Source organism: Azolla caroliniana, unplaced genomic scaffold (assembly GCF_043228905.1).
Source record: "Azolla caroliniana isolate FFs.n. ecotype wild unplaced genomic scaffold, voAzoCaro1.0.p SCAF_16, whole genome shotgun sequence".
In the NCBI taxonomy this organism is placed as follows: domain Eukaryota; kingdom Viridiplantae; phylum Streptophyta; class Polypodiopsida; order Salviniales; family Salviniaceae; genus Azolla; species Azolla caroliniana.
In genome coordinates, this window is record NW_028230451.1 from 3,399,415 (window position 1) to 3,543,593 (window position 144,179).

Sequence of the window (144,179 nt, forward strand, 5' to 3'; positions counted from 1 at the left end):
CCCATTTGAAGGAAAGACTGAACAGAATTTTGTCATCAGAATATTATACCATGACTCCAGAATTGCAGATAGTGAGCCAACAGACGGCGGCTACTGCTGCAATGCAGTATGGATCAAGGATTTTTATCCATGAAGCATCGAGTAACGATGGTGTTATGGAATTGAAAGATGCCATGCCATCGTTCTATCAACAGGTATCCAAAGAAGCAACTCCATGATTGTATTACTTATGTGTGCTTGAATGTAAGTGTTAGAGGGGGCATAAATCCATGTCATGTACAATGTTGATAACTTGTAACTTATGAGGGGATATTTGCCAAATATGTGCTGATGATTAAAAGCTATCAAGATCAAAGTAATGAATATAATTTTTTATTTTCTTAATCTGCACTTTCCAGTTTTTTTATTTTAAATCAAAGATTGTGGAATTCTTATCAACTAGAATTACACAAGAATTAGTTCTTGGAAGAACATGCATACTTATATGTGTCATGGCGGTGGTGATGATTTAGTGGTGGCGTTAAGAGGCCAATTAAGCAGGTATGGCCTATGGGACCTGGAAGATGCCAATTAAGCAGGCATGACTCATGGCTGGTCTTGTATCTCTTTTATCATGATTTTCGAGTGTCATGGGTACCTTGGTGAGGTTTAGGGGTCACTGCAAGTGGATGAATCCAGCTGGTATGGATAAGGATATATAATCTTGGAGTTGCTATGCTTTTTCCTTGGATGCTAGTCTGAGCACATGGCAGTCACTAGATATTGGATATGGTTGGATGGTTTGTCAGATCCACATTTCTAGGCTGTCTTGTAGCAAGGGGATCCTTTGGGTTTCTCACTATTCTCTCTTTCTTCGTTAATTAGGGCTTCTTCTCCCAAATCATGTAGTCAATGGGGGATTTTTGCTAAGATCATTGGCAATAGATTGCAAAAATACTTGCTTTCAATTATGCACAAGGCTCAATATAGTTTTAATAGCAGGGCAGAATATTTTGCATAATGTTCTAAAACTGTTGATGTATCTCCCCCTCTCCCTGTGAAAGTTGATCACTTTGAGATTCTTCTTAGTTTGCACTTTCATTTTCCAATCTTCATTTTCCACGTTTAGCCTCTGTAGGTATCCACAATGACTATCGTGTATAATGACCCACTGAAGGATGGATGGAAAAATGTCTGTATAGGTTATCTTGAACAAGAGAACGAGTTTTGCAAACTCAATGGGAGGTGTTACATTCCTATATTAAGAGCTGGACTCACCTCTTGGGACATGCCATATATGATGGAGTCTTTGGTTGTTTGCTGTAATGCACCATATCTTAAGTGATCAAACTGAGAATGTGCTAAAGAAGAAGCATTACCATAAGAAAGGAAGATGGTAGTTTTGAAGTTGGACTCAGTTCTTGGGGCACATCATATATGATGGAATCTTTGGATGCATGCTGCAATACACCATAGCTCAAATGACCAATGCGAGCATGGCATAAAGAAGAATAAGTGTTACCAAAATAAAGTCAATGAGCAGATTTGAAGAGAGATTTTTAATGATTTCCTTGTGCCAAAGGTTTATTGGGTGCTATATTGGAAATGGTGAGCTTGCCACTCTCAAAGACAGCCTGAGCAACTAGTCTGTTTAGAGCTGTGACAGACAGCAGGCTTACTGTTAAATCAGGAGTATAGGGAGCCTCGACTGAATTGAATTTGGCATGACCAGAAGAATCAAAGACTGCATTGTGACCTCCACAAGATTTTGATGGGAGTCCCCTAGAGTGATGCTCTTGTCCCTGTAAAGTGTGAGGTGAACAACACATGCATGGGTGGTTAACAATCGGCAACGGTTCGAGAGTGTCAAAACCGAACCATTTAAATTTTTTGAAAAACCATGGTTTTGTGGTTCGGTTTCGGTTTTCAACTTAGGTCAAAATTCAAAATTTAAAATTTAAAATTTTTAATTGTTTAACGTTTTAATTTTTCAAAATTTTAAAGATTTTTCCTAAAATGTGAGAATTAGGCTTAAAACTGAAAAGGTTGTTTATAAAATATATTAAAAAAATATTTAAAAACTATCAAACCGTTTAAACTGTGGTTTCAAACCATTAAAACCGAACCAAACCGTTCACCTCCAAACCGAACTGAACCGAACGGTTTAAAAAACTTGAATCTGAACTGAACCATTTAAATGGTTAAGCCGTTAAGCCTTGGTTTTGCGGTTCAGTTCGGTTCAAACTGAACCGTTGCCGATTGTTATGGCTGGTGGCTCCATTGTTTCCAATCCAGTCATGATACTGAGGATATTGAGGAACCCAAGAGCAAAGAATATGATTGCCTCCATTGAGTAGCTGATGTGGCTGAATTGTTTGCCTTTTCTCTCATGGTACCAATTGGAGCTCTCTCTGGAATTCTAATATGAAGTAACAGTTTTTATGCAAATAATGGCTCCATATGCTTTCATAATAGACACATTTTGTAATTTTGTTTTTTGCTGCATAGGGTGAAGAGAGCACCATCTACAGTACTAGATCATTTAGCTGGCAGTTGAACTGACCCTTGATCTACTTGAACGGGAAGGAAGTATTCTCCCAACTAGAAAGCTCTAATAGAGGGGATGCTAGCAGACTTGAATTAGCTATGTACCTCACTGGAAGTTTAAATAATAGCATTAGAAACATGCATTCAGAACGATTTTGCTGTCCCCCAGTATAAGACTATTCCTTACTAGCCCAACAATTAAGGTTGGAATCAACAATGGAGTTCTGAACTCCTGTCCTGAATGCAAAATGCATGCGAAAGGAAGTTTGTAAACATGTCAGTGATGTGCTTTCAGTTCTAGAATGCTGTGTACATGGTCCTGAACTTCTTGGATGAGACAAATGGGTTCTTGACCATGACACTCAAAAGAGGTTTTAGGCAATATCAAATTGTCGTGCACGTTGGCCCTAACCATCTGAAACATGCCACCATCACCCTTGTCATCAATAGGTAAAGGCCATTATCACCTGTCACCCATCTTCAATCAGGCAGAAGCTTCAGTCTATCTAAGCCCAGAAGCTTAAGTGCTTAGCTAACAAGACTCTTTGTACCTTACATTGAGTTTTATTTATTTATTTTGGTTTGTTCTCAAAGATAGGACAACATTTTAAGATGTAGTCTCACTTGGTCTCATATGCTATCTTGGCCTCTTAAAAGACATTAATGTAACTTCTTTTGTTCTTCATTAGCTGTACTGAGCGTTCAAGTACTACAAAAAAAGTAATTATGATAAATGCTGATATTTTGTTAAGAGTACTGTGTACAATCATACATGCAAACAAGTGGCTCTGTTAAATAAAAAACTTGGGATATTTATAGGGATGCAAGGCAGCCTCAAGGTTTTTGTAGGGCCGATATATGTTAGATATGCAGATTTTCGACTCATAGAGAGTATACTGAAGGTCTATAGAATCATATGCCCCAAAATTGTTGAGAAGAGCATTATGTGTCTGTCCTCTGTTGAATGCTAGAGGTTATTCTTTCTAGATTATTCAGTGCCCTCGCTAGCATGTTATCACAAGTATGATTGAGATGTTTAACATATGATCAAATGGCTTATCAGAACACAACTGTAATGTGTTCTTTGGGCGTAGCAACAAGATGTTGGACCAGATCAACAGTTGCTTTACCATAATGAAAATCTCTATAGCGCTCAGCCTATGCCAAATACTTTAGAAACATCTGGAACTGCAAATGAGGGAGGTCAAGTACTACAGGTATGGCTAGATGCTCTATGAGCACATCAATATACATAATTGAACATCTCTTAAGTTTTCTTTTGTCTACCACTAGGATGTAACAAGTACTGGAAGTTATCCTTTACCTGAAACAGTAAGGCAGGAGGAAGTTACAAACTCTGAGGACAATGTTCTACAGCAAGAGGAATCACAAAAGTCGGAAAGCCAACAGCCTGATGAACACGTTCCCAATGTAAGTGTTGGTCCAAAAGGTTACCAAGTTTCCAAAGGTGATGGAAGAGGTTACAACTATGGGGCAAGTGGGAGAGGAAGAGGGAGAGGGTATCGGCATGGTGGGTATGGAAATGAGAGTGGACATGATGGGTATAGAATTCAGGGTGGAGATCGACAATATCACGATCTAGGAGGATATCATCCCAGAAACTATTATGGAAGAGGGGGTCATGGTGGAAGGGATGGTAGTTCACTGTATAATGGTTATGAAAATAAACACCCCCCATCGTAATATTGTAGATTACATACACCCTCCGTGAAAGTTAGTCTGATAATGAAATGAAAGTTTTGGAGCAGTCTTCAGTGTTTCATGACTGTTCTAACTAGTTTCCACATTGAATGTATTTTTATGATGTATATAAAGATATCCTTCATCTAAAAAGGCAGGTTGGTTCCAAGTTTAAGTTGATTATATCATTTATTGTCATGTAATGTCAAAAGCATGTTTACCACCAGAAGGCTTGCATTCAAACGACCCAGGGTTTTCGGGTGAAAGAAACATCACTTTTTTCTGGTTGGTTGCTTATTAGAAAGGATAGCATCCAGAGGTAAAATAGCACACACTAGTTATTGTGTCTGATATTGGTGGAAGTTCGAAAAACGGAAAGTGTAAAAAAAGCGATTGAGTTTGTCTCAAGGCCATGGAAACAGTCTTGATTATTCCTTCAGGCTTCAATGAACTGCTATGAATGTTAAAGAATCATTTATTTTCCATAGCATCCAAAGATAAAAGGGCATATGCTAGTTCTACAAACTCACTAAAAGGGAGTCTAATTACTACTTTAGATTAATATTGCTTGTTGATATGTTGTTTCCATTTGACATTCCAAAAGGGACAACAAAGTTCCATGCATTGAAATATATTGGTCATTTAGCCTACAAACTAGTGCTGAAAACATGATCTAAAAGTTTGTCTTAAGGTCATAGTAAAATCTCTGCGAAGATTTACTTCGGTTATTTTCTTGTTGCAACTCTTGTTGCTTTGATGTGTCTAGTTATAAACTATTTATCTTATCATGAAGTGTATGATCATTTAAATGATAGTAAGCTCATAAGGTTTCGTGTCAAAAGGACCTACCATATGGTATTATGAACCCAAACATTTAATGTTTAGAATATGTTCAAGAACTATGCTCATGTTTAAAGCTTCTAGTGCATTTGTTAATATTTGGATAGGTAGAATCGTTCGAAACTTTTGGGTTTGTCCCAAATAGGATGTGCATGTGAATCTTGTCTTGGGAAGGTGGGCTAATTAGGCCAATGTATGGAAAAGGAGTGGATACCTCATTGGAAAGTGCAAAACATCACTTGTTAAAACTCATAATGAGCAAAGCCTAATATATAGAATTTTGTAGATTTTTCTTCTCCTATTCACAATCTCTCATCTTCTTGTTACTCTAGTTTTTGCATTAGATATGATCCTACAAATTTGTATATGAATTATTGACTTCACTATACATAGAAAACATTGTCTTTCACAATTGTGGCCACCCTGACGGGTGAATAGGTTAGTTTTTAAGTAACTAGTAGCCAAAGAGTAATATGAACTCGTGTTTTGATGCATGATTCTAGAAGATGTTGCCAACATGACCTTATAAAGACATATCTTGCAAACAAGAATCTAGAGGGTGTTTGCATACATACATACATATATATGTACAATGTCTATGTGCAAAGGTAGTGTAGACACAATTTGCTAAGTGATGTGATGAATGAACATCAAGCAAGTACCACAAGGTGTAATCAAAATTGGCTAAAGTTTCTAAGTGAAAAACAAACTTTTTTTTATGTTGGGATTTGGTTAAAGTTATGGCATAATGTTGATGGAACTTGTATTAAACTACTTAGATATGTGGTCCTAATTTTGCCAGGTTTTTCGTCACTTAATTTTATTCTCTCATCTCCCCATGTGTTCCTCTTGACTCTCACATCATGCCCATGGGTCACATTTAGGCCCCTTGCCTCTTCTAAAGTCTCTCATATGGTCATTCTAGTCCAGTCTCAACTCTTGTGATTCCTTTTATCTTCCCCATCTTGCTTATCTTCTCCGTTATCATCTCTTCTACTCATCCTCTCCTTTTGTTGGTTCACACGTTCTTCTCTTCATCCTCTAGTCCCCTCATACAATGTTTTGGTCATCCCTTCATATGCCAACCACTTCCTCCACTCAACCTCTCCCATTTCATCATGGCATTCATAAGTTATAACACTCAAAACAAAAATTTGAGAAAAAACATAATTGGCTAAAAGCATTCTTTGTTCAAGCCCAAAGCAATAATAAATGAATTTACACTAAAACCAAAAATTAGAAAACAAATAATCAACCACATAAACCAAGCCAATTTAAATGAGCTTGTATATAGAGCAATCACAACAACCAAGGAAGATATTGAGTTTGGGCATGTAAACGCATTCTAGTCATGAGCTGACGAAGCACAAAGTTGCGTTTGCTTTTGAGTGGACTATGAATTACTTTATGTTCACCTTAAACTTCCATGAGGTCATTGAGATTAAGCAAGACATCAACATGTCATGTCATTTGCAAAATTGCTGAGAAAAGCAAGAATAGAGATCCAAAAATTTCTTGATAATTTTGTAAAGATATGTGAAGGAGTCACTCGTTAGTGAATTTCTTGAGGTTTGGATAGACCAATATTAGTAGTCGAGAGGACAAAGGAAGCATTAGAACAATGTTGTCAACTTGTCCATGGTTGGAATATGTTGGTTCAATGGTATGGATGATCGGATCCAAAGGAAATGATGGATTATAGCCCAAATCATTGAATTATTAAATCAACACTTTTGAAGAAATGAATATAAAAGCAAGTCATTGAGTCAAGAGTGAGCTGAAAAACTAATCAACACAACATCAATGAAGCATGTAGTTTGTTGTCCAAAATTGAATTATATTTTGATGATTGATATCTTACGAAGTTGGACATTCAAACATCTCTCCATGATAGAATACTTCGCTTAAAAAGAAGGTACATATTTAAAGGTAATCATTTTGGGGCTTTGTGCACTCAAAAGGATGTGTCCCACATGCATAGCAAGGAGTCAATAACTAGATTAACATTATCTACTTAGTGGATAAATGGTTTCATCAAGAATGGCTATGTAATATAAAGTAAACAATATAGAATACGAACAGATATTAAGAACAGAAGTAATTAGGATCTTGGAATCTCAAATTGTTAAAGCTATATAAGGATGTGCCACACATGCAAGTTGTGGTCAAGTAATAAACAAATAGCTATGATTAAGGTTCTCAACAAATCTATGGACAATGTGAGTTGGTGGTTTATCTATATCGCAACGTTAATGATGTTCTTGCAAGTTTTTAATGAAATTATGCATCATATTAGCATTGCACATTCTTTGTTCTTCGTTGTTTCCATCTTTGAAGTCTAAATTAAAATCAATGGCATGCGTAGTTTAATGCACATGCATCATTTGGTTCAACTAAAACTTATAATATTTAAGTGGTTTGCTTGTCAATTATGAATGTCATTCCTACATGAATTGAATGTGCCAAACATGAACCCAACCTACATAATTTGAATTTGAAGGGAATTCATAGGAAGAAATACACATTATATTGATAGGAACAAATGTTAGGTGCGATGGGAGTTTTTTCGTAACTAATAAACCCTCCTATACGTTAAGTACCCTCAAATATAGATGTTTTTGAAATTTGAAATTTGATGCGTACTTTTTGGGGTACTTTTGATGGCATTTCAAGGTCTCCTTTCTTGGCTTGGTGCTATGCTAGTTTTTATGAATGCTATTACCTCATTCTTTAGTTACATATTAAGATTAAATTCCAATACAACATACAAATATATTAAGATTAAATTTCATAAGATAAAAATATCCTCGCATTTTACCCTACATCTTCCATGGTTTGTACGTGATCATATAACTTTTCAAATTTTGGGATTTCACTAGACATATCTCCTCTTCATGTCCTTTCATATATGAACTACTCATATCCGTTCATATCTTACTTATGACATTCCAATATGTGTGTATCTTCTCTATAGTCTTTTAAATAATTCACTGCTATACAAAATGTTCATCCAATAACCAAGTGGATTCACTAATCCTATCGATAATGGTAAATGTGTCATGCATTGTCTCTGCATAAGTTTATTTGGGCTACATAAGTTGTGACGTAATATGAAGTTTTGCTTTGAAGCTCTGGCATGATTGTCATTACATTCCTAATATTCAATGGAACAATGATGTTATTTTGTTTTCATAAACATGGATTCCTTAAGCAAACTAGCAAGATCGTAATTTCTATTTGGCATAGATGATTGAATGAGACAAAAATTGGCGATTGTTTTGAATGTAAAAATAGAGATGAAACTACCTTCCCAATAGAAATGTTTAGATTTGTGAACACATGTGAGTACGGAAAGTTTTATTTGACTTCATGCAATGATGTATAAAGTTCTTGACAAGCACACGATGAATTTTTGGAGATATTTTCTTGTTGATTGCCTTTCAAACATATATTGTTCATGACATGCTTGTGAGTTAGTCGACTTCACAATGGTAAGTTTAGAGGTTGGAAAACGCCCTAGCGAATGACATTTGAAAACATGCAAAAATCAAGGCAACTGAAGTTGTCTCTATGTGTGGCCATCACAAGCTTCACTGGTATGAAATTAGGTTTGAATCTATTTTAAAACATTGTCATCTTTATAATCTTGTTCTTGCTACCCTCCCTCCCCCTTCCCCCTTCTTTTTCAATTGCAATGAAACCCATAGATGTTATGATGCCATGATGGCGAAGGATAAATTAATACTCTTATTAGTGCTTTTCCATAACACTGCTTGTCTTGCTAAGGTTGTAAGGTATTTGCAACTTCTTTGACAAGAAAGAATTAGAATCTTTTTAAAAACAAAAAGGTTGTTGCCTCTCTATCAAATTCTTATTCTTACCCACCCACCTAATATCTTTCTCTTTACCTACCTACCTTTCTATCTCTCTATCTATCTATTTTCCCACTTGTCCATCTTTTGACCGCGAGAGTACCTTCTTTTTTGCTGGCATTCCATTCTTCTCGCGTCTTTACTCCATTCACAACAACTAAATCCCATCTATTTGTTTACTTTACCTCTACATGAATAGCTAATATTACTTGCCGCATGCATAAATAATTGGCATATCCCAATCATCTTGCAAAACACCTACTAGCTAATCAATACACACTTACATATTTGCAATTGGAATGCCCATTGTTGTCTTCAAATCTCTTATTAGTTTTAATGTTCATAAAACCTACAATTTGATGGATGTGAACTTTGTGAAACCATCACCTTAAATCTTCATGGGAATGTGAGAAGAAGAGATATTCGCCCTAGTGTGCTTGTAAGAAACTGAGGTGCACAAATTGGACATACAAGAAAACACATTTAGTATAGCACCGTTGTCAAGGCTTTAGAAACATTGTCCTATCCCAAGCCACATTACTTGGATTACAAAGTGTAAAGTAATACATTTGAATACGATTTCTTTTTCGGATCGTGAATTTACACTAAAAAAACAAATTGAATGCTAAAAGAATGAACTAAAGCCTATGAAAAGTAACCCGTCACTTGAGGAGCAGAGGGGGCATGAAATGTAGACCTAACACGTGGGTTTAATAGAAGGGATTCTTAAAATCCATACTTTACAGGTTATTTTACATGCACAATGTACCATTTAAACGGATAGTCACGTATTGAACAGAGAAATGGGTCTATTTTATTGTTGAAACTACAAACAACATGATTTTTAAATAGCTCTTGAATGCACATGATATAGATAGCATATGGACATTGAACATCCTACTCCCCCTAGAAGAAACCGTTGATTCATTAGAAAAGTAGCACCTCTTTTTTCATTTATTTTCACTCGGTATGATTTTCCATTTTAAAGAAAATATGTATGCAAGTATTGAAACCTTAGGACCTCAGTAAATATTATTTAAAACATAGAAAGAGAGTCGACAAATCTTCGCCAAAGAAACGTGTGCCTCATAGATTCATTTATTGCCAAGTTGAATGATTAAGCATATCGTGCACAACCTAGTCATCATGGATCAAGGATATAAGATTAATCTTTAGGTGTCATAAGTCTAGGATTGTGATTGCATAAATATGTAAGATGACAAAATGACCCTACATAAGGACTCTATATGGTTCATGTGCCCTCAAAGTTTAAATGACTGCTACTGCCTTTTTCTTGATCTACCCAAATGATCATGATTAGTTCAAACGGTTAATAGTGACGCTAAAAAGAGCAATGTCTAAATACCTCCATCAAGCTATTTGTCTCTATTACCAATGTTAGATTTCAAAAGTGATCGAGTGTTATATAATTATGAAAAAATTGTTTTGGTTTTACTTAATTATCCAATTTTACAAAGAAATGGAAACACAACTTCCTTCTCAACCGAAAGTTAGACGTGACCTTTTGAGGTAGGTAGATTGAAGAGTTTTGGGGGTTTGAAAAATATTGGCAACCTTTTGTGTTAGGTAAATGTATAGGGTTAAGTATATTCATTAAAGGGCCCCTCCTTTCTGTAGATGAAAGGACATAAAGTAAGGCGATTGTAGCAATAACTTAAAGCTCAACATAGAGTTTCTTATAAGTGGACTCTTTTTCCAAACATTTAATAATTTACAATACCACGGTCATGTCGGAACTCCAATTACAAGCACATGCCTAAGAGAATGTGATGTCATATCAAAGTTATTTTTTATAATGATTCCTATAACCTTTTTATATAAATTCATTAACATTAGCCAAAGCATAATGGAGTACATGGTGTTGACTATCTTCAAGCAAAATATGCCTCTATGGTCTAGAAAGTGCCTTAGGTGCAAAATGGCAAATTAGAGAATGATGCATAATGAAGATATGCAAGACATGTCTTGAAGATATGTTGTTTGTGAAAGAGACCTTTGGGAGTAACATACGTAAAGTTTAGACAACTTATTACAAGGAAAATAATTTGTTTTCCTTCACACCAATGCTTTAACATAGAAGTGTGGTTGAATTTCCTACGGGGGTGTGTGTGTGTGTGTGTGTGTGTGAGAGAGAGAGAGAGAGTAACAATCGGCAACGGTTCAGTTTGATTCGAGAGGGTCCAAACCGAACCGTTTAATTTTTTTGAAACCCAACCAAACCAAACCACGAAACCGCTAAACATTTTTGAAACCATTAAACCGTAAAAACTGTGGTTTCGTGGTTCAGTTTCGGTTTTCAACATAGGTCAAATTTTTAATTTTTAATTTTTTAAAATTTATAAAATTTCATTATTTAGAATTTTTAAAATTTTTAAGATGTTCCTAAAATGTGAGAATAAGGTGCAAAAATGAAAAAATTGTTTAAAAACAATTTTAAAAAAATTTTAAAAAATTTTAAAAATTTTAAAAAATAAAAACCATTAAACCCTTTAAACCGCGGTTTTTTACTATTGAAACCAAACCTGAACTTGAACCCAACCAAACCGTTGAAATCGTTAAGCCGTTAAAGCGCGGTTTCATGGTTCGGTTCCGTTCAAACCATTGCCGATTGTTAAGAGAGAGAGAGAGAGAGAAAGAGAGATCAATTTTGTTATCACCCCAAAGGTTCAAACAAGAATTGTGGAACCAAAATTGAACATTTTTACATAGTTTATGTGGAACCAAGTGATGATCCTTGATGTTCAAGAATTTTACTCATAGACAATGCAATAGAGAGTGCACATTGTGATTGTGAGGTGAATGTGTGTGGGTAGTAGACTAGATTGACACGTGTGAAAAGTAAAGCCAAATATAATTGAATGGAGCACATTGTATGAAAATGTAATCATTTCCACACTTGTTCAAGGCAAAAAAATGCATAATTGATTAATCTTCTCACTTGTTCTCCAAAGCACATTTCATTAGAGAGTGCACATTTTGATCGTGGGAGGAATGTGTGTAGGAAGTAGATCATATTGACAATATATGGAAAGAAAACCTCAATTTGTGTGTAGGGAGTGGAATATGTGTAGAAGGACCAAATTGACATGTACGGAAAGCAAGCCCAAGGGCCAAATCTAGTCAAATGTAGTGCATTCGTATCAAAATGTGGTACTCCAACTCCCACACTTGTTCAAGGCAAAATATGCATAAATAATGAGTCTTCTTCCTTGTGGGACGAATGTGTGTAGGGAGTGGACCATATTCATAATATATGGAAAGAAAACCCAACTTTGTGTGTAGGGAGTGGAATGTGCATAGAGAGTGGACTAGATTGACATATGTGGAAAGCAAACATAAATCTAGTCAATGTCGCACATTTTGATTGTGGGAGGAATGTGTGTAGTGAGTGGACCATATTGATAATATGTGGAAAGCAAACCCGATTTTGTGTATAGGGAGTGGAATGTGTGTAGAGAGTGGTTTGGATTGACATAAGTGGAAGGCAAATCTAAATCCAGTAAAAAAACGTCCCACATTTTACAAAGTGTGAGACTTTGACTCCCATACTTGTTACGGTCAAAATATCCATAAATAATGAGTCTTCTCACTTGTGCCCCAAAGTACATTGCAATAGAGAGTGCACATTTTGATTGTGGGAGGGATGTGTGTACAGAGTGGACCATATTGACAATATATGGAAAGCAAACTCAACTTTGGTTGAATCCATTGCATTGTATCAAGTGTAAGATTGTAACTTCCACGTATGTTTATGGTAAAATATGCATAGATGACGAGTTTTCTCACACGAGCTCCAAAGCTCCGTTTCACATGAAGGAGAATGCTACCTAATTCATAGCAAAGTAATAGTGAGGATGACAAACAATGGCATGGGCTCTAGCATGTATAATTGAGTGTAATTTCCCTATTCCAAGAAGAATATAATGTGTAATAGAATGTGTGAAACATGAGCCTCTACATAATTCTGAGATTGCGATACATGATTTGAGAGATGGATAGATATCTTTTTAATGTCCACGGGAGACTAATTGTGATATATGAGACCTTATGTTCAACCACTACATTTTGTTATAGCATCTAGTAAATCAGCATAAAAGTGAGTTTTGAAACCATGTATATGGGAAATATACTTTGCCACTACTTGGTAAAACCTTATCCATAGAAATTAAAAAGCATAAAGTGAATGTACCACTTAATGAGGTTGTCTAGATAATTTACTCACTCAATTTCTATATTCCACAATAACATGTAGTAAATCAATACAATTAGTGAGATATATAGATAGATTTTATTATTGTCCTTGGAGATCAAATATGTTAAATGGAACGAAGGTAGAATGTTGCATAAAGTCTATGTGGTGTTTACATGTAACTATTGGTATTTAAGAGTTTACTACTGAAAGTTGCAATTGATCATCCACATGGTGGCCGAGAGAGAAATAAGTGTATGTGTATGTGCAGGCTCAAAACTCTAAGAAAAGAGAGCTCTAATGTGATCATGGAAATAGATTATGACTAAAACTTGCAAACTTGTTCATAAACCAAAGCGAACCATTCCATGTAGTTCTATGGAATGGGTAAATTAATGCTACACTAAAAAATTATATCATTGGCATTGCAACTTTAAGTACATGGCAACTTGGAGAGAAATTTGTGTATGTCTAGGTTGAAAATATGGGGAAAGTGAGCTTGTATGTGTTCCAATGTGAAGCATTGCAATATCTTGTAATATTTAGATTCGTGAGCTTGCTTAAGCAAAACATGTATAATAGTTTAATCTCCTCTTTGCTACCCCAGTGTCATGTTTCACATTGGAAAGAATTTGGCGAAGTCTTACAGAAGTAAGGGTGTGGATTGCATGTTTGTGACAATGAGTTGTTCAATATTTTTGCTTTGGTTAGCTACTAGAAATTAGTTTCTTTAATAGCAAGCTATGCATATGGTAGTAATTCATTGTGGAAAGGTGGGAAGTGTTGTAGTATCAACGCACTTGAACCCTCAAAAGATTTAGGCTCACTCATTCCCAAGCACATTCATACACTCACACAAGATTAACAAAGTAGACTATACAACTTATCTCACTCTCTCATATGTGGAATAGGGTGTTGCGCCTTTCAATACTTTTGGACTCTCATAGGTTTGGCTAAATGTGGGCCTTTTTGTTTCTTTAACTATCTTCCTTCACTTTCTCTTTACTTGAGTGTGAGTATAAATCACTACTTTGTATGGATTGTAGGTGTCCACCAAAAAGTGCATATATTGCATTCGTCCTTACCACATGCTCTCTAATCTTCCTTGTACCCGATTATTTCATCATTTTCTTCGAGTTACCCCTTCTCCTTTGATTTCCTCACATCTTACATATTTAATTGAGCATATGGTCGTAAATAACATATATTAGGATGACTAGTACCTCGGAATAGGTAACACAATCATCGAAGCCTAGCCCACACCACTAGTGTCTCACGACTTCAGCCTTCAACGTAATGTATTTTATGAAGGTAGATAATTCTCGTATTTATACTTCTTCCTAGGCCCCTTGAATAGATGTGCTTTTCTAAAACACTCTCCATCCATTGCTTGTCAAGATCATGATAATGGATGCCCCTATCATTCCTTCTAACCAATCACATTAGTCCCTTTCTAACATTAGTGAACATACCCTTCCTTATGTTTGGTAAATATCAATGACCTACCCCCACATACATTATGTGTGCATAACGAAGCAAATGTTATTGCATGTGAGTGAATTATTTCTTAAATGACAACTTCCATAAGATAACACAAAGAGCAAGCAAGCAAGCAATGTTGATTATTAACCTTCACACTTCTATATCATGTAGGATCAAGTATATAAGCATAAGAGATAAGTTAAAATCAACACTAGATACAAGTAAGGGCATGGTTTTTATAAATCATACTATACTTGCTTCACATTTAAGTTTGAACCAATGGATCATGATGGTGGAGTTAATGGGTCTTAGGATATCTAGAGTGTTGACTTCTTTCCATACAAGGCATCTCCAATCCATTCATTGCAACTGCGAACTTAGGCACGCACATGACACAAGGAGTGTGTGGTTAAGCTTAGTATTTGCACAACCATGGGGTTGTGGATGCCATTCTTGTAGGGTAGAATTGAAGCTTTCCTAATAGAAGTTCTTCGCAAGTTGCAACATTAGTTTAATGTTTAATATTACATATGCTAATTTATTGCTTTGAAACTCAAGGTTGGGGGTTCAGGTATGCCGTATTGTGTAATGGGTTTGGTATTGCATTTATTACAAAATTTCTTCATAAATTTGGTTTGGAATGAAGCAAATGAAATATTTGCCCTAAAATATAGCTATAGAAAATTGAAGTTGGCACTTTTATCATGTACAAAGAGTGAAAATGATATTATCACTCTTCAAGGTACAATGCTAACGAACATAGGAAGATGATAAAGTTAGAATATACAAGATATTCTTTCCATAATGAATGGAAGTAGATAAGGATTATTCCCTTCCTCGATCTCATTCAAACAAAGGCTTGATGACAAATCCCCAAAAACTATTATTCTCACCGCATGGTAAGTTTTAAGCCCACTTAATGTTGAAAATTGTGGTTATTATTTTTGAAAACACATTATTTTATATAGGAACAAGAATTGTAGCAAATAAACAGAACATCAATTACTTTTTTATACGCAATGTATAACAAAGCAAGACATGTATTTTCACTGGTCCTACTTTTCAACAAATGTCAAATGAATTCATACAAAATGATATCACGAGTTATATGATATACTATAAACTTGTACTAAATGTTATCCTCCAAAATGATCTGCTTTTCTTCCAACTCTCCTTACATGTTATATCATACTACATATTCAAAGTAAACAAGTGGAGGTTATGGTTTAAGTAGTGTTAATCAAGTAAATTGTTTTCATGTCATAAAAATGCCTTGATGTTTAGGCAATAAACTAGTATGCAATGAAGTACCCCCTACTGATTTTGCCAATTTCATGCTAATTTTTACATTAACAATCATGAATTTATTCTCTTCATATTTGTGTTCATAATGTTAATGTCATACAAGGTCGTCTTACTATAGTTATAAAAACGATTTGCATAATATTATGCTAGCTTTAATCGTCAATAATATTTATTTAGCAATTGATAGGGAACATTTACTAAACACTTTGTTCTGCCAAAATTTTACGTAAGTCTACTTCGCTTCATTCAACACTTGCTCATTGGTTTCCTTCATTTGGCCTTCTTATTCAACAATATTTGCTTCCTTCACTATCCACAAATGTGTTCATTATTCTTCAACTAAATGTGCAAAACCCTTTTTAGCTAACCCCAACAAGCAATTCAAAATCTTGATGTTTAACTTTAAAAGTTTAGTATCTCTCTTGTTGGCTTGATGGTTCTCACAGTAACATCAAAAGTCATGAAATGGAGGGAACCAAAGTTTGATCCTTGCCATGGGCTAGGCCTCATCTCATACATTGGAATTGGTCCTTTTTGGATATTAAAAATTTTCCACTAAATTTGTTCTTCAGAATTTCTCTCTTTTCCTAATCCCACGCAATGGAGAATATATATAGTTTGGCACATTTGAACTTGGCATGTCTACTCCACAACATAAAGCATGGGATTCCACTCTTGAGTGCTAAATGTTGTGATGAGGTCCACAAACTTCAAGAATACAACTTATTGCCAACGCTTCTTTGAATTTTACCAACACTATGTCATTCATCTACTCTTGAAGATGCTTTATCTTCATGATAAACACCTTTGACTACTCCCTTCCATGATTTGCTTCATAACTAACTAAGTTTCTTGGTTTCACTTTCCACATCTAATATTGATTTTGCATGATTCTCCAAACATTTATTTTCCATGGATACATTTGAAATTAACATAAACCTTGAATGGATTATAGCTCTCACCATTTAAAACATGATGTTTGGATTTTGCCTTGTCTATCCCTTCACATTCATTGGATTGGGAGGGACAATACAATCATGTTCTTCGGATCCAAAGTGTCCATGATTTCTTAAAAACTATGAGAGTGGTGTATAGATGATTGTAAGAATCTCAAAATGGGCTCATCTTGCTCTTTGGGAAATTGTAATATGAAATTAGTAGTTTGTCATGACTAATTGGATCCACCGATTGGTTCGCTTCCTCTTCACAATATCATTTGTGTCACTTGCCTAAGCACAAACTATCCTTCGCTTAATCATCCTTATCCCTACTCAAGTCTCTCTTCCAATCTTTTCTATTGTACTTGTGTGCATAACTTCTATAGGTCCACTACATGTGGATAGGATCGATGTGAATCCATTCGAATGATATGGAGGGTAGAAATGGGATTAATAAGTATCATATAGAAAGTTTCTTAAGCACAATTACAATCGGGGGATGATACAACAAATATGCAAGCTCACCATGTTCTTGAGAGAGGAGATACAAATATGTATACCAATGGCTTGACGCGCGTTGACAACCATAGTTCAGTCGAGTAAGATTGTCCTTACACATAGCCTTATGAATCCTAACAATTTTGTTCACTTGATGTCAATATTTCAACCACCCACTATATTGGCCACATTCAAGAGGTTTGTTGGTGAGGTTAACCCCAGTAAGCCATTGTTATCGCTTTTTTTTTTACCAGAAAAACACTACTTCACATTAGTTAGCAAATAGAATACAATAAAGTTAAATCGAATCCACAATGAGATCAATATATACAACACGAAAGACCAATTTCAAAACCAACAACAAAAAACCAGCAAAACTCACACGGCCCTTATCCCCAACAAAACTAAAATAAACCACAATTTACACCAATTGTACTTATCCCAACATACTTTTTTATGAGAAAGTTATCAAGGTAACACAACTATGATATATACCGTTCCTGTCATTTTGGGAAACAATGTCTACTAACTTTTTTTATGGACACTCTGTTACTACAAATTTTGGTGGTATAGGTTACATTGCATGCTCGGTTGCAGTCTAGGAGGAGTAGACCATAAAATTTTTGGAGATATGGTGTACAAATAAGTGTAGTTCTTGTATATACACATCAAATTGGCTATGATGTGGGCACAATGGAGTCAATTGGTATACTCCTTTATCCAACACAACTTTTGTATTTTTTGTGATTTTATAATACCAAGGCATATCTCTTTTCAAAAAAAAGAAAGAACACAACTACTATAACCCACTTGTGCTCCAACTATACTTATTGTGAACTTTATATCAATGAGTTCAATGGTGCACGACCTTAAACTAAGATGATGAAGAGTGGAACATTCAAACTGGTAGTGTAAAGCTCAACATCATTGCATGGTAGTGTTGAAATGCACATACTACATTATCTTGCTTTTTGATTTTAGGATTTCGATATGGTAACCTTACGAATGTAGAATGTGTCATTTAGATCCTTGTATAATGGAAAAACTCGCATGATCTGTTTTGACATGTACTACCTTTTCCATACCTTACATTGGGCATGTTTTTAATATATTGCATTCACTTGTAAGAACATTGCTCCATGCTAATGTTTATTAGTCAACCTAAAATGGACAACCCAAATCAATCAATAAAATTATTTAAATACCCAGTATCACATAGGCTCCATGTACTAGACATTTCTCAATGGTTTTGATTGCCCTCTTTTTAAATATGGATTTGTTGTAAAATTGAATCTTAAAACCATCTAAAGATCTAAATATCAGTGCAACAACTTGATAAAAAATAGGAAATAGCATATAGGTTAAAATGATAACTCTCTAACACAATACCTATCTCATGACTTGACAAGAACAACAATCCTATTTATCAACGAAATTGACGACCAATGATCATTTAAGATTGTCAAGACACCAAAAAGAGTGCAATGAACTTTATAGAATAGTAAACATCTAATGACATTCCAAGGTTCATATTTGAACTTAGTTGAAATTTGGTTGGGTTCAACTTTCCCCGAACTAAGATAATCATTATTGTTGACCACACATTCGACTAATAGCAACCCCTAAATTCATAAAATTGTATCATATTATTCCTAATTGTGTAGTCTACCTTATCTTACCATGACACATTGATAAGATCCACAACGACCAGGAAACCGAAGAAAGTATTAAGGTGCAACGGATGATGACATTTAAAACTATATATTTGTCTTTGTTGTCTCTTAAGTATATAATGTCCATAGGCCCAATTAGGGTGACGCTCCATTGGCAAATTTGGCTAACTTATCAAATGTGGGAAATGATCCACACACTCACATCTAGAGTGCAACGTGCATGAATGCTCATTAATAACAAATTGTATGTGTGATGATGCCAAAATTGACATTTTGTCGACACAATAAACAACTAAGGTCAAAAACCTGGATTGGATAAATATATAAAGTGTATAATTTGAAAAGTACATTCCTCTAGAAAATTTCATTTAAACATTTAAGTTTCGAGCTCCACGAGTTTTCACTATCATATGCATGTAATATGGTTTCATTGTTGAATTGAATAGCACCTGAGGATCACACTTCAAAAAAACGAATAAACTCGTAATCATTCATGTGCAACAACAAAAAGTTTGCTCTGATTCAATGACTATTATTGAAAGAAGTCTAATGCATGCTATCATTTTGCTACATTTTCAAGTGTATATTTGAAAAGCTGATTGAGTTGAAACAATTCGCATGTGAGCATGTGTACATCAAGTTATCGAAAGACGAGAAGGATTTAGCCATGACTAGAGGAGCTTGATCATGCAAAAAATGAAATGATTGTTAAACACATGTTTGGAAATAGCACATGCTCGTGAATGACAATCAAGCGTAAAATATGGTTTGGTGCAATATGATAGAAAATATATACATATGCCACGTATATTCAATTAATCTAGCCATTTTCCTAAGGTAACCTACAGAAAATTTTGGAGAAAATCTTGTCTTTGTTTTTCTCCAACACGGATAGAAAACCAGAGGTTATACGAACTTGTTCACGTTACCGAGGGAAAGTATATCATAGAAGATACCCGAAAAGTGCACTATGTGGTCCTCACAATGATACTATGAACCTTATGCCCAATAAATAATATACATCATATACATATGTGCAAAATGCAAGTGTTGTCTCGTAAACTATTTTGAATCCTAACAACTTCCATCATAATAAGGGCACCATACATTTAGAGGATATAATATTTTCGATTGTTTGGTGCTGAGAAAAGAAACGCATGCTTCAACATCATGATTCGCTAATACCACACGCAAAGTTTAGAAAGTGACAAGTACTTGACATTGTTATGTACATCTCATTGTCATGTTGACACGTCATTCTCGATGAGCGAATATTTTTTATGCACCTTGATTAGACATGTAATGTTCTCTTAATGAGTACATGATTATTTACTACTTTTATATCATGCCATAGTCCTTCAAAAGAGCAAGAAACGCGTGTAGGAGAGGGAGGGAGAGGAGGGAGAATAACATGCGAAAGAAGAGGTCACATTTTCATTTTTTTTATAGTTAGTTGCTCATGCAAACCGAACCTTGTGAAGGAAAAGAGGGGACAAGTAGATTGGCATCTGCTCAGGAAGTTTGGACTCAAATATTTTTCGTCGAAATAAGTAGTTTCGCATAACCAAAGAGGGCCACTGTAATTTATAAATCGCGATCATGTGCTACTTTTAACCATAGCCTTAATGGCCCAACTTTAGAAAAACAATAAAAGGATTCTCTTCAACACCTTTAACAAGTTGGAAAGTTGATCAAGTATGTTCATATGTATGTCTAGGGATTATGCATGTGGACTATTTTTTGCTCTTCAAAGGCAAACAAACTTGTATGAGGCATTGGACAGACAAAATTTTACGAGGATTTCATACAAGCCTAGAAAACTCTTGTTGAATTTGTATAACATACATACATACATGTAGATAAAGAATGTGGAAAATTTACTGCTCTTCGAAGGCAAACAAACTCATATGATAATTTCATACAAGCCGAGAAAACTCTTGTTGAATTTGTATTACATACATACATACCTACATACAAATATATAAATGTGCCTTTACGGCATGCATATGCGACAACTGTTGAGGAAGTTACATAAAAGATGACGTCGGTGTGTTACATATATTGGGGGCATCGAAATATTTGTATTGATTGCTTTGATTATTGTTGACAAGCTTGTAATATAAATAATCTTTCTTTTTGTAAAACAAAGCCACCACCATGTAATAATGTTGAACTCATAACATCACTTTTATTAAATTTTTATAGCGTTGTTACGTGAAACAGTGTTTGTGCATTTTGAAAGTGAATTCAAAGGGTAAGTTGAAAAAAATATGTGTCTCATTGTGTAAAAAAATCCAGGCCCATTGTTTAGAATCGTCATTTTTTGAACAAATTCATTGTTTTGGGTTTGTTACTCCACTAAAAAAATAGAATGGTGAACTAGAACAATGTGAAAGAGGATGCAATAGCAACAAAGTTATTGCATTCCTCTCTCTCTCTTTAATGCGTAAGCTACATAGCTTTTACCTATCTCACCAATCAAATCATCGAACCCTGGTGGTTGTCATGGTAGGGTGTGCAATCAATTTACAAGGAAAAGGATCATTGATTTCTTGGTGGCCAATAGAAAGGGAAAGAGACGAACATTGTGCGAGTGTGTGTTCTGGGAGACGAGGCTCGTGGGAGTGGCAGCGAGAGGAGAAGTCACGATCAAATTCCTAGGCTAAAGAGTACATATGACATGTATCACGAACAAGAGCTTGGAGATAAAATAAAGTGTTTTTCCGAAAAACACTTACTTCGCATAGTAATCATAATTATGACAATCATGAAGGACCAACGAAAAAGCAACACGAAACACAACCACCATCCGCCTACTTTGTTTCTTCTTCTTCCCACAAAAGAAAGAGAGAGGCGGAATGCACTCTCTCTCTCTCTCTCACACACACACACATCGATTCCATAGTTTCAATGTCTCTTTTTATTTCTTGCTTTCAAGCACTTTCTATCCTCTCTTTTTAATTGCCTTTCATTCTACACATATCACCTTCCCTTCTGACATCCCCACCCCTACCCTTAATTCTCTCTGACTCGGGTGAGCCGTCAGCCCCCCCAAGGTTTGAGTTTCATAACATTTCCTTCTTACAACTTACACATATCTCGAGCCTCGAAAATATTGTATGGGTGTACTCCAAATGACGAGGAGGGTAAGGACAAAATACATGCACGCACGCAAACAATCTATCTCTAAAGTTGAAATGAACATCTCATATCACAGGCATTGGTGATACAACATTCGATGATAGTACATGATGATAAAATGCCATAGTGATAGAGCTTACAATAACAGAACATGACAAGGATGTCCTTAAAAAAATGTTTTTTGGGTAGGAGAGCAGCTAGCACTAGTGGTAGTGACAACATAAAGGAAGCAAAGCCTTTAGGAACAACCAAAATAGGAATTGCAATATGTGTGTATGTGTTTTTTTTTGGGGGGGGGGGATTAAGAGAGGTAGGAAAAAGTGAATGAAGTTGTATTAGTGCCTAAAGATAACACAGACAAAGGTAGAAGACAACATTGGGAAACATCACTAAATGTAGCTCAATTTGTCCGAATGGAACGGAGACAGGAAGGATCGTGCATTCTAAACCATTTAGTAAAAGCAGGGTCCACATCAGAGTACAATCTGAACAGGGCCCCGGGTGCAGGTAAAAGGAATGAAAAGAAGAAAGAAAAAGAGCTCAAGTTTTTACCGCGAGGGGTGTGTGTATAATAGAGCCAAGAGACAATACAAGCGAAACAAGTGTCGGCGCTTGTACGATTTAAAGCCTTAGAGGGGTTCGTGGGTTCCTCTTGGAACTACTAAAAGTCTACTACTACTACTGCCACTAGTTACAACTTACTACTACTACTACCACCACCACTACTAATTACTACTACTACTACTAATTACTACTACTACTACCACTAGTTACAACTTACTAAAACTACTACTACTACTAGTTATTACTACTACTACTACTAATTATTACTAATACTACTACTATTATACCACTAGAGTAGAAACCAAACCTCTTAATATGCCACCACCACACAAGAGCACCAAAAGTAGTAGTAGTAGTAGACTAAGGTAGTAATGTAAAAACGTAAGGTTAGGACTAGTATGTGTAGAAACTAACCTCCATTTGTATGTACATGATGGGGCACCCACCACATAAAGAGCCCGAGAAAAGATAGAAGGAATAGTAAACTCTGCTTTGAGCTTTGGTGGGCATTTCATTGGCTTTGGGCATTGAGCTACAGGGACACAGATAGAGATAGAGATAGAGAGAGAGAGAGAGAGCGAGAGAGAGAGAAGAGGAACAGAGGAGAAGAGCTCTCTAGATAGCTATGGAAGCTTCATAACCCCACGATAAGTCAGAGAGACAAAGAGAGACAGAGGAGGGATAGAGAGAGAGAGAGATAAGGAGACAGCTTCTTTTGTTTTGCTCTTTAAGACATATACATATATATGCTGAGATTTGTTGTGGGTTTTCCCTTTCTTCTCTCTTTCTCTCTCTCTCTCTCTCTCCCCCGCCCCCTGTCTCACTCCCTGCAAAAAACCCAAATTCTTAAAGAGTTTCTTTTCTTTTCTTTTGCCTGATGATGGTGATGAAGAGGTGGAGCAGAACCATGATGATTATGATGTTCTGCTAATCCAAACAGGTAACCCATTTTACCCATACCTCACTTTCTCAAACACACCTTATGGATCACCTCTGTTCCTTATGATCAATCTCTTCGTTCCTTACTATCAACCTCTCTGATCCTTCTGATTAAGCTCTTTTTCTTCCAGACATGACATCCACTACTATGCAATAGAAATTTCACCATATCTCACATTCTCTAAGCAATACATATTCATATATAAGCTCTGTTTTCTTTAGGCTTAAAAATTGGCATGCGGATTTCACCTTGTAAATCAAAGCTCTCTCTTCTTAGGGTTAATAACCACTAGAACTCAATTCAAAATTTCGTCTTATAATTAAGATAATACTTACGGTTAAGAATCCCAATTTTTGCCTCATAAATGAGGCCTATTTTTAGGGCAAGGAATTTCACGGCATAAGCTTCTACTTATGAATAAAAGCTCTGATTTTTTTATCTTAAAGAATCTCTACTACTGCCCAGATATAAATTTCACTCCATGAATAAGCTTTGGGTTTTTAGGGTTAGAAACTACAAACATAGCTCAAATTTCATGGTTTCATCAAAAGCTATGCCTTTCTGGGGTTGAAATCACTACTGTGCAACAGAAAGTCCTTCTGTATCACCTTCTAAGCTGTATTTCTAGTGTTAAAAAGCATTACACAATACAAAACGTGGCGAGGCCTTCAGTCTTTCTTGGGTTAAAACTTTGTTTTCTTAGGGTTACAATCACAGTACAATAGAAATTTTTGTAATATTGTTTCTTCTCCTAACCCTCTTGTTTGATTGACAGAACTTGTTTGATCTAATTCCATGCCTAAAATTTTATCTCTTACTATTCAAAATCCGTGACTAGTAGGATCGGTGGCTTTTTGATCGTGTATGTACATGTGGATCTGAGTTCTCAAGAGTACGGCTCATTTGGATCCATTATACTAGAATCATGAGCAATACTTCATTATATGATAATTGTGATTGAAAATCCATCATATGATAATTGTGGATGGTAATCACATAGGTTTATCTATATGCTCCAAAGAGTGGAGCTTCAATATTGCGAGTCACTGCACATTATATATATAAATATAAAAAAATAATATATATATTCTAGAAAATAACTATGTCTATGTATTTCATTTGTTAATGTTCCTCATGTGGGAACATTAACCCATCAATTTTGGCCAGTCCTTTTTCAAGGTATGCAATTTTTTACATTGAACTATTTATTTTGTATGGAGGGCATTGTATTTATTTTACTAAAAAATGCACGCAGAATTCATAACTGAGCAACTTGACTTACTTGGTATTTGGAATATTGAGAACATATTTGACACAGTTATCAATTATTAACTCTTGGAGATTGTCTCCTTGTAATTATTGACATTTCTAGGTATTGCACATGATTAAGCCTCATAATTGCAATGCCAAATTATTTTCTCAGTTTTGGCTTAATTGTTCTTGAAAGCATGCTAATTTCTTGATCCTCCGAGTGCTTGCAGTAATAAAAACTAGTTTCTATTTGAAAAATGTAAAAAACTCTCTATGCAGAGATATTATTTAAATTTCTGAAGTCCAGTCATTGTTTTATGTATAAACATAAAAAATTGATCAGCTATTCCAAGTCTAACCTCATATGAGTCATATCAATCCTTTTATAAGCATCTGTATTAAATGTGAGATGGACAGAGATAGATAGATAAAGATAAATCCATGAAATAAAAAACATGTATGTGTTCATTTTGACATATTCGCATTATGCTTACAGAGCTGATTGTATGCAGTGTACTTCAGTTATTGAAGCATGATGGTGACTTAACAAGGATGATGCATGGGTAGAAAAGAAGAAGAGGGGGTTCAATATGATGACAAGATGCCTATTAACATCCATATGAAGGAGTAAAAGGGTCCTATCATGCGAAGCCCCTACGACTATTGTTTTTTTGAAGCTTCTGTGTATGTGGTTCCAAAGGAACAACTTTAAAAGCTTTGATAATGGCAACTTACCTTCCGTCTGGTTCTAACGTGAAAGGGGATACTATGCAGACCCTCTATCTTATGAACCCTAGCTATACGGGATATCCCACCGATTCAACTAACCCGGGGAACATGGTCCTAGTCAGCACAGGAGCTTCAGCTCATGTTGGAAACTCTACTCAACATCAACAGTATGATGGATTTTCTCTTCCTCCTCACATGCCCCAGCCATCTCAAATGGCTGTGATGCCAAACAGACATAATATGGACCATCAAAATGCTCCGTCTTCAGAGACATTTTCGAGTGGCACCATTAGTCAAGGATATAGCTGGAATGGAGGAGGGAATGAGTTGATGTTTATACCTTCTAGCAATATGAGAGAAGATAATAATGCTTTAACAGCTAGGTTGACTGCAATACAACCCAATTCCAGTATGTCCCATATAGGTATAAGGAATCATCTTTCTCAAGCATCTTTCCAGGAGGAGCAACAGCATGGGCCTTTCATTCCTACTGGAGTTTCACTTGTAGAGAACAACATGCAAGTGCCTACAGGTCATGGCCATGGTCAGATTCTCTCTCTTTCTCTCTCCCCACAACCATCTTTGTTAAACCAATTGCAGACTTTCCCCATCCAACAACATTTGGAATTGGGTATAAATAATGATCATGATTTTGGTGATATGGGCACGGAGAACTATCCAGGGAAAGAGAGATTCCCTAACCAATGGACTGACGGAGGTTCAAATTCGTTGAGGGTGATTTCTCCTAATGTTCTAGTTTCCGGATATCAAAGCCATCATATCAGTACTTCAAACAATCGACAATTTGGTATGTTTCCTTCAACCTCCCCCAAGGCCGATATCTATGGTTCAAAGTTTCTCAAACCCGTGCAAGAATTGCTCAATGAGGTGGTGAGTATTGTAAGAGATGTGAAAACCAACTCTCCAAATCTGTCCAATAAATCGCAACCCTGGGCTCCACAAAGCTCTTATGGTAACACGTCTTTTCAAGAAAAACAAAACCCTGTGGAAATGAGTCGAAAAGATGGCAGTATTCCTATGACTACCTGGGCAAATGGAAAGGACATAGTTCCTGCTGTCTCCAACATACCCAATAATGCTGCTGGCATGCCACAGCAAAATGCTCAAAATGCTGAAAATGTAGTGGAACTAACGGCATCTGAAAGGCAAGAAATTCAATCGAAGAAAGCAAAGCTGATGACTGTACTTGATGAGGTAGGATTATGTTGGCAAAAATAGCAAAAGTGTCCTTAACGACTTGCTTGATATTCATCACACTAAGTTTTCAAAAATTACCGAGTATACCCTCTATTGTACAAGTTTACTATATTACCACTGAAAGGGGATATTCTGGTAAAATTTTGAGAACTTAGAGGGTATTCTAGTAAATATTCAAAAAGTTAGTTATTTTGATGTTTTGCCCTATTAAGTAATGCATCCCTTTTTTTTTGGTGCATATAAACTGATTGCCAAGTACATGTTAAAAATTCTTTTGCGTAAAAACGATCCTTTGTATATAGGTTGACCAAAGATATAGACAGTACCATCATCAAATGCAAATTGTTGTTACATCTTTTGAATCAACGGCTGGGGTTGGTGCGGCTCGAACGTATACAGAGCTAGCACTACAGACAATTTCAAAGCACTTCCGATGCCTCAAAGATGCAATAAGGGGTCAAATTCGAGTTGCATGTAAAGCTCTTGGTGAAGAAGACTCATTAGGACAACACGGGAGAGGAGACACATCAAGATTACGTTTCATTGACCAGCAATTACGCCAACAACGTGCACTACAACACCTAGGGATGATGCAACAACACCCTTGGCGACCACAGCGGGGTCTTCCTGAACGTTCAGTTTCAGTCCTTAGAGCTTGGTTATTTGAGCATTTCCTTCATCCGTAAGTCTCTTTTGCTTTACTTAATGCATTATGTGCTATGTTTGCTTAATGCATTTGGTCTCATATTTGTTCATTTGATTGTATCTCTATCGTGACTTGGGTTTTGATATGGCTCTTTCACCAGTATGCTAATCTCTCATTCTTGTATATTATCTTTGGTTATGACTCGGGCATTGAAATGTTCTGCTTTAAACATTTCCTCTATATTATTCTCTTATAGAGCTTGGTTACTAGGAACACTTCTTAATGCGCATGTTTTTTTTTGCTTCACTTATTCCTTGAAAGATCTACAATTGGCATCTTCTCATTCTTTTAAGCTTTCGACCCAGTTCTTTCCTATCATGACTCGGCTTGAAACAGTATCTGCTTTATTCTTATGCTATTTTCTCAACAAAGAGGAGATCTCTTCGTAGATGAATGCTTGAAGCTTTGATGCATTGATAAAATTTCGTTTGTTAACTGACTCAGGTATCCGAAGGATTCTGACAAAGTTCTTTTGGCAAGGCAGACTGGGCTCACTAGAAATCAGGTAAAACTACATGAAATCTGATTATTTTAAAGAGTTAATACAAGAGAACGGGCATAATCCGTCATGTTTTTGGGTATTTACTTGAATACTCCTGTCCAGTACAAAATCTTACTATTACAGAGGGCTATTCTTGTCAATATCCAAAAAACATTGGGGGAAGAATATATTTTGGTGTATTATTTCCCGACCACCAAAACAAAATACTGGAGTTTCTGTGAGTTTCTTTTGGTTTTGTTTTACTTGATGTTCTAGTAGTCAATATTTTGATACATGTAGGTGTCGAACTGGTTTATCAATGCACGAGTGCGTCTCTGGAAGCCTATGGTAGAGGAGATGTATGCAGAAGAGATGAGAGAGATGGAAGGATGTATAGAAGAGACCGATAGATCAGGTCAAGTTGAGAGAGAGAATAATGGTGATGGAGGAAGTAACATGATAGAGGATGTGCCAAACAACAAATCGTCGCTTCGAACCACATTTTTGACCGAACCCAAGAGTGAAGCTCTTCAGGACACAAATGATATTGCGACTGAACATGCCTCAGAGATTGTGCTCCGGAGTGATGCTTCAAAACCGACACCGGAAAGCTTCATATTCCATGAGAAGCAAAGCCTTGGTGATGGTCAAGGCGGAGCAAAGAAAGCAAGGAACAGCGCGGGGGTACAAGACTCATTCTCTCCGTTTGTGTCGCCCAACGTAATTAGTGGGAGCCTGGATTATAAAGCTGAGGAGCTGCACGTGATCCCGGAAGAAGAGAATGAAAGGCTCGAATCATATACAAGCATGTTTCAGTTGAGTGGATTAAATCGATACCCAAATGAAGCCATACCCACTAGTTATGCAACCACGTCCACACCAACATCATCTACTAGTACAATTAATAATAATAATAATAATAATAGCGTATCGCTAACTTTAGGCCTTCAACATAGTGAAGGGCTATCTTTGTCAGGGAGCCACCAGTCTTATATGCAAGGACATGGGCAGCTAAATACAGTGGGGAGACATGTGAATTCTTCGAGCTATTATGGCATGCATAATGGGCCGTGGCAATTACGAGGGTTCGACTCATCAGGCTAGATTTTTCTAACCCTAATATATTATGTACCATTACTAAAGACCTTACAAGAAGATTATGAGACTGTAACATTGTAGATTAAAGACACTCCCAAGGAATCAATCTACAATCACGCATTATACTTTGTAAAAGCTCTATATATATATGCATATATATCCTATCGAGTTCTAACCCTTGATACACGCTACTATCTTAACATAGTATCAAGGTTTAGTCCACATACATTTAACATTATATGCCATAGATTGAGATCCTAAATGTACCCTTAATTCTTTAAAAAGTATCTAGAGATATATTCCGATATTGGTTATCTCTATGTACGACCTTCCTTATATGTATTACCTCCCAAGTACCAATTTGTTTGTTATATAAAGAGTTGTAATAAATCAAGATGATGTAATCATAATTTGTTTCTTGCACCACCTACTTTTATACAACACTTTGATGAGGGGAACGCAAGTTATACATACCTAGGGCCAAATTGGGTATAATAGCCCAAGAATGTATGATGGGAATGATGGCATGAAGGGCTCCTAGGTTTCTCTTATTTCCTTCTAACCCTATGAAGAGCTTTTGTATATGGAAATTGAAGTTAAGGAACCTCAGCCCTTGGATGGACTTGTATGGCAATGGATTCATAAGTGAAGGGTAACTTTCTATTGCAATTATGTTATCTTGCAATTCTTTACATGGATGTAGCAAAGGTGGCAATTGAAGATTGTGTTAAATTATGCATTGGCAAGAAGAAAAGAAATGGATCCAACCTTGCCCCAACAACGGATCATTGAAGGAACACAACGATGAAAATATTAAGCTCGGATGAATCATTGTGGCAAGCTAAAGTGAAAATATTAGTCGTATTGAATGTTTTTGGCATTTAAAGGTTTAGTGACAACATGTCCTAGGTAGGTACAATGAATTTGCACATCATGGGGCTCAAACAACGTTCAAGAGTTTTTCACATGCTTTAAAGCTTCCTTGTTTTTCACATGGACTTGGTGGGTATGTTGTCATATGTACTTGCATGTCTTGCCATATCTTTGTTGTGTTGGCATATGGTTGTGGAAAGTGAAATCGTGAAGCCATATTTTTAGAACCTTGTTAATTGTTTGTGTGTTTGACCTTAGCCTAAAATTTTGACAACTTGTTGCAATGAACATACAATCAAACCCATTACCTTCGTCTTGAACCCACGAGTGCATGGTTGTAAAGTAAAAGAGAAATTATCTAGAAAAGGCTAGCTCATTAATGATAGACAATAATTTGTTCAACAAACAAACAAGTTTTGAACCAATCAAGGGAGAGCTCAAGGATTGACTATCTTCCATTTGGTATGTACAAAAATTAGGATCCTAATGTTTGAATTGATAGCCAAGGAAGACAAGGGGATATAATGGTTGTATATGAAATAAAGCACAACTACTAAATCATGTTTCATTGAGCAAGTTCTAGTTGTATTGCATTTTTTGCGAAGCATTTTTATCTATTGTGTTGAATAATTTAACTTGGAAAAAACCCTTATAAAATGTCTCTATTATATTGTTGGTTTGATCATCTATGCTAATGTATATATGAATTTTTAGAGACACGATTTTGTATTAGCTCATTTCTTTGGAAAAAGGGCGTTAAGCAAACATTATTTTATAGAAGTTAGACTAATGGAAATGATTTTGTGGTCTACTTAAAGGAAAATCAAGAAAAACATGCTCCAATATATGAAAATCTTCTAGGGAAGATCCTTAGGTTTAATGCTCAAATACCACATTGTGCATGGGTCACTGGAATGTGGTAAAAAATGTTTGATGGACGTTGTTAAAGGATGATAAATCATTATAGAATATAGAGGACATAGACTAGAATTTGGTAAGTTAGTAATAAGTATGCTTGAAGGGTCCAAGAAATAAAAGACCATCTTAGAACAAAAAGAACTATTTGTATGATATAATTCATCAAATACTTCGTTGATTTCATAAGAGCCTTGACACAATCTAAAAAACCTTAAAAACAATGTAGTGCCCCTTCTCCAATTATGTTTTTTGAATTATACTAACACATGTCCTCATCATAGAAAGCTTCCCGTGTTTTATTTTAATTATGTTCATGTTTTAAAAACGCCGACGGGAAAATTTAACGAGACATCCAATTTAGTGAATAAAACATTAATTACATGCTAAAGCGTGATGTTAAAATATGACCTATAAATTATGAATTATACATATACATATACATATATTATGTAACTTTAAATTCTCTAACAAGTTCATTTCTTATGGGTTGCCATGTTTAACCTACTAAAATTCTTAAATTGTAAGATCTCTAACATCACATGCATTGTAGTATATGGCCAACAAGAATTCATAGGCCCCTTAGATGTTTTACAACCAATAGTGGTGTCCACATAAAACGTGGGTTTCAATCATACACTCGAGCCTGTTGGCCATTAAGCATAACACAACATACGAGGTTTGACAACAATAGTGGGAACATATACCAGACCAGGCACTCAAACTTGCACATGGTTGGCGAGCCCCAACATTGTACAAGGGAGGTATGATGGCTTGCAATAAAAGAACAAAGTACTAGACCTAGGCATTCTGACTCAATCAATGAGAAGAGCAACACATGGGGTACAAGTACATTGATGCCACCACCACCACCTCCAACAACAACAACAATACTTTGGTGGACGCAATGAATGAGTGGAGCAACATATGGGGTACAAATACACCACCACCATGAAGAAGAAGAAGAAGGGATTGGTGGACACCATGTGGGTGGTGGCAAAAGTAGGACGTTTATGAGGCCAAGCACTTTGCGGTCAGGCTCCTCGGACTACTGACAGAGGAGGCTTGAGGGGGGGGGCATGGGAAGGGTATAGTGGAACATACATAATGCATACCAATTTCAAGCAAAACAAGTAAGTGAGTGAATGTATGTATAATGTATATATGTACATATGTATATACATAGATATATGTATGTATATGTATATGTATATCATATATGTATATGTATATACATACATATATATATATGTAGCAGAGCATCTGTTAAAATAAAAATATAAAAACAGAAACAGAAACAGAAACAAAACCAGAAACAGAGCATATTTTTCCTTCCCACTTTTAGACTTGGTTCGCTACTAAATTCTCCTACTCTGCACCAAGGATCTTGGCGATGGGGTGCTCGGCTTCTTCCCCAGGTAACGCTGCTCATTCACATATGCACACACACGCGCACACGCACGCAGATCTTGCTATTGTATTTCCATTATTATTGATATGTTTAGGAAGCTTTGAGAACTGGTTTGACCAAGTAATCCTGGAAATGAATCATTTTGAGAGAGAAAGAGAGAGATAGAAGAAGAAGAAGAAGAAGAAGAATTGCTTCTTCTTCTTCGTCGTCATTTTCTGCATCTTCTTAATCTCGTCCTTTGTAGAATAAGATGTACTTTGCGGCACAATTCTATTTGCAACTTCAGTTTTTCTCAAAAATTATTGCAAAAGTTGGGTATTTCTTTTTCCCCATATTTGTTCTGCAAAATTTCTTTTTCATGAAGGTCAGCATCCCTGTAGAAAATATGGCAAATCAAGCCTAATATGAGTCATCATGAAAGAATTGTGAAAGATCGTTTGCATCATTTCCTTGATGAATGGAAGCCTGAATAATGTTAATAAACGAAATCGTTAACAAACGTGGTGAACCTAGAGAACAGGAAGTGTCAAGGTAAACTGATTTGGCCAGGACGAATTTATTTTGCCAACTGCGTGCAATTAACCTTATAGTAGCATTCCCGTTGATTTTGTACCCTGTACTTATTAAATTCCAAACGCTTGGGATACCTAAAACCTCATTACAGACTCAGCGACTTAAACAATTCCTTGTTCAAGTAAGGTTTATAGAACTCTTATGTACATATGAATCCTATTACATTCCTTGTCTTTTTGATGCATTTTTCACACTATCTTGAAAACCATGGTCTATTGAGACACCCAGAATTTCATGTTCACATTTATTGTGTAGGGTTTGGGAGAATGATCGAGATATGGGGCATAGGCATATACATAGATGCACCATGTAATCATTATTTGATGTCATTTTCACACACACTCTCATTTTAGAAACTATGTGCCATTTGGTTTCTATAGTGCTGTATTCAACAGAGTGACATCAGAAGCAAGAAATGACACATGGCAAAAGAGAAATGAAAATAAGAGTAGGAGGATTAGAGCAGCCAAGTGAATAAGGAAGGAAGGATCTTTTACAGGTCCTGGCTTTGATTAATTGACTGGTTGTAGCCTTGAACTCCCAAAAATGAGGCCAATGAATTCCTTCAGATTCTAACCTAACTTCATAATCAACTAACTATGCAAAGAACATATAAGATAATAAATGCCCTAATTAGCTGGCTGTTCCAGAAACTAATTCTGGGGCTCTAGATTTCCCCAGAACGTCCATCTAAAACAGGGTTAGGTCCAACAGGCAATAGCCGTACTGATCAGCCAAGTCTTCAGCTGGACACTTGCGTTGTCATATGTCTGCATCATTGTTTATATATGGATAATACTACACCTGAAAATAGATTCGCCCATGAACATACTGGTACTACACTTTAATATGTTTGGTACGGACATGAAAGATGGGGTTCTGAACCATGGAAAGTAAAGTTGGTTATCACACTGAAGAAGACTTGTAGTTGTGTGAGGAAATTAGTCAAAGAAGCTGCAACTCACCAAGAAGTCAATAATGCCAAATTGCTTCATGGTAAGCAGAACACACAGCTCAATACTCAGATTTTATAGAAGATTGCTCAACTATTTGTTGTTGCTTACTGCTTGATGATGTGAGACCAAATACAGGATAATTTTTAAGATTGTTTTATCTGTGCATGGTATGTATGGAATTTCTTGTCAGAGAATGCGGCAGTTTTCCTATGTCCAGTATTGCATAACATCATGTGACAAATGCAGCCAAGAGAAATGGGAGCTTGGACAAGAAAGGATCCTTTGATTCAAAAAATATGCGTGTGAAGGTCAGTATGATTTACTGTACCTTTGAGTGAATTTTTAATACTTTTCATATGATTTTCTCATGTTGTAAAATGTACATATTTTGGTAGGTTATGTGATATGATTGGTATGTGGCTTGATTTATTTATTTCATGGTATAGATTATTATTTTGTTAGAAAGTAGACCCAAAGACTGGCTTTTAGCTGTATAGGACAGAATCGGATTTCTGGTTTTGAAGGTTATTATTGGTTCTTGTGAGAAATCAATTTTATGTTCTCTTCTGCATGATACATTGCAGCTTGTGCTTCTTGGGGACTCGGGTGTTGGGAAAAGCTGTATTGTTTTGAGATTTGTCCGAGGACAGTTTGATCCAGCCTCAAAGGTTTTTGTTGCAGATTCATTTGTTATGTGTGGTATTCATGGGGCATTAGCTAGCAGTTCAATCATTAGTTTTTCTTTTGTCTTATAATTTAGGTGACAGTTGGAGCATCATTTATATCACAAACAATTGCTCTACAAGATTCAACTACAGTCAAGTTTGAGATATGGGATACTGCAGGCCAAGAAAGGTTAAGATGTTCAGGGGTGACTTAATTTCCTTTGAGCATAATTGCATCTTATCCTGTAGATATAATGTTCCATTTGTTTGAAGGTAATGACTTAGCTAATAGTTACTTATTTCAGGTATGCATCTCTAGCACCCCTTTATTACCGAGGAGCTTCTGCTGCAGCAGTAGTTTATGACATCACAAGCATAGAGAGTTTTCAGAAAGCTCAGTACTGGGTTAAAGTAACTTTTTGCTGATCAGTATCATGTATAAAATGTGTTTATATTGACTTATTAATGGCATATGAAGTTCTGTCTATTGTTGTACAGGAGCTTCAGAAGTTTGGTAGTCCTAACATTGTGATGGCTCTAGTAGGAAATAAAACAGACCTCTGTGCTTCGAGAAAAGTAGCTGTTGAAGTAAGTATTTTAGTTATTACTTTCTTGATCATTCTTTTCTGATGTTTGGTGCCAGTTGCAGCCATATGCTGAAGTATCTTGGAACTTTTATGTTTATTAGACTGCTCAAGAATATGCCGAAAGCAATGGAATGTTCTTCATAGAGACATCTGCAAAGACCGCAGACAACATTAACCAATTATTTGAGGTAAAAGAAAATTTGGAAAGTGACAGTGTAATTCTGCATAGACATTGTCATCTCAGCTATTTGCAGCCTGTAGTCTCATGCAATTTCATTAGTTTTAATGCTATCTATCAAGAGTACTTAGGGAAATTGAAGAACTCGTTTATCAAGAGTAATTTGAGAAATTGAAAGGCTCTTGTAACTGCACAAAGGGTTATTCATCTGATAGTATAACTTAGTAGTTAGTGCGAATCCTATGTTTTTGGGAGTTAGTACTAATTGAAATATGATATTTTTCTGGGGTCTCAGTGTCTCAAACATTTTTTGATCACTTCAAGCATTTTTGCTGGGTGAAGAGGATATCATATTATGCCTTCACTGAAAAGCTCTTCAAAGCTCTTCAAATGAGTAGTATTGACTTGGGAGGAACCACTAGTCAGAGAAGATGGGTTACGATGGCAATTTGATATGTTTAAAATCATATGATTCAAGGGCAAATACAGACAGATCCACCTTAAGATGCAGATTATTATTCCACTAACCCAATAACCACTTTATTGCTAATCTTGTAGATAGCGTACCATTTTTTCCAGGTGTCGACCATTTGGAAGAGTTGAATAATTCCTAGACGTAGGGCTAGTTCTAGAATGTAGTTTTTCATTTGCTAATTGTAGAATAGAGGACTACTTTTGAATTTTGTTGAATGATCCAAATCTAAACCTAGATTTACAATGCAATGGAGCTAAGAGTCTTGACCAATAAATGCTAATGTAGTATATAATATCCATGTAATACACAACACTTCACTCATATTTCAGGTGAATGCAAAATTTATTTATACTTATTCTTGTTTTAATGACTGCTTTTGATCTATACCATTTTTGTTAAATTGTGTAAATGTTGAAATTGGCATTTGCTATTGTTTTTTCAGGAAATTGGAAAGAAGCTTCCACGACCTTCGATTCAGAGATCGTAGTGCAGGTAAAAACGATTCAAAAGACAATGGGTACTAAAGAAGTTTGTCAGTCTATGCTCATCCTTGTTCAGGAGAATGACTGGACAAGGATTGACTCTCTGCCCATCCTTGTTTGTACTCTAGCTTAAAAGTGTACATAATATATGGCATTAAAATATTCCATTATACTTCGCAATGGATTTCTGCCTTGGATTTATTTTATTTTGTATCAGTCCAATCCATCCACACTTCCAATGGATATTTTATTTTGGCCTCGGATTTATTTTATTTTGTATCAGTCCAATCAATCCACACTTCCAATGGATATTTTATATGCAGTGTAAAATAATATGGGAAGGAAATGCAGCTTGATCTCCAGTGTAAAATACTGTTGGAAGAAATATGACTGCTCGGAATGAGGAAATGCAGCTTGATCTCTAATATCCAGGGTAAAATAATGTTGGAAGGAATATGACTGCTCGAAATGAACAAATCAGTGAGGATAGGTTTAGGGAAATTGTATATGATTGCTCGAAATTAATAATGCAGAAAATGTTGTGTACCCTTGTTGACATGCATTTTGATTTCAGTGCACAAAAAATCAACTTTAGGAGAGAGCTTTCAGTTATTGGATTCAAGTAAAACTCCATTCGTGGAGACAATTCATACTGAAATATTTCACTAAACCTATTGTATACGTTTAAATCAACTTTAGGAGAGAACTTTCAGTGATTGGATTCAATTAACTCCATTCGTGGAGACATTTCACTAATGAAATATTTCACACATGCATTGGATCTAAACCTATCGTACACCTTCAAATCAATTTTGTTATGTTTGGCAAAACCAACTTTCAAGTCGCAAGTCCATGTGTGGAAACATTCCAATAAACCAAATGCTTTGGGAAGAAATATTTCAATATGCATTGGATCTAAACCTATGTTATAACTTCAAATCCTTCTTGATGTGCATGACACCAACCATCACGTAGAGAATATCCTACATACACTACTAATCCACTTTCTTCACTAATCTTTTGAGGCTAATTAATTTTTTGGAGCTTTAGCTCCCTTACATTTGTTTCAAACTAAAAATCTTTTTATTTTTAACATATGCAAGTACCTTCAAATTATGTTGACATGTGACACCAGTCATATTTTCTTAGGAATATCTTGCTACAACCTATCTTTCCAAGCCTTCAACTCCCAAATCATAAATAATCCATGGTACACCTTGGAACCCAATTATTCTACCTCTTCATGCACTCCCAAACATACTATCCGGGCCAATAACGGACAATGCAAATTTTACTTCTACAACGATGTATGCATTGTGTGGCAATATATGAAACCCAATTGTTTCTACATAGAAAAAAATTTGAACCTTTCCATGCACTTGTCTCATACGTTTGTTGTTGCACTTTGAAATGATCCAACAATTTTATGTGATGGGTTTAGTGATAATCAAATGCTGTCTTTTGAGGCATGGTGTTCAAGTGTTGATAAAAATCCCGATGACAATACAAAATGGCCCAACTTCCACCATGGTAACTTTGTTAACTATTCCAAACACATACTCTTAATGTGTGCCAACTCTTAGATTTGAACATGACTCAAAAGATAGAATTTTATGACCTCTAAAGCATCTGTTGATGATCTCATAACATTGTTGGATCATTTCAAAGTGTGACACGCATCATGCAACAATTAATCAAATGTTATTGAGGCATGTTGTTCAAAGTGTTAATAAAATTCTCGATGACAAAATGCAAAATGGCCCAACTTCCACCATGGTAAAACTTTGTAAACTATTCCAACCAAACACATTCCCTTAATGTGTGCCAACACTTAGATTTCAACAACATGCCTCAAAAGGCGGCATTTGATGACCTCTAAAGCAATTGTTGATGATCATCACGTAAAACTGTTGGATCATTTCAAAGTGTGACATGCATCATGCAACAAACGTATGAGCCAAGTGCATTTTTTATCATTTCAAAGTGTGATGTAAGCAAAAGCTGTGTGAATAGTGAGAACAAAATAAATAACATGATCATTTAGACCAAATATCATGAAGGAATGAATAACAAATGTTGGGACTTGAATATCCCAAGTTTCATAAGAGCCCTTGTTGATGATCATCACGTAAAACTGTTGGATCATTTCAAAGTGTGACATGCATCATGCAACAAACGTATGAGCCAAGTGCATTTTTTATCATTTCAAAGTGTGATGTAAGCAAAAGCTGTGTGAATAGTGAGAACAAAATAAATAACATGATCATTTAGACCAAATATCATGAAGGAATGAATAACAAATGTTGGGACTTGAATATCCCAAGTTTCATAAGAGCCCTAACTAACATAAGTGCATGCTTACTGGAGGTTAATATGTTCCTTTTTACAAGTCATTTCACTTTATATAAGAGATTCCAAGAGCAGTAACCAAGCAAAGACAAAATGGTCTTTCCTGTCCACGTTTTATTTAAGTGATTTTAGGACTAACGGTATATCAAAATATAGATAGTGACATGATTTTAACTCAAGCCACCAATCTTAGTTAACCTGCTAAAACATAACCGCTGAAGAGACAGAAAATACAAAGAGATTTTGTGAAGTACATTATTTACATTTAGGCTATCAAAATTGATCTAACTGTCCTTATGAAATCACACTCCAAACCGCCGATGCAACTCATATATTGCTGTGAATGATGTGCATTCAGCTTCAAAAGGGCCACCTCAAAGTCCCGTTCATCCAACCCTAGAATAAACCCCACTAGCCAGGATTAACATACAGTAGAAGCATAGGTAACTAATTGGTTGAGATATATGGAACATTCATGAATTCGCTTTCCCCAAACCCCCACTGCTTCTCCAAATGCCCTTGGCCAGCCCCTCTCAAGGAAATTATATGGTCATTTTCCCTTTTTTCTAACTTTGTGTTGTGTAAGCCATCTTGCTGGGGGATTGACCAGGGGTGTTTAGGGAAATAATGAAAAAAATATTGAGATTTTCCCGGTTGTGTATTGTAATGATCCAAAAGAGGAACAATATATAAATTACAGGATACACACATACCAGCATCTTGAGCCAAACTGAGGAGAGATGACGTTTCCTCAAGTCCATCTACTTTGAGATTGGGGATGAGATGCAAATGCTTTGCTGAATTCTTTGTACCTGTATCAAGCTCTGGAGTAGCACCTACCCACACTCCTCTCATTTCCCTACATCAATCATAACAATCAATAACTTTAATGTTACAAACCCAACCGATATTTAGTACTTATTCAATTTCTCACTCACATAAATCATTAACCATGATCCAACAGTTGCAAGGAGCAGTGCGCCCTCTGAAGACCCTTACATATATTCTTATCTATGTCTCCAGAACAGACAAGGAACGGACTTCTAATACACGGAAGTATTTGAATTGATAATTCGAGATAATATATAATGAAACTTTAAATTTGACAACATACAAGTTTGTGAATATGATGCATTCAAGACAAAAAATAGGAAATTATAAACATGATACCCATATTTATATTCTTATACATGCCTCCAGAAGAGTACATGAATAGACTTTTAACACACGATGAGTTATACATGTCTCCAGACGAGTACATGAATTGACTTTTAACACACGATGAGTCTTCGAATTGATAATTGGATAAAATATATAATAGAATCACGAATTTGATACAACATACAATTTTGTTAACATGATGCATTCAGGACAAAAATAAGAAAATTATAAACATGCTTTTGATTTGATATATTGAGATTTAATGCTTGATTTTTTCAAATATCAATATACTTAGCTAGAAGGTGATTCACTGATCTCAAGATCAAAGATATTAAAGGTTCTCTCTATTTATCAACCTTTTTTTCCAAATACCGGTAAGCTTCTTGAATTGAATAATATACCTCATGAAAAGTTGTGCTGCTTGTTTACTGTATCCTGGAAGGTTTTCCAACTCTCTTTTGAGTTCAAGATAGCTTGATATGTGTTTTAATGAGCAAACTCCACCGGGCACAGCATTTGCAATTTTGAGAAGATGTGATCCCCTCATTAACACGAAAAAACAAGATTATAGACACCAAAATATTAATCTGGAACCCAAGAAATTTAGGTTAGGAATACCTATAATCCCCGATCGTGCTCTCAAACACATCCTCCAGCTCACTTTTGTTTGCAACTAGCACATCCTGTATCTTTGAAATTCCCATAATTTGGAGCTTCTGTTCATGCATATCATTTAATTTGAGATCTTTTTTATGAACCAAAACAAAACTAATTTTCAAGAACAATATCATAACCACCATACAACATCTATGCTATCTTCACTATGGCCAGAAAAATTAATATGTAATTTCAAGGACCGCTATATTATTCCATCTTTCATTTAAGTTGATATAAATCAGCCTCTAATGAATGGCCTTTCGTTTCTATCATGCTCTGTATTTATCACTCTATCATAACTAGCAAATCCAGTTGCATCGGTGTAATCTTATTGAATCATAAAATCAGACACCAAAAAAGATATTACTCATTTGAAAATTACGTAAAATGATCCCAAATCCACTAATGTACAGTAGTTAACAAAATTGATATGAATCTATAGAAAAAAGTTCTCATTAAAAGGTCTCAACATGTATTTCTCCAAAAGAAGGAAAAGAACACATTCCCGGGAATATGCATGGCATCTTTTGCATGTTGCAGATTAGACCATCATAACGAACCTTTTTCTAACAAAAGATAATTATCTTATATGACATATTACATTTTCTTAATGCTGCAAAGGGACTAGCATGACATATTTCATTTTCTTAATGCTGCAAAGGGACTAGCATGACATATTTCATTTTCTTAATGCTGCAAAGGGACTAGCATGACATATTTCATTTTCTTAATGCTGCAAAGGGACTAGCATGACATATTTCATTTTCTTAATGCTGCAAAGGGACTAGCAGGGCAGCAAGCAATGAGATAAAAAAATTATGATGCTTAAATCTATTATAAGAAATAGGTATTTCACTTTGAAGTCAAACAATACTTAATTCATCAAAATGCCAAAGATGAATAAAGGTGTAGTATTTTGCTTAATTCCAACCTTGAACAGGAGCTTTACTTTCTCAATATCTGATGGATAACTCAGGAATGTGGTAGCCAAGAACCACCTCTCCACTTCAGCATCATTACTGTCAACATAGATTCCCAACTCCTTGGAAAAACGCCCTCCAACCTTCTTTACAAGTTTGCGTGCAACCTGCACAGATTCTGGATAAAAAATCACATTCTTCCAGGTGAACAATTTGAAATCCAGATGGTGGAAATAAAAGTATATTCCTATACCTCTAGACACATGAATGAGAAACTCTATATTATATCACTTCCATGTTTATGCGTACAAGGCAGAAGTGACAGAAATCAAGCTTTGAAAGACAAACATCACACACTGGAAGAAAAGAGGCATTTAGCTGGCAATTCATACCACCCAGCAAAAATCATCCTGTTTGACTAGGGAGGGGGATGGTAGCTTTTTGCTGATACAGAAGATGGTCAATCTTCCTTCATGCCATGGAATGGAGGATATGCCCTCCCCCCATTCAATGAGGATAAGTAAGAACTGCTAGGCACCAGGTGTTCCCTCCCTTTCTCATTCCTTGTTCTCCATTAGCTTCTAGCCTGTGATCTGAACAATGAATATTAAATTCATGAATTACATAGGCCTTGTAAAGCTTCTTTTGGGTCCCATAGGTCATATATCTGGCCTTCCAGGACATTAAGAGTATTATAATAATAATAAATTCTTATTAGGAAACTAATTGTCGACGATCGGATTGGGGCTTACTATAGTGGTAACTAATGACAGAGAATTAGGGTTCAATTCTGGAGAGAGAGCCTGAGAAACTACAACAACATCCAAGAAATGCAGCAAGTGTGCAAATTGCCCAATCCTGACACATGAGGCTTTCACAAATAACAATATTGGGCTTGCACAATCCAAGTTCCTTAACAAGGATTTATTGGAGACAAGTCTGGTGCAAGCAACACTTTTTCAGCAAGAGCACTGGAATGCCTATGAGGCCCACCATCTGTATGCAATACCTAAGAGACCTGCCTCACGAATATGTAATCCCTAAGAACACATTCCAAACCAATTGCATCAATATTCACCTCTTCCACGTGCTTCAAGTGGCATATTGCAATTGGGAACCTCATCAAACAGCTGGAAATAGAGAGGCAGATACATGCATAAATCTGGAAGATCACATATGTGAACTGTATAATCAACAGATAAGTTAAAACTTATAACCAGGATATTGTTACGAGCATGACCATAACCGTAGCTCTTTGACCTTAGGGTTAGGTGTGAGCTAATTCATATGGAATGATGGTAAGGGTTGAGTTATTCTCAATCCTACAATGGGAGATAACTTTAGAGAGTTTCATCACTTGACCACTTATAATAAAGCAGTCACGTGTGAAATAAACAAGAGCCTAGGGTTTGAGCCTATATAAGAAGGCTAGCTACCATCGTGGAGGGGATCATCTTTATTATTATTTGTGTAGCAAAGCTCTAGCTTCATTCACATGTTCCTCCATCAAACACAAGTTATGATCCATGTCCAAACTTCCTCCTTAATTTTATTTTAGTTTCTTACATATATGTTAAGGAAGTTTTATTCATTTCTTCAAGTTATCTTCAAAATGGGGAGATGTAACATTGTGAGGTCTCATAAGCCATTTGGGCCTTATAATAAAGGCAACGATACTAGTGAAGAAACAAAGTGATGAAACTGGTAAAAAACAAAGTGTCGACCAATCTTATGGAGGAACAAAGAAAAAAAATTGCTCCATATATGTTTGAATTTCCACCTACGAGAAAGCAAGATACTCTGTGAGCCTCCCCCTCTCATTGTACTATGGGAGACCCATGTTCCATTCATAAGAAACGGGAATATAAAATGCTCTACATTATAAAACAAATAAAAGACAAGTTCTGACTCTGATAAACGAAGTTGCTGCAGGATACCAGTCTCCGGAAGACAGATAAATATACTCATCACCTACGGCTTGGTACTCACAAAGTTTGGTATCACTCGACTACACAGAAATATACATTCTGTGCATTTTACAATACATGTTTTATGCATTTTTTATAAACTGTGACAGACATACATATTACCTTTTCTTAACATGTCTATCGGCTAATGTGCAGCATATTATGATACATTCTCTCACCTGGTAATAATGAAAACTCATGCTGCTCACATCTTAATGGTTAATCCAGCTTAAAATCTAAAAAACCTAGGCCTACTAGGACTTCCATCTCAAAGAGCATTTTCTTTGCAGGGCTGAAAAATGAACAAGAATAATTCATACAGCTCCCCTACACTAATTAAAGAGAAGTACCTCGATTGCAGCTTCTGTATGGAGAGGGGTCAAAGTTTGTGATCCGAGAATGGATTGATCAATAACTCCTGCGAAAGTATTATCATCTCTGGGTTCTGGAAGTGTTGGCTCATTACTATTATTAAACCTCCGTAAGAAATAGGATGCAGAGGATGGAGTTCCCTCGTGCGATTTACTAATATTGCTACCTCCAGGTGTCTTATATATAACCTTTCTGCTCAAAGTGCTGATGCTATGAAGTCCAGAAGAAGGTGTTGCAGAAGGTGTTACAGGAGATTCCAAAGGGGCCAATGTGGAAGTCATCCCATTACCTGTAAAAATACAATAAGAATTTGCAAGCACTGCATGACTTGATCTCTACAACTCAGTAAACATGACTAAGCTATTATAAACAAATTCAAGTTAACACGCAGAGAAGAAAAAAGATAGGAGGTGGAATTCTGGTTTACAGAGGATTTCTAACTGTATCAATCTTCAAAACTCCGCAAACATACTACAAGAGACTTCTAAACCTCCACAGCAGGAGTAAGACACAGGCCTATTTTGAACTTGGAGTTGATGAATACATTAACATTTTCAAGAACGTACTGATCTCCAAAAAATTAGTTACAGAAGAACTTGCAAGAGTTAAATGCTTAATCTACACAAAACATAGATCTAAAAAGATGTAACAACCACCATTTAACTCTCCAAAACATAGAGAAACATAAGAACTTACAAAAATATAAGCTCGGAAATCTTGCGAATTCAGTGAACATAAGAACTTGTGGAGAAAGGATTAACATTCTAAACTTCATTGAATATAAGTACTTGCAAGAACCACGGGTTTAAATTCTCTGCCTCTAAAATGTATGTGGCTAGAGAGAAAATAGGGAATTTTGTTAGCTTGTTTTTAAGATAAAATAATGTACAACGTAAGTACTGAGATAATGCACGTGGTAACCATAATGACTAGTTAGTTAAAGAAGAGATACTATTTTCATCAGAATAACGATAGTGAAGAATTAATTAGAGAAAATATTTTCATCAGCCTAATAATCTCCACTGGTTTCACTCCTAACCAAAGCCACTAATTAACAATGGCCACTTCTAATTCTCTCAATTATGGTATAATGCTTAATCCATAATTTCACCATAAATTAAGCTTCAATATAATATGCTTAATCCATAATGACCATAAATGAAGCTTCAATCTTGAAAATTTACAGCAGACTAACTTTCTAATGAGAGAACTGCCGCTAATTAAATCTCATGATTAGCAAAAATGGCCAGTAACGAGCGCCAGGGTTTTTCAGACAGACATATAACACTAAAAAGGACAGGCAAATAACCTAGAAGGCTGACGAAACAAAGCAGAAGTAGGATTTAATATTTACGGGGAGATGGAGAACGAATAACAGAGAAAACAGTCCCGAAACAAGAAGAAAGCAGCAAATGTTAGAGGGTATATGTAGCATAAACCAGAGATAGACAGAAAACAGTACAGCAAAAGATAAAACATAGCATAGAAAAGTGTCAAAATAAGGACAGGGAAGGAAAATACATAAATTGCACAGAAATACAGACGAGGGATATCACTTACCTCTGTCGATGAGTTCGGATGGTGTTGCAAGAATATTGCGAGCTGTAGATGAGGGTACAGAAAGTTTCCTTTTATATAGCCGTGGAGAAAATGAGGATGGTGAAGGGTAAATAAGAGGCCCATACATGAAAGAATCGGATGTAAGGAACTCCATGAAAGCTCGCACCATAGAACGGATCTTGTTACGAAGCACGAGCTTCTTCTTCTTGAAGAAGACGAACGAAGCCGAAGGATTGCTGTTCCGTTTCTTAGAGGAGGAGGAAGAAGGAGACAGTTTGGAGTTGGTGCCAGCTCTGGGGATACAGGTGCGGCCATGGTCAGATGCGGCGGATCGCTGATATTCCTCCTCTTCGGCAGCGATGGGATGCAAACGAGGGGGTGCATACTTCACCATAGCTTCGCTTAGGGTTAATCTTAGGGTTTGATTGCTCAGGCTTTAGCGAATTTGCTGTGTGTCTGCAGGTAGGTAGGTGTTGCTCAAACCCTAACCAGATCTCTGTGTGATAGGCGTCTGTTTTCTGCATCACCCCCTCTACGTGTTCACCATGCATGAAGAGAGAGAATTTGGACGCCCATTGGTCAATCATATGGCCACCCGCCCGCCCAAACCCCACTCGTTCGGTCGATCCGGCCAGGCCCACTCGGTTTGTCCGGCTTGAGACCAGAAGGAAGGTCACGCACCAACAGGGTGCCCACACCCGCCACCGGCCATCACGCCATTTACGGGCATCTCGTAGTAAAAGCCCTTCGGTCCACCGTATAGTAGTTTACACCATTCAGTGCACGTGTAATCAACTTCACAAATTCGGTCACAACCTTGTAAGTTCGTTTGAAAGCTTGGGAATGGACGAGGTCGATTAGGTTTTCATACTGCCTTTAGGAATGGACAAGCATGATTGAATCACGAAAGTTGAAATGGCGGCATAGTGGCACACAGTGTCAACCTATTTAAAGTCGTCGTGTGCCATGATTGTTGTTGTCGAGTAATCAAATTCTCTCGACTATATTGCATGATTTATTGAGTAATATAGAAACATTAGTGCTTCTATGGTGTGTTGATTTGGATTGCCTATTCAAATCTATTGCGTAGAGTTGTAATATATATTCATATGTGCTACTTTGCTATATTGTTATAAATCTTTGTAGTATTTGCCATAGCACGTGTATGGTGTGCACAATAAGTCATAGGCTAGAAGGACATGGAACAAAAGAGTTGAAGGTAGGGCATTGTTTTGAGTTGTCTTGCCCTTCCAACAAGAATCCTGTAAGAGGTGGGAAGACGATGAAGATGCTTTGAAATAGTGTGAGCTAATCTAGCCCTTTGTGTAGTGTAATGGATTGTGCACATAAGCATATATTGTGCATTTATGGAAAGCAAGATAGCCACTATCCATGCAAATCAACACTCACAATGGAAATCTAGGACTATGGGAGACAATATCGTTAATCACATGGTTAGGCACGAGAATGATGACATTTCATAGTGCATCGATTTCAGCACCACAAAACCTAATGGCTTTTTTCCATCCTTAATGGGTTTCAAGTGTCAAAAGGGTTGTGGTTGTCCTACTTTAGTTTATCCCAATAGAAGATTAGGTATTCCAATGCATATTTCCCAAATGTACCCAATTGTTAACTATCTCAAAATGATTGTAGGAGTTCATTGGACCATATAGGGGTAGGTAAATCACAAATCCGGTGTAGGTTGCGAGTGCGGTACCAAATCAATGCAAACTTTGAACTTTGAATAATAAACTGACCCTAAAATGGGGGAAAAGGGCCAACTAATGACACAATGGGGGATTGACTTCATTGTTGAGATTTGAGAGGGGAACAACCCCCGGGTTACCAACTAAGGGTCCTAAATGGCCGCTCAATGGTAAAGGAAAGGACCACTGATTTCTAGTTGATAAAAATTTCAATATACACCATATTATTGAATTTGGTTGATTGTGATAGATGGTCATATGACTAGCTTGCCATTATCATATTCATGGAAACCACTACATGTCTCAAATTGTACACAATAGCCACTTATGATGTTAGGTACATGTTTTTATGATGCCTATAGATAGTGGAGATTGGAGTGGTCTCATATATTTGCCCTACTTAAATTAAGTTTTAAGGTCGTCATGCTTCGATGTGTGGGAGAGTTGTATATTGATAGAATAATTTTTAGAAAGAGATAGAAAAATCATTGTTATCTCCTACCTTTAAAAGCCAAATATGGCATGTGGGGCCAAAGCGAAACATTTTCACTTTCTTCCTTTTGAAATTTCACTCTCTTCTTAAATGAAGCCAGGCATGAAGGGCAACTTTTCAAGCTTGTCGAGAGGCATGTGGGAACTCTCTTCTTATCGTTAAAAGGACTTCAATACAAACAATATAATCGTTGATCGCAGCGTTTCAAACTAACAAAGAGGCACGATCCCTTTCAAACATCATAAACAATCTTCAAAAATTTCTCGTGAAGTTGCTTGCGACCAAAATACACCCTCGATTTTCACAAAACTCTTAACACCCTCAACAATGTTTTCTTTTAATTCTCTCTCTCTCTCTCTCTCTCTCTCTCTCTCTCTCTCTCTCTCTCTCCCCCCCCCCCCCCCCCCCCCTTTTCTCAAAATACAATTGCCAGCCCAACAACTTCTCACCCTCGGGATCACGAGAGATAGTTAAATCAATTGTTGTATTAGTATCAAGGGGGGAGCAGGAGCCCACGGAAGAGGAGCGAATGCAGGTCCTTCAGGTGCCCCAAGACTCGAGAAAGAGAAACCAGACTTAGTTAGTTAGTAGTTACCAAACCCAACAACCACACGAGAGAGAAAGATGTGTGTGAGAATGGGAGGGGTATTTTGGGAATTTCAAGAAATAGCAGGGGAGGAGGAGGAGGAAGGGGCTATTTTCGTAATTTGTATTACAATTATTTCTTTTTTTCGATAATACCCTTCCCCCTTCGTATGCTCTGTTCTTCTTCTTCTTCTTCTTCTTCTTTCTTCTTGTTCTGTCGTCATCCATCGCCATGGCGAGATTGCGCAGCTGCAAGCTTCTCACAGCGCCTCTGTGGTACTCGACCCCCCGAAGCCACTCCGCAGGGATTGGTACGAAGCTACCCCTCTCCTACGGTATCTCGATCCGATCTCTTTTTCCTTTGCTTCTTCCATTTAATAAGTGCTTCAGAGACTGTTGTAAAGTTAGTTTTTTTTCTTTCTCTTTTTCATATTTTCTTCTTTTCTTTCCGCATTATCCCTTCATGGAAGAAACATATCTTTCAGAGAAACCACGTCTCTCAGATTTCGTTGTACCGTATAGTGTTGTGAAGTTTCGGTTCTGCCAAAGATGGTTGCGATCTATTTAATCATTTTCCAGTGCATAAATATAACTAATTTTACTGTCTCACATTTCCTTTGACCAATCAAACACATACTACCCGTGAGAGAAACCATAGCTCTCCGATTTCTTGTATACTTAATGCGTCAGTGAAGCTTTGTTTTTACAGCATATGGAAATATATGGTCCGATCCATGTCTTTCCTTTCCCAATGGATGAATATTCAAAATTTGCAGGTTTTTACTGTCACAAATCTTTCAATGGACAAAATTGATCCATGTCCTTAAGTCTCAGATTCATCTCATTATCTAAAGTACTCGCTGAATTTTGAAATTGCCTGCTGGAAATAACTGTAAAAAGGACCAAAATCCTAGATATATATATAAAATCTCCTGGTATCCCCTATAATTTGTATTAGTTTTTCATAATTTCCCACCACTTCATGGATGGAAAGGAAAATTTTCCAATCACTGTTGTTGAAGGTTATGGTATAACTAGAGATACAGTGCTACTGCAAATTTACTTTATACTTTAGCTGGTGTGGCCCATGTCATATTTATATATCTAGTGGTAATGAAACTTCTTGTTTGGGATTTAAGGACCCAAAGTTTGATATACTTGTCCAATTTTTCTTCCTGTACACTATCTCTAATATTTGGGCTCAAGTGAAAAATTTCTGAGGAGTAAGTTATGGTTTATTCTTCCCTGGACATAGGGTTTTTTTCTTAACATCTATGCGTTGTTTTGTGTACCATCATTTTCATGCAGGTCCATTTATTTTCGTTTGTTTTTCAAGACAATAACCCATAAATATATTAGTTCTACTTTTTCTTTTATTCACAAAAACTCAATGAATGATACACAAATATACATGCAGGAATATCAATACACAAAATTGTAGTCATGAATGCTGTCTTGGCATAAACAGCTTTTCTTTAATGATGATTTATGCAGAGCTAAAAGCAGTTGTGAGAAACTATACCTCATTGACTCAGTTGACTGGAGCATCGGTAGGGAGAGATTGCACCAACTTTCTTAAAGGTACACACTGCATTAGTATATTCACGTTTTATTCTGTTGAAATGTAGCATTGAACTGCGAGCTTATGAAGTAGTGGCTATGACTGTTACAAAACGATTATGCCCTGTACATTTTTAAAAAATTTCAGAGTTCTATTAGTAATTATGAATATAATTTCATCTTTCTTTCATGAATATCATTGCATTAGTCTTCCGTGAATAGTACTGCAACACCCTTTTCTAGCATCAAAGTTATATTTATGGTTATGCCACCTCCTTAATGTAATGCTACAAATGCTTGTCTAAATGAGCACTATTTTATATGCAATTTCCTGATTTGTTCATATGTACTTTATGTCAATAGGAAACAGAAAGTTACTCTTTGTCTATTGATATAAGTTTAAGGGTTTATTAACTAGGTAATTAAATCTCTAGGGTTTCTCAATGTTGAAGACAAACAAAAGATGCAACCTCCAAAGATGATTAAAATATTTGGTTTCTGAGTTGAAATGTAGAATATTTAATGAACTTTCTTTCAACAGATTATCGCATCCAACGATCTATTTGTCCACCGAGTCTTTTCGCAAGCTTGAGAGTGATCTCCTCAACAGCAGGTGAACTGATGGAGGTGGCTCAATGATTAACATCAAGTGAATAAATTGCTCATATACAAATATGTTCTCCAGTAACAACATGGATTAATGTAGTTTACATGTATAAATCAAATTATTTTGTCTGAATCCAGCTTGCCAACACCAGGAGATTGGAATGCCCTCATTGTCCCCAACAATGACACAGGTACAAATATGGCCTATTGTGTATATATGTTGACTGTGCACAATGCCTGTCACACATTTCACTTACATGGGTTTGTGAATAGGGAAATATAGCAAAATGGCACAAGAAAGTTGGTGATAAAGTTGCCGCAGGAGATGTGCTTTGTGAAATTGAGACGGTAAAGCTTTACTTTCTACAATGACTTTTACCAGTTGAGATATTGGTTCTCTATTTCTCGTCAATAAGTTCACTGTGTTTGATTCTTTTATCCTCAAAGAAAATACATTCCCATTGTTAATACGTACAGAAATAATTGAAATGATGCTGAGTTGTTCATGTGGATAAATTATGATTCCAGTTGATTTCATCCTGTCTAGAGAGAGATCCATATAAACAAGGGAATTTGTTCTCAGTTGCTTGCTCAATTTACTTGTGCAGTATTCAAATATATGGATAAGATCTATGTTTAACTGCTCCCTTTTTTGAGGAGGCTATTGATCAAATTCATAGGAATAAGATTTTTTTTGTTCCCTCATTAAATTGCATGATTCAACAATAGCAGATGAAATCAACATGGATCCTTCCCTTCTTTTGTCCTTGAGGAAGGATCCATCTTGCTTGTTTCCTTGCTTGTGTAGCATATATATAAGTGGATGTTCTATCAGCTTTTGGACATCCAGAATAGTGACCACAGAAACTGAGATTCCTATGTGTTGCAACTTGTATATTACCAAGGGGCTATTAATTAAGAGCTTGGGACCATATGCCTAACCCGAAAATGAGGAGACTAATCCTAAAACCTTACTTATAGACTACGGTACAGCTTCATCAAATGATGATTAATTGGAAGTTTGCTGTTGGCATTACTAGAGAACAAGTCAGGTTTTTTGTTTGGAATCTATGTGCTTCATTGCAATCATAAACAAATCAACTTCATTGCATTAGGTTATATATGAATTTGAAGATGTTATTAAAAGTTGAAGGTGTGCATTGCAAATCTGCTCAGCCACCTTTGCAAAAGAAATAATTCTGGGCCCATGTATTTGGATATGATCCATGTGATTCTTGCAGGACAAGGCAACACTGGAAATGGAGGCTATGGAGGAAGGATATTTGGCTACTATCCTTTGTGGTGATGGATCGAAAGACATACCTGTAGGACAGGTATTTTCAACTTTAATTTGCTGTAGTTTAGGTTTTAGCTGTGAATGTGCAAAGTGGCTTCATCGCAAATATCAATTCTATATACAACAGGCTATTGCTGTTATTGTGGATTCTGAGGATGAAGTTGCTGATTTTAAAGATTATAAAGCTACAAGTGATGCAGCCTCAAAGCCTCCCCCCCCACCAACCAAGAAGGAAGAGACTGTGAAGCCAAGCCCTCCAGCTGCACCTCCAAAACCAGATATACCACAAGCAAAGCCTGCCAGCCCAACAGCAGGGGCACGTGTCTTCGCCAGTCCTTTAGCACGAAAAATTGCCGAGGAAAAAAATGTAAGCTTTCTATCAGAGATTTGGAGATTCATTTGAGAGAATTGGTTGATTTAGTCCTGACTCTCTATAATTATAATTCGAAAGCTAAGAAAAAGGAATGCTAGTTATAACTTACGAACTTCCACCTGTATTTATGACAAGAGTAAGAATAAGCATAATGCTTGTTCATACTGTAGCACCGGAAGAGAAGAGTAAGAATAAGCATAATGCTTGTTCATACTGTAGCACCGGAAGAGCTGTAGATTTTTTTCCTTGTAGGTTATATTGTGCTTGTTCAATGCCTGAATCATAATTTTTCCTAAGTTTTTGGCATATCAGTTTTGTGTATTTGAGGCAGAATTGTTTAAAGGGTGTGGAATATAGCCCAGATTTGTATTCACAATAGATTATTGTTCAGTCCTGTTGATATTGTTATTAGTATACCTATGTTTGGGCATTAATAATATGCATAGGATACTATAGCATTTACACAAAGCCATTGATGATTTAGTTTGGTTTTAATTTTCATAAGACTTGGCATATATTCATAGCTAATTATTTTCTTTTATTTATTCCTTATTTTATGCATATGATTTCATCCCTCTTACTGTATTGCTTTGCATGTTTAAATTTTGGAAGCTCAAATTATTCTATTTCGTAAAGTTAAATATTATTCAAAGTGGGCAGTGTCAACTGTTGAGATAATATATATTCTTATCCTGCAGATTGCTTTGTCAAGTTTGAAGGGAACTGGTCCAGATGGACGGATTATAAAAGCTGACGTGGAGGAATATCTAGGTGTTCATATGCTTACTTTAAAGCTGTATCTTCTGTATTGTGGTTTGTGATTTTGGAATCTGATTTTGATGTGTATTGTGTTCTTGCTTAGTGTCTGGCGAATCACATCAGAAACCAATACAGCAGGATTTGAATTTCACAGACATTCCACACACTCAGATCAGAAGAGTAGGTTATAGTTGGATTTTAAACACATGCAGTTTTATATGACATAACATTTTAATCAGAATAAGCAACAGTGTGCATTAATCTATGACAGATTACTGCCCAAAGGCTTTTATTATCAAAGCAAACTATTCCTCATTATTATCTGACAGTTGATGCACAGGTGGATAATTTGCTGACGTAAGTAAAAACATAGTCCTGGAATTGTAGTGACATGTTTACCAAGATTATACCCTGATCCATGAGAATGATTTGTTTTCAGGCTGAGAAGCAAGCTAAACAATCTCCAAGAAGCATCCGGAGGCAAGAGAATTTCTATAAATGATTTTATCTTAAAGGTGTGTATCAATTCTCTAAAATTATGCTTTCCGGAGTCTGGTACAGTGTCAATCAAGATGAAGGACCCGTTATGTGTGGTTTTTTCCTAGAATTTACACGATTAAGTTTCTGCTGATAATTATACTTTAAGCTCACGTTTTTGTGTTTTCTTCTTTTTGGGTTTTTTAATTTACCCATTTCATGATCATAAGGTCAATCTCCTAAGTAATGCGCATGTATTTCTCTTTCTCTCTGTCCATGCTTGTGTACATGATATGTATTTACACATGCATGCTTCCTGTATGTATGCAATCTATAAAGCTTAAGCTTTATGAACATTGTATACATATAATTGCTATTGTTATACAATGACGTTTTTACTTTTTTGTCTTATTTTGGTATTTTTTGACTTTCCATGTTTCAATGTCTATTTTAGTTGATACATATTATATGTATATAATGAATCAACCTCTTTAACAGATATTTAAACTTGCCAGAGTAGTGCTAACCTGCATAATTATGTGCATGCTTTTATTGGTTTTTCTTTTTCTTTTCTTTTTCATTTAGAACTTGATAGAAAGCTAACAGTTCATGACCATGTAACATGATGTGTTCAACTTTTATGGAGAAGTTGATAGACTACCTTTGTAAAGCTACAAGTTTATGACTGTAATTTGATGTGCTTAACAGAACTACCATGTATTTATTTTTAGGCTGCAGCAAAGGCGCTAAAAAAGGTTCCAGAATGTAACAGTTCTTGGACAGATGACTTCATCCGACAGTAAGAATTAATTTTGTTTTAGCTTCCAGTTCTTAGGTCTTTTGAATAGGATGGATGTAACATATATACATTATGCATCAGGTATCATAATGTAAACATCAGTGTTGCCGTGCAAACAGATTTTGGTCTACTTGTACCAGTTGTTCAAGTACGTTTATGGTAACTACTTTATTTTGTTTCAGTCAGTTGGTCATTCTTGACTCACATAATTGTTGTGCTACTCAGAATGCAGATAAAAAAGGTCTTTCTGAGATTGCAGAAGATGTGAAAACATTAGCAGACAAGGCTAAGAAGAACAGCTTAAAACCTGCGGATTATGAGGTAAAGGATAACCTAAGTGCTAGTTAATATTCAAATTATTGTTGTCCTTTAATTTCAATTTTTCTTTTGTACTTGTGTTACAGGGTGGAACTTTTACAGTCTCCAATCTTGGAGGACCATTTGGTGTCAAACAGTTCTGTGCTATTATCAATCCACCTCAGGCTTGCATTCTTGCAGTGGGTACAAGTAAGTGATTCTGATACAGGCCAAATTAAGAAAAATGTCTGAGGAAACATTTTGCAGTTATTTTTTGAGCATATAAATTATCATGATTAAACTGAATGCCAATATGGAAGGATAAGCATTGAACCTTGTATAAAATGATTCTAGGCTATAGGTTAGAAAGCTAGAAATCAAGTGACAAGTAAATCTTGCATGGTTCATGAAATAATTTGTGGGTCCAGCATGTAGAAACTGAAGTTAATGTGCAAGATGAAGCATTGAACCTTGTATAATGGTTTAAAGCATTATGGTACTAACAGAAAATCAGGTTGCAAAGTAGTCCTTCCACAGTTAATGATACAATTTGTGGTTTTCACCTTTTGCAGCGGAAAAACGTGTTATAAGTGACTCACAAGGTGGATTCACTTCTGGGTCATTCATGTCTGCCACTTTGAGCTGTGACCATAGAGTTGTAGATGGTGAGTTGCATCTAGTGTACTTGCAGAAACCACATATTTTCTTGCATTTATGTTTCTAATAAACAAATGGATTATTTGCATAGGTGCTATTGGAGCTCGATGGCTGGGTGCTTTCAAGGGCTACATTGAGGATCCAGTCACCTTGCTTCTTTGAACGGTTCCAGAAGTTTGAAACTAACATGAAGACCGAGGTACAAGTGTATCTCAAATAATATTCATGACATGAGAAGGGGACATTATGTTCAAAAGGGGTTCCTCATTTTTTCCGCTTGTGGGTTAGAATACCCCCTCTGCTTGTAGCTAGATATTTCTCGCTTACAAAATAAGGAAAATATTTTTGTGCAAATGAGTGAATGATTTTGTTTTGAATAAATATATGGGTTGCTGTTAACTGCAGATAAGAGTTACTTATCTCAATCACAAAGGACAAACCTGCTTTTCATTCTTATTAGAAATTGTATTAGAAATACAGAAATACAAATCTGAGTAAATCTTGATGAGATGAGATAATGTGAATGTGCAATATATTGCCACCATGACTACATAACCTTTTAATTAGGTGAAGATAATGAAATTTAGTAGTATCTTAAATGCAGTTGTGTGGAGCAAATGCAGTTTGGAAATAGAGAAGCTACATCTCATTATGAATGTAGTTGTCACTTAGTTGAGAAGTTCCATCTTGTTATGGTGGTAGTGCGGTTCCAATTATATTAGCATCAGTCAGAACGAGAACTCAATCGTGTGTTCATTTGTTGCATAACCTTAATCAACTCATTATGCTGTGCTCTTTGTTGGCATCGATGAAAATGAATAATTTGTATGGCCCTAAAATCTTGAAGGGGCTTTCTTTATAAAGATAAATGAAATCAAATAGACAATTGAGAGATATAACCTTATTGATTGAGTAGAAAATTAAACCACCCCTTCATTTATTCAAGCAACTTCATTTACATAATGCTGTGGAATTGTAGCCTTCAACTTGTAAGCTTGAACTAAATGAACTAGTTTCAATCATTATGCTCTATCACTAATTCTGAAACTGATCTTAATACCGGCTCACCTTATATTGGCTTGTGGAACATGGATGCGTAAGCCAGCATGACAGGAAGAGCTGTGTGAGGCCTATATCTCATGCAAAGTTCAGGAGCCAAGCCCCGTCAGTAATGGTGTGGCTTAGGTTACTGTGTACTTCTAGTCCCACTTTACTACGTGAAGGCACTCTATAATATTCAATGAAACCATTATAATACAGGGACAAAAGTCATGAGTTCGATCGGGAAATAAATCGCCTGCCATTCATGCTTAATCTGCATGTGGAAATCGCAATGACCTAATCATTCTATTGGCTGGTAGAACATGAACGAGTAAGAATTGGTTAACCCTGTGAATGAGTAATATATAAGCATAGTTGCCAAGGCCAGGATATACAAGATATCGTCCACAAACTGGTGAGGTCATAATGAATACATGACTTTGAGGCAAGAACAGCTTTGAGGTTACGGTTGATAATGACTACAAGTTACTACCAAAAATAATACAATCTGGGTTTGCTAGTGCACTGCCACACCAACATGGACAAACTTCTAAGACAAGTTAGCATTATTCAAGTTCCTCTAATCACCACTACCCAGATTATTGAACAAGACAATATGACATTGCCAGCTGGTAGAGTGGTGCCAATAGGTTGTACATTAAATCTCATGAAATTCTAGATGGAAAGTTTCCATCATTTCTGTAACAGAAGTTCTTACTGCCACACCCTTTCCTCTCTTTCTCAATGAATTATTGATATTCTTTCACCATTGTCTCTTCTAACTTTACATCCATAACCAAGCTCTTCAGAGCTAAAGTCAGAACACAATGTAGCTCGTTCATACACAGTACAAGCACACTTACAAAAGGAATGTCTAGGCCAGGCACAAGACGAAAATAAATTTCAGACCAAATGTTATATTATACAAGGCAACTATTGATATAGCAAATATTATACAACGATCTGAAGATTATAAAACACATGGGGTGCTATAGCAACCAAAAGCATTTTAGATGATAATCGTGATCCCCATAGTAGCCCGTCAAATTTATATCCATGACAGTTCATTAAGATTACACCATCAACATGTAAAAACTTTCAAATGAAATTTCTCCATTGCAGAAACAGTGCAATAAATATTTAATGAAAGCCCATCACGATGCTTGGAAGGTAGTAACAGCATCTAGATTCTTGGGCGGTAGTAACAGCATCAAGATGCTCGAAAGGTTAAGTCTGCTGCTGTTACTGATCTTGTCTATCCAGTAAATTAATACTAGTAAGAAAGTGATCCTTCTGTAAGGCTAAGGCAGAGAAAATCAACATATCCAACTGCGTCTTATGCTTAACAATTCCTTGTTAAGTAGATCAAACTCCTCAACAAAATACAATCTGCCATTTGACAGTTCCGAAAAGACAACGAGAACTTGTATACGGAAGCACCACCACAACAAAAGGACTCGCAACATTAGATGTATTTACATTAAATCCACAACCTTGCATGCTCTCATGTGACAGCAACACGAGTGGATCAACTGTATATAGATCCCTTCATTTGCAAATTGCAACTTGTAAACAGAAAATCCACATCAAGTTACAAATGCAACGGAATACCCCGCATTAGCAGAATACAACGAAGACTCACTAGGTAAAATCCATGAGTCACGAAAAGAATCCCCTGCTTGTCTATAACAAGTATGTTTGTTCATTAATATAGCTCTCAATCTCATTTATCTGGTGCTTCCTGTTGGAGTGTACTGGCTTGATGAAGGAGAATAGCCAGGAGCTGTAGGTGAGTAACTTCCACTAGGACTACATATAAGAAAACAAAGCTGTGAGGGATACAGTGGATATTGATCACTAACTCAAAAATAGGAATTATTTATAGCATTTACCTGTATTGTGGAGATGTTGGACTGTATGCCGGGCTAGTAGGGGAATATGAGGGGCTGCAATTACAACAAGAATTAATCAGTCATGTAAGCAATGATTTTACCACAAAGGCATGCAAAAATGCACATACCTGGTTGGAGAATAGCTAGGAGACCCTGGACTGTATGACGGGCTTGTTGGTTGATAAGATGGTGAAGTAGGAGAATATGACAGAGATGTTGGGCTACAGACATAGAAACATCAATCTTAGATACAAAAGCAATCATTTGTTTATATCATAATTACACACTCAATTCACCTGTAACTTGGAGATGTTGGGCTGTAGGATGGGTTTGACGGTGAGTATCGAGGACTGCTCAGAGAATACGCTGGAGAAGTAGGACTATAGCTTGGTGAGGTAGGACTATAAGCAGGCGAGGTTGGACTGTAGCTCGGAGACGTTGGGCTATATGCAGGGGATGTTGGACTATAGCTCGGTGAGGTTGGGCTATAGCTCGGAGACGTTGGGCTGTATGCAGGTGAAGTGGGACTATAGGTTGGAGAACTTGGGCTATAGCTTGGTGAGGTCGGACTATAGCTAGGTGAAGTTGGACTATAACTGGGAGAAGTTGGACTATAGCTAGGAGAGGTAGGACTATAGGCAGGTGAAGTGGGACTGTAACTCGGTGATGTCGGGCTATAGCTCGGAGAAGTTGGGCTATAGCTAGGAGATGTGGGTGAGTAGGATGGACTTGTTGGTGAGTAGGATGGACTCGTAGGTGAATAAGAAGGACTAGTTGGTGAATATGAGGGACTAGTTGGGCTATATCCCGGAGAAGATGGGCTGTAGGCAGGTGACTGAGGACTATAACCTGGAGATGCTGGACTATACCCTGGTGATGCTGGACTATATCCAGGAGATGATGGACTATATGCAGGGGATTGTGGAGAGTAACCAGGAGACAATGGGCTATAGCCTGGAGAAGCTGATGGAGAGAATGTTAATCCCACATATGGGGAGAATTGTGCATCAGATATTGGTGATGCACGTGCATTTGGACTCATCAAGTAGCTCGGTGACATCATCATGTCATGTGTAGGAGACCTACTCACAGGCGATCTTGATGGAGTCATGCCAAAATCTAAGCCATCCATGTAGCTCGGAAGTTGTAACTCTATCGCTTGCTTCAGCATCTCTTCATTAAGAAGCAAACCGTGATCACCAGTACCAATAGGGGCCAATTGCCCAAGCATTATATTCTCTGTTACTCCTCGAAGATAATCAGCCTCTGCAAATGCTGCAGCATCTAGAAGAATATCTACAGTCTCCTCAAAAGAACAGCGCATCATAGGACCTGTGTCATTACGATTAATTCCATGCCTTGTTATGGCCATTAGATGGCCTCTGTATGTCATAACATCACAGAGAATTGCCAAATGCCTGTAATTCACATAGGACCCATCAAAAGAAATGACAGCTCGAAGCTCACTAAGGAGTGATTGCCTCACAGCCTCAATGCCCAACACCTCAATAACTTCTATCAAATGATTACTGATAGTCCTAGTGGCATCAACATCTTCATGTGTCATCACTGCCAGCATATTCACACCTTCTGTATCAAGCATCCACTCTGTATCTGGTTTAAAACCCTCAATTTCATCAAATTTATTTGATTTTGATGATTTGATGAACACTTTATGAATATCAGGAATGCCTCTCAGTGCCATTTCAGTGAGCATGTTGCTCTCAATTCTTTTCAAAAAGACATCATCCTCGGACTGATCAGTCACTTCTCCCTTTGGAGCCTCATCATTCATGATACGAATACGCAAGATGAGCTTCTCAGCATTATCATCATTAAATATGCATGTCAAATCATCATCAAATTCTAGATTGATTTTTTCTGCAATATCCGCCATACTCAATTTCTTATCAACCATCATTTCTCGGTTCAGTTCTATGCGAAGTAGCCATGGAGATATTTTCTCTGGTGACACCTCCTCATCAGGCATCTCATAGTATGATCTGACAAACTCCACGTCTTCTTCAATAATGGTACTCATGGGATCTGGATCGTACCAAATTTCTGTAGCCTGTGTCACACTCCGCAAGGTTGTATATTCAAGTGCACACTGAACATTTTTTGCCCTTTCTTTCACCTTATTAATATCAGGTTTCAAGTACACAGACAGTGAAGGAGTTTTTATCTTTTTAGCAACATTGATGATCTCCCTTAACCGAGGAACACCAAGCGTGACATTCTTTGCACTAACACCAGCATAATGAAATGTATTTAAAGTCATCTGCGTGGCTGGCTCACCAATGGATTGGGCAGCAACACATCCAATCATTTCCCCAGGAGCAACCAATGATTGTAAGAAACGAGTCTCAATCTCACCAATTACCCACTCAAATGCTTCCTTTGTAAGCCTGTACTCCTTCAAGACCCTCTTACTAGCAAGAGTACTGCGAAGCATACAGTTAAAAAACAAGGTTGCATTTTTTTGTGCCTCCACACTAAGGTGGTCCTCCCCAGGAACAACTTTGAGTCTTTCCTGAAGTTTATCCACTGCCTCTACTATCTCCATAGGATGCATGTCTGAGGGCCTTTTGAAATCAACTTTGAATATTTTCTGGGCATTCCAGATGAGCCTCTTCAGATTCACAGGTAAAGGCCATGAATTATCCCCAGAGGGTGCAATCTCAGTACACAGTTGCCTTCTGTCTGCTTCTAATTTCTGGACCTCTGCATCAAAAACATTTCGAAATTCTTGAATAGTTTTCAAGTCTTCAACATGCTCTGGCAACATGTAATCAGGGTTCCAGTTGTCAGAATCAATCTCAAACTTGTAACTTCTGTCGAAATCTCTCTTCTTCATCTTGATAGAATCCACTTTCTGCGATTCTATCCAAACAGAATCCATGCCATCTTCACCATAAAGAAATTGAATAACATCTCCGAGAGAATTGCGAACCGTACCATCATATTTCACCATCACATCCTCCATAGCTTTGACTAACCTTCGCTGGATATAACCTGTCTCTGAGGTCTTGACAGCTGTATCAATTAGACCTTCCCTACCTCCCATAGCATGGAAAAAGAACTCCTGCGGAGTCAAACCCCTAAGATAGGAATTTTCCACAAATCCACGACTTTCAGGACCATAATCATCCTTTTTAAAATGTGGAAGAGTACGACCAACAAATCCATAAGGAATACGTTTCCCTTCAACATTCTGCTGTCCAACACAAGCAATCATCTGGGAAATATTGATGAAAGAGCCCTTTGACCCAGCTGTAACCATGGCCTTCACATTGTTACTCTCAGACAAGCTGCGCTGAGCACTACTACCAGCATCGTCACGAGCTTTGTTTAACACCTTTAAAAGACAATAATTCAGAGACAAGTTCAGGAATATCTTGAGAGTCATAGCAATATAAGGTCTAAAATTTGTTAGTGAAGGTGTACACTGATTTATACCTGATTAACTCTATTCTCAAAAGACTCCATCGTTGTCCTTCCTGGCTCTGCCTCCAGCTGCTTCTCCAGTGCCATTCGAATGAGCTCTTTCACCTCAGCCTTTGCTTTGGTGATCGTTTCATTGATCTTTTCCATTGTCGCAGCATCAGCAATGGTGTCACCAATTCCTATGCTGAACCCATACTGAAGTAACCAGTAATTAACAAGCCACTGGGTGTGTCCAAGGAACTTGCGTGCAGCATCAGGTCCAACTTCTTCCCTGGTCAAAATAAAGAATGAAACATGACTTCTGTCTCTTTCTCTTATTTAATTCCCAAGGCATAAGTAGAAGAAATTAATGTAAGTGGCATACCAGATCACGTGGATAAGACTGCCACAAGATGTGCCAAGAGTTTTTTTGCAAACTGTCCCAGCAATTAGTTCTCCTCTTTCTATCCTAACAATTGTATCTCCAGGTGAAAAGTCTGAAGCCTCTGTATCATCATGCCATGCAGCTTGGCGTATCAAATTGATTTGCTTAGGTATGATGAGACTAAAAAGTTGCTTTCCAGCCCATAGTGGTCTTGGTTTCAATATTGTTGGAGCAGGAATTTTTCCATCAAAATCTTCCCACCACATCAGAATGTTCATGAACACGTCCTACATAGCACAAAACTCAGCATAGCCCTTTGTCAAAAGCATCATATTAAAATGCATTCACTTATATCAGACAATCATCAAACCTTTTCAATAAATGTGTCTCTCTTTGTTACTTTCCTACATCCCAAAAGCGTATCTTGCACAATTCCTATAACTGGACGATTTGCCTGAGGAGACACAATACACTTAGGAACCATCATCAGCTCCAGAACCTCAGCCCTTGTCTCAAAGGACTGTGGCACATGCATATTCATCTCATCTCCGTCAAAATCAGCATTATATGGTGATGTAACAGATAGATTGAGTCTGAATGTAGAATAGGGCATTATACGAATTTTATGCCCCATTATAGACATCTTATGTAAACTTGGTTGCCGGTTGAACAACACAAAATCTCCATCATTCAAGTGCCTCTCCACCTACAAAATCCCCCAGAATATACAGGTCAGCAAACAAGAACAGCTTTCCTACTCAACCACATCCAACTTCAGTCAGTCCATTCAATACCTTGTATCCATGTGCCAAATGGCGATCACTACTTTTCTTTAGAAAGCGGAGATCGAGGCGCTGGCCATCTTCACGTATGATATATTTGGCACCTGTCTTACCAGGGGGAGGATGTGGTCCATATTCTACAAGTTCTTTTAACCTAAAAACATAAATTAAACCATGAAAAAGTACGCACACAAAGGAACTTGCACCGAGAAAGAAGCCCCAGGGACGCTACCTTTCCATGTTATACGGAGTCACAGTTTCTGGATATGTCAGATTCAAAGCAATACTCCAAGGGACTCCTAACTCATCGATATTGATGTTTGGATCTGGTGTAATGACAGTACGGGCAGAAAAGTCAACACGCTTGCCCATCAGATTTCCTCTAATCCGTCCTTCCTTTGCCTTCAATCGCTGGCAGATAGATTTTATTGGTCTGCCAGATCTTTGTGTTGCCTGAAAATTTAACTGTTAGAATTTATCCAGTACAAAAGAAAGATAAGATTTATGTGCCAAACTTCTTGGTAATATACCCTTGGTTGGCCAGGCAGATCATTGTCAAAATACGTGGCAATGTGGAACTGCAAAAGCTGTGCAAACTCATTAATTATGTGGGTTGGAGCTCCATTCTGTTCTTGACGCTTCAGATTGTTGTTATGGCGAATGATCATTGCCAGTTGATGTGTCAAGTCATCCTATGTAAGATAAAAGAAAACAAAGAATGAGGCGGATTTGCCAAAACACAATTTTGCAAAAGTCTGCATAATTATTCCTTAGAGAAACATACCTCACTACGTGCAGATGTATCCATCATAACAGAGGGTCTCACAGGTGGAGGGGGAACCGGAAGTACTTGAAGAACCATCCAATCTGGCCGAGCATATTTGGGATTGAACCCCATAAGTGAACAATCTTCATCACTGATTTGCTTCAAGATACCAAGAACCTAAACATACACAATAAACAAACCTGAACACTCAGAACAAAAAAGATGTGAAGTGTCATAAACCATATAAGAAGCTACCCTTACTTTCTCTGCAGTAAGTTGCTGCTTCCTCTCAACCGGTTCCGGTAGATATTGCTCTTGTTCATCTGCTTTCTTTTTACTGGGTTTAAATTCTGCCATTATCTTCATCCCATCTATATATATTTTTGGTTGCTGATAGCCACAACCTCCATGTTTTTTCTTCTTCTCCATTTCCTCATCATGTGCCTGCTCTTCATCAATGTCATCCCCTCCTTCACATTTCTGTTTGCTCTTACAGCAATCAAGAACTCTTCGAAGCCGATGCTTTGGGTTTCTAACTTTCTTTGCAAGTTTAAATCGATGATCCTCCTGTCAATAATGTGAGTCCAGAATCTATATTAATTGAGGTGATATGATGTTAAAAAGAACAATATAAAGCCGAAAATGTGTACCTCATCAGCAAGAAGCCGAGAGCAATTATAGCACACACATCGCAAAATTATCAGGATTGTTTTTAAAAACCCAATATGGAACATAGGTTTTGCCAACTCCAAGTGACCAAAATGTCCAGGGCACTCAGCCATGCTTCCGGCACAGGTTTCACATTTCATCTGACGATCAATAGTTCCCAGACGTGGATCACTAAGACCACCAGGTTTTGGCTTTCCCCGATCATACGTTTCACTGCTTTCAATCTTGATCACTGACATTTGCCTCTGTGAATAAAATATTTGGAGTCAAAAAAGAACTTACAATTCAGTGTTAAGTAATAATAAATAGCTCCAAAGTATCTACATAGTAAATTTCTAGTTCTCTTCAGTACAGCTAACATGTTTAACCTGTAATGCTAAACAATGATGACAGGAGAAAACTCTAGTGGAAAAGAAAAACTAAGGGTCTGGCACATTCATTTGTATTAATAAAGTTAAACTGAGTGCACACACTTTACGGATACTGCGAAGGGTCATTTGTTTCCAGAATTCAGTGCTATTACACAAAATGCTCAGAAATGTTCCCATAATGCAGGCCTACTTTTCTTCGGCAATTCAAAAGAGTAAGCACTGCAGAAAGCAAACTGAAAAAGACCAACTAAGAATATGTTAAATCTTTGGACATAATAAAGTTCGATCTTGCTTCAAGTTTCCAGCTAAACACAAAGTTTTCGTTCTAGATGCTCAAACAACCAAAGTTAGGTTTACAGAGAAGGTTCCTTCTCATTTGAGTGGCAATTCAAAGGAAATTCAATGCAGAGACCAAAATGGAAAAGATTGTGAAAATTTCCATAACAAAGAAACCAAAATGGAAAAGATTGAATCAAGATCCCATAATGAAGCTTCATAGAAACTAAAGTTTACCAGAAGGCATGTGTTTTCAAATGGTGAAGTAAGTTCCTTTGCAATTGGAATGTTAAAACTGTAAAACCCAAAGAGCCTCACAATGATAAAATTGTATGCCTTAATAGGCTTCAGAATTGTTTCAGAAATTAAGTTTGAAGTGTGGTTGGAAAACATTAACATAAGAAATGTCTAGTTGTCCCAACAACGAAACTTCACTTTGTAGTACAGGTTCCTTCATTTTGAGATACAACAGAAAACAGCAATCACTGCTGAAACTGGAAGGAAAAAGCTCGAGCAAACATTTTTTTAAACAGATTATGCTTCACTGTGAATGTTTCTTATGTTTTACAGTATGGTTCTATATGTGCTCATTCATGTTTGAATTGCAATGCGAAACAATGTTTATTGCATAAACCAAGTGAATAAATAAACCAAGATCCTAGTGAGATATGTTGTCTTAGTTCAGTTCCACCAAGAATCCATAGAAGAATAACTCTGATATATTTTAGCTTGTCATCCTTTTTTTATAATTTGTTTCCTTAGGTTATGTACTATAATATGCGGAATATTTGAGAGATAAGAATATACTGTCATGAATACTATGTATGATTGGCAAGCCTTTCCATATCCTTGCAGCACATCTTACAAGTAAAATAGACATGTAACATTGAAAGCCCGAGTTTTTCTATGTCCTCTCTGAACAATTTACTGCTAAGGCAATGAAACGTAAACAAAAAGATGATCTTACGATTTCATCCGGGCTCATAATGCCGAATTGGACCACTTTTACTTTGGCCAGTTCAGCAGGTGAATAAGGAAACCTCTGATCCATGGTGAGCTCTTCCTTTTGGCCACCTGTTTTTTCTGTACCAGTGAGCTGGAAGAATATTTATTATAGAAACAGACTCTTTTCTTCTTCTTCTTCTTCTTCTTCTTCTTCTTCTTACTACTACTACTACTATTACTGTAACTATTGATGAGTTTGTTTGACTGCAACTACCGCTGATTACCTCGTCTTCTTTGTTTTGATCAATCCTCCACCTTCTGTCTTCCTTCTTTTTCACTTTCTGCCTTCACAGCAGAATTGGAGTTTGAAAGAGTGGTGACAGTTTGAGCTCAAGACACAGGACAGGGTAAGAAAGAGAAGGGCAGTGCTTCCGTGCGTTTGCATCTGGACATATGCGATGGTGCGTGGCCACCGAGACGGGAGGCAGAGAGACAGAGACAGAGACAGAGAAACGAAATGGCGTTTTAGGGTTTTCAGAGGAGGGAGATCCCTTCCGGGAGCAGGACTTCTAAAAAGGCTTGAAATGGGGTGCTCCCTGCATTTTATATAGACATATAGAGAGAGAAAGAGAGAAAGAGAGAGAGAGAGAGAGAGAGAGATGGGTTGGACCGTTGGCCGGTTTCACACTTGTCCGTTATCATCCATCGTCTCGTCGTCCACCTAATGTCCGCTGCCTCTGGCTCTCGTATCCTCCCGTCTTATCGCGCATGTCCTGCCTGGTTTGGCCCCCATGTGCCCTCACGTGATACCGAAACTCTCTATCTCCATATTCGCACCCCCCCCCCCCCCCACCTTCCCTGCAACAACACCTTTTGGCTTCTGTAGCAATAGACTGCATTGACATATTGGGTTGGAGTTTATGCATCATGAACATTTTCTGGCTCCAATGATCTTTCGAGGAACTCTGAGCCGAATAATAGTTGTACTCAAGCTCTCTCTCTCTCTCTCTCTCTCTCTCTATTGTAATTAACTTACCCTAATGGTAAGTTGCAATGTTTCCAGTCTCATAGGTCGGTCATATTTGACCTCTAAAGATCCCTCTCTCTCTCTCTCTCTCTCTCTCTCTCTAAATTTGGCCTTAGAGGACGTTAATATATCTTTCTTTCTTTCTTTCTCTCTCTCTCTCTCTCACATTTTTTTTTTTGTACTTAGCTTACCCTAGTGGTAAGTTGTAACACCACTATCACTATCTATTGGGTTCAAAACCCAGTTTTCTTGCCACTCTCTTAATCCATATATATCCTCTTAATTTTACCGAATACAACATTATTCATTTGAGAAAACTTCCAAATTACTCTTGAAATTGTTCCTCGTTTCTCAAATGCCCAAATATCGTCGTTATTGATGTCAAACCATTTGAAAGTAAAACTCACTCCAATGTACCTTGTTCAAGGTACACAGTGTGTAGTAATCCCTTGATCGCCCAAGAATTACGGGAGGGATACATGAGGACAAAGATAATTGTTGCGAACGATATGTGTTGTGCAACATTGTTAAAAAAGATCGCTTGTTGACCAACACTAAAAGAAGTTTCACTTGTTAAAAAAGAAAAAGCTCCCTCAGAGAAGTTTCAACAAAAGTGAATGATGAATTATTAATTGAGGAGAAATTTGATCGAATGTTACTAGCGCCAAACCATATATTCTTATACCAACATGGATTTCTTTTGAGATATTGTTTGTTTATGAAGTAGATAGAGGACATCCAAGGTACGTGTGGAGGCCACTACAATGTCACATGAATTTTATACATCAATACATGTGGATTGATGTTCATGTGATAGCTAGGTGGAGCATGCTTTTTCATGACCTTTGTCGAGCAAACACAAGGAATGCACCCTTGAAGACAAAGGATGAGAACTCCTACTTCGAGATGAGATTGCCTGATGTGGATTATGAGAAAGGTCTAAGGATGAAGGCTCCTAACTAGATAACGGTGGGAAGTAGAATTCCAAAGCATTATGGAATCTTCATAAAGAGGAAGAAATTTGACAATATATGACAACCCCATACACTCTGACATAGAATAGTATCATCAAATGAACAAACCAAAAATCTAAGAGGGGGTCACGTCAATGGCAAAACACACAAATCTTGATGATTTGTTTCAAATTGAGGTTGCTCGAATTGGGGCAACATCTAGATAAGAAAGAGAAATGTGATATCGTCATCTCTCCTTCCATTCGTATGAAGTAGCTTTTAGGACATTATGCGGAAGACAAAACACCCTTGACATAATGTGCATTGGGATTAGGAATTCAATGGTAATGATAGGAGTATAGTAGTTAGTTTCTAGTGGCTAGTTTGTTAGGTGGTGTTTGCTTAGTAAAGCGGTGACTATATTAGAGACCACCATCACAAACCACAGGATAACAGAAAGCAACTACAATGAACCTCTCAAATTATGGCAAATGAACAAAACATGAGTGAATGACTTGTGGTTCTTGTTACCCCATGGGATGTACACGAGGCGTTAAATTCAATGGGTTCTCACCGATTTAACCTACAATTAGAGATTCCTCGTTAATTCATTGTGTCAAGGCTTGGGTAGGTAATGCCCAATTGTCTTCAAGGCGTGCAAGAGAGTGTTTTAAACACTCTTGAGCATATTGACATAGTGAACTAATATTACATGATGAATTGCCTCCTCTCCCTCGCTCAAACATGTGTCACTCGCTTCTATGTTGCTGACGTAACCTTATGGACTAATTCTAAAGTTACTTTTAACGGTTCAAGGGTATGATAAGTGGGAAACCAATGATCATGGGACATGGCACAAACCCATAAAGACTTATGACACTGTGTGAGAAATATGATTGTATAGATTAAATAGATATTTACTCCATAAGAAACATATAAGGTGTCTCGATTAAGTAGACAAATACCGAACATGTACGTTATGTTGCACCAAACATCTACTGAAGCCATAGTTAGATGTTTTATAGTCTCAATTAAATTAATCCTATCGCTAAGCAAAATTACATATTGTGCTCCATGTTCCGTGGTAGATTACAAAGCCCAACCAAGTTCTTTACTCAAATCCATAGTTAGATGTTTGTAATCCCAACTAAAACAATCCTATCCTTAAGCAATTATTCCATGGTGGATTAGAAATCCAAAGTTCTCTCTCTTCATTTTTGTCTCTTGTTCCTTGGTATGAATGTCAATATGATGCCCTTGGAAAGGAAGGAAAGTGTAGTATGTGGTAGTTACTCAACAAGAGATTCTCAATAGTGGTGGTTGTTAATGAATCGTAGAACTAGTGGTTAGGGATTGTGATAATTAATCACTAGTTAGTTGGATTGTTGATTGATTACTAGTTGAGGCCAAAATCATGTGTTTAGAGTGTGTATAAATGATTGTAATACATGGTCATTAGCAAGATATGAATGGAGTTCTATTGCTCCCATGTCATTGAAATGTAGATCCCTACACTAGGTGGGTGTGCACATAGTGTGTTGATGTATATGCACTTTTATGTAATTTGCAAAATCCCCACCATATGTTGGTATTTAATAAGAGATTGATGTAAATAGAATGCATTAGAGAGAAAGGCAGATCGGGTTAGCCTAGTCTGGACCCTCTAAGCCCAAGTATATCCATTAGGAACTTAGGATTTTGTATGAATGACAATGTGTTGTGCCCTGGTAAGAGAGAGCACTTGTAAACATCTTGCACCTACTATTGTGACTAGTGAAGCTTCAACATCATGCAGTGAACTTGTGTACTATCTTGTCGTGTCTTTGAGTTTTTGTGATAATGGAAACATTCATATTGTTTCTTCTAGTCATTATGTAAGACAATTTTATAAGGTGTTAAGGGATTAGGTTAAAATATAGGTTACCCTTGCTCCAACAAATTATCCCCCATACAAGGGTTTTATGACATCGTCTTGAAAATATTGCAAGACGTAGGTCATTTCTCATGTGTAATACGTGACCACTTTCACTTACCTATAAGTTTACCTCATTCATATATAGGTTAGTCTTTATGACTATTGAAGGGCATATGTTGTGATGTGGCATGTGCAAAGGGAGAAAAATGCTTAAGCCCTAAGTTTTATAATAGGTCAAGGTTACATTTGAAGAATAAATCGAAAAAACATGAAGGATATAAGGATCAAATTAATAAACCAACAAATAATGATATTTGCACGCTAAGAGTTAACCACTTGAACGATAAGGTTCAAATATTGTTAATGGTAATAGATGGGAAAAGGGTGATATAGACTCTAGAGTACACAACTAATATATAAGAAGAAGGTTTAAGGTATACAATAAAAACTAAAAGGGAAAGGTACTTTTGCAACACTAGAAGTTACTTTTATGGTAATTGGGCCCTTGGAACCTATAAAGGGAGGATGTGAGCTCATTGTTAGGGATAGTCACTTTGTGATTGAAGGCTTGTACTTTGTGATTGATAGTCATTGTGTCAATTAATGATTTCACCCACATATCATAGGAGCGTGGGATATTTGTGACGGTAAAGATGACATGTTGATCAAAACTCTTCGCGCCTATTCTTAAGGATTTTTTCCATATCTTCTCGTTTTTTTTTCAATATCAAAATCTAGACACCTTGAGTCGTGTAAGGAGGTTGACGATTTTAACCTTTGATTGTATATTGTTGCAAGTTTCTTAGGGTCTTAGGTTACCGTGGATTGTTGTATTTTCTGTTAATATTTTTTGTGCACTTAGGAAATATTAATTAAACCTAATTCGATTTATGTTTGATTGAGAATAGAAGCATTAAGCATGGAGCTTCATGTGAAATAACATAAAATCACACGAGGCGATGTTGAAATGTATATACTTGATTGTTCAATGTGTAAGTGCATAGAATTTTTGTGTGAGAGTCCATATGGGATTTTCATATTATCAGTTTGAGTTTTAGGAGAAATTACATGTGAAAACATTTTCTTGAATGACACGAGTCAAATCAGTAACACCAAGCCCTACAACCCAGTGTCCATGCAACCTGACACATTCGTGCTTTCACTGGGCGAAGAGGAGATAAGCACACAAGTCACGTATAATGTTAGAGAAGAGTACATGTGGGCATATTATTTAAGTCCTGCATTGAACACGTGAGAGTGGTCTTCCTACCCAATAACTGAATCAACCACAACACCCAACAAAGACTGGGCACGTGAAGGACCCTCTAATTTGAGAATTTGTAGCTAGCCCAACACATGAAGGTCACTTGAGTCGTGTAATTCAAGGTGCTCAATAATTGATTTGGCTTCTAACTCTCGAAGGTGACAAGTACAACTAATGTTTCAACCTCCCAACCCTTGAAGGTGAGAGTTTGCAAGGAAATGAGTACAATGAGAAAGCTAGGATCAGGGCTCGAGCTTTGAGTCGAAACTTGAAACCAAAGCTCGGAGGCTACTTTGCGCACCTTTCACTCCATACACATGCAATAACATTACCTTTTGATGTTTTTCCTCCTCAACAGAGACAAATGCACACACTTACTTTCCACACAAATTTACATACCCATCTATATACCTTCACATACACATGCATTTCCTTACAAAAACGATTATATACATAAAATTACATACATCTATGCCCACACATTAGCACATAGTATGAACCATACGTATCATACGTGCATTCTCATACGAGTATGGTAAATACCATACTTTTGTATTCATTATTATAAGGTAAATGTTTTCTTTTAAGGTAAGAAAGTTAAGGTAAAAAGTGTAAAAAAAAACACGAGAATGTTTTGATAACATACGCAATCGGCTTCATTCGTATGAAAAGGAATGTTTGCCAATGCATTCGAGTATATTAGGTACTATGCATTAGCATACATATATATATATATATATATATATTGGATAAATTTATAATAACATAAACATGTATGAGTATAATATATACATATATTATAAATTTATCCAACACATAAATATAAACGTACATAATATTATATACTAACATAACACGCAAGCACACACACATTACACTTATACATAATCTCCTCTCACTTATCAAAACACACATTTACCTCCATAGAGTCTAGACATTAAAAATATGCATAAAGAAAAAATGCATTTACTCATACATAATCACGCACACATTCATAAACAAATTATACCTTAAACTCGACACGTGCATAAGTATTTACATGCACTTTAGACATATAAATATATAGCACTCTTACATATACATATCTACGATAATTTCACACACTTAAGCAAATGCACTCAACGTGATTTTCTACACAAACTTTTGCTAAAAAATACCTTATTGTGAATCAAAAGTTCGTCGAAGTGCTCAAGTGCACAAGACATTGGACTAAGATATACTACCCACTTTAGTAGAGCATGTCAACAAAGAACCCAAAGTTATCAAGAAGCCCACGTTGAATGGGTGCCATTACAAATAGCATCTCTCATAACTCTTCAACAACAAACCATCTTCCTTGGTTCAAGTTCCTAGTGGTCCTACTCAATTTCACAAGCACGCGTGTAACTTTGTGACAACGTGTATTTAGAATAAGTTCATGCCACATTAGCTTGCATGACACAAATTTCTATCATGGAAACCATGAAATTTCTATTATGCAACATTGATTTGTATATGTGGAGAACATGCGAAATAAACAAGTTAGCTTCTAGTATCAAGCTAGTGGTACTCATTTCACACTTAGTTTGACAAGCAAGAATCAAATAAAATACATAAATTCGATCACAAGGATCATACAACCCGAGGTTTAAACGCGTTCATTCAGTCAAGCTTGTGAATCATGTAGAAAACATGGGTTATATTCATCCACAATATCTATCGAACATGGTGTTTATCTTGTTTTTGCCATGATGAAGAGTAAGTCGGAGGAGAGAGGGGAATGTCCCGAGTGAAATTTTTTTTTCGCTCCCCTTTTAAAATCAATCACGCTTTTCCTTGTAGAAGTTTCATAGCAAGAGAGCTAGCTACTATCCGAGTCCTCCAACTCAGCATATAAAAAGTGTAGCAGTTTTTGTGTTGTGGGTGCACCTAATATGTGCACCCCAAAAAAAGTCTACCAAAAGGAAGGTGGAAGGAGACAAAAAAAAGCCCCCCCTCCCCCCACCAGGGAAAAGCGAAAAAAGCCAAAAAGCCAAAAAGCAAAAAGGGAGAAGAAAAAAGAAATAAAAGGGAAAAATTTGGACCGAAAAATCATTTTTTTTTACCCTCATTTCTTACATATTTGTTTTCATAATCTAATTTTTATTTTTAAATTCTTTTATAATTGTTTCTTGGGAGACAGGCTGGCGGGGGGGGGGGGGCGATCTGAATGCCAGCTGTCCAGCTGGCGCCGGCCCTTGCCAGGTGGCGATGACGTGGCAGCCAGCCAAAGGCAAGCCTCCCCTCGTCCACGTGGCGCGAGGGAGACACGTCATCGAGGAGTGGCTGGCGGTGGCCGTGACGTGGCAGGTAGGCACCCACGTGGGCTGTCTGTTCTGTGTGTGTGTGTGTGTGTCTCTCTGTCTCTCTGTGTCTCTCTCTGTTTCTCTCTCTGTCTCTGTCTCTGTCTCTGTTTCTCTCTGTCTGTCTGTCTGTCTCTGTTTCTCTGTGTTTTTGTGCATTTATTCATCTTCATCTTCATCTTCATCTTCATCTTCACTCATCCTTTGTCTCCTCCCTCTTGCTTCCTTCTGCTTCACTCTTCCTGCTTCCTTCCTTCTGCTTTTGGATCATTCTGTTACCTATTTTACTCCTCACCCCAAACCCCTTTTCAATACTATAATGTATATATATACATATAGGTCTGCTTAATCTCTAAGCTTTCTCTCCCTCTGTTCATCGCTTTTCCGTGTCAGATCAGTTCAAAAACACCATCGTCTCCATCTCCATCTCCATCTCCATCTCAACAGAAAAAATGTGCAATATTACAGTTGATGCAGAGACCATACCATGGGGTGGACAGGTATACACTTGGCCGAACCATTTTCACCTTTCCCTTCCTTCCTTCTTACATACTTTGCATTCTGTGTTTGATTCAATTTTTTAAAATTGAACCTCTCCCTTCTTTTCAATATCCCTACGTTGTTTTTCTTTGCTGTCTTCTCTTCAGGAACATGTCGTGAAGACGTCCTTTGGAGGCTCCTCTGTCTCTGTCTTTGTTTGTGGTGACCAATCAAAACCTGCTCTCATTACTTATCCTGACATAGCCTTGAACTGTAAGTATACGCATACACACGCCATACCAACTGATCCCATTACATCTTTTTTATCTTTCGATTGAATTTTTGAACTTAAGTAAATCTGTTTTTTTGCTGCTAAACCAAGAGTTTCCTTGTTCATTTATTTGGTTAATTACAGCCATGTATGTTTCAAGCTTTCAATTGAATTTTTGAACTATGAAAATCTGTTTTTGCTGCTACTCCAAGAGTTTCCTTGTTTATTTATTTGGTTAATTACAGAAATGTATGTTTCAAGCTTTCAAATTGAATTTTTGAACTGTGAAAATCTGTTTTTGCTGTTAATCCAAGAGTTTCCTTGTTTATTTATTTGGTTAATTACAGATATGTCATGTTTCCAAGGCCTCCTCCTCTGCCCTGAAGCAGCGTCTCTTATCTTTCACAACTTCTGTATCTACCACATTGACGCACCTGGCCATGAGGTAATGGAAAAATGCAAAGAATGAGAAAAAATGAAAGAAATTAACGCTTCTACTAGGAAGAAAGATGGAGATTTTGTTTTCTCATTATTCTAACAAATTCTGTTGGTGTTCTTCTTCTTCGCAATATATATAGTTGGGGGCAGCTGCAATACCTCCATGTGAACCCACCCTATCCACAGAAGACCTAGCTGATCAAGTGGGTGAAGTATTGAACCACTTTGGGTGAGTTGTTTTGTAATTTATTTTACATTTCCGTGTCATTGCTTCATTAAGAACTGATGCTCCGATTCCAATGGCAATGCTTCCTCAAGAAAAGCCCTCTTTGTTTAATTTCCGTCACTAAAAACTCGAGTTCTCCTGTAGAGGTACAGAAGAACATAGGTGAATTGGCCTAACAACCAATCTATAGCTGGATTAAGGCCCAACATCTTATGAGATTTTATTGTGCTCATTGAGATATATACCAATAACCTGTTAACATCTGGATTTGAGCCTTACATATAATCATATTGTATAACGTATGTTGGGATATAGACAACAAACCATCAAAATGTGTCTAAAACTTCTTGCTATAAATAAAAGAGCATTGGATCACATCTCTCCCATGAATTCAGAAATGATCCTCTCATGCTGATACTGGCTAATTTTCTGGCTTTGCAGATTGCAGACAGTTATGTGTATGGGTGTCATGGCAGGGGCATACGTTCTCACTCTATTTGCTGTATGTATAGCTACTAAAAAATATATTTTTCTTCAGGCATTAATTTTCTACTTTGTGAACCAGTGTATTATGCTTTTCGTTTTGTGATTCAGCTACGACATCCTGAAAGGGTCCTTGGCATGATATTGGTGTCTCCCCTTTGTCGAGCACCTACTTGGTCGGAGTGGCTTTACAATAAGGTTCAAATTTTAATGAAGTTCCATATGAGTTGGGTATTTCCATGGTTTGAATATGATTTCCCTCAACTTTTCAACCTTTGTTGTTGTATGTGTGCAGTTTTTGGTGAATGTTCTTTATTTCTACGGCATGTGCAACCTTGTCAAGGAGACTTTGCTTCAAAGGTACTTCAGCCAGGTAATCAATAAAACTCTTTGGTGTATGGTATGTCAGTACTTTATAGTTGTGATCACATAAGCGAAAAATATAAGATTTTAAATTTCTCAACCAAAAACCTCTATACATTTGAGAAATTAGCAATATGCGAGAAATTTTGAAGTAAGTGAAGAGTGTGTTTGTTGTTGTGTGAGAGGTTGTTGGGAAGATCCTAAAGGGAACCACTGTTGGAATGAGAAAATCCAATGCTATACATAATCTTATATGATAGTTGAACAAAGTAAACATGGAATGAAAAAATGCAAAATCTTTACTTTAATCTCCCTCTGAAAGGTGCTGATTGGTATAAACCATATCATTCTAGATGTTTCTTAGGCATGTGCCGTCCAATGATTATCAAGTTAGATTTAAATTAGATAAGGTTGAAATAGATGTGTTTGGAGGCCAGAATCCAGTCATGTTTAAGTTTTTGCAGTGGAAATGACTATCAGGATCCAATCGATAAGAGCACATAAAGCTTATATAAAAATTTCTTCATTTTTTGTTATTGTTATTGTTCTTTGAGATCCTAATTCTCTTTTTATTATTGGGCGTAGGATATCCGGATGGTGGCTGGTTATGAGTCTGATATTGTGCAGGCATGTAGACGGGTAAGTAAGCATTGCCTTTAGATCAAGATGCAAGAGTTTTACAATTACCATGTATGAAACATTAGTGTTTTTTCTTGTTTTTTCCTCATATAAACAGTTGTTGGATGAAAGGCAAAGTACAAATGTGATAAGGTTACTTCAATCTATGGATAGGTGAGCTCATACAAAAAAATGTTCACTCTTTCTTCATGAAGATTTCTGCCTGTTTGTTTTGTTAGAACACATGTGCTTAGAATATGTGATTTATAAAACTCACTGTTTAAAACAGGAGATGTGATCTTACTGATGGTTTGAAGAAGCTCAGTTGCCGAACACTGGTTTTTGTCGGAGAGCATTCTCCCTTTCTCAAGGAGTCTATACATTTCTCCAAAGTAATGAACAGAAAATGTACTGCTCTAGTTGAGGTGGGTTTATTCATTATCTTCTGTTTTTAAGAATTAGATCGAACCATCCTACCAGCAGTATTTGCATTCAGATTCATTCATGTGGTTTGGCCTATATAATACATAGTAGATTGTGTAAACCTTTGCCAATGTCACACTAGCACTAAGATTACTTAATAATGAAACTAATCCTACTGATAGCATTTGTATCCAGATTCATTCATATAACTCTTTATACACACCACTAGATTGTATAAACCTGACAAAATTATGCAAGGAAAACAATTTAATATGTTTAAATTTTGATTGTACAGGTGCGAGCATGTGGGTCACTAGTTACGGAAGAGCAACCACAGTCGATGGTGGTACCATTGGAGTACTTTCTCATGGGTTGTGGCTTCTACCGTACTTCTCCGATGCATCATACCGATTTTTATTCATATGGCAAGGGCCACCGACGTTCGGCTTCGGCTTCTTCTCCAACAACCCCACTTAGCCCTCCTTGTATCTCACCAGAGTTGCTCTCTCCAGAGAGCTTGGGACTTAAGCTGAAGCCCATCAAGACAAGGGTTACAGAAGAAGCCTTCGAGCAAGTATAATGATATGATAGATGGGTGGCATTATGCTTTGTGATGGTGATGGTGATGAGTTGATGTAGGAACGTGGTAGTCATCAAGATGGTAATATGCCAGATCTTCTGCATAGATGGATGGTAATAGTGCATTACCTTATCATGGGTGCATATTACATGATGATGTAAACTGTATGCACATTGCATGATTGATGATGCAAACTGCACAATACACATTGCGAGATGATGTTGATGATGCAAACTGCAAAAACTGCATTGCATGACGATGATGCAAACTGCAAATCTGCATTGCATGATGATGATGATGAAGCCTCGATGGGTTCTTCGAATTTTGTGTGGCAATTGATCATCACATGAATGACAATAGGCTGTGGAGTTGACACCATTTTCCTACATAACAAATGCAGCTATGGAGATCTTGTTCTCCACCATTTTCATAATATGACTTCAATCATTAATGAATACAACATACTTTGGGTTTCTGCAAAATCTTTGTGTTTTGTCACACTACTACTACACATACATGGCTGTAAATAACTACCTTTTTCATCTTTTTAACCTTTAACCATTTTGATAGTTATTGAAGGTCTACATAGACACTTTATCATCCATCCAACTAACAGTCCCCCTACTCCCCCCTCCACGTTTTGTTGCTCCTTTTCTTTCCTCACCTTTTCTATCGGTGATTATTGAAAGATTGAGTAGTGTCGGTTCAACTAATTGTTAATGAGACCACCTTGTTACTCTCGCTTTTCTTTGGGACATCTTTCTCTCAATTGTCACTGACATAAATGAGATAACAGTACAGAAGAAGGTTAAAAGGCCTTCTAGAAATGAAGGAAATTCTTTTATGGGAAAAGGACCAAGATACCCTTGGAAGTTTGTCTATTTATCAGAATGCCCCTAGAAGTTCCAAATTTACCAAACTACCCTTATGTCCAAAAAATTACATTTTATAAAGTAATTATACACTCAAATCTACAAGCCCTATTTACCAAAGATAGAAGAAATGGACCTGAACTAGCCCTATTTACCAAAGATTTGAGTGTATAATTACTTTATAAAGTGTAATTTTTTGGACATGGGGGCATTTTGGTAAATTTGGAACTTCTAGGGGCATTTTGGTAAATAGATGAACTTCTAGGGGTATCCTGGTACTTTTCCCTTCTTTTATTCATGTTTCTTGAAAACCTTCTCAGGCCGCCAATGCAAAACAAATCAAGCAATTTATGGTACTAAGGAAAACAAGTAACATTGTAGGAATTATGATTATAAAGCATTGTCGGTATTCTTTTAATGTGTCAATTTCCCTTTGCACCTGCTGTCTTATGTGCCAATGTTTGTCAAATGCATCCACTCACCTCACTATTTGGATTGATGTAAGTACCCACATGTAAGTTGTTCTTTTCATTAATCTGTACATGGCGATGTAAAATCATATAGAAAACCATGGAGAATTATGTCTTTGTTGTGGCTACTCTCTTTGTCTCTGTCTCTCATATGTATCTCTCGACTTGGTGGTTTAAACCATAACTTTGAAGTCATAAAATTGAGAGTACCAAGTTTAATCTTCTCCATGGACTCAGCCCTATTAGATGTGTTGTATTTGTTCCCATGTATGATAAAATCATATACACAACCATGGAGAATCATGTCTTTTGCCATGGCTCCTCTCTTTGTCTCTCTTTCTCTTGTATGTGTCTCTTAACTTGGTGGTTTACACCATAGCATCAAAGTCATAAAATTGACAGTTCCAAGCTTAATCTTCTCCATGTGCTCAACTCTATCATATGTGTTGTATTTGTTCTCGTGTACATGAATGCTCTCACTTATGTATGACAAAATTGATTTTCTATTCTTTCGTAATACAATAAAATTATAAAATCATTACCAATAAAGTAAAAAAAGAATTGCAAATAAAGTAAGGTTGTCAAATAAAGTGAAAAAGGTTGGATGGTTTGTGTCATCTTTTAGCGCTTGCGGTTTCACGAGGACAAATATCATTTTTGCAACGTTAAGTAAACTCACCATCTAAGGGCGTGTCAATTATTTTCATTGTAAAAATGTAAAATGTGATGTCCTATCATACATGAGATTGCAATAGGACAATAACAAAAATTGGGCACATTCCTTGATGATACAAAGAAGGATGGCATGTCATGATTGCTTAAATTGATAATCTATTTGCTAAATCACATGTGCCAAGTAGGTCTGAGAAGACAAAAGCATACATGTTGAGATCTGGCTCGTTCTCATCCAAGAGCATCTCTTCTAACTCAATCTCAGTAGGAATAAATGAGAACTACACCAACACCAACACCATGCATGAAATGCAATTGCAAAACACTCTAATCTGAAAGTCAAAATTGTAAAGTTGTTTGAAATAAAGTTTTCTCTATCCAAAACTTGTCAAGATCACATTCAAAGTTAACAAACATCTAAGACGTACTTGTACCACTTGTCTCACTCTTGATCTTATTTCTTTTTTAAATGTTCCATTCCAAATGTTGTTGAACATGGGATGTGTTGTGTGAGAGTCTCGAGCTAGGACATTGCCAATCAAAGCTTCATGATGATAGCCAACTTGATTTCTCATCATGTTATTATGATATTGGTTTCAAACTTTGCAACCTCACATGCCATCTAGCAAGATCAATGAGTCTGAATGAGATCAAAACATGTTCATCGTAAGATAAGACAATCAATGACATTCATCATGTAATTGTGCGAGAGACTCTATGGAAGGTAGCAATATGCTTAAGAATAACATAAGCTACCCTTTTTCTCAGGAGCAATGAAACCCAAACAAGAATGGCCTATCAATGGCGAATTATCCATTTCATGGAACAAAATTTGAGGATATTGATTAAAAAACTTTTCTTCTAGGTAATAGAAAGGATAGCATTTCGACCAGTAGGGACGCACAATACATATATACATAAAGGATGGGCTCTTGTGACATCCCAATATATCCCAAAATACACAAAAGTTATCCTTAAACTTGATAACCTTGATCATTTCTACAAATTACATGGTTTTTCCAATTATAAAGTTATTGTTAAGCCTTCTCGTTATCCTGACACACTTGATGACATGATCATATGTGCTGAAAATTATGATGATACTTTTGAGCATTGGTGGTCCACAAATTGATCTTTGTAGGGAAGGTGACACTAGTTTTTCATAAGTTGTTTCTTCATATGATTTTATGAGGATGATTTTTAAAAGTCGTCGTTGCTTTAATGCCATTCATAAGTAATGGCTACTTGTTGAGAAACAAAAAGGTAAATAAGGGAAGGTTAAGAGCAACAATTTCATTAGGAAAAGGTCATGAAGCACAACACTTGTTTCCGGTGCATGGTGCAATCCAAGAATGCAAAGTTCTTATTCTTGTGGATATTTATGGACAAACATAAAATCTTGCTAGAGAAATCTTAAATTGTTGGAGACTATCTCCATTGTCCAAACACTCATAAATATGTTCTATTCTCTCGTGTGTAAATAAGGATATATGCGATAACAAGCATGGTCACACATACCTTGACCCTCAAATTTCATGTTATGAACATGAAATGTGTTGATATAGTGCTTGATAAAGTATGGTTATAGGGAAGAAGAAAGCTAGTTCTATTAGGACTTGGGTATTTGTTCTTTTGAATGATCATGTGCCTTTACTTCCCTTTCTTCCAATATCAACTGAATGACTTTGCAACTAGCCTTGTATTACAAGAATATGTTTCAAAGTGATTGCCTACTGAATTACATCCTAGACATAATGTTAGTCATGAAATTGATGTGGTTCTTTGTAGCCTGTGGATAAACTACCTTATAATTCTAGGCATGGGAAGCCTTCCGGTGTAGAATACCAATTAGTTGATTATCTTCAATGTAGTGGTATTAAATCCTTGTCCTTGGTTCGGAGATCTATTTTGTTGGTGGAAAAGAGCAATGGATCCATGCAAACATTGATAGACTATAGAAGAACAAGTATATGTTGCCACTAATTGGATGATTTATTTAGCAAGGGAGCATTGTGTACACAAAGTTAAATTTGCCACCGTTGGGCTTATGAATAACTTTTATTGATTGCTTTTGGTGTCACTAATGCTCCAACATCTTTTATTACAATTACTATGGACATGTTATGAATAATTTTTAATGATAGCTTTTGGTCTCTCTAATGCTCCAAGAACTTTTATCATAATTATTATGGATGGTGTCCACTGTTAATATTTGGGAGAATCATGTAGTCATTTTCCATAATGATATTTTTGTTGTTTTAAGCCCACTAAAGAGGAAATTTTAAGTTCTCCAAGGTGTATTTGAGAGTTTTTGTGAATGAGAACTTTGATGCTTAGGAGTAGGTATACAAGATCTTGGTCATGTGATTCTTGATTGCAACATTCAAGTGAACCGTGGCTGAGGAAGGAATTTAGCATCACAAAAATGTAAAATGCCCAATTGCTTCCGACTTCAATCATCCATTCTAAATGGATACATTGATAATTGCAATAATCTCTCTTCACTGTGCCTATTATTCCTTCCATTTACCTCACATGCCAAGTTGGCTTGCTTTTGTGAGCTCCACTCCAATGCAATAAAATTATTTGCTTGCTATTTGATATGCTTTGCTTGCGGTGTTCAAACCCTAACAAGAAAGAAATGTTCAAAGGTAATGTGTTGCAAAGATAGGGTTAATACACACATGGCCCATCCCATCTATGGGAAATGACTACCTGGCCCAATTGTAGCATTGACATTGGAATATAGACAATCGATTGTAGCATCATATAACACAAGCTATAATACCAATTAGAAAAAGACTATATCACTAGATGATCAGCATTCTAAGCAATCAAACTTGCACATGGGACATGAGATAGATAGGTGGAAACAAGAGAACTCTAACCCACTAAAAGATCATCATTTTTACGTATGCATAACTTAAAAAGAACCTTGCACTAGAAACACAAAAAGAACAAACAATCTCCCACTTTGTGTTCAACCCAATTTAGTAAACATGTGTCCTGACATATATATATACCCAAAGGAGAACTAGCACCTGAGAGAACAAAATCCTTATCAGTAAACCGCATAATGAACCATTCATTCTTCTAAAAGAGTATTCCACATAATTGAAAGACAATAAAAAGAAAATGCACTGAGACCAATTGCCTCAGTATGCAACCCTCACTTAGAATAAGTAAATGCCCGCAAATACAAAAACTACTCATGTCGTGAATGTGGTTGATGTACCAACGCACTGCCGAATATAACTATCAGAATTATGAAAAGATGTCTTCATCATTGTACTTACTACTGTAGTGGCAGAAAATATGTTGATAAGGCTCAAGCCTCAGCTAAGATTTCAAAGGGGAAACAGAGACATGTCCATGAAATGTTATATCTATATTCGCGCATGAAGTGGGACATGGCCATCAGAGGTCATATCCATATTTCACACATGATGTAGCACATTTCCATCAAAGGTTCCATGAAAGGTTATATCCATATTCGCACATGAAGTGGTACATGACCATCAAAGGTCATATCCACATTTCACACATGATGTAGCACGTGTCCATCAAAGGTTATATCCATAATCACACATGAGGTGGCTTGCTCATTTGGCTTGGCAAATGAGCATCCATTTGAGTTCAGAAGTTTGATTCCTACTTGGATGATGCACCATGATCTCACCCGCTAACTTGTTCGATTTTTATTCTTTTTTAACCCATTTTAACATCAACGTTAAGCTCAAACATGTCGTGGTCTTCCTGCATTTTTCCTTCAATGATACTTATGCCACATTGGAGCAATTTCCTACCTGGGCAATGGTTATGAGCATGGTCCCAACACAATCTTCCATCAACACTGTTTTTTTATCAAAGCATTTAAACTCTGTCAGAAGCAGTAAAGGATCGAACAAAAAAAATCTGTTGAACCAGGAAAAAAGAAGATTGGAAAGCAAATTGCGAGTATGTATTTTTTACATACACACAAATAAAGAAAAAGGGGAAAAATACAAAAATACTCAAAAAGAACAAAGAGCAGTAAAAATACTGTAGTCATCCTACTGTGGCCTATTGATTGATCTGACCATTGAAATTAGACAAGAAGATGTGGGAAAAACAAGTGTATTTATATGTATATATTAATAGACCAGTAATCTAGTACTCAATGTGATTGAGCTAGCATTAGCAATGGAATCAGTAAACAAGAACAAGAACAAGAAGATGATGCTGATTGATGATGATTTGGGCAAAACAAACACTCACACACACATACATATATGCATGTATGAGACGATCAGTGAGCTAAGATACTGTCTGTACTCATGTAAATGGGCGATCCTTTTAAATCAGTACGAAGAATATTTCAATCAATGGACATAGCGACCGCTGCAGATGATGTCCTGCTAATGGATACTAAGTCTGTGGCAGAAGTATTCATGTCCATGGAGACCTTACAGCAGGTGTTGGAATTTCCCAGGGTGAGCTCTAACCCTTCTTCTCCCATTAAGCAGACCTCCTCCTGAAGGATTGTCTCTCCTTCCCATGGCTTCACAATTATTGAAGACAAGGATGAATGAGATCCAGACCCAGCTGCCTTTGATCTAACCTCATGATGATGATCATCATTGTGAGATACTGTTCTTTTATCCCTGCACGAATTGTAAGTATCCATGTTCTGATCCAGCACATTGACGGCTTGATTTCTGATCAAGCTCTCCCGAACAATGTTTAATCTAGTGGAAGTTGAATCCTGTGTGGTTACTATAGATCTTGCTGCCGTCACCATGAAAGCTGAAGAAGTAGCTTGATGCTCTTTTATGTCTGTTTGATGTGATACATTATACTGTACTGCTGAAGGACAGGCCCATTTGCTAGGTGTGCTCGAACTTCTGATATCATGATCTGTGGAGAAGGAAAGATTAGACGATGGTGGAAGATAACCGTTACTAACTACATTAATTCTGGCCTCACCACTAGCTGGAGCAGAAATCTCTAAAGTAGACTTAGAATTATACGCTCTTGCAGAAGCATATTTAGCAGACTCTAATGGTTTACGATCTTCTGCTTCATCATCATCTTCTTCAATAGTATTATTATTGCCGTTGAGTTCCATAGCCAAACTTGGCTCAACCAGTCGTTTCGCAGGGTAAAGTGACGGTGGATTAATTTGCTTTGTTAGAAGAGAAATATAGTCTTCATCTTGAGATGGTTGTTGCTGTTTTTCTCCAAAGGTAGCTGTGAAATTGAAGTTGGTAAGGCTTCGCAGAGACGATGAAGGATGTGTGGGGGTAGAGGCTCCTGAGGCAGGGAAGGGTGTGGGGGAACCGCTGGAACAGGTATTATTGAAATTATTATATGGCGATGGAGTCGAAGATCCAGAAGTATTACTAAGAATGAGATTATTACTGTTGTGAAGAACAGGAGGATATGTTGGAGTAGATGTTCCTGACGCAAATTTGTTATTAGCATGAGTGTGCATGGAAGAATTATTAGCTTGATTCACTGCCGTCATGAAAGTTTGGGCACCATAACTTCCTGTATTGCTCCTACAGAATGCTCCAGCACAGTCGGAATTAGAGCTAATCTCTAATCCTGGTTCTCCTTTAATAACACTTACCTGATGATGATGAAGATCAGTACTCCAATCACTTATGATCGGATACTTCCCATTGCAGTTATTATTATAAGACATCCTTGGGGAGCTTAATGGTGGAGTCACAGGAGCACTGCAAGTTCCTCCCCTCATCATTTGCAGAGGACGCAAGCCCATATTACTACAGTAATTGTTAGTGTTTCGCACAGAAGAAGAATTGGAAGTTCCTGCCATAGCAACCTGATCAGAAGAGATTGAAGGTTTTTCCCCAGATGCCATTGTTAATATGCCAGAAGGTGATGCCGAAAGACCTTTCAGCCATGGAATCAGAGATACTCCTTCTGTGGACTGATTAAAACCTGCATTAGCTCGATTCATCAGGACTCCTTCAGATGCATTATAAGAAGATGAAGCAGGACTGTTTGTTGTTGATGTAGGTAGACTGCAAACTAGTTCTCTTCGATTATCTTGAGAAGGCTTGCATCCCTTGAAAAAATGGTGCATATTAGTTTGAACAAAATTACAAAAACCTAATAATAACCATTATACAATTTGAAGATGATGTTGATTTTTAACAATCACATAGCATTCGAGCTAATAACCAATGCACACAGATCCGTGGAGGCAATGCTGAAGTTAAGATAATAATCATCTAATTAGATCATTGCCAACATCGAACTCTTCTGCTACACACTAAACTAACAATAGTCCACATAGATCTGTTAGAAAATGTGCACGACAAGGTGAAGCTAATCTCATAAAAGATTACACAGAGGATCTGTAAGATAATATGCAATAGACATGCAGGAACCGATGGAGCTTAGCTAAAAATTATCTTCATAGCTCGTCTATAATTAGAATGTATAACGAAGCTATGATACTTCAGTCTACACAGATCTGTAAGAAAATGAGTGGGAAGACAACGAAACTGAACTTAACTAGATCTAATTTGATCAGTTGTGAAACAAATGTGCAGGAACTGAAGAAAATAAGTTAATCACTCTCTTTGATGATATGTGACGCATATGGCAAGAGTTCCGGTTGCGTTAGATAAGTGAACCATAGTGTGCACAGCTATCTGCAGGAATATGTGACAGCAAAGGAACAGGCAACAGTTTCATTGCAGAAGTTAAAGAAATCGCATCTCTGTGTACATACATATCAGATCCGTATAACAATGAGCAGGATACAATCCTAGGATGACTCATGGCGATCTTACCTTCTTGTATGTTGTTCCATCTTCTTCCACAGTCCATCCCGCTTCTCGACACAGAGCTTTCAGAACTTCATTGTTATCGCAATGCTTGGGAAGCTTATAGTTTCCAAATTGTCTCAAGCCTGCAAAAATACGGGAGGCTATGGCCCGCCGTTTCCTCTCCCTCCTTTTGTTGTTCTCTCTCTCCTTCATTGTGGGGGCTCGACTGCTTGAAGCCGCTGCTGTCATAGTATCAATCTATGGAACTATTCTACAGATCCTGATCTCGGCACAGATTGGAAAGAAATGCAAGAATTTCTGACGAAACTTGATTTCTGCACAAGTTCAGAAACTTTTTTCTGCACGGAATGATGAGCAAGATTTAGAAGAAGATCTTCAAACTTGTTTGTCCACAAAATAATGAGCGAAAAAATACAAGAACTCCCGCGTGCTTGGTCTTTGCAGAGATCAATAACGAACCTCAACAGGAGAACTTCAGCGGACTTTTTCTCTGATCAGATCAAAATGAAATCCAATGAAGGTATGTTCTCCATAGACTTGTGACTCTACGCATAGGATCATTTCCAAAAAAAAAAAAATGAGTTTTGATTCTTTATATAGCACACCAGCAATGGGAAAGACGAAGTGGAAACCCTAACAGCTCCTCCAGCGACGACAGAGCCCAGAAAGCAGAGAAAGGGGCCATATCCTTGTCATGTGGACGCGATGGTATCCCCGCAAAGGAAGGTGGGGGAAACCCTAAAAGCTCCTCAGAAGACAGGGCAAACGGAGGAGTGTGCCCTAATATGATGACGAGAACGTGATGCGAATTCATTCAATGGGAAGGGAAGTTGCAGCGATGGGGGGAGAGAAGGAACATTGAAGTTCAGATGGAGGAGGAGGAGGAAGCAAGGTTTCTGGTGAACAGAGAAACCTGATTCATCATCAGAGGGAAGCTATGGCGAGATTGAAGGAGGAGAAAGGAAGGAAGGAAGGCTACAGAGATAATGTATGTATGTATGTATGTATGTATGTATGTATGTATGTATGTATGTATGTATGTATGTATGTATGTAAGTATGTGTTTATGAATGTATGTATGTATGTATGTATCTATCTATCTATCTATCTATCTATCTATCTATAATGTATCGTGTATGTGTGTATGTGTGTATGTGTGTATGTGTGTATGTAATGTATGTTGTATGTATGTATGTATGTATGTAATGCGTGGTGTATGTATGTATGTATGTATGTATGGATGCATGCATGCATATGTTGGGAAATGTGTATGGATGGGTCGGCACGTGTGTAGGTGTCAACATGCACTCCATGTTCCATGACTCCATCCACCACACGTGCACGTCCTATCAAATGCATAGTACAGTCAGTATTTACATGTATGACATATGCATGATTTTACATGGTATATGTATGGGTTGTAGTCTGTAGACATAGGATGGGATGGGATAGGGATTTGGAAGCACGTCCAATGTCATCGAATACGTACATACATACATACATATACACATAGCTATATACATACACCCCTCCCTCTCAGCCCCAGAGCGCGATCGGTGAGCTTGGATGCAACTTCTGGCTGGAAATGGCCCCCCATCTCGTCCGTGTTCGGATACATGGCCCTTTCGTTAGCACTTTGCTACTCATGTTTTAAGGAGCATGCGACATAGAAAGGAGTGAAGCCATCCAATTTGGGTTGATCAATCCAAGCTAGAGTTTTACGAGGTTTCGTTGGTGGGGCTCCATGTAGGGTGTATATCGGATGATAGATTTATGCAAGCCACATATTAACCTGTGTGAGGTATTATAGTTGAATCTTGTAGACCAAACAAAGCATGTGTAATGGACAATGGACAACAAGTTGTAACAAGAGACCATATGCCAAAAGGCCCCAATTGTCACGAGTTATTTATCTTCAAGGAATTCCACGCAAGCGACAATGAGTTCTGTCTACCGATCTCAACATGTTTGGTAGGTAATGCCAACATGATATCTACAAAATACCCCGACAAATCCATTTATAGATCCTTCCCTTGCAGCACTACACACTTTGAATGATCATATAGCATACATAGTATTGTGGAATGCAAAGTCAAATCTAGCATGCAAAAAGTCAAGCAAGTCATCAGTAACATGCCTACCACAAGCAATACCAGGAATCGACCACGGGTCAGTAAGAGCTTAACCGGTTTGGCCTTGTCCAAACCAAACTGGTTTGGGAGTTTCCGAACTTGAACCGAACTGGTCCCTAAACCGGTTAAGGCTAACTAGTTTGGTCAAACCGGGTGGGCTAAACGAGGAAACGATACATGTAATAAGTATGTATGAAAGGTTAAGGAAATAGATGGAAGGGAGGGACCACACGTGTGATGCGTCTCTTCTTTCATGACACCTCCACCTCATCCACATGGATGTCATACCCGTGCATGTGTGTGCTCATATTCACACGTGCGTTTTCTCCCCCACTACCACCCCTTGTGGTGGGCTCTCACAACACATGTATTTGTTGTACATTATTACTAAGAGAGTCCAAAGTCCTTTTTTCTTTGTTTTGTTCCTTTTTTTGTTGGTAGTGTTTTCCAGTCTTTTATGCCTTGCCCCACCACACACACATGCATGCATGCATACAAAAGAGGAACAAAAGAAGTCATACAAACAAACACTAGTACTGCTACCCTACTATAATATTGCATTCTCTCACTCACTCGCTCGCTCGCTCACTCATTCATTCATTCCCAATGTTGTTTTGCAAGTCTTGTGTTTACTTCATAAAGTCATCCATCCTCTCCTCCTCCCTCCCAAGGTTTTTCAACTTTCAAAGGCTAGGCTAGGATCTCTCATATCCATAGCCTTCTTAGCCCCATACATATGTTATCATAGGGTTTCATAGCTTGCACAAAAATCCTATCGCACCCTAGCCCCTCCACTCCCTAATGCGATTCTCGATGCGCTTATGGTCTTCCTCTTTTTGTCTTTCTTTATTTTTTTGTTTCTTTGAACCTGCCATTGGTAATTAGGCTCCATCCATGGGATTCAGAAACCTTGACATAATCAACAATCATTCCAACCCAACGTATATAAAAAAAGAAAGTATCGATATAGCCCTTAATGTTGCACTTCTTGTCTTCCTCTTATTGTCCATTTTCTTTTGTTTCTTTGGACCTCCTCCATTGGTAATTATTCTCCATCCATGGGATTCGGAAACTTGACATAATCAATGATCATTCCAACCCGATGTGTATAAAAGAGAACATTGATATAGCCCTTAATGTTTACTTGGTTTTCTCTTTTTAAGGGTGTGCACAACCGTGCTTCAATGGACTAGCTTGTCCCCACTGTGTGTTGTGCACATTGTTGACTTCATATGAATCCTCTTGTCCAACCTTAACATTGATGTCCAATATTTCCATCAAAATGTGTCTTGAATGCATAGAACGCATATGCCATAGCCAACTTATGTAGATACTCTTGTACAACATGCAAGCAGAAACCATGGAGTAATAGTGACATTCACATTTGCATATTTGGAGATTAAATAAGCACAAACATTTGTGAAAAAAACTTGTGGGCAATGTATACTTGTAACAAGGTAATGTGGCTAGAGAAAATTGAAGGATAGCATGGGGACATCAAGAAGCAAATCAAACGTTGGGAGTTCTTAAATATTGGGAACTTTTTATTTTCCAAAAAACAACTCCTTCCATTAGTTATAAAATTTTACATATGAGAATGTTATATACAAATCCTAGTAACAACGCTATATTTCCATCTTATGTGGAGGCCCATTGACTCAAGAAAGGGAGAGGACGACCATTGTTTGATGAAAGTCAATTGTTTTACTCCATCGGATCCTCCCATGAGGCCACCGTATTTGCTTGATGCACGGTTTGATTGGAAAAAACTTGCCTACACTGTTGTTTCTAGAGAATCCAAAGAGTTATTGGGCTGGCCAATTCCAACACAACTTCAACTCTGGCATTAATAAGAGTTGAGTGGATATGTGGAAAACAAAATATCTTGTGCCTTTATCACTAGCGTCATCCCCTCCTCCCGACATTCGTACTTATCAATTGGGGCTTGCCATGATAACCAACATACATTCCCCCACTTGATTGTGACTTGCATCTGGCATAATTGTAATAGGCAGCCACCCCCCCACCATATATTGATGGGTGTTTGGGCAGTCCCATAGAGCATGTCGGATTGACTCTATTGCATTTGGGCATGCTACACAATTAGGAGAGCTAAGGATCCCACGCTCCAACCGGTAATGACCTATGCATTAATAGGCTTTGGAATGTGGTAATTGGCCCAGTGTGGTGTTGTTTCCATATTTTCCACCCAAACTTGGTAATGATTGTATGGGGAACATGATATAAATATCGAAAATATTTGCTTGATGATCAAGAAACATCTTGAGATATGTAGCACATATGGAATAAAGCGAATCAAAGGTATAAATGTGATGCTCTATTTTTGGAGAGATAAAAGGAAATATATCTCATATGTGTCATTTTTAAAAACATATTGTTCTGAAACCCACACTCTCTATGACAATCTCACATGCTAGAAAGCATTGTATAGTCAACATTATCATTAAATCCAAGACATAAACATCTTTTGTACATCTTTTGTACACACTCTCTTCCTTTGTTGGCAATTCTTCTAAGAAAATAACCTAAGATTTCTATCATACACACAAAATTTCTTAATAATTAACACTCCCACATTATCATTGATTTGCAACCATTAGGATCCACATAGTAACATCCATTAGGCATCTTATTAACACTCATGTATTAATACTTATTTATTAAGATCCAATAACCATATTAATGTGTCTAGGCACATTCATTGTACGTTTATTACATTATATATTAGCTTAACAACTTTAGTGAATAGTGGGGATGGCCATAAAAGTCTAACAATCAAGGAGAGGGCACAAATTCATTGCAAAAATATACTATGAGGCCACGAAGACACTACATTTGATTTATTACTCATCTTCATCACATGATGACTTCGATCCACTATGCCTACACATGGACTTGTGTGAACCACCATATTCAATGATAGTTGATAAGACATTGTCTTTCATTGATAATCTTTCAGTAATCATGGTCACTTTCTCTAATGAGGAAATATTGGACGTACAATAAGATATTAAAAGTTCCATGATTCCCTCCTTAAGATGCTGAATTGTCCATTATTATGTCTTCTTCATCCACATTTATAACTTGTTTATTAAAATCTTTCCCTAACCATAGACACGTTTCGAGATACATTTGATTAAGTCATAGAAGTACGTTCATATTAAAATTTTAGCAACCATTTCCTTTTAAAGATAAAGGACTACATTAAAGCTTTCACTCATTATATTTGGGAAGTATGACTCAATGTTGTAAAGCCATTTTTTAAGAGCAAACTACTAAGAGTACATGACCTCCAAGAACATTAAGAAAATAAATTATGTTCAACCCAACATGGAACTCATTAATCATTACTCACTCTTAAAGTTTCAAACCACAAGTTATCTAACTCTAAACTATGATGCGTAAATGCAATGATTTCATTGTGTGCTTTGGCATGTACTGCAATGTTAGCATTGCCATTTAAAGAGTGATGATCTTGTTTTCACTCTTCATGGAAAATGTTAACAAAGCTATATTTTTACATGCAAATGGTTAGGCTCATCGTGGTGGAAATCCATGGAACCAAAGGAATAAGTTCTACAATAAATGGGAAAACCATGGTATTTTGTGAAAATACACATTGTTTGCCTCCTATGCTTTGACAACTGTTTCTTCTTCGGCCATATTCTCATCTACCTTCTTGGTTGACGAGAATCCAAAAGTTTGAGACATTTGATTGTTGACTTTGGAAACCATAGGCCTGTGTTTCTATCATCACGTTTGTGGTAGTAACCAATGGAAGGATTCAAATTTCATTATTGGACTTACTCCACTTGACCCAGAATACACCCCTCGTATCTAATTGATTCTAAATATCCATATACATACAAATATTCCACTTGAAACAACACAAAAAAACCCTCGAGGTCAACAACGAAGTTCACACTTGACTAGCCAATGTTGTGACCATATTGTCAGACTTGACATAGAGCAAATGAATACCAACCATTTGTGCCCAAATATGATTTATCTACATAATAAATATTTATATTTCCCCCATTCCATCATCTGCTTTGTGGGTAATTGATTATCTGCTTTATATGAGAGAGTCAAAGCCGTGAGCTTGGAATCCTAGATTGGTGATCACTCGTTTGTAAGACAATATATTCATAAGGGCCCTATTTTTAGGAATCATACTATAGTGCATTTTTGTGTTACTAAGGCCCACCCAATAATATGTACAACATAATAATGAGTGGAAGGATTGGCTTACCTTTTTAATCATTTGCAGACTATAGGATCATTCCTTATTCTATTTTCTTTCATGTCTTTTGCAAGTACCAAATCACCTTCCACAAGTTCCTTTTGGCTTCTTCATGCACTTGATCTTATGCCTTTTATTTACCTTCTCAAATATGTCATCCCCCGCATTAATATGTTTCTCATTGCCTTATGTTGGTTTCCAATGGCTTCATTTGCCTTGTCTCTTCAAGAATCAACATTTGATTACTGACTAACAAGGCATCAACTTGTTTGTTGGGTTAAAAGTGTGAATAAAGTACACAGGCAAATGATAATTTGATGCATCAATTTCCATTTCAACTTCAAATTTCAAGTGTTCAACTATTTGTGCTATTAGATTTGTGTCGAGTACTCATCACATGCTTTCTCCATGCCTCTCTGATTACATCATATTGGCATTGGTACTAAAGGGACAACTCTGGAGGCAAATAAAAATGAGCAAGAGACACAAAGAAAAACAAAGATATATTGGCCAATATAGTATGAAAATGCCCAAGTAATGTAAAAGGTGGCCATAAATGACAACTTTGAAACCCTTCTTGAATACTCTATTTAATTGATAAATTTATATTTCTTAATTAGTGTAGTGTTTACATGAGTATTATTAACCCTAGTTAATCTTAAGAAGATATTGTGGATACTCATGGTTGCATGGAGAGACTGATTGATGCTTTAAGTGTTGACGCATGAAGTCATCTTTTATCATTAGAGGGTGACACCCCTAATCCTATGATCAACCCCGTAAGACATGATAGTGAGCCTTGAAAGTGCAAAACAACACTTGCATGTAAGAACCATATAAGGGGAAACATTGGTTTGGAAAGCCTAGTGGGGGGGAAAAGTATTTTGTAACTTTGATTGTATTTTGTATTATAGAACGACCGTCATAATGTAGTCCATCAAGTAATGCCTCCAACAAACTAGGTTGAAGTCCATGGGTCTTATCATATGTACTCACATAACGAGTGATCAATTACTGGAGGGTGTATTGTATGCGGGGGGCAATGTGAGCATGGGATACAACGTGTATTTTATTATTAATGGAAGGACGATAGGACACAGGAGCCAACGACACACGTATGATGTGGCTAAAATCCATGTGTTTTCCTTACCCTAGGGCCTAGGGTTGATTTTTTTAGGTTTACTTGATGTAGGAGGAGGCAAGCCTAAATGGGGGAGTATGATAGATGGGATAGATAAATAAATTGGATAGAAGGGATGAGGAGGAGTGTGAACCGAGAGTTGAGAAGGAAGGGTATTTCAGGAAATAATGAAAAGTGAGGGGTATTTTGGGAAATAAAAAGAAACAAGTTGTGAAGGTAGTAGATAAATTGGAATCTGGATAGAAGGGATGAGGAGTGTGAACCGAGAGTTGAGCAAGAAGGGTATTTGAGGAAATAATGAAAAGTGAGGGGCATTTTGGGAAATAAAAGAAACAGACACTGTCTTACAGTGTATACATATTCCGCCATGGTTTCTTGGCCCTCCATGTTTGTTCTGCAGACATGGCGATCGTCTCTGTTTTCGCTGCCTCCCGAGTGAATTCCATGGCGGACAAGCGGAGAAGGAGACCCACTCTTAAGAAGATGCAGGAGTAGTTGCATCAGAAGAGATCATCAGGTACGTGGCTCTGTTTCCTCTTCATCTCCCCCCTCCATTGCATAGGGCTTCTGTCAAGAAATCTAAACATACAGGTGAAGATACAGTTGCCCGATTTTAGGGTTAGGATTTTCCTGGAAGCGTACTTAAGGAAAGAAATTTTTTTCTGGCCATAGCTTCGAGAATTAGACTGGAGAAAGCGATCTAGAAAGAGGTGAAAAAGAAGAAGAAGAAGAAGAAGAAGAAGAAGAAAGATAAGGAAGAAAGAGAATAAGAGAAAGGGGAAGCCAAGATCAAGCGGAGGCAAAAAAAGAAAATACAAAAGAAAGGAGAGAAGAGCAAATAAGGAGAAAGAAGAAGCCAAAAAAGAAGGAGACGGAGGAGAAGAAGAAGGATCAGAAGAAGAGAGGGGCAACAAAATAAGAGAGGAATAAGCAGCAGAAGAGAGAAGAAAGCATAAGGAGCAATGCACTTCCGTAGTCTGGAGGAGTTCTGGGCCTTCTACATGAACCAGCACACAAAGGCATGGACGAGGCGGTGGCACTTCTGTGGCATGGTGGGTGCTGCTGCGTTTCTAGTGGCATCCCTTCTCTTCCGCTGGTGGCTCCTCTTCTTCGCCCCGGCATTTGCGTATACCATGTCCTTCTCCTCGCACCTCTTTATCGAAGGGAACTCCCCCCACACCTCCCACCATGGCTACCCCTTTTGGTCACTCATTTGTGATTGCAAGCTCTTCCTTCTCATGCTCTCTGGTCGGCTGGATCGCGAGATGAAACGGCTCGGCAAGCGCCCTGTTCTTCAGGTCTCATGATATATATATATATATATATATATATATAGCTAGTTGCCACTTGTCTGGAGGGTAGGTCTCTCCATCACGTGGTTTTTCGAATAGTAAAGGATGATGACAATAATGATGGTAATGACAATAATGTGATGCGATGCAACATGATGATGTGACATGATGTGATGGGTGCTGACATGGATGATGTTAATGATTATGATTATGATGTGCTGTGATGGCGGATAATGACAGTGTGATGGAGGCTGAGGATCATTGGTGATAATGATGATGAGATCAGTGATGTGGATGATGATTTGGTATGATAAGAGGATGATGAGGATCTGTGCCACCCCTCTTTCCTTGAAATGGTCCAATGGATTATCTTATCATTTTTGTGTTGTTATCCCATCTCTCCCTTGCTCATTGTTTATTTTGCATGGACACATATGCTTTTGAATGATGCCTACACTCTTTCAGCCTTTGAGCATATGTTCTGTCCAATGCTTCTGATTCCTTTCCCATTTGTACGATTTACTGAACCTATGTATATTCTTTTACAAAATCTGTGTATATTATTTGCAAAATCAATGTATTTTAGATTCTTTGCTGTGTTCTTATTGTCTAGGAGAAGTTGTCTTTGTGCTATACATTTCTACTTGATTAATTCATGAAATCCATGCTCTTTGCCAAGCCAAGATAATACGTTTACAGGAATGCATTTTTTTCTTCGTTGTGTGCCATTCTACATTGGAATGTGAAAGATCATTTATGATGCTCTATTCGTTGAAATGGAGAAATAGTAAATGGATTTAGACTACACCAGAAATTTATGATATACTGGGAAGAATTGATGAAACTGATTGGTGGTTGTATTATTAAGTCAAGCGTTGATCAAATAGTACAGGAGCTATTCAATAAAAACTCTTCTTCTGAAACAAGGCGCTGTTGAATGGCCATGTTGATATGGCACTTCGAATAGCCCCATTTCCATTTGATACAAAATAAGGTATTTGAACGAGAAAGTTATGGTGCGGAAATTTTAAACTATTCCGCAAAAAAATGTTCTCTCGTTTTTGTCATCCCCCTGCTATTCAACTTCTTTTGTGGTATGAGTGCACTAACTTGGGTCTCTTGAACAGTTTTTTTTTTGAGAAGTAAAATTTAGATAGAATGGAGAGGAAGAAAAGGAAGGTGATCCTCTAAAAGTGCAAATATGCTGAATAACTAGGGAGGATGTGTACAACTAGCCGAAAGATTTTCCTTCTTCTGCATTTTAGTTTATTATGAGAATGCATTTTAAAGGTACTAGGAGAATAAAAGGAGAAGTTGAGAAATGAAAGTTGGAATTTAGAGGTGCGAAATGAATACAAGGGGAGGATTGCCTATGCAATAAGCGGGAGGATACATCATCCAAGAGATGTAGGATGTTATGAAAGTGGAACTACGAGAGGTGTGCAAAGAGTTAGTGTATGAGAATAGTTATCAGAAGGTTCATTGCTATGGTGAGTCTCTTGCCTAATGAAATATTTTCATGAGGAAGCGTTGTGAATCGAAAACTTTTTATGAATGAGTTGCTTTTGTAGTTTGGTGGCATTTCCCCAACAAATAATGGGAAGTGGCTACAATCTTTGACAAAAGGGCCCTATTGTTTAAGACCCTTGTTTGCCTTTGATAAGAGTGCTTCTGCACCATTAGGATTCCACGACTAGAAATGATAGAAGGAAGTGCTAGATTAAAACCAATGTAGGGTAAAATGATGGGGATACCCCTATACTCGGAGACACTAGTATAAGAGTTGTGGGAGACTTGTGTATCGATTCAACGAGCTTTCATGAAAGATATAAAGTTTGCGTTGTCATGTAATGAAGTCTCTTAGTTGTGAGAAAAAATACGAATTGTGGAGAAATGAGTAGAAACATCTTACATAAGATGACTGTGCAAGTTGTTACTTTAGTACATGACATGTTTATAAGTGATATACAATGTCGCAAAGATGTATGGAAGTAAGGATTCAAATCCACAACATTGTGTTAATAGCATAACAAGGAATATATAGCTAATAATCTTAGAGACGGAATATAAAGCACGATTGCAAATTGTAAATGTGAAGTTTTTGTTGAGCATATGGTTGAATAAAAAAAATGCTTATAGTGATTTACCTCATTGCTCGAAGCCCCTCAAATACTAGAGAAAAACTCATTGGCCCAATATATATATTGTAGCATCTTTCAAGATGGAGTAAATTTCTCATATATATTTTTAAATGATACGAGGATACACTTTATAACGTATGTAGATTATTACAAGGAATAAAGTTATAAATCTGGTCCACTTTATACAAAGCGTTTGTAGTCCAACGGTTAGGATAATTGCCTTCCAAGCAATAGACCCGGGTTCGACTCCCGGCAGACGCATGGATTTTGAGTTTTTGGTCTTTCAAATCCGAAATTCGTTAAATTTTTGAAGATTACCTAAGAAATGGAACTTCCTAAAAACAACCCCCTTTGTCCAATGAATAACGCTTCTACCAACTGAATAAAACAAATCCTTTTCTATCAAATGTCAGCAAACATTGCTCTATTCCACCATATCACAAAAACTTGCTTGGAGGATTTTGCAAGAATGGAAAAAATATGCTTGGATGGTTTTGCAACAATAGACCATGTCTTTCATCTGCGCATCAAAACTCAGCAAATGCACAATCTTTATAACTCAGCTTCATCAAATTCATATTCTGATTGTCAAATATGAATGTCAGCTTTAGCATACTTCCATAAATCCTCCAATAATCTAGGTTCTTCGGTTTATCCATGCTTCGATACATCCTTCAATAATCTAGCTTCCCATTTGACATGCATTCATAGATAAACATAACTGTTACTCTAAGGGATTTCTGTCAATCAACTTATTCAAAGGAATCCAACAATTTGCATATTTGACCCAAGGGATAATGTGGTGGCATATAAACAGAAATTACCAAGGCCAACTCAATACTACCCTATCCCTAACGTGATGGATTATTGCTCTCTTTATTACAACACTTGCACCTCCACCTTTCATTTCTTTAATCAAATAAATGATTTAAAACTCCAATAGCACCATACTTAATAACCAGCTACATGACAAAAAACTTGCACAAAAATTTCCAATTAGGAGTGTATCTTGTCAATTGATCATGTGGGAATTCGAACTTCACTAAGCATGTTCCCATTTATGTTCAGGATGATTGAGCACGGAAAAGGAAGGTGTGGGCAAATATATGAACTGACATGCAAAATGCAAAACCTTCATCCAAGAGATGTTGCATAACCTCTAAACTATAAATAGAAGGTCTGGTGCTTATGTTTGTTTGCTCAAGGGGGACTTGATAGAGAGATTGCACATAGATAGCACTATCAGATCCACATTCATATTTTCCAAGGGCGAGAATGAAATCCTTGCCCACCAATTAAAACACATTAAATGCACCAATTTAATAACTCACAAGAACGGTAAACACCACTTCATAAATTGAAAGTCACGCAGAAAATATACATTGAGGAAGGTCCTTTTCGTAATTAGGGTATGTCTTGACAATTGGATTGCTTTCAAAGAAGTTAGTTGGCTTGATTTCAAAGCTCTCGGTAACAGTTGGCATAATCGGGAAATCTTCTTGACATGGGATATGATGAAATCCAAGTGTGTACCAAACAACAATATCTCGATTTTCAATGGGACGATCCCTGAAACCACAAAAGTTCAAAGTTTTAATCAAATCTCATCTTAAAATCACAAATAAGCATACATAGCCAGGTGGGTTGGCCAAGTGGTTTAGACTAAGAGTCCTCCTTTGGAAAATCGTACCGTATATGTCAAGACTTTAACTCAACTAAATTGTCACAAACAAGGTTAAAAAATACATACTTTCTTGTCCACCTAGACAAGGTGTCATCTCCATGGCTTTGATATGCGAAAACGCCTCCTGCATACTCTTCACTTCTATTGTATGGTGTAACCCAAATCTAAAAACATCATAAGCCAATTAGACTACTGTGTAAGGACTAAGTATGGAGAAGGATAATCCAAAATCTAAAAGCATCATAAACATCAACAATGATGAATAGACAAATTACTATTATTGGAGTACGTTGAAATGCACAATTATAATGCCCTCTGCGAAGAGAGCCAAGTCTAGAGAAATAATTAACCCGCATCTAAATGCATGACTTAACACCAAAATAACAATAAAGTACACCCACAATTATAACAGGTAGAAGGGGAAAGGGGTCACATAAAAAACAATATGATAAAGACACAATAAAACAATGATAAATAACAAATCTACAATTATAATTTATATCTTTGCAAGAGTTTAGAGAAAGAAAGAAAGAAAGAAATATTAACATCTACTAGAGGCCAAAATCTGCCTATGAGAGAGAGAAAGAGGATGAGGACCTGGTTATTTGTGAATGCAGCTCTTATTTGTGGTGGATCATCAAGCGCCAACAAACTTCCGGCTGTCTTTCCTGATACAATCTTATAAGAGACAGGGTTTCCAACCTTGGTCTTCTTGTTTGGATTTTCGACTGTATAATCCGCCGGCTTAAAAAGGCTGATCTTTACCTTGGCATCATCTTCGGTCTTAGCAATGACTTTCTCAACTCCCCAGTAGCTCTTCCTAGGTGACATCCTCTCAGGAACTTTCTTTCTCACCATCTTGTTCTGAACGAATGTGTTGTCGATGCCATCCACATCTAGGTCCAAGTAGAAATTGATAAAATGGTCATGAATCACACCTACAGTCTTTTCTGCAAGCAGTGTTCCGTACAGCTCGTCATTTGCCTCGGCAGCCTCTGTGACTGTATCGTGGGTTGTGCCTTTCACCATCAAGATACCACTCATACCAACCTAGTTTTGCAAAAGCAGAGATTATTTCCCTATTTTATTTGCATAAAAGGGCATGTACTCTTGCATAGAAAGTCCATGCCACTAGCAATCTAGGGGACACAATTCAACCATTTTCCAACTTATATCTTTCATTATCTCCATTCTTTTGTAACACGATTCATGCCATTTTAGAATATTGGTCATACGAAAGCCAGTCTATTAGGAAAAATAGTGACCACCTTAATATTCTCATCATTATCCATGTCAAACCCCACAGAGATGTTTGTGATAATAATGCACAACATCAAGAGTGTTCATTATTATTTTAGCATTTACATTTTAAGACATCTTTATAATAGATTTTACTTCATCTATGCAACTTTACAAACAGAGAATGTACTGCAAAATATTGATGTGGTTTGAAATTACTTTAACACGAATCAATCCATCAGTTTGAAATTCCCAGTCTAGTATGTAATCATAGTTTGCTACCGAAGCAATAACACGGATGACCAAAGTCACCTTTGGTCGCACTTCCCAAATCTGTATAAACAAAAGCTAGAGGATTAATATTGAAAAAAAATGGATCCTAAACAAATTTGAAAAATAAAAGAACCATTTTTTGGAACATAACTTGAAAGACTCAGAATTGGACGTCTTAAAATTAACATCAATAGATTGGAATTCATGAAATTTGAGAAACACACAATTTGGAGAATAATTCAAAATCAACAGCAAAATTTGAAAAACATTTACAAAGTGACAAAATTTTGAAGAATACACACAATTAGACTCAAAAGAAATTTGAAATAATGACAACTTGAAACAGCAATCGGAAAGTAATATCAAATTATGCGAATGAAAAAGCATCTTGAAATCACTAACAAATTGAAAAACGCAATTCGAAACTAATGATAAAACTGAAGAGCATATCAAAATCATCGAAACATCAAAGTGAAGGATCAAATACCTCTTTATCTGATATGGGGCTCTCAGTATGCCGCCATGCCACATCTCCTGCATAGCTCTCAAAAATACAAAGCATATTTGGTCTAACATATGGTTTCCCATGAGCATCGACAAATATCCCATCCATATAGTGTGCATTGCGAGGACAGTCATTGAGAGGTTGAAGAGGCATGCATTGCAGCCCGAAACCATATTCACCAGCATCCATGTATGTCTTAAAATACCAACCTTCTGTAGGATCCATATAAGGAACAAAAAGTTCTGATGCATAACCCTTATAGAGAACGCTGCGCAGAATACCAGTGTCTGGGTCTCTGACCAACGCTTGAGAGATTATGGATCCAACCCGAAAATCAGGCTTTACATGAAATTCCCAATTTGCCCATTTCACTCTATGCCCTTGGACTATGAAGCTTGGTCCATCCGGTTGCTCCAAAGAGATTGTGTTCAACGGATTTAAAAATGGTGGCTTTTGAGCCGAAAGCCTGAAATCTGTGCCTTCCGCTTTTGGTAGAGGCATATTGTCATGCTCGATGTACTTGATAATCTGGGATCAACGATGCATCACTTTTTATGTTAATTTCTCACAAAAAATGAGCATAGAATCCACAATAAATATCTATTATTTTAACAAATAAATGTTCAATCTAAACACATCTCCAATAACAATGCTATAAAGGAGTACACTTGTTGGAGCTCTTAAATACAAATGGAAAGAAGAACTAAAGAAGAGAGTGCACAATAAGATAGGTATCCTTTTATATACCAATAAGCCCCAGGATAACATAGCCATTTAAAGACTGTAGAGATCTAGATAAAAATTGCAAGAAATAACCAGCACATAAAAGCAATCACAATAAAGTAGCTATCCCTTAATAATGTTTGGCTATTGCCAGGTGATCATCCAGAAGCTAATTGACTCCATTGCTGTAACCTTGAATAAAACACTACAGTTTTAAACCATCGCCCTAGAATCTAGATAGAACAAAATTTAATAATGAATAATTGAAAACCCATAGACCCTAGCTATATCAAGTGTTAGATCAACAATTATTAATTATAAACCCATTGACTCCAACATCACCAAGAGTAAGATCAAGGATCAAAACTCATAATAAATAAAACCTGGCTGTAACAAGAGTTAGATCAATACTTATATAGCACTATAAGTTTTACCAAGAGTTAGATCAAAGTTCAATCATTATAAACCAAGAGTCAGGTCTATGATCGATATTCATAAACCATAAACCATAAACCATAAACCCTAGCTATAGCAAGATTTTAACCAATACTTGTTGAATTTACAGAGTCTATTTCGTTTAAACCAGTAAATTAAGTCTGTTATGTGGAGGTCTCAGCCAATTATATAGATATCTACTTCCATAAACCCTATCTTCAACTCTAATACAACTCTACAATTACAAATCCATAAAAAAACTTGCCTTCACAAAAGCCATATAAATACTAATAACCCAGAAACCCTTGCTATAGTAAGGGTGAGAACAAATACTAGTAAATGAACCCATACATCCTAGATATAAATCTTACACAACCCTTTACATATAGACTCCATAAACCCCATCCATGAAAAACGGATATATAAATACAAATAAGCCACCAAAAAACTCTAAAGTGATATCAAATACTGATAAGCCTAGAGTGAGATCAATATCGAAAAACTCACAAACCCTACATATTGGGAGGGTTGAGATCAATATATTAATAGAACCATAAAACCCTAGCTAGAACAAGGGTTATTTCAATCCTACAGATCCCAGAAAACCCTAAACCCTAACCTCAGCTACTATAAACAAAGATCAATATGTGAATTGATGAAATGGAATGAATTGAGAGTAGAAATGGATCTCTTACCTTCTTCAAGTCCAGGTCTACAACAATGGTTATCCCTTCAATGGGTCTCATGTAATAGTTTGAAGTATCCTCTCCATAATAACACTGCACTTTGATGAGACGCTTTCCTCCTTCTTCTTCTTTAGTACCATACCATCCAACAGAAACAGGAAGACATAAAACCTCTTCCTTCTTCAAGTTCCTGCTCTTCAAAGACTCCAGAAACTTACCATACCCCACAGGGAGAGAAGTAGCAATGTTCATGTCTTCGAAGGTAAGAACAGGTTTCCCAGTACCATGGTAAGTCTCTTCTTTCTCAATTCCATTAGAGTTCAGATTTACCACCATTTGATGCATTGCCCCATCCATCATGAGAGTGACAGCAGCTTTTCTCGGAAGAAGAGGGTGTCCTTCTTGCCATGCCAATACATCTTCTTTGTCTGGCTCTTCAAGCACAACAGAGTGGAGGTAAGGGGGGCCATTTTTAGGGTTTTTGCCGAGTGGGTTCCTCCTGGATGACCACTTAGAGTTAGGATTTGTGTTAATGTTAGTGGTATTGGGGTTAGGGTTGGGTCTGTTGAGGATTAGGGTCTGGATTTGCAGTATCTCTGAGAAAGTTAGCGGGTCTAAAGGGTGTTGTGGGAGATGCATACGAGCTTGTTGTTCTCGAGAGTATTTGGTGAAGAGTTTGTTCCCATTGGATGAGAGAAGAGGAGAGGATGTTTCTCTGCAAGAAGCGAACCATTTGGGGCACCTTGTGAAACGAGGCTGTTTGAACCATAGCTGAAGAGCAAAGAGGCCAACAATGGTTAAGCTACACAGCACAGTGAAGCGAAAACAGTTCATTGTTCGTTCTTATGGTTCCTCCAATTTAGTTAATACAGACTTGAAGAACCTAATCTCTGTCTGTGAATCTCTCTCACTCTCTCTCTCTCTCTACAATCACACACACACAGACATACATATATACAGCTAGCACTGTTTGGTACCAGAACACATGTTTATGCCATGCATCTATGGCTCTCTGTGTCTGTGTCTGAATCCAGGCCCCATACATACATACCCCATTCATTCATTCATTCATTCATTCCATGAGCATACACATCCATCCAGCATGCATGCATGCATGCATACATACATGATACAATCATTCCCATAAGTACACACATCCATCCATTCATTCCCATGAGAAAGCATACATATCCCACACATCCATCCATTCATCCCCATGAGAAAGCATACATATCCCACACATCCATCCATTCATTCCCATGAGCAAGCATACACATCCATACATCATGCATGCATGCATCCATTCATTCATTCCCATGAGCAAACACCCACATCCATCCATCCATCATGCATCCATTCATTCCCATAAGCACTCACATGAACATCCATATACACATCCATACATCATGCATGCATGCATCCATTCATTCCCATGAGCAAACACCCACATCCATCCATCCATCATGCATCCATTCATTCCCATAAGCACTCACATGAACATCCATATACACATCCATACATCATGCATGCATGCATCCATTCATTCCCATGAGCAAACACCCACATCCATCCATCCATCCATCATGCATCCATTCATTCCCATAAGCACTCACATGAACATCCATCCTATCACACTCACCATACACACCCCCATCCATTCATTGCATGAAGCACACAACCATCCCATCACCCCCCCCAACCATCAACACATACTCCATCCATCCATCTATTCCATGAGCACACACATCCCATCCATCATGCATGCATGCATGCATCAATGTCACCCTTTTTCACCCCCATGCATTCCGTCCCTTCAACCTACATATGTATAGCAATACCATGTCTTTTACCGGTGCTCACGAAGGACCCACCTGTTTCAATGTCTTTGGGTTACTTTTTTCCGAGAGGAATCTTGTCTAGCCGCATGCACGCTCCTCGATTTTCAATGTTCATTCAATCACCTAGAGAAAATGCCTACATTATCAATAGTTTTGTGATTGCAAAGTTTGCGGTTGTGATGATTGTTAATATTTGGGGATTGGACGTAAGGGTTTTGAGTGTTCTAAGTGGCCAATAAATGTAAAAGAAAATGTGCACACATCAAAACAACAATGTTCCATCTTAGGTAGACACCATTCCATCATCACCATTTAAACAATCACACTAAGATGCCACAATCTAAATGGAATCATTATTGTAGATTGGAACCCTAAGTGTGTGTGATTATATATAGTGGTCGAGCTAAGGGAAACCGGAGAAAACAACAAAGGAGCTCACAGAAACCAAACCTTTAGGGGTAGAAGGGACAAGTCATTGTCATTTTTGTCTCTAATGGTTGCAAAAATTGCATTCTAATGAGCATGAGAGAGGTGGGTACCTACCATCTAAGATAATTGAATCATTTATTGAGTTGGTGATGAGTTTTAGCAGAGGGATTGGTCGTGGATCATCCTTTTCTATCGACACGGTTCGACCTAGGTCGTCTTTTTTTCCAACATCGTGGCTTAATTTGATCACTCGAAACTTTTGGCTTATGTAATTATGAGACAAGGAAATGTATGCCCACGCTATAAGAAGGTAATTACATTAGGGGGAAGTGCATGTACGAGTTATATGAAGGTTTATGAGTGAGCACATTAATGTAGACAGAGATGATCGTTATGTGTGTGAAATGGTCGTCTATTACGAGAGCTTATGGAAATGGTTGTCTTAGGTCTTTGGCGAATGTTAGGTAAACACTTTGCGTTACCCGATTGAATTTGCTTCCATGATTATTGGATTATGTATATCTAGGGCATCATGGCACAATTCCAGTGGTGGTGATTATTGTTATCAATTTTCTTCTATTGCTTTGTTGGATCTTTTTTCTTCATTCCTGGGTTTGCCTTTCTTTTTCCTCATCTCTTCTTGTTTTTTCTTCTGATATTTTTCTTCATTGTCTGTCTTTCTTTCTTTTCATTGACATCAACATCTTTGTCGATGGATCATCATCTTATCTCCACTAGTTGCCATCTCAATTGTTGTTGAACTCACCATCATCATGATAGCCGCTAGCCACAACAAGCACCAAATTTTGACTCAACACTTCTTATCCAAGATTTTTGAGCTCGTTATTGTCATTGTTTGCATCTCAATTTGTGGTTGCAAAGTGTTTGAAAGGGTGGATATAGGAGTTGAGATGCCAGATGCCATGACAACAACCCAATAAGGTTTGGATGGACTCAATAGCACTTCATTACTCTATCGACTACTTCATATTAGTTGATTGCAAATAAATAAGTTGTTTTACTACACGAATGACATAGTCATGTAGAAGATAGCTAGTAGAATACCTAGTAATTGTATTTCATTGTGCTACTTTTTTACAACCAAACGAAACACCATTACATTTTTCGAAAGATGTATTTCAATTACATTAGCCAACAGTTTCAAAACGGAAAACGTAAATAATGTAGTTGTTCAGTGTTTCCAATAAAACTTCAATCCATGATCTTCACACATTGGGAAAGTTTATCTTGTTTTTGTAGTTTTTAAAATAGGCGATATTCTAAAATTTTGATATTCTTTGAAATTGAATGCTTTTTCAAACTTCGCTACTATTAGAATTGATATTTTGACGAAGTGTAAGGAATCTTTTAAGGGATGAGTTTGATTCAAATAACTCTCTATGGATAACGACTTGATGCTTTCTTTTTCACATATTTCTGAAGTTGTGGTCCATGTACATTACTCAGATGTAATGTGATTATTTATCTTTTTATTAACAATCAAAGATAAGTGTAATAAATAAAGTATAGTTGTAATTCCAAACCCTAATAAACCCAAAGGTTTTTCGAAAAGAGCAATACATATAGTGCTTAATACCATATCGTTGTCACTACGATGAAAGGATAAACCCTAGAAAGAGAATTTTCATGAAAGTATTGATCCATTTGTTGTGCTCATGTTTTATGTTAGGTAAATTGATTAATTAGCAAATGGGAAAATACGTAAAACTTGTATTGAAATGAGTGGGGAAGTGACAAAGTGTCTAAATTCTCAAAAATGTGCATGACATTACCTTTAGCTTGGTAAAGGATTACGTGGTAGGTTTTTGTTTATGATCCTTTGTCTTTTACCTTTGGAAACCAAAATCCAGTCTAAGGCATCAAATTTCAATGCCACATCCTATCTTTTGATGAAATGGAAGTAGTGTTGATACCAAATTTCTTCAAAATGTTAAACATTACAATACATTAATTTGATTACAATGTTGTACATATATAAGGTTGTAGAACCATTGGCATTTTAATGATCGTCTTAAGTTTGACCAATGGAAAAAGTGGTTCATTTAATGGTTAGACGGGTTAGGAGTTATGGTTATCAACCTAATGTATTATAGGTAATAGGAACCTTAGAGAGAGTTATAAGTTAAATCTCATTATCAACCACTAAATTGTATTCCTATCTTCTTCTTTTTCTTCTTTTTTCCAAAAAAAACTCCTTCCATTAGTTATAAAATTTTACATATGAGAATGTTATATACAAAATCCAACAAGGACACGATAGTTCCATCTTATATGGAGGCCCACTGACTCAAGAAAGGGAGAGGACGACCATTGTTGGATTAAGGCTAATCATTGTCTTTCGACTCGATCAGATCTGCCCATGAGGTCATCGTATTGGCTCTTTAGAGTGCTACAACTTCACTCCATATCTCTTGTAATAACACTGCTTGATGCACGGTTTGATTGGAAAAGTCTCGTATACACGGTTGTTTCCAGAAAATCCAAAGAGTTATTGGGCAGACCAATTCCAACACAACTTGAGCTTTGGCATTAATAGGAGTCGAGTGGATATTGTCAATGGTGGAAAACAAAATCCCTTGTGCCTTTATCACCCATGTCATCCCCTCCTCCTGACGTTCGTACTTGTCAACTAGGGCCTGCCATAATAACCAACATACATTCCCCCACTTGATTGTGCCTTATACCTAGCATAATTGCAAGAGGCGGCCAACCCCCCGCCATATTTGATGGGTTTTTGGGCAGTCCCACGAAGCATGTTGGATTGACTATGTTACATTTGGGCACGCTACACAATTAGGAGAGCTAAGGATCCCACGCTGCCATGCTTTGTTGGGAAACAGGTCTCTTCGGATGGGATCCGGACGAGTTGAAGGAAGGAACCAGACTGGATGGGTTTGAAAGGTATCCGGATACTAGATCAAATGGATCCGGAAGGAATCCGACCGGATCTGGTATGAACTAGCAACTAGGAACATATTAGTAAATATGTATAGACACGACCGTTGAGGTCATATTTATAAATAGCCTCAAAGTTATAGTAGTATAAATATAACTAGGGCAATACTATTATGTATGATCATCATTGTAGTTGTTATTGCATAGAGAGAGAGAGAGAGAGAGAGAGAGAGAGAGAGAGAGAGAGAGAGAGAGAGAGAGAGAGAGAGAGAGGTCTCTGTTGTAACCGTCGGTTGGCGAAGATAGAGCTCGAGGTCGTTGTGTCTGAGTCTCCCATTGTATCTTTCTACTCATAGTGATAGTTGGAGTTTGTGGGCTCCCGTGGTTTTTTCCCTATCAGGGTTTTCCACGTTAAACATCTTGCGTCGTCTCATTTCAGTTTATTTTTGTTTCTTCCATAGTGTGATTGAGACTCGGTTGTGGCCGAGTGCTATTTCTTACAAACTGGTATCAGAGCATGGAAGATCCATTTGGCGGCATGTTCAAGCTCACTGGCTCCAACTAACCAGTGTGGAAGTCGATGATGAGGAACATGTTGGTGGTTAAAGATCTCTGGCTGCTGGTATAGTTTGGGGACAAAAGACCCGACAAGATCAATGCTGCTACATAGGAAATAATGCACATGAAAACGATGGCATAGATTCGATGCTTCATCGACATGAGTTTGTACAATAACTTTATCACCTTCATGTTCCTTGTTCGGCTCGACTGTTGCCATCGTACTTCGATTCGTCTGGTCGGCTTTGATCAATTGATCGGTTACTTCCGTGTTGGGTGCTTATCGACTACTTCAGTGTCGCCTATTGTACTCCCCCTCAAGCTCGGCTAGGAGAAGTACATGAAAAAGGTGCTACGGTTCAACATGACGTATGTTAAGCCGGTCGGATCGACACTTCCGGCAAATTGCAAACTATTCGGAAGGTAGAGTTCAAAGAAAAAGGCAGAGAAGTCGGAAATGATGAAGATAATGTATGCCTCTACCATCGGAAGCCTCATGTACACAATGGTGTGTACACGACCGGATATCAGACATGCAGTTAGAGTGGTCAGTCGGTTTATGAACGATTCGAGAACTGGACCGCAGTCAAGTGGATACTCCAGTACTTGAAAGGCACCTCGAGTATGTGCCTCCAATTTGGCTCAGGTAAACCCCAACGTGAAGGATTCACGGATTTAGATATATCGGCTGATGCGGATACCAGGCGGTCTACATCTAGATATGTCATTACTTATGCACGGGGAGTTGTATTGTGCAGTCGAGGTTGTAGAAGTCTGTTGTACTGTCGACAACGGAAGTGGAGTACATGGCGATTGTAGAAGCCGGTAAAGAGGTAATCTGGATGAAGGACTTCATTTGAGAGCTAGGGATCCGGCATGAGGAATTCTGGCTCTATTATGACAATCAAAGTGCCATCCACCTCGCGATGAACTTGGCCTACCATTCCCGAACCGAGCACATCCAGAGGAAATATCACTGGCTCCGGGAGAAGGTAGAAGATAAAGAGTTTTTGCTGACAAAGATCCATACGGAGGAGAACGGGTCGAACATACTGACCAAGGTGCTATTAGCCGACAAGTTGGATGTATGCCGGAGACAGATCAGACTAACGAGACATCCCATGTTGGAGTGAAGGGGGAGTTTGTTCGGAAACAGGTCCCTCCAAATGGGATCTGGATGAGCTGGATCGAATGAGCCGAAGGAAGGAACCAGACCGGATGGGTCCGGAAGGTATCCGGATACTAGATTAGATGGATCCGGAAGCAATCCGGCCATATCCGGTATGAACCAACAAATAGGAACATATTAGTAAATATGTTTAGACGTGACCGTTGAGGTCATATTTGTAAATAGCCTCAAAGTTATAGTACTATAAATATAACTAGGGCAATATTGTTATGTATGATCATCATTGTACTTGTTATTGTACAGAGAGAGAGAGAGGTCTCTGTTGTAACTGCCGGTTGGTGAAGATAGAACTCGAGGTTGTAGCCTATGAGTCTCCCATTGTATCTTTCCTCTCATAGTGATAGTTGGAGTCATGTGGATTTTTCCCTATTAGGGTTTTCCACGTTAAACATCTTGAGTAATCTCATTTCTGTTTTATTTTGTTTCTTCCATAGTGTGATTGAGACTCAGTTGTGGCCAAGTGCAATTTCTTACACGGTCCAACTGGTAGTGACCTACCTATGTATTACTACCCATTGGAACGTGGTCATTCACCTAGTGTGGTGTTGTTTCCATAAATATTTTGGCCAAAACTTGGTAATAATTACATGGGGAACATGATATATGTGCCAAATCTTCGTACTAGCTGGCTCTCAAGTGGTTTGAGCGACTAGAATGTGGTGTCCCAATCTAGTCGTGAATTGGAAGAAAGGGATGGCTTTGCTTCCTAGACCCACATAAGGATCGCACCACGTCTATTACAAAGGGTCCCAACTTACCTTACGTAGCCATGTGTTTTCATGAATACATATGTTCCATTTTGGTTGTACTTTGATCGGATCAGGGTCTACAATCCATTTACGACTTGTATATGCGAGTACTCGAATTGCCATGCTCGATGTTGGTAGCTAATTGTTGAGCAGTTCATGGCCTTGGATCCTGTCCAACATTTCCCTACGGCTTGGGATCAAGGAGCCCTCCTTCTCTTAGCCTATCCATTTCTCTGTTGTCGTCCTTTGATTAGCAATTTCCCCAAGCAATAGAGTGTTCGTAATTTTAGAACTCATATTCCATACGCCCTTGATTCCATGGAGTATGTTAACTTGATCTTGTAGTGGCAATGACATAAACCGTCTCTAACATTCTATCCATAAAAAAATCCTCCATTGTATTAAAATAGTCCACTATTACAATAAATATTGCATGTGATGTGGTTACATCAGGTTTTAGACTTGATGTCAGCATACATTTGAGACATTGGACAACCATATATCCATTGTGGTTTATTCCAAACCATTTTGTCATTGCAATATCCCTTGTTGATAGAGCATTGTGCTTCTTTGATGTTGCCACATTTGCCATATGTATCTAAAGGATGTTGTTGTGGTTTATTCCATGATGCAATATCCCTTGTTGATAGAGCATTGTGCTTCTTTGATGTTGCCACATTTGCCATATGTATCTAAAGGATGTTGTTGACTAGGATCTAAAATAATAACTTATAATTTCATCTAATTGTCAAAGGCAACTCCCATTCAAAAATTCAATGGTGGACTTTATATACACATGCCCCCTCAAGATTGGTAGATCAAATGGACATAACTAACCTATGTACCTTCCAAAATTGTCCATGCTTCTGAAATCGCAGTTAAGCTCATAACATTGTCACTACGATTGGCCCAATCTTTTTGGCACGACACATCATATTCATCAAAATGCAATGCTGAATCCTCGGCATTGAAATCAATTCATGGAATATGATCCCAATTTCATTAGTGTATCTTACTTTGATGACCTCAAATTTGGTGCCCAAACAGAGTCAGGCATGACACACATCTTTCTTCACATTCATTAAAAATATGGTCCATTCTTTGGTATGAATTAAGATGACATCAAATCACACATTATGACCACAATTGTCAGCAATAATATGTTTACTCTGGTGATATCAAGTTCATTTTTCCTCCATCCTTTTTGCATGCTTGTAGTTGCATACATATTCACCATATACATATTGTTGAGCGGCAAGCTCAATTGGAGTCGGATAGGCTGGATAAGCCTGAGCCGGTGAGCAACCGAGCCGGCAAGCAACAAAGCCGGTGAGCTGGGGAGCCGGTTAGTCGGATCCAATCGGTAACCGGAAGCCTAGTATTAGTTTAGACTACTAGGCAGTTATAGTCTCGTAGTATGTGTTAGATACTCGTGTGAGCATTGAAGTACGCGGTGTCGCATTATTACGCGTGTGCGTGTAGAAGGGGCAGGACCACAGGGGTCTTGGACTAGGGAGTGGAGGAGAAAGAATAAGACAGAAAATGGAAGCTTAGCTCAAGAGGAGGTGAGAAAAAATAAGACAATAACGTAGAATAGACGGGCAAGATGCTCAACAAGTTAGCTTAAGGAAACACAAACGCTTTACAATGGTGGCCGCCATGGCCGCACCAAACGACTATGAGAAAAACCCTAAAGGAAAACCCAAGAAGAAAACCCTAACCGAAACCCTAAAACCGAATAGTAAACCCTCGACCTAAGTGGTATACCTCTCTCCCTCGAAATAGGCAACCCTTCATAAGTGACCCCTCCCTTCCTTTTATAGCCCAAGGAGGGAGGGACCTTACAATGTGGGATAGAATTTCCCCTCTTATTTCTATACACCATTTCCTAGTATACATGTGCACATGGTGCACACCACCGATTTGCCTATTCCACCCCGGTTTCCGCCTATGGACGAAAATCTTCACGACAACGGTACTTCTGTCAGTCCCACGAGGACTTATATAAATAGTGCTACTGAGTGCCGTACACCGCGCTCGGCCACAACCGAGAAATAGGATCAAATCACAGAAAACAGGAAATACGAAATGCTCCAAGACTACAGAGAGAAGAGTACACAGGATATTTTACGTGGAAAACCCTAAATGGGAAAAACCACGGGAGTCCTCAAACTCCAACTCACACTATACACAGAGATGTACAATGGTGAAGCTTCAAGGCAACAACCTTGAGTTCACTGTCTTCGCCACAGGCGGCGGCAATACACAGAGGCGTCGACCTCTTCCTTTCTCTCTCTCTCTCTCTCGGCTGCTCTCACTTCGCTCTCTCACCAGAACATAGAATGAGCAACAACATAAAACTGTTTGCCCTAAGTCATATTTATACACATATGACTTTCGGGCTATTTACAAATATAGCCTCAAGGGCCCTTGGCAAACATATTCACAAATATGTCCCCGCATCCGGATCTCTCTCCGGGTACATTCCTCATCCGGCTCCGTAGCCGGGTCTTCGTCATCCGGCTCCGTAGCCGGGTACTCTTCATCCGGCTTCATGCCGGGTACTCTTCATCCTCCGGTTCCGTAACCGCAACCGGGCTTGCTGTCATTCATCTCCGGACATCCCATCCGGAGGGACCGTAAATCCCAACAAACTCCCCCTTCACTTCGGCATGGGATGTCTCTCCAATCCGATCCTCTTCCGGCATGCTTCCAGCTTGTCGGGTGTAAGTACCTTAGTCAGCATATCCGACCCGTTCTCGTCCGTGTGGATCTTCGTCAGCACGAACTCCTTGTCTTCTATCCTTTCCCGGATCCAGTGATATCTTCGTTGGATGTGCTTCGTCCGGGAGTGATAGGCCGCGTTCTTCGCAAGGTGGATGGCACTCTGACTGTCGCAGTAGAGTCGGTACTCCTCCTGCAGGATTCCGAGCTCTCTAATGAAGTCCTTCATCCATATTATTTCCTTGCCGGCTTCAGCAGCCGCCATGTACTCCGCCTCCGTGGTTGACAGCGCAACCGTCTTCTGCAGCCTCGACTGCCACGAAACAGCTCCACCTGCATACGTCATCACATACCCTGATGTGGACCGGCTGGTATCTGCATCAGCCGACATATCCGAATCGGTAAAGCCGTCGAATTCGGGCTTACCGGAGCCGAATCGGAGGCACACGTTTGCCGTGCCCTTCAGGTATCGGAGTATCCACTTGACCGCGTTCCAGTGCTCTTTGCCGGGATTGCTCATGTACCGACTCACCACTCCAACTGCATATGCTATGTCCGGTCTTGTACACACCATTGCGTACATCAAGCTTCCGACGGCAGAGGCATATGGTACTTTCATCATGTCCTCCTTCTCAGCCTTTGTCTTGGGGCTTTGCTTGCTGGACAACTTGCAGTTTGCCGGGAGGGTCGATCCAACCGGTCTTGCTTCCGACATGTTGAACCGTTTAAGCACCTTTGTCACGTACTTCTCCTGTGACAGCCACAACTGCTTCTTGCTCCGGTCCCGGATGATGTGCATCCCTAGTATTTGCCTCGCCGGACCCAGGTCCTTCATTGAGAAGGTTCGGTGAAGTGCTTTCTTCAGCCTCCGTATCTTGACCCGGTCCCGTCCGACGATCAACATGTCGTCCACGTACAGGAGGAGTATTAGGAAGTCTCCTCCTTCGAACTTCTTCACAAACACGCAATGATCGGACTGCGTTTTGTGGTACCCTTCGTCGGTCATGAAAGAGTCGAACTTCCGGTACCATTGTCGGGGAGCCTGCTTCAGTCCGTAAAGGCTCTTCTTCAACCGGCACACCAGGTGCTCCTTCCCTTTCTTCTCGAATCCTTCTGGTTGCTGCATGTAGATCTCTTCTTCGAGGTCACCGTGAAGGAATGCCGTCTTCACGTCCATCTGTTCTACCTCGAGGTCCATGCTTGCCGCTATGCTCAGCACCGTCCGGATGGAGGTCATCTTCACTACCGGGGCAAATATCTCGTCGAAGTCGACGCCCTTCTTCTGCTGGAACCCCTTCACCACGATCCTGGCTTTGTATCTCGGGGGGTTTCCGGCATCTCCCGGTTTCAGCTTGAACACCCACTTGTTACGGAGTGCCCGTTTTCCTTTCGGCAGCTCCACCAGTTCATATGTGTGGTTCTCATGCAGGGAATCCATCTCGTCCTGCATGGCACTCAACCACCTGCGGCTCTGGGTGTCATGCTTTGCTTCTTCAAAGCTCTCCGGCTCCCCCTCGTCGGTTAGCAGCACGTGCTCTGGTTCCGGAAATCTCCGGGGGGCCCTTCTCTCTCTTAGAGGATATCTCCGTTCCGGAGCTTCGGTAACCGGTTCTTCCGATTCTTCTTCATCCGAATCCATTTCGGAATCGGGGCCGGTCCCGGTATCATTTTCATCTTCTTCGGCCGGTTCTGTTTCTTCACCGTCTTCGGCCGGATCCTCGAGTGCTAACCGGTCCCTTGCCGGTCGGGACTGCTCCTCGTAGAGTTGATCCTCACCGGTCGACTTGGAGCTCTTCATCTTCTTCTCCGACTCCAAGTCGGCGAGTGTCTTGTCCTCCATGAAGATGATGTCTCGACTCCTGAATATCTTCTTGTCAACCGGGTCCCATACTCGGTAGCCGAACTCGTCGTCGCCGTAACCGAGGAATATGCATGGCCGGGTCTTTGGATCTAACTTTCCTCTCCGGTCCTTTGCCACATGCACGTATGCGAGACACCCGAACACCTTCAGATGCCGGTAAGACACTTCCTTACCGGTCCACACTTTCTGCGGCGTGTCTCCGTCCAAAGGTACTGAGGGTGATCTATTTATCACATACGTCGCCGTCGACATTGCCTCAGCCCAAAATCCCTTGGGTAATTTCGCATGCGCCAGCATACTCCGGACCCTCTCCATTATGGTCCGGTTCATCCTCTCGGCCAGCCCGTTCAGTTCCGGCGTCTTCGGCACTGTAAACTCGAGCCGGATTCCCTTCGAGCGACAGTACTCCTGGAACTGCCCCCGGTATTCCCCTCCGTTATCCGCTCGTATCGCTTTCAGCTTCTTGCCGGATTCCCTTTCCACTCTCGCGTGGAGTTCTTTGAAGACGGACAACACTTGGTCCTTTGTCTTCATCGGTGCCGTCCACAGTCTTCGGCTATGATCATCTATGAAAGTTACGAAGTACTGGGCTCCGCCATGTGACTTCGTTTCTACCTGACACACATCAGTGTGCACCAGCTCCAATGGTGCGCTACGTCTCGTCGGTGGCCTTGAGTGGAAGGAGGCTCGGTTCTGCTTACCGGCCAGGCAATCGGTGCACTTCTCCAGGTGCACATGCTTCACTGGAATGAGGTTGTCTTCTGCAAGCCTCTTCATCCCCTTCTCGCTCATGTGGCACAGTCTCTTGTGCCACAGCTCACCGGCAGTGTCAGCTGCCACGTTCAGCTCCTCCGGACATAGCCGGGAATTCATCAGGTACAGTGTGTTGACCTTCCGGGCCCGAGCCACTATCAGGCTCCCTTTGCTGAACTTCATGACACCGTTCCGTATGCTACCCGTGTAGCCTTCATCGTCTAGCCTCCCAGCCGAAATCAGGTTCAATCGAACCTCCGGAACGTGTCGGACATCCTTCAGCAGCATCTTGCATCCGGTTGATGTCATCAACCACACGTCTCCTATGCCGGCAATCCGGCATGTACCTTCATTTCCCATCCGGACAAAACCGTGCTCGCCGGCTGTGTAGGATGAGAAGTATTTCTTCTCCGGGGTCAGGTGGAACGACGCTCCGGAATCGACCACCCAGGTCATCTCTACACCGGCAAGGTTCAGCTCCCTCTCTTCGGTAATGAGCATTATCTCTTCTTCACTTGCCGCGAGTGCTGTCGTTCCTTTCCGGTCCTGCCCTCGCCGATCCGGACCTCTCCGGTCCGTGGCTCCCCGGTATGCACCGTTTCTCTCCGGTGACTTCTTCGAATCGGTGTCGTCGGCTCCGTTGTCCTTTCGGTAATGCCGACAATTCTTCCGGAAGTGCCCCGGCTTTCCACAGTGGAAGCATGTTGGCCTTCCTCTTGACTGCGACCGGGTCCCCGACTTCTCCCGTCTTTGCGGACTCCGGTTCCATTGTCTTCCCTGATCCGATTCGGTAAGCAGCGCCTTCGAGTCGGTGGCCGGTTCTTTATCTCTCCGACGCGCTTCTTCGTTCAAAATACTTGTCTTTACCGTTTGTAGAGACAAGTTATCTTCGGTGCAGGAGGTGCTGAGAGTCACCACCAAGTTCTCCCAGCTGTCCGGCAATGTACACATCAGGATGATGGCTTGCATTGCATCCTCCAACGGGAACTTGATCGCCGCAAGCTGGTTCACGAATCCCATGAACGTGCTTACGTGTTCCACCATACTCTCGCCGTCCCGGTACTTGAGATTCACAATCTTCCTCATCAGGGAGGTCCGGTTCAACGCATTCTTCCTCTCGTAGAGGCCCGACAGCTTCTTCCACATCTCATATGCGTTGGTGTCATTCGCCACATGTTGTAGGACGCTTACATCGACATATTGTCGGATCGTCGCTACGGCTTTCCGGTTCAGGAGCTTCCACTCCGACTCAAGTACTCCCTTCGGTATTTCCGACCTGTCAATCGGTTCGTACAGGTCCCGAACAATCAGAAGATCCTCCATCTTGATCTTCCAGTCGGCGTAGTTCTGCGCATTCAGCACCATCATTCCCGGCTGCCCGCTGCTGCCGCCTTCCATTTTCTGTGTTACCGTGCTCTGATACCACTTTGCCGTACACCGCGCTCGGCCACAACCGAGAAATAGGATCAAATCACAGAAAACAGGAAATACGAAATGCTCCAAGACTACAGAGAGAAGAGTACACAGGATATTTTACGTGGAAAACCCTAAATGGGAAAAACCACGGGAGTCCTCAAACTCCAACTCACACTATACACAGAGATGTACAATGGTGAAGCTTCAAGGCAACAACCTTGAGTTCACTGTCTTCGCCACAGGCGGCGGCAATACACAGAGGCGTCGACCTCTTCCTTTCTCTCTCTCTCTCTCTCTCTCTCTCTCTCTCTCTTAAATTTGCTCTGTTCCTTCTCTCTCTCTCTCTCTCTGTCGCTAACGGCTCTCCCTGTCGCTAACGGCTCTCTGTCGCTGTCGTCGCCGTCGCCGTCACCGTCGCCGTCGTCTGCAGCCGTCGTCTGCAGCCGCAGCAACCGTCGCCGTCTGCTCTCTCTCTCTATCGCTCGCTTCCTCGTCTCTCTCTGTCGCCTGCTCTCTCTAGTGTCGTCGCCGTCGCCGTCGCCGTCGCTGCCGTTATCTGCGGCCGTCGCCGTCTGCCACCGTGCAGTCGTCCACCGTCTGCTACCGCCGGCTGCCGTCTGCTGCCGCCGTCTGCCGTCTGCTGCCGCCGTCTGCCGTCTGCTGCCGCCGTCTGCCGTCTGCTGCCGCCGTCTGCCGTCTGCTGCCGCCGTCTGCCGTCTGCTGCCGCCGTCTGCCGTCGGCTGCCGTCGTCTACCGTCGTTTTGACGACTGCCACCGTCACGGGGTGTTTTCTTCTCCGTTCTTGATGTGGTGAAGTACCTTTTTCTCGACGAGTTTCGTGGGTGGGCTCTTTTGGTGTGCTCGTCCCGTGCTACAAAATGCCGATGTGATTGCGACACACACAAAAACTCGGCTAAGTCTCGAACCCATTTATTTATTTTACCTTCTTTTTTTCTTATTGACACCACAATGACGTCTAGACGGACTAAGGAACTTAAGGATATACAAGACGAGGCTATAAGTAAGGAGGACTTTTTAGATATGTTTAATCGTTTAACAAAAATAGAGATGGATATGAAAAAATGGGCGAAAGACACCGAAACCTACAAGAAAAAAGATAGAGAGGAAAAAGACGCCCTCAAGGCCGAAATCGAACAACTTAAAATAGAAAACATCGACCTTAAAAAACAACTTAAGGACATCGAGGTATCTCGAGAAGACGGTGAAATATCCTCTATAGAGGATATAAAGGACGAAATTAAAAAAGTTAAAGAGGAAGTTAATAATAACATAGAGTTAGCTAAAACGGGTTGGGTAGATGTGGTTAAGAGAAACATTAAAAAAGAAATAAAAGATGAAAATATTGTTAACACCACCCTTGAAGAAGAGAAAATGCGTCAGGCCCGACGCTTAAATGTACGTGTCACTGGGCTCAAGGAAGGTGCATCCCCAAATGAGGACGCACAAACACTTGGGAAAATGTTAGGGTACACAGAGGCCCTACCTATCACCAAAGCATGGAGGGCCGGGCGTGACACAACTAGGAAGAGAGCCTTAGTCCTTCAATTTAAAGACTTAGACTCTAGAATCACTTTCTTTAAGAAGAGACCAATCCTTCGAGGAATGGATGGGGACCCCATCTATCTCGATGAAGACCTCACTAAGATGCAAATTGAGCATCGCAAGAGTTGTATGCCACGAGTTATGCAAGCTCGTAAAGAAGGCCATCGCGCCTTTTATCGAGACGGGCGAGTGATCATAAATGATCGCACTACTAACTGACGGCGTGTGGCCCATGTGACAGAAAATGCACTTAGGATGACCCTATGGAATTGTAATGGCGCACTTTGGGCACACCCCGGCCGCCTAGAGGAGATACTAAAGGTATCTGATATACTCTTCTTGGTAGAAACACATCAGAGCCCAAATAGAGGACTCCCACGGGTCGAAGGATTCCGTTGGGAGTCCGCTTTTAGACAAACCTCACGTCGACACACTACTAGGGGATCTGGAGGTGTCGCGATACTATTTCGTAGAGAGCTACATAATAGGATAGAAATAATGAAGATAGACCCAGAAGCTCGTTTTATGTGGGTGAAAGTCTCCACAAGCAAAGACCATGCAGTATTTTTCGCCATTTGTTACTTTCCCCCAAAAGGATCCCGTTATAATATTAGTGGCTTGACGAGATTAGTCGATGAAGGAATGACACATGGGCCTTCTCCATACGAACCCCTATCGGATGACATAATCCGATATTCTTCCCAAGGAGAAGTATTTCTTGTAGGAGACTTCAATGCGAGAACCCAATCCCGACAATGCACAGTATTTCAGATGAATAGAAACCTAGAAATGGTAAATGTTGATCCTTTAGACATAGGCACCACACGTAGATCAAAGGATCAAGGTGCGGACGCCACGAGCTTTGGCCATCACCTGCTCGAACTTGGCAGTCGGCACCAGATGGTCATATATAATGGTTTAGCTAAGTGGCCGGGCTCGGAAGAGCTCACATGTTTCCCACATGGAGGAGGGGAAAGCACAGTTGACTATCTAATAGGGCGCCCGACAGCTACCGACTTGATTAACTCCTTCCGAGTGGCCCCATGCCCTATTGGCGCAGACCATAGCTTCTTATACTTCGAGCTAAAATGTGATATCTCTAAGGTCACCAAGTCTAGTCAACCATGCCATCACACCACAATACATTTCACACATGAGCTCTCTGACATATACTCTCAACATGTTCATGCCCATCTCCCCTCCATTGATCCCTCTCTACCGTTAGAAAGCCTTAGTACAAAACTCACACACATCCTTCACTCCGCAGCAGCTAGCAGTTTCCCATATACAAAACACTCAAATCAAGGTAGATCAGGATCAATGCCACAAAATAAATGGTATGACGAGGATTGTAGGGACCTACATAGACAACTTACAGTATCGCAACTCAATGGTAGTATTACCTCCACACAAGCTCGCAAAGAAATGCGTAAGATGACACGTCGTAAGAGACGAGCGTGGGAGGCATCCCAATACTGGGAACTCTACCATATGCTCATGAGTAGCGATTGCGCCACGGCATGGAAGAGACTACGGGAGCCAAGACCACAAACACCCATCGAAGATCCCGAAACTTGGCACACATATACAGAGAGACTTTACCAAATCCCAAACCAACCACCTTTTCCAATGCCTTCCACACCCCGGCCTACCACGGGGACACTTTTCACGACCTCTAGGGTCATGAAGGTCATAAAGAAATTACAACATAGGAAGTCCATGGACCACACAGGATTGCGAGCAGAACACATTATATATGCGAGAGAGTGCCTAGCTCCCTTGCTAACTCTAATCTTCAATCGTGCCCTTGCGGAGGGTTTTCCACCACAATGGACTATGAATACAGTGACCCCCATACATAAAGGGGGGGACCCCATGGACCCAAATACATATAGGACCATTATGATAGGCCATACCTTTGCTAAGTTATATGGTGCAGTAATGGAAGCAGAGCTTAGCGACTACATGGAGACCCTAAACCTTCGTGCACCTGAACAAGCTGGCTTTAGACGAGCCTTCTCCACTGTTGATCACATCTTCACACTTAGATGCCTAATTGACCAAACTAGGGCTCGCAAGAAGAGATTATATTGTTGTTTTGTGGACTTCCGCAAAGCCTTTGACACAGTCCCTAGAGATCGGTTGTCTGATAGACTTAAAAGCTTGAGGATACCAGATGATATGGTATGGGCCATCTACGCACTATATGAACAAGTGTCCGGGTGTGTCCGATGCCCAGGTGGCCTATCCAATCGTTTCACTAGCACTATTGGTGTAAAACAAGGTTGCCCCCTATCACCGACGCTTTTTGGGATTTACATTGATGAGATCACAGATTTTATTGCTCGTGAGGGAGGCACCGGAGTGGTCCTTGGGGATACGCAGGTTCGTATCTTGCTCTATGCGGATGACATAGTTTTGCTCTCTGAATCCGAACACGACCTACAGAGGCACCTCAATGCCTTAGATGACTTTTGTGTACAACGAGGATTGGTAGTGAATCTAGGGAAAACGAAAGTCCTTATCTTCCACACATCGGCCCAAGTTAGAGCTAAGTGTCACCTAACTATCTCCCATAGCCCAGTCGAGGTGGTTGGATCATACGTATATCTCGGAGTCACTTTTAGTGCCCGCTCAGGTAAATTTTCGATGACACAGGCAGCGAAGGATAGACTCACGAGAGGACATGCATCCCTCTCACTCCTAGAGAGACAATGCCACCAAGCACACTTTCAAGAGCCACGGACTAAAGGGTGGCTCTTTGACTCATTAGTGACCCCCTCCCTCATGTATGCATCTGCGGTTTGGGCTCCAGGATTACCATCCGTCATGTGGACGCAATTAGAGAGACCATTGGTGATGATGCTATCACGCCAACTCCGAAGCAAATCGACTGTACCACATGACATTATTAGGGCCGAGTTCACGTTACCGCCAATGCTAGTAGAGGCACTTTTTCAACTTGTAGTCTTTATTGATAGGATACATAGCCAACCACATGATAGAATATCTCATCAAGCCTTTAAGGCCTCTCGATCATTGTATGAGTCCGGCCATACTAGCTCATGGTATGGCATGATGGTGACTTGGCTTCTTGCGAATGGTCTAGACATTAATAACCTACCTCCCCTTAGGTACAACCACACGAGTGATAACACCTTAATCTCTCATGAGAACCGCAATAAAGTAATACGCCAAGAAATATGGCAAATTTACACTCGGTGTAAATGGATCACCCCACTAGAGCCACTCCCATCTAAAATGTCGTACTATAAGAAACACTTCATGCACTTCTCTGAGTTAGGTTTTATCACACGGCCAAAATATCTAGATGTATTCTTACCACATGCACTAAGGGTTGCCATAGGACAACTTAGAATATCATCTCACCAACTTGAGATTGAAAATGGCCGTACTAGTGGAGTCCCTAGGGAGGAAAGGATATGTAGGTTATGTCACATAGAGATAGAGGATGAGTACCACTTTACTTGCAAGTGTCCAACCTATGCCGAGATAAGGGCACAATACCAAGACATACTTGGTCCGTCTCCCACCCTCCCCGAACTATTAGATACTCTAGATATAAAGAAATTAGGCAAATACATTCTAGCGCTAAAACAACACAGAGAGAATAAATTACAAAATGTTGACAATAATGCTGCTAATGATCACGAACATGTAACAAATGCAGTTTTTCAGGAACCTGAGGAGACAACGAATGCCGACACACTTGCACCACTCGGCCTTTCCATTGATGAGGCAGAAAACCAGAGAAGAACCAGACGTCCTCGGGTGCCGGGTTTCAAAACAACTCAACGTGATGTGGACGCAATATTGAAAATAAGGGAACGTGAGCTACACCGCCTAGAAGCCATGGCTAGGGCACTCTCTACATTGGAACCCACATCAAGACCCTTTGACCCCCCACTTCTTTTCGAGAGGCTTGGGTGGAAATAAAATTAGGCTTAGTGTATAGTCACTTTCGAGTATACTACATATTGTACACTACTAGAACTCTTTTAGTTTAAGTTCTATTTTTTTTACTTAATTTTATTTTTAGTTATGATGACTGGATAAATACTCTATTGTTGTAAACCAATTGTCTCATGGGCCAAATTTGGCCTTAGAAGACGTTAATACACCTTTCTTTCTTTCTTTCTTTCTCGGCTGCTCTCACTTCGCTCTCTCGCCAGAACATAGAATGAGCAACAACATAAAACTGTTTGCCCTAAGTCATATTTATACACATATGACTTTCGGGCTATTTACAAATATAGCCTCAAGGGCCCTTGGCAAACATATTCACAAATATGTCCCCGCATCCGGATCTCTCTCCGGGTACATTCCTCATCCGGCTCCGTAGCCGGGTCTTCGTCATCCGGCTCCGTAGCCGGGGTCTTCCTCATCCGGCTCCGTAGCCGGGTCTTCGTCATCCGGCTCCGTAGCCGGGTACTCTTCATCCGGCTTCATGCCGGGTACTCTTCATCCTCCGGTTCCGTAACCGCAACCGGGCTTGCTGTCATTCATCTCCGGACATCCCATCCGGAGGGACCGTAAATCCCAACACTGAGCACAGTTGTAAGTGAGAGAGTGTTTTTATTGTTTTGAATATAGCTTTTACGCTCACCGGCTCCCATTGGGTGTTGTGGCTCGTTTGTCTCGACCTCTAATCATGCCGACTTAGCTTTCGCCCGGATCGGTCTCGGCTGATCGAGTTCCGGTTTGGTCGGCTCCCTTCCGTAACCGTAACTGGCCGATACATGTTTGTCCGCACAAATCCGGCCTTGCCGGCTCTTCTTCGGTTTGGGCCCGATTGACCACACCCTGCTCCAATCTTCTTCCGCCTCGTCTTCCGGTCGTGTCGGATTATCGACTGGTTCATCTTCCGATCGGGTCGGTTCCCGACTCTCTCCTCCTTGCCGCTCCCGGCCTCTCTGTCGGTCCTCTTGTATATGCCCGTTCCGGGCCTCACATCCTCATCTTCGCACATGTTTGCTCTGGGCCATGCCTCCTCATGGCCACCGTTCTTCTCTCCGATCTTATGTTGGCATTCGAGCGCAAGTGCCGTAGTCTCCGGCCCCGGTGTCGAGGGGTCTTGCCTCTGTCCACTACAATCTTCGTCGTTGTCTCGGTTGCCTGCCTTGCCGTTGCCACCGCCCGTCACTTTAGGACTCATGTCGGCACTTGGGCCGACCGCCGGAGCCTCTAGGACCGGTGCGTGTAAGGTCGCGACACCGCCACTCGTTATGTCCGTAGCCACCTCTATCTGGATGTCGTTGTCTGTGGCTACCCCGTCTCCGATCGTGGAAGCCTCGATTACACTTGCCGCCTCCTCTTCCTCGATCTCCTTGCCGTCGTCTTGGTTGCCCGCCTTGCCGCCGCCACTGTTCATCACTCTAGGTCTCACACCGGCTCTCGGGCCGGATGCCAGAGTCTCTAGAATTGGTGTGGGTAAGGACCCGACACCACCGCTTGTCTCCTCCCCACTCGATGTTTCGGGCGGCCTCCATGGCCGTCCCTTCACCGCAAGGCAAGAGGGTCGCTTGCTCCGCACCCTCTCCCATGTCGCCGTCGCACGCTCTTCCGGCCTCCGTATAGGCCCCGTCTTCTACGCTTAGGGAGGCTTCTTCCTCCACATCCTCCGATCGCCTCCGGCCCGACTCCATAATAAACCCTTCTTCGGCTTCGATTTTCCCCTTCACAAGCTCGCATGCCTCCCGTATTAGCGCTTCTAGGTCGAGCTCCTCCGAACCGTTTTGCGTTGAGCTCTCTTTCGGTGGTAGTGTGTAGCCACTCACCGCCCTCTCTTCTCCACCGCTCGTGGGCCACGTTGTTGCCGATCGCTCCCCATTGAGTTGCCGGCATACCCACTCCGGTTTTGCGTATCCGTGTGCGTCCAATAGAGCTCCCTCAAAGGACTCCCATGACTCGTGAGCTTCTCGTAGCTCCTTGACCTCCTTGTGCACCAATACGGCCGCCACTCGAGGAAAATACTCTAGCCGTATCGCCTTGTCCACGCCCCCTTTCGCCATCTCGGCCTTGTAGGCTCTCAAAATTTTTGGGACCTCATTCCCATTGAAGCGGCCGACTCGATCGACCACCCTTTCGACGGCTTGTTGAGCCGCATTTCGCTTCGCCATCTTCCGTCCGGTGTTGTGTTGTTACGTGCGTGCGTGGAGAACAAGGCGGGACCACTGGGGTCTTGGACCGAGGAATAGGTGAGGAAAGAGAGAGAGAGAGAGAGAGAGAGAGAGAGACGCTCACTCACGTATAGACAAAGAAGCGCACGGGGACGCGGCACAACAACACAGGATACACGAGTTGAGAACACTAGAGTATGTATGTAAAAATAGGCATGTATTTGTAAGTATGCAGACGACTCGAACGGTTACAGCCGATCAGGTCGGCGAGGTGGATGCCGACGCCTGAACACCCACGCACCACAAGAGAGCAAGATGGAGATTTTGCCGGAAGCACACGGGCGTTCCACGGAGCAGAATCAGCCTCCTGAGAACCTGTGCAAAAGAAACTATGGAGGACGACAGAGAAGAAGAGCTCGGTCCCAGTCCGACAGCACTTCGTTCCCTCTAGTGCGTGATCCCCTTCTCTCCCCGTCTCCCTCTCTTTTATAGCTCAAGGAGGGAGGCCGTCTTACCCGTTTACATCACATTAATTCTCTGTCCTTTCGGACAGAGATACTCCTCGATTCTCCCTATAGAATATTGCTACCTAGGATCTGACCTTTGTGCCTACCTATCTACTGTACAACAAGGGGCGTGCCCACGTGTAAGGGCCGATTCACACACGCTATACACGGTTTGTGCCTGGGGACGGTTTTCTTCACGACATCCGCCCCCACCTAACCGCGCATCCACCGGTATGCGCTAAAATTGGGTTCCTACTGGAGAAAACCGGTCCTTGCTTTTATTCCTCGTTTACCGGTTCGTCCTCCACCTCGGGCTGCTCGTCGTTGCTGTCCGTGCCCCCTAGCTCCGACTCACCGTCGTGTCGTTTCTTGAACGCTCTTCCCCGCTACCGGTATCGCCATTCTCGTACCGTCGAGCTCCGCGAGATGGTACGTGCCATTGTCGTTGGCGCATGTTACTACGTAAGGCCCGAAACACCTCCTTGCGAACTTCCGCGTGGCCTTGTGCTGATTGTCGAGGCTGCTGTCGTAGACTAGCACCCAGTCGCCTTCCTCGATCTTCCTTGGCCAGAGCCGGTGTGTTCGGTCGAACCGGGCTTTGTTCCTTATCCTCGCTACCTGAAGTTTCTCCGTGGCTCGCTCTACATCCTCCGGCCTCCGCTCGAGCTGTCGAATCCAAGCCGCCAATAGTTCCTCCCGGCTCATCTCATCCCTCCAGTCCATCGTGGCTCACGAGGAGATCGTTCGCTTTGTTGGCATGATCGGCTTCTGTTCGAACATAAGCTCGGCCGGCATGAACCCTGTTACCGAACTGTGTGTAGTCCGGTCCGCCCACAAGGCATAAGGTAGTAGCCGTGGCCAATTCCCGACTTGGCCTCCGCACGCTCGTACTAGCGCTTTGACAATTGGCCCGTGTCCGCGCTCCACCTTCCCGTTCGCCTCCGGATTGTACATTGTGGTGAGCGAAAGTTTGACTCCTCGCCGGTCGAACAACTCTTCGGCCTCTTCTGCGTTCAACTCACCACGGTCAGCCACGATCTTCCCTACGCACCCATATCGGCATACCACGTCCTCAATCAAAAACCGGCATACGGCTGCAGTCGTCTTGTTCTGTAGGGCTCGGCCTTCAACCTGGTTTGTTAGATCCTCCCGAGCCAGCACCAGATACCGCATCAGTCCGACCCCCATTGGCATCGTCACCAAATCCACCATCCATTTGAAGTGGATGGTCGGAGGGTAGGTCGGGTGAAGCTCGTCCTGGTGTCGGATCATGGAGTGGACCTGGCAGCTTTCGCAAGTCGTCACGAACCGATGCACGTCCCGGTATAGTCCCAACCACCAGTACTTCCCCTTTAGCTTTGCGAACGTGGCCCACGTTCCACGGTGTCCAGCCCAAGGACTGTCGTGGTACGCCGCCATCAAATCTTCCTGTTCCTCCTTCTTTGCCACCACTTGGAGCGGGATGTCGTTCCTCTTCTTCGGGTGCTTCCATATGTACCCGTCCCGGATAAAGAATCGGTAGGCTTTCTTCCGAATCCGGTTGGCCTCGTCCGTTGTCCATGCCGCGTCCGGTGTCATCGTTTTCAGGAACCCATCGATCTGCAGCCACTCCCTGTCGTACTTGCTCTCGTCAAAATCATTAAGCGTTGGAGTGCATTCCCTGCCGGTTGTTAAGTGAGCCGCCTTGAAAAAGTCCACGCCGACTTCCTCGTCCTCCGAAACCATGCCGCCCTCGTTTTCGAACCTCGCCCTTGAAAGCATGTCGGCCATGGCATTGTCTTTCCCATAAATGTGTCATATTTCCGGATTCAGGGACTTGATGTACGCTATCCACCTGAGCATTGCCAGGTCCGGTGTCGCGCATTCGGAAACCATGCCAAGAATTGGTAGGCAGTCCGTCTCGATAATTACCTCTGTCCCGATTAGGTAGTCTTTATCGGCCTTTACCGCCGAAACGATACCCCAGAGCTCGCGTTTAACCTGGGCGTATCCTCGTTGTCGCTCGCTGAGGACCTTTGCGCCGAACCGGATCGGGAAACGCCTGTCGTCCTCGTCCTCTTGGTTGACGACCCATCCGATCCCGGTCGGACTCGTGTCTATCGTTACGTAAATTGGAGTGTCCTTTCCGTAGACAGCCTTTCGGAGCGCCGAAGCTACGGCAAGTGCTTCCTTCATCTTTCGGACAGACTCCGTATGCTCATCTCTCCACTCGAATTTTCGCCCCTTTTTCAGCAACTCGTATAACGGCTCCGCGACGTGAGCGTAATGCGGGATCCATATGTGGTAGAATGCGCACGCTCCCAAGAACCTCCGAACCTCCGTGACCGAGCTACAGTCGTCCTTCATTGCGGAGATGGCTTCTACCTTAGCCGGAGACGGTTTCCGGCCGTACGACCCGCATAGGTGTCCGACGACCATGATCTCTGATTGCCCGAAGGCCGATTTTCCCCTAGAGAAGGTGAGCCTCGCGCCCTCCAACCTCTGCAGCACCTTCTCGCAGTCATCGATGTGTGTCGCCACGAATTTCCGGCACCCGTCCGGTCCGATCGTCTCGTCCCTTTCCTCCACCGGGCATCCCTTGATCGGGACGTCGTCTAGAAACGGCATGGTGATGTCCGGGATACAATCCCTCAGCACCTTGTTCATTGCGTTTACCATGTGAGCCACCGAGTTCGTCCCTCCTTGTGGTAGGGTACACATCCGTACTAGGCCGAGAGGAGTTCGCATCGTCATGATGTCTCTGCTCTTTATGGCTAGCTGGAACTGATCGTACCCCGAGTAGAGATCACCGACCGAGTAAATCGACCTTCCGGCGAAGGCATCCGCGAACTCGTCTATTGTCGGTCCGATTCCTACGTTTCAAATGGTCACCTTGTTGACCGGCTGCAGGTTTTGAATAAAGCGCAGCGTGCCGTCCTTCGGCATGGTAAACCACCGATTCGAGTATGGGGCACTCGACGGTTCGAGGATTCCCATCTCAACCTTCTGCTTTAACATCTCCATCAGCTTCGGGATGTGAGGTCTGGGTATTGGAATTGGTTTGAGACTCCACGGCACATGCAGTACCGTGAATATCACCATCGGTTCCACGACTGTCGGGTCTACGCACCTGATCTCCTCCGGCGAGAATGCGAAAGCCTTCCCGTGCCTTCCGAGCATCCCCTGAAAACGGTCCTCTTCCACCAACAGTAGGAAGCCGCCCCCACCGATTTTGAGCTTGCGCAATGTTATGTCGGTGAACGTGTGTCCTATGCTGGCCGGATTTCGTAAACTCGGGTCCGAAGCAACCCCCTTTATTCGCAACTCGCTGCCCTTCGGCAAGGGAGCCGCGACCGGCCTCACCTTCCGGTCCACAGTCTTGTACCTCGTGTCCACTCGTGCCGTTCGATCCGACTCGAGCCCTCTACTGAAGTCCGCGATGACTTCGTACATCCTTTCCGAACATACCGGAATCGTCCGGCCCTCTTTAAGGACTCCTCCGACTACCTCTCGCAGCTCCCCCAAGGTATCGACGAAAGAGACCGCCTCCACGGCTCCGTTGATTACCTCTCCAAGGCCGAGGATACCACATGCCCGAAGTTGCTCCTCCGCCTTTTTTTTCTTCTTGCCAACAACATCGACTATCGTACACCCTCCGTTGTCGGAGAACCAAAATTTCCTACTTATAGTACAGGTCTATTTCGGTATCATACACTGGTGGGGTTTTCCCGGAGTGTCCGGACTATCGCGGCCCCACGCCTTGATAGCCCTCTCTAAAAATCCTCTCGGCTTTTGCCCCCGAGGGTCTCGCGGTTCCGCTCATGGTTCGGTCTCACCGTCAGGAACTGGACCGAGTGACGCCCATCCTGTCATAACTAGACTCGAACCCATAACCTTTTGTTACACGGGTCGAGACTTTACCATTAGGTTATGAATTGTAATTTGAAGGATATTATTTTCATTTAGGTTTTATTGGGAAATTGATGTATATTCCAGATTTCTCTGGAACATTCTAGAAACTTCAGGAGTATTCTTGAAGACACTATAAAAGGAGGCGCAAGGCATTAGTTCGAACCAAATCGGTTCAACGCCAGTCTTAAGCCTTCTAACTACTGTTGTATATCTTCTGTCATATAATACATATATCTTTCGCATCATCATTCTCTCTCTCTCTCTCTCTCTCTCTCTCTCACTCACTCATTCCTTCTCTCAAAGTTCGACACCTCTCATAGTACTAATCCTTCTCTGTCTTAGTACTATTCCCCAACAATAGTACTAATCCTTCTTTTAGTACTAATTCCTTCTCTGCCTTAATAGAGTTCCTGACAGTTTGAACCGATTTTTTGACTACTAGTCTCCCTCTTCCTTCTGTCTCCCTCCTTTCCTACTAGTCTCTTATTTCCCTTTTCCTTCATCCCATGGCCACCGTTAGCGCTGAAGAGTATCAATCCGTTTTCTCGGAATTTCAATGCTTGAAAGAGAAGTTTCATGCTTTGGAACAAGAAAATCAACGCTTGTTGGGGGATCTTCAGCAAATTTCCTTAGAAAAGCAGCAAACGCAACAACAGCATGGGGAACTTGCGTTACGCGTGCAACAACTCGAAGCAACCATCGTAGCAATGCAACAACAAGGGCACGGAGCACAAGGGATTCATAAAGAACCCAAGATTGGCCTTCCCACGAAGTTCGATGGAACGCGATCGCAGTTTAGAGGGTTTCTTAACCAGGTACGGTTAGTTATTCAAATGCATCCGTCCCGATATCCCACCGATGCATCACGAGTGGGTTTAGTAGGCACGTTGTTAAATGGCTCAGCATTAGCATGGTTCGCTCCGCTACTAGAAAAGGAATCTCCAGTACTAAATAATTTTGAAGAATTCATAAGTGAGTTTAAAGCATGTTTTGGAGATACTGACAGCATAAGGACTGCAATCAACAAAATCCGGCGATTACGCCAAGGTGACCGTCCAGCCTCCGCATATGCTGCAGATTTCCGCCTACTCGCCGCCGATATCCCCTGGGATGATCAAGCATTGATGGAGCAGTTCCGCTATGGTCTACGCAACGATGTCAAGGATTTACTCTTGACTTTCCCTGAAGAGCCAAAATCATTAACAGAAGCAATCAGTCGAGCGGTCAGATGTGACAACCGCCTCTTCGAGCGACGTTCGGAACGACAATTTCAGATGCCGAGGGCAAGATCCGAGCCTACCTATGCCTCAGTGGTAGCGAAACCTTTTCAAAGGGAGTCACATAATGCGCCTCCAGTAAGTACTCCAACTCCAATGGAAATTGACACTACACGTCGTCGTGGGCCGCTATCGGAGGAGGAAAAGCAACGACGCCGAACAAACCGATTATGCCTTTATTGCGGTGGACCAGGGCATATCGCGATAAACTGTCCCCATAGACCAAGAAGGCAGGTAAACCAAGTCATTGTTAGTTCTGACTATACTAAACCCGAGTCTATTTCAGTAGGAATCTCTGATAATCCTCATAGTCATAATAGTCCTAATAGTACTAATAGTCCGAATCTCGCAAACAAATTTGATGTCCTTAGCCAATTAGAAGAAGAGTTAAACGACTAAGTCCAGCCAAAATAGGAGCCGTTTGGTTGGACAGCCCTAGATCTGTGCAGCCCATTAGTGGTTCCATTCCCTCTAAGCAAGTTAGTGATGTGTTCGTAGCCCAAGTAGCAGTTAGTACTAAAAGTACCCCTCCAGTACATACCTTAGCCCTTCTAGATTCCGGAGCTAATTCTTGCTTCATGGATAGGAATTTTGCCCGAGCTCATCAGATATCTCTCAGAAAGCTCCCATGTCCAGCCTCAGTAGTAGTCATTGATGGTCGTCCCATTGCTTCTGGTAATATCATAGAAGAGTCGGAACCCGTTAATATTGTCCTAGATAACTTAACATGTGTAGTATCATTTAATATTATTAGTATTCCAGAACATCCCATAGTTTTAGGATTACCATGGTTCGAGTTACATGACCCAGACATAGATTGGAGGACAAGGGAAATCCGGTTGCGACAAACCCAAGGATCTATCCAGAAGGTTGCAACCATTTCGCTACGTCAGTTGCGTGAGGAAGGGCGCAAGGAGGAAATGTTTCTCTTTGCAATATCAGTACAACCCTCCAGCACCACCAAAGAGGAGTCCACCGTTCAACTTCCCGAGAAGTATCGTCAGTATGCTGATGTGTTCGATAAAGAACAAGCCAACACACTTCCTCATCATCGGCCGTACGACTGCGCCATCGACTTACAACCGGGAAAAGAGCCGCCATGGGGGCCGATCTACAATTTGTCACCAACCGAGCTAGAAGTCCTTCGAGCCTATATAGAGGAGAATTTGGAGAACGGTTTCATTCGGCATTCGAAATCTCCAGCCGGCGCACCCATTTTCTTCGTCAAGAAAAAAGATGGCTCGCTTCGACTCGTTGTAGATTACCGTGGCTTGAATAAGGTCACAGTAAGAAATAGGTATGCTCTTCCCCTTATCTCAAGTCTTTTAGAACGGATCAACGGTGCCAGGTTCTTCACGAAGATCGACTTACGAGGAGCCTATAACCTCGTACGGATCCGACCAGGAGATGAATGGAAGACCGCGTTTCGCACCAGATATGGGCACTTCGAGTATACGGTCATGCCGTTCGGACTCACTAATGCGCCGGCAGTCTTCCAACACATGGCGAATGATATATTTCGAGATCTCTTGGATGATTTTTTGATCATCTATTTGGATGATCTACTGGTTTATTCAAAGACCCAAGAAGAACATGATTCTCATGTACTATTAGTACTAAAACGACTTCGAGAACATGGTCTGTATGCAAAGTTAGAGAAATGTAGTTTCGGGTGCAACCAAGTGGAGTTTCTCGGCTATGTCATCTCCTCAGAAGGCATATCTATGGACCCAGCCAAGGTCAAAACGGTGATAGAATGGCACACTCCGCGTTCGGTGCGGGATGTGCAATGCTTCCTAGGCTTTGCAAATTTCTACCGGAAGTTCATACAAAATTACTCAAAAATTGTGCTGCCTCTCACACAGCTCACCAGGAAGGGACAATCATTCATTTGGTCTAAAGAGACGGACATGGCTTTCGAGAGTCTTAAGAAGGCGTTTACATCAGCTCCAATTTTAGGTCATGTGGATCCGGAAAAACCATTCATTATCGAAGCTGATGCATCGGATTTCGCATTGGGGAGCATTCTGTCACAACAGGGTAACGACGAGAAGCTACATCCTGTGGCTTTCCACTCCCGTAAGTTTGACGCCGCCGAAATCAACTACGAAATTCATGATAAAGAGCTATTAGCAATAGTTGATTCTTTTATGCAATGGAGGCATTTCCTGGAGGGATCTCCTCATCAGGTCACTGTATTCAGTGACCACAAGAACCTTGCCTACTTTCAAGATGCTCGTGTACTGAATCGACGTCAAGCTCGGTGGGCCCACTTCCTCACACGCTTCGACTTCAAAATTACATATCGTCCGGGGAAGCACCAAGGGAAGGCAGATGCATTATCACGGCGTTCGTATCTAACACCACGTCCCGGTGAGCCAGCTTTCGATAACCAGAAGCAAGTAATCTTGGGTCCAGCACGACTGCAAGCAGCACAGGTCTTTGACATGCCCGTGGATTCCGACATTACCAATACTATACGTGAGGACTTGAAGACTGACGCTTTCGCCCAAGCTATACTAGCACAAATTGACCCCTCTCGAGCGTCATGTTCACAATCACAATCACCAGGTACGGATTATCGGCAATTCAAATACTGTGATGGATTACTCTTCTTTAAAGAACTTTTGTATGTTCCTAATGGTTCTTGCCGCCTTCGAGTAGTACAAAACTGCCATGACACATATACAGCAGGACATTTTGGTAGTACTAAAACATTAGATTTAGTACAACGATCATTCTGGTGGCCCCGTATGCGACAATTTGTCGAAGATTTTGTTCGGACTTGCGATACATGCTGCAGAGCGAAAATGCCAAGACATCATCCATATGGTTTATTAGAACCATTACCAATTCCAAGCAAGCCATGGCAATCCATTGCTCTTGACTTCATTACAGATCTTCCAGTCTCTAAGGGATTCAGTGCGATTCTCACAGTGGTGGATCGATATACGAAGATGGCTCATTTCTTACCATGTACTAAAGAAATATCTAGTGAAGACACCGCCGAAATTGTCATGCGGGAAGTATGTCGGCATCATGGACTCCCTGATAATATCATCAGCGATCGTGGACCCCAGTTTGTGTCAAAATTCTGGAAGCACCTTTTTAAAATGCTGAAGGTCACTTGTAACCTCTCCTCCGGCTACCACCCACAAACCGACGGTCAAGCCGAACGAACAAATCAAACACTGGAGCAGTATCTGCGGTGCTTTCTCAACTATCATCAGAATGACTGGGCAGATATTCTTCAGTTCGCCGAATTTGCCTATAATAACGCTATCCACGCATCGACTAAAGTCACGCCATTCTACGCTTATACGGGATATCATCCCCGGTGGTGTGTCCTTGAAACCCCAGAAGTGTCCACAAATCCTTGCGCGGAGGATCGTTTGGAGCGGTTACGCAAGATACAAGCGGATTTATCTACTCAACTCCAGCAAGCTCAACAATCACACAAGGACTACGCAGATCGTCATCGACTTCCATCCAGTTTTAAGATTGGAGATCGGGTGTGGCTGCTACGACGACACATCAAGACTACTCGCCCATGTGAGAAGTTGGATTATCGGCGATTAGGTCCTTTCCGTATTATCGGGAAGATTAATGATGTCGCTTTTCGTCTCGAGCTACCTCCGCAACTTCGGATACACCCGGTGTTTCATAGTTCTCTCCTCGAACCCTATCACGAGAGCACTATCCCAGGACGTACTATACAACCTCCACCTCCTATCGAGCTCGAAGATGGACCTGAGTATGAGGTCGCTGCCATCCTCGATTCCAAGATTGTTCGCAACAAGCTCTACTATCTAGTCGATTGGCTAGGATATAGTCCCAGCGAGCGTACTTGGGAACCGATCGAGAATGTGACCAATGCTCGTGCTCTTCTAGAAGACTTCCATCGACGATATCCCGAGAAACCGGGTCCTCAATCCAAAACGACTCGTGAAACTCGTCGTTTTAAAGGGGGGATAGTGTCATAACTAGACTCGAACCCATAACCTTTTGTTACACGGGTCGAGACTTTACCATTAGGTTATGAATTGTAATTTGAAGGATATTATTTTCATTTAGGTTTTATTGGGAAATTGATGTATATTCCAGATTTCTCTGGAACATTCTAGAAACTTCAGGAGTATTCCTGAAGACACTATAAAAGGAGGCGCAAGGCATTAGTTCGAACCAAATCGGTTCAACGCCAGTCTTAAGCCTTCTAACTACTGTTGTATATCTTCCGTCATATAATACATATATCTTTCGCATCATCATTCTCTCTCTCTCTCTCTCTCTCTCTCTCACACTCACTCATTCCTTCTCTCAAAGTTCGACACCTCTCATAGTACTAATCCTTCTCTGTCTTAGTACTATTCCCCAACAATAGTACTAATCCTTCTTTTAGTACTAATTCCTTCTCTGCCTTAATAGAGTTCCTGACACATCCTGGCTCTTGACCCTTGCATAGGCCGAGCCATTGTCCAGCACCTTGGTCTCCATCCGTGCTGCCGTGATGTACGGTTCTCCTAGTATAACCGGATGTGAGGATGTCTCCTGCACGAAGAAGGGCTGGTCAATCTCGACATCGCCGATCTTTACTCGTACATTCGGGCAGGCTCCATGCAGTTCTTCGGTGCCACGCGTTGCTGCCCGTATCTTCCACCCGTGCTTGGTGTTGATCGGTCATTTCCCCTTCTTGTAGAAGTCCATGGACATCAAATTGATTTCTGAACCGTGGTCCACCAACGCCACCACTGGTTCATGAACTTCTCCGATCTTCACGGGGGTCTCCGTAGTCGCTCTGGCCTAGTGCGGCCTCAAATAGTGGCTCTCCGCCAACTCGTCTTCCAGTGCCATGTCCTCTATGTGCGTCGTTCGCACCTCCACTGGCTTCTCCGGTTCTTCCTCCGTTGACAACCTCTTCCTCTTCACCAAGTCTACGATGGAGTCGTGGAACTCCTTCTTGGCGATCCCGAGCACTTCCCTCAGCGACAGTTCCACCTTGCTGTCGAGGATTCGTTCTTCTAGGACCTTTCCCAGGTCCGTGGTTCTTTCGATTTCTGTGCCCAGCCGGTACCCGCCCCTCTTGGGAATATCCTAGGCGCCGATCACACCGGCCTCATTCCGCCTTTGCCCGAACCAAGTTTCATATCGTTGCGAGGGCCCGGCTCCTCCGGTTTTCCCTACCCGCTTGTCCTCCACCAGAGCCTCGTAGTTTTCCGCGCGGTCCACCTCTTCTTTCCGTAGTCGCGCGCCGGCGAGGCCTTCTAGCATTGTCGGCCAGAACCCGGCTTTGTTCGTCTTCGGGGCCTCGCCACCTCCGACCCGAATACCAACTGACGTCGAGTAGTGGACGGTCTCCGCGTGACGAGCCGCCGCCTCCTCCATCAGCCTTTTCATACCTCCCCGCCCGACATTCAGGCCCAGGGCCCTTCGGGTCTCGCTGGCGTGCACCCGACCGTTCCACAGGTACACCACGTTGCTTCTCATCGCCTCGGCGAAGTCCCCGCAGTCTTTCTGGATGTGGCCAACCGCGTCACACCACATGCACCTGTTTCCAGCCAGAGGTCGTCGGTCACGGCCCTGTTCGCCACCGTCCCTCCGTGCCTGGGCGATCTGGAGATCCTTTACCATCCGCGTCAGTTCCTCCAGAGTTGCTCCCCCGGACGAGCCCTTGACCATGCCGGTCGAATCCGATCCGGTCTCGAGCCAATCTCGGGTCTCTTCCCCTCGCGTTGGTGGTGTTGGCTCGTGCTTCCTTGCTGCGACAGGGCCCGCCCTCGTCGATCCTTTGTCCACCCTTTCCCGCCGTTTGTCGAAACGGCCACAAACCCTCTTCACCACGGCCCAGTCGGCCGTCAGCCCGTCATCAGTCTCCAATAGGAGGCCTACTTGCTCCCGATCTCGCTTGTCAACTGACTTAACAAACAATAGGACACAACTTGTGTCCAGAATGGTCCGGTCAAGCACCGAGAGGCGCGCGAAGCGTTCCTCAAACTCCCGAAGGAGCACCGACGCGTTCCTTCCTTTGTTGGGGGTCTCCACCCACTCCATGAAGTCCTGCTTCGAAAGTCGAAGCGCATCTTCAAGCCCGTATTTTTCGAGGAGCCGACCTTCGAACTCCTCCCAGGTCCGGCTCTCGGCCCGTACCTCGAGCACCTCCGAATGGATGCCCAGCATCGCCACTCGAGGGAATCCGGCTAGACGCCTCTCTTCCGGAATGTCCCTCATTACCATCTCAGCCCGGTAGGACGCCAAGTAGCTCGTGGCATCCTTCCCACTAAACCGGCCGATCGTATTGACAACTGCCTCGATAGCCCTATCAAGGGCGCCGGTGCCTTCGCGCGCACTCACTATACGGTCCACAGCCGAAGCCATGGCTTCTATGAGGTTCACCTATGCCGCCTATTCACGTCGGGTTCACCAAATATGTCGCGTTGTTACGCGCGTGCGTGGAGAACAAGGCGGGACCACTGGGGTCTTGGACCAAGGAATAGGTAAGGAAAGAGAGAGAGAGAGAGAGAGAGAGAGAGAGAGACGCTCACTCACGTATAGACAAAGAAGCGCACGGGGACGCGGCACAACAACACAGGATACACGAGTTGAGAACACTAGAGTATGTATGTAAAAATAGGCATGTATTTGTAAGTATGCAGACGACTCGAACGGTTACAGCCGATCAGGTTGGCGAGGTGGATGCCGACGCCTGAACACCCACGCACACAGGAGAGCAAGATGGAGATTCTGCCGGAAGCACACGGGCGTTCCACGGAGCAGAATCAACCTCCTGAGAACCTGCGCAAAAGAAACTATGGAGGATGACAGAGAAGAAGAGCTCGGTCCCAGTCCGACAACACTTCGTTCCCTCTAGCGCGCGACGGGCGTTCCACGGAGCAGAATCAACCTCCTGAGAACCTGCGCAAAAGAAACTATGGAGGACGACAGAGAAGAAGAGCTCGGTCCCAGTCTGACAACACTTCGTTCCCTCTAGCGCGCGACGGGCGTTCCACGGAGCAGAATCAACCTCCTGAGAACCTGCGCAAAAGAAACTATGGAGGACGACAGAGAAGAAGAGCTCGGTCCCAGTCCGACAGCACTTCGTTCCCTCTAGTGCGCGATCCCCTTCTCTCCCCGTCTCCCTCTCTTTTATAGCTCAAGGAGGGAGGCCGTCTTACCCGTTTACATCACATTAATTCTTTGTCCTTTCGGACAGAGATACTCCTCGATTCTCCCTATAGAATATTGCTACCTAGGTGCCTACCTATCTATTGTACAACAAGGGGCGTGCGCACGTGTAAGGGCCGGTTCACACACGCTATACACGGTTTGCGCCTGGGGACGGTTTTCTTCACGACACCGGCTTCCATCACGATCTTTGCCATCATCTCCTCGAAGTCGAAGTCTTCTTCCATCTCCATGCTCCCTTGCCGCCCTTCACGTCGGGTTCACCAAAGATGTCGCGTTATTACGCGCGTGCATGTAGAAGGGGCGAGACCACGGGGGTCTTGGACTAGGGAGTGGAGGAGAAAGAATAAGACAGAAAATGGAAGCTTAGCTCAAGAGGAGATGAGAAAGAATAAGCTAATAACATAGAATAGACGGGCAAGATGCTCAACAAGTTAGCTTAAGGAAACACAAACGCTTTACAATGGTGGCCGCCATGGCCACACCAAATGACTATCAGAAAACCTTAAAGGAAAACCCAAGAAGAAAACCCTAACTGAAACCCTAAAACCGAATAGGAAACCCTCGACCTAAGTGGTATGCCTCTCTCCCTCGAAATAGGCAACCCTTCATAAGTGACCCCTCCCTTCCTTTTATAGCCCAAGGAGGGAGGGACCTTACAATGTGGGATAGAATTTCCCCTCTTATTTCTATACACCATTTCCTAGTATACATGTGCACATGGTGCACACCACCGATTTGCCTATTCCACCCCGGTTTCCGCCTATGGACGAAAAACTTCACGACAGCGGTACTTCTGTCGGTCCCACGAGGACTTGTATAAATAGTGCTACTAAGCACAGTTGTAAGTGAGAGAGTGTTTTTATTGTTTTGAATATAGCTTTTACGTTCTGCTCTCTCTGTCTCTCCCGTGTACTCTGTGTATTCTCTGCTTCCTCTGTTTTGTAACGCTTTCGCAAGTAATCGTTTTCATGGTATCAGAGCGCGAGGGTTGAGAACCTCTGCAGCCGACAAACGCTTGAAAGCAAACCCTAACAGGTCGTAAGAACAACAAACAGAGAAGTAATGGATAGAGGAATGGCTAGCTTGCTCCCTGTGGAGAAACTCGACTGATCCAACAACGCATCTTGGTCGTACAAGATGCACCAATACCTGCTTAGGCATGGCTACTGGAGTTTCGTCGAAGGAGCCAACGAAACAGCACCTGATGCAACACATAAGGATTTCCAAGTGTGGGAATAATCAACAAGCAGAGTGATGTACTGCTTCGCATCCAGTGTCGGAGAATAGCTGCTGAGCCACATCCAAGATGCCAAGACGCCGAAGGAGGCTTGGGGAAACATGAAGAAGGTTTTCGCCGTGAGTACTACAACTCGGAAGCTGCAACTCTGACAAGAGTTGAGCAATGTCCAACATAAGGACATGTCGGTGGCAGATTACACGGCCCGGATCAAAGAGATATGTGACTCGCTTGCCTCTATCAACGTTACCGTAGAGGAAGATGAGATGGTACAAGTCTGTCTTGGGGGCCTAGCATCTAAGTTCAGAGCATTCTGAACGGCAGTATGTACAAGGGAGAATACGCCGTCATTTTTCGACTTACAGTCGAAGCTCCTTGTAGAGGAGAACCATGTCGGTGCGTCAACTAACGTACCCATTGACAGTCGGATGTTGTACACAAAAGCGGATCGGTCCCATGGGCGTGGTGGACGAGGCAGGTTGGCACGCAATGGAGGCGGCCGACAAGACCAGGAACAAAGGCACAGAGAACGTACCGACAACAGTTCCGGACCCTCCGGGAGCAGGGGCAGTCATGGCGGCACCGGAAGACAACAAGAGAAGGTTGCAATGGAATGTTGGTACTGTGGCAAAAAGGGCCACAGAGAAAGCGAGTGCTGGAGAAAACGCACCGATTCGGACAAATCCGGATCCGGCAAGGCCGGCAAGGATGGCCGACAAAGCTCGCACTACGCGAAGAGATCGGGAGTATCCAATAACAGTAACGGGCTAGCCTTGGTGCTGAAGCACGAGGCAAACTCGATGAAGAAGACCACTTCCAAATCGGAGGAAGTGTGGTATGTTGATTCCGGTGCGTCGAACCACATGACGAGCCACAAAGAGTGGTTCTCCTTTTTGGAAAAACCGGATCAACCAGGAGTAGTCGAAACCGGAGACGACACTCCTCACCCAATCGTGCACGTCGGAGAAGTCCCTTTGAGCCACGTCAGACAGAAGGGGAAGTTAATGAACGTATTACACGTTCCAACAATCACGAAGAACCTGGTGTCAATCGGATAGATCGTCGACCAAGGGATGCAGGTGTGGTTTATGCACCTCGGGTGCTTCATCGAGGAAGAGGGCCAGATTATTGCGCAAGGGCGCAGAGACGGGAGGATGTTTATCCTCGACACCAATGACGTCGGCACCGCTCTGTTTGCAAATGGACAGAAGGTCGAATCGGACATCGACTTATGGCACAAGCGGATAGGCCACGTCAATTACCGGAGGCTTCAAAACCTGCAAACGAAACAAGTGGTTTTCGGTTTGTCGAAGTTCAGCGGCCGGAAGGCCCAAGTATGTGAAGCCTGCCAACTCGGGAAGCAACACCGGCTTCCATTCCCCACCGAACGTAACTGGAGCTGTAACAAGCTCGAACTTATCCATTCGGATGTGTGGGGACCGGCACAGAATGTTAGTCTTGGCGGGAGTCGATATTTCGTCTCCTTCATCGACGACTATATGCGGCACACATGGATCTACCTCATTGAGCGGAAGAGTGAAGTCTTCGAGTGTTTCCAGAGTCTCCAAAGTATGGTGGAACGGGAATCAGAGAGGAAGATCAAATGCATGCGGTCGGATGACGGAAAAGAATACTTTTCTGGCCAATTCAACAGTTATCTTCAGCAAAAGGGAATTCGGTGAGAGTTCAGTTGTAGATACACACTGCAATAGAACGGTGTTGCCGAAAGGAAGAACCGGTCGCTTATTGATGCGGCGAGGGCAATGTTGGAGGGGAAGAGCATGCCCAAATTCTACTGGGCGGAGGCAGTCTGAACGACTCTCTACATCCAGAACCGGATCGATGACAAGGTGTCAGCTCACGAGCTGTATTTCGGGCGCAAGCCGAATTTGAGACAGCTTAAGATCTTCGGTAGCATTGCATATGTGCATGTACTGGATGAGAAGTGGAGGAAGCTGGATGCAAAATCGGAAAAATGCATCCTAATCGGCTATGCTCAAGAGCAAAAGGATTATAAGTGTTATAACCCCCAGACAAAGCAGGTTCGAGTTAGTCGAGATGTCGAGTTCGATGAATCGGCATCGTGGTATTCCTTACCGGCTCTGACTTCCAAATCCGACCCCATGCCGAAGGATGAGGCTAGTGAGCGTGTACCGACCCAGGTAGATGATGATGAGGCGTGGACTCAGGATGAGAGTCCGTAATCGTTTCGGTTGAGAGGGCCGAACGAGAGACTAAGTCAATCTGACCAGTTCGATGAGGAACCGGTGAGCAGTGGAGACTTTGTCGTACTCTCGCCGCGCAAGGAACCGAGGAGCCGGTGTTGCGTTGTTACGTGCGCACGTGGAGAAAGGCGGGACCACGGGGGTCTTGGACTAGGGAGTGACGGAGCGTAGGAAGTCGTACTTCACCATTTTCGGGGCATCCCATAAGCTCACCGGAAGCAACTGAAGGGAGAGAGAGAAAGAGAGGGAGCGCGCGCTTGACACCGACTCACGCACACACACGCACACACACGCACACACACAGGCCGACCCGACTCACGCCCTTATGTACAGGAAACGCAGGAATGGGGAAGCACCCGACACCAATAGAGACGCGAATATACACAGACAGACGCAAATGTATATATATAAAAGGAAGAATACATTCCCGGCTTCGAGCCGGACCAAGGTAGGTTACAACAGTCGTTTGCTGTCAATCCGCCGTCGGGGAGCTCTCGGGCTTGTCGCGCCGAGCGGGGTCTTGCACAGGAGGCCGCGCCGAAGCAAACCCTAAGTAAAACACGAAGGGGAAAAAGAAGAAGAAGAAGAAAAAAAAAAACGAAATACTAAACCTAACGGTATACCCTCCTAACTCAAAATGGGCAACCCTTTCACAAAGGGTAATCCCTCCCTTTTATAGAACAAGGAGAGGGATGCGTTACAATGTGGGATAAATCCCGACTTACATGGGATCGTCTGTCCCGACTTGACTACTCTTTGGCGCCATAAAGGCGCCCTCGTTATTCACACTAAATGTACAAGGGTGCTGCCGATGTAGCCAATGTTTCCCGGTTTCCGCCTTTGGCCGAAATTCTTCACGACATCCACCCCCACCAAACCGCATGTCCATCGATACGTGCCAAATACGGTGAAGGGTGAGAGATTTCGGCCGGTGAGAAACCGGTCTTCCGTAATCCGCATCCCGGCTCGCTGCCGGTTTGCTCCGTCGGCTTCGGTTCTTCCTTCGCGCTTACCTCCCCGTAGGCTCGTTCGACCCATCGATGGGTTCTCTGCCGCGATCTCCGTAGTACGCGTACTTCCGCTGGCCTTTGTTCGGCCGTATGAACGCCCCGCTCCCCATCGTATGCCCGATGTCCTCCGCTTGAGGAACGCCTGTAGTGGCCCGCTTGGCCTCCGTTGACCATTCATGTTGCTGCAACAGGTCCTGAGTCTTCCGCTTGCCGTCGTCCCCTCACCCCCACCAGCTTGTCACCCCGGGCTTGCCGTGTCAGTCTTCGCTACTTCGACGGAGCTACCGAGATCTACAAAGCGAGTGTGGAGGATCCTCCTCCGGCCTCTCTTGACATCCCCAGACTCCGACCCTGTGCAGTCCACGAGGCACTCGTCACCTCGTTCCGGCACCTTCCTTGTGTCGTCTTCTGCTTCCTTCGTTCGGTACCGCCCGTGCCGAACACTGTCCCTTAGTCACGCTTTGATCCGGCCTACGATGGCCACTCGCGAGACTCTTATTCCGTCCCAGGTGCGCCTTTCCAGCCCGACACACCTCCTCGTGTTTGCTCCTACCGGCTCCTTCCGAAACCGTAACCGGCCGGTGAGGGTTTCGCACCTCGTCCGCCCGTCTTGTCGGCTCCCTATCCGCTACCTCGTGTCGTTGGGTCCCGTTCCCTGCCGCCTCCGTCCTTCTCCCTAGGTCTCACGTTGCCACGTGGGCCGAACTACCGGGGTCTCCGGATCGGTGTGAGGGTCCCATAGGACCGGACTCCGTTTCTATGCTTGCCGAAATTCGGGTGACTTTTGTCGGAGTCCTTCATGACTCTCCTCGTGTCTTCCGCGCAGTGGGGTCCCGTTTCCTGACGCCACCAACCTTCTCTCTCGGTCTCATGTTGCCACGTTGGCCGAATTGTCGGAGTCTCTGGTTAAGTGTGGGGATTCCGTAGGACCAGACTTCCTTACGCCCACTCACCTTGCCGGAAGGTTTGAGATGGTCCGTAGCCACCTTGCCGGCCTCATACCTCGTTGTTGTTTGTTGCCTCCTGTCATCCGATCACGTTCTCCTGCCGCCACCGATCTCCCCTATAGGACTCACGCCGGCACTCGGGCCGACTGCCGGATCGGTGTGAGTGTCTTCGTGGGACCTCCCCTTCTAACTTTGGTTGCTCGCCTTGCCGTCGCCACCGTCCCTTCCTCTAGGTCTCACACCTCCTCTTGTCGTTGGCTGCCAGAGTCTCTAGAATCGGTGTGTGCAAGGTCATAGCTGCTCCGCTCTGCCTTCGCCATTCTCCTCTGTTGGTCACGTTCACCTGCCTCCACCGTCCTTTCCTATAGGACTCACGCCGGCTCTCGGGCCGACCGCCGGATCGGTGTGAGGATCTCCGTAGACTGCCCATCCGTAGCCCTTTTCCTTCGTCCCCTCGCCGCCACTGTTCGTCACTTTAGGTTTCTGTAGAACTGGTGTGAAGGATCCTCCTTGGGCTTTCCATATCTCTGACCCTTATCCCGGGCCTTCCTTCTCTGCATGCCGAGAGGACGGTTTACTCCGCACCCTCTCCCGTGGTACCGACGTACCGTCTCCTCGGCCTCTTCATAGGCCTGCTCTCTTCCTCCCTCCCGGAATGGTCATCCGGGAGTCCGCTCTGCCCGGTTCTCGTCCGGGTGTCCGTTTGTCCTTCTCCGGATTGCCGGGTCCCGTTCTCCTGTCGCCACCAACCTTCTCCCTAGGTCTCACGTTGCCACGTTGGCCGAACTGTCGGGGCCTCCGAACTGGTGTGGGGATCCTGTAGGACCGGTCTTCGTTCTCATCTTCATCCCTTGTACTTCTCCCGAACTCGTTGCTTCTCTCCTCTTCGCGTTCTCGCCTCCATCCTCCATCTCTTTCGGTTTCACGTTGCCACGTCGGCCGAACTACCGAAGTCTCTGGATAGGACGTGGGGTAACCGATTTTTTCTTTTGCAACATCTTTCGGCGACTCGTCCGGACCATCGCCCCTTTTAGTGGTGTCGGTGGATAGCATCCGCTCTGTGATCAATCAAGCCCCGCCTGAGCTTGATTCTCCAATGTCCGGAGTTTCGGCCACGATGCCGACCTTGCCAGACTCGTTCCGAACCTTTGATCACCTTCCCTCCAATTCCCGACCTTTGCCCGATCGGTCTTTCTCCCCATGTAAAAGAGGGTGGCTTGTCCCGCACCATCTTCCGTATCGGCACCTTCATGCCGAGTCCGGCCTCGGTCGAACAATCCACGACCGGATTACGCTCCATCCGAATCGGAATGCCGATCTTCTCGTGCCACTTCCGTCCTCGGCCTCCTCGCAAGCCGTTTCCCGTCCCTCTTCGCTGGCATCATGCCAGGACTCCTCGTCGGCGCCTCCCTTCTCTCCGGTCTCATGTCGGCACACGGGCATGATCGCCGGAGTCTCCGGAATCCGCGTGGAGGGCTCTTCTCCGCTCCCGACCTTGTCCTCAGTCGGCAATTCTCCGCAAGTCGAGAGGGCGTTTTGTTCCGCACCCTCCCCCGTGGTACCGTCGTACCGATCTCCCGCCATCTCATGGGGCAAGACCGTCTCCTCGGTCTCAACTTGGGGCCTCGATCTTTC

At 40.5% G+C, this 144,179-nt stretch overlaps 10 protein-coding genes, 1 long non-coding RNA gene and 1 other non-coding gene across 14 annotated transcripts in view; 8 read left to right on the forward strand and 4 right to left on the reverse strand.

Annotated features, from left to right (window-relative positions):
* Positions 1–4,402, forward strand: part of LOC147853623 (uncharacterized) — a 6,076-nt gene extending 1,674 nt beyond the window's left edge. Inside the window, exons 2-4 of the mRNA XM_087332611.1 lie at positions 1–194; positions 3,621–3,743; positions 3,820–4,402. The exon at positions 1–194 is cut by the window's left edge and continues 3 nt beyond it. Coding sequence (XP_087188737.1) covers positions 1–194; positions 3,621–3,743; positions 3,820–4,230 — 728 coding nt within the window. The 3' untranslated portion in view covers positions 4,231–4,402. The remainder of the gene's footprint in view (positions 195–3,620; positions 3,744–3,819) is intronic.
* A 20,981-nt stretch (positions 4,403–25,383) lies between these two features.
* On the forward strand, positions 25,384–29,596 carry LOC147853624 (uncharacterized). The gene is made up of 4 exons (XM_087331919.1): positions 25,384–26,885; positions 27,191–27,570; positions 28,039–28,099; positions 28,376–29,596. The coding sequence occupies exons 1-4, from the start codon at positions 25,665–25,667 to the stop codon at positions 29,177–29,179; spliced, it is 2,466 nt and encodes an 821-aa protein (XP_087188045.1). The 5' UTR covers positions 25,384–25,664; the 3' UTR covers positions 29,180–29,596.
* A 2,641-nt stretch (positions 29,597–32,237) lies between these two features.
* LOC147853625 (ras-related protein RABF1-like) lies at positions 32,238–36,539 on the forward strand. Its single transcript, XM_087332526.1, has 8 exons — positions 32,238–32,379; positions 34,148–34,209; positions 34,486–34,569; positions 34,662–34,756; positions 34,872–34,977; positions 35,065–35,154; positions 35,255–35,341; positions 36,249–36,539. Exons 1-8 carry the CDS (start codon positions 32,355–32,357, stop codon positions 36,291–36,293), a joined length of 594 nt encoding a protein of 197 aa, XP_087188652.1. The 5' UTR covers positions 32,238–32,354; the 3' UTR covers positions 36,294–36,539.
* Positions 36,540–38,712: 2,173 nt separating this feature from the next.
* LOC147853626 (uncharacterized) lies at positions 38,713–45,678 on the reverse strand. Of its 2 annotated transcripts, none has more exons than XM_087332065.1 (7): positions 45,275–45,678; positions 43,693–44,003; positions 41,405–41,542; positions 40,417–40,514; positions 40,200–40,340; positions 39,351–39,496; positions 38,713–39,033 (listed from the first exon to the last, which is right to left on the reverse strand). In XM_087332065.1, exons 1-7 carry the CDS (start codon positions 45,666–45,668, stop codon positions 38,903–38,905), a joined length of 1,359 nt encoding a protein of 452 aa, XP_087188191.1. In that variant the 5' UTR covers positions 45,669–45,678; the 3' UTR covers positions 38,713–38,902. The 2 variants fall into 2 exon arrangements, with proteins under 2 accessions (XP_087188191.1, XP_087188190.1); XM_087332064.1 differs by having other exon boundaries at positions 41,387–41,542.
* A 2,556-nt stretch (positions 45,679–48,234) lies between these two features.
* Positions 48,235–55,240, forward strand: LOC147853627 (dihydrolipoyllysine-residue acetyltransferase component 2 of pyruvate dehydrogenase complex, mitochondrial-like). 2 transcript variants are annotated; one of them, XM_087332063.1, is made up of 17 exons: positions 48,235–48,372; positions 49,556–49,642; positions 50,163–50,234; positions 50,366–50,418; positions 50,501–50,575; positions 51,469–51,561; positions 51,652–51,891; positions 52,596–52,668; positions 52,760–52,836; positions 52,928–53,013; positions 53,096–53,171; positions 53,865–53,932; positions 54,014–54,080; positions 54,158–54,253; positions 54,337–54,439; positions 54,802–54,894; positions 54,978–55,240. In XM_087332063.1, exons 1-17 carry the CDS (start codon positions 48,294–48,296, stop codon positions 55,046–55,048), a joined length of 1,509 nt encoding a protein of 502 aa, XP_087188189.1. In that variant the 5' UTR covers positions 48,235–48,293; the 3' UTR covers positions 55,049–55,240. The 2 variants fall into 2 exon arrangements, with proteins under 2 accessions (XP_087188189.1, XP_087188188.1); XM_087332062.1 differs by having other exon boundaries at positions 48,239–48,396.
* A 1,755-nt stretch (positions 55,241–56,995) lies between these two features.
* Positions 56,996–57,580, forward strand: LOC147853628 (uncharacterized). Its single transcript, XR_015531170.1, has 2 exons — positions 56,996–57,128; positions 57,160–57,580. It is a non-coding gene; the product is annotated as an uncharacterized LOC147853628 (long non-coding RNA).
* Positions 57,369–65,844, reverse strand: NRPB1 (RNA polymerase II large subunit). Its single transcript, XM_087332179.1, has 14 exons — positions 65,462–65,844; positions 63,829–64,092; positions 63,440–63,745; positions 63,197–63,355; positions 62,943–63,104; positions 62,645–62,865; positions 62,425–62,566; positions 62,001–62,336; positions 61,631–61,917; positions 61,279–61,537; positions 58,116–61,177; positions 57,948–58,040; positions 57,820–57,873; positions 57,369–57,736 (listed from the first exon to the last, which is right to left on the reverse strand). The coding sequence occupies exons 1-14, from the start codon at positions 65,543–65,545 to the stop codon at positions 57,655–57,657; spliced, it is 5,511 nt and encodes a 1,836-aa protein (XP_087188305.1). The 5' UTR covers positions 65,546–65,844; the 3' UTR covers positions 57,369–57,654.
* Positions 65,845–73,144: 7,300 nt separating this feature from the next.
* Positions 73,145–77,283, forward strand: LOC147853630 (protein NDL1-like). Its single transcript, XM_087332287.1, has 11 exons — positions 73,145–73,419; positions 73,567–73,672; positions 74,018–74,115; positions 74,249–74,337; positions 74,776–74,836; positions 74,929–75,015; positions 75,113–75,190; positions 75,766–75,819; positions 75,917–75,972; positions 76,088–76,223; positions 76,517–77,283. Exons 1-11 carry the CDS (start codon positions 73,372–73,374, stop codon positions 76,799–76,801), a joined length of 1,098 nt encoding a protein of 365 aa, XP_087188413.1. The 5' UTR covers positions 73,145–73,371; the 3' UTR covers positions 76,802–77,283.
* Positions 77,284–82,920: 5,637 nt separating this feature from the next.
* LOC147853631 (uncharacterized) lies at positions 82,921–86,518 on the reverse strand. The gene is made up of 2 exons (XM_087332087.1): positions 85,622–86,518; positions 82,921–84,888 (listed from the first exon to the last, which is right to left on the reverse strand). The coding sequence occupies exons 1-2, from the start codon at positions 85,844–85,846 to the stop codon at positions 83,173–83,175; spliced, it is 1,941 nt and encodes a 646-aa protein (XP_087188213.1). The 5' UTR covers positions 85,847–86,518; the 3' UTR covers positions 82,921–83,172.
* A 7,002-nt stretch (positions 86,519–93,520) lies between these two features.
* LOC147853632 (transmembrane protein (DUF962)) lies at positions 93,521–95,039 on the forward strand. Its single transcript, XM_087332674.1, has 2 exons — positions 93,521–93,672; positions 93,828–95,039. Exon 2 carries the CDS (start codon positions 94,118–94,120, stop codon positions 94,460–94,462), a length of 345 nt encoding a protein of 114 aa, XP_087188800.1. The 5' UTR covers positions 93,521–93,672; positions 93,828–94,117; the 3' UTR covers positions 94,463–95,039.
* A 1,738-nt stretch (positions 95,040–96,777) lies between these two features.
* Positions 96,778–96,849, forward strand: TRNAG-UCC (transfer RNA glycine (anticodon UCC)). Its single transcript has one exon. It is a non-coding gene; the product is annotated as a tRNA-Gly (tRNA).
* A 1,077-nt stretch (positions 96,850–97,926) lies between these two features.
* On the reverse strand, positions 97,927–103,036 carry LOC147853634 (amine oxidase [copper-containing] gamma 1-like). Its single transcript, XM_087332023.1, has 6 exons — positions 102,143–103,036; positions 100,272–100,817; positions 99,731–99,844; positions 98,870–99,322; positions 98,339–98,436; positions 97,927–98,157 (listed from the first exon to the last, which is right to left on the reverse strand). Exons 1-6 carry the CDS (start codon positions 102,965–102,967, stop codon positions 97,953–97,955), a joined length of 2,241 nt encoding a protein of 746 aa, XP_087188149.1. The 5' UTR covers positions 102,968–103,036; the 3' UTR covers positions 97,927–97,952.
* Positions 103,037–144,179: the final 41,143 nt, after the last annotated feature.

What these genes read in the sequence shown, in the direction of transcription:
- LOC147853630 (XM_087332287.1), top strand. Translation starts at nt 73,372, where the DNA reads ATGTGCAATATTACAGTTGATGCAGAGACCATACCATGGGGTGGACAG. An exon ending in GAAGTATTGAACCACTTTGG is followed by an intron (nt 74,338 to 74,775) that starts GTGAGTTGTTTT and finishes CTGGCTTTGCAG; the next exon opens with ATTGCAGACAGTTATGTGTA. An exon ending in ACGTTCTCACTCTATTTGCT is followed by an intron (nt 74,837 to 74,928) that starts GTATGTATAGCT and finishes TTTGTGATTCAG; the next exon opens with CTACGACATCCTGAAAGGGT.
- LOC147853625 (XM_087332526.1), top strand. Translation starts at nt 32,355, where the DNA reads ATGGGGTGCTCGGCTTCTTCCCCAG. An exon ending in GTGCTCGGCTTCTTCCCCAG is followed by an intron (nt 32,380 to 34,147) that starts GTAACGCTGCTC and finishes TGACAAATGCAG; the next exon opens with CCAAGAGAAATGGGAGCTTG. An exon ending in AAGCTCAGTACTGGGTTAAA is followed by an intron (nt 34,978 to 35,064) that starts GTAACTTTTTGC and finishes ATTGTTGTACAG; the next exon opens with GAGCTTCAGAAGTTTGGTAG.
- LOC147853632 (XM_087332674.1), top strand. Translation starts at nt 94,118, where the DNA reads ATGCACTTCCGTAGTCTGGAGGAGTTCTGGGCCTTCTACATGAACCAG.
- LOC147853631 (XM_087332087.1), bottom strand. Translation starts at nt 85,846, where the DNA reads ATGACAGCAGCGGCTTCAAGCAGTCGAGCCCCCACAATGAAGGAGAGA. An exon ending in ATGGAACAACATACAAGAAG is followed by an intron (nt 84,889 to 85,621) that starts GTAAGATCGCCA and finishes CATTTTTTCAAG; the next exon opens with GGATGCAAGCCTTCTCAAGA.
- NRPB1 (XM_087332179.1), bottom strand. Translation starts at nt 65,545, where the DNA reads ATGGATCAGAGGTTTCCTTATTCACCTGCTGAACTGGCCAAAGTAAAA. An exon ending in ATACATCTGCACGTAGTGAG is followed by an intron (nt 63,105 to 63,196) that starts GTATGTTTCTCT and finishes TATCTTACATAG; the next exon opens with GATGACTTGACACATCAACT. An exon ending in GAGACACATTTATTGAAAAG is followed by an intron (nt 61,918 to 62,000) that starts GTTTGATGATTG and finishes TGTGCTATGTAG; the next exon opens with GACGTGTTCATGAACATTCT.
- LOC147853626 (XM_087332064.1), bottom strand. Translation starts at nt 45,668, where the DNA reads ATGGTGAAGTATGCACCCCCTCGTTTGCATCCCATCGCTGCCGAAGAG. An exon ending in ATACAGAAGCTGCAATCGAG is followed by an intron (nt 41,543 to 43,692) that starts GTACTTCTCTTT and finishes GAATCTGTGCAG; the next exon opens with GTTGCACGCAAACTTGTAAA. An exon ending in AAGTAAAGCTCCTGTTCAAG is followed by an intron (nt 40,515 to 41,386) that starts GTTGGAATTAAG and finishes ATGCATGAACAG; the next exon opens with AAGCTCCAAATTATGGGAAT.
- LOC147853634 (XM_087332023.1), bottom strand. Translation starts at nt 102,967, where the DNA reads ATGAACTGTTTTCGCTTCACTGTGCTGTGTAGCTTAACCATTGTTGGC. An exon ending in ATGGATTGATTCGTGTTAAA is followed by an intron (nt 99,323 to 99,730) that starts GTAATTTCAAAC and finishes TTGCAAAACTAG; the next exon opens with GTTGGTATGAGTGGTATCTT. An exon ending in CTGCATTCACAAATAACCAG is followed by an intron (nt 98,437 to 98,869) that starts GTCCTCATCCTC and finishes TGATGTTTTTAG; the next exon opens with ATTTGGGTTACACCATACAA.
- LOC147853624 (XM_087331919.1), top strand. Translation starts at nt 25,665, where the DNA reads ATGGCAACTTACCTTCCGTCTGGTTCTAACGTGAAAGGGGATACTATG. An exon ending in TGATGACTGTACTTGATGAG is followed by an intron (nt 26,886 to 27,190) that starts GTAGGATTATGT and finishes CTTTGTATATAG; the next exon opens with GTTGACCAAAGATATAGACA. An exon ending in TTTGAGCATTTCCTTCATCC is followed by an intron (nt 27,571 to 28,038) that starts GTAAGTCTCTTT and finishes TAACTGACTCAG; the next exon opens with GTATCCGAAGGATTCTGACA.
- LOC147853627 (XM_087332062.1), top strand. Translation starts at nt 48,294, where the DNA reads ATGGCGAGATTGCGCAGCTGCAAGCTTCTCACAGCGCCTCTGTGGTAC. An exon ending in GAAGCTACCCCTCTCCTACG is followed by an intron (nt 48,397 to 49,555) that starts GTATCTCGATCC and finishes TGATTTATGCAG; the next exon opens with AGCTAAAAGCAGTTGTGAGA. An exon ending in TGCTTTGTGAAATTGAGACG is followed by an intron (nt 50,576 to 51,468) that starts GTAAAGCTTTAC and finishes TGATTCTTGCAG; the next exon opens with GACAAGGCAACACTGGAAAT.